Here is a 143,753-nt window from a genome sequence, read left to right on the forward strand (position 1 = left end):
TTGGAAGCATATGGGACTTGGCATACACATAACTCAGAGTATCCAAGCAGCCTAGAGTTCGTCCTTCTTCTCACTTCTTTTCTGAACTGGGAAAACAGGGCCATTTATGAGTATTCGCCTTAGTAGCGTTTTACGTTTTGGAAGCATAAGGACCTAGGTGTAGAGTTATCTCAGAGTCTTCAACTTGCCTCGCGTCTGTCCTAGTTCTATCTTCTTTCCACTCTGGGAAAACAGTGCCATGGATGAGTGTTTGCCTGAAGAGTGTTTATACGTTTCGGAAGCAGAAGGGCATTGGCTTGCGTGTAACTCAGAGTATCCAACGTGCCTTAAGTCCGTCCTCATTCTAACTTCTTTCCTCCACTGGGACAGCATTGCCATTTATGAGTATTTGCCTTAGTCGCGTTTATAAGTTTTGGAAGCATAAGGGACTGGGTTGCTCTTAACTCAGAGTATCCAAGCAGCCTAGAGTACGTCCTTCTTTTCACTTCTTTTCTGAACTGGGAAAACATTGCCTACTCTGAGTATTCAACTTAATAGCGTTTTACGTTTTGGAGCCATAAGTGCCTAGGCGTGCAGTTATCTCAGATTATTCAACCTGCCTAGCCTCTGTCCGAGTTCGAATTTCTTTCCTCCCTGGGATCACAGTGTCATTTATGAGTGTTTGCCTGAAGAGCGTTTATACGTTTTGGAAGTAGAAGGGACTTGGCCTGCCTGTAACTCAGAGTATCCAACCTGCCTTACGTCCGTCCTCGTTCTAACTTCTTTCCTCAACTGGGACAGCATTGCCATTTATGAGTATTTGCCTTAGTCGCGTTTATAGGTTTTGGAAGCACAAGGGACTTGGCATGCACTTAACTCAGAGTATCCAAGCAGTCTAGAGTACGTCCTTCTTCTCCCATCTTTTCTGAACTGGGAAAACATTGCCTATTATGAGTATTCAACTTAATAGCGTTTTACGTTTTGGAAGCATAAGTGCCTAGGCGTGCAGTTATCTCAGAGTATTCAACCTGCATAGCCTCTGTCCAAGCAGCCTAGAGTCCGTCCTTCTTCTCAATTATTTTCTGAAATAGGAAAACTTTGCCATTTATGAGGATTCGCCTTAGTAGAGTTTTTCAGTTTAGGAAGCATAAGGGCGTAGTCTTCCACTTATCTCAGAGTATTCAACCGGCCTAGCGTCTCTCCTTGTTCTAACTTCATTCCTCACTGCGAAAACTTTGCCATTTATGAGTTTTTGCCTGAAGAGCGTTGATATGTTATGGAAGCATAAGGGACTTGGCCTGCACTTAACTCAGAGTTTACAACCTGCCTTAAGTGCATCCTCGATCTAACTTCTTTCCTCCACTGGGACCACATTGCCATTTATGAGTATTTGCCTTAGGAGCATTCACAGGTTTTGGAAGCATAAGGGACTTGGCCTGCCTGTAACTCAGAGTATCCAACCTTCCTTAAGTCCGTCCTAGTTCTAACTTCTTTCCTCAACTGAGACAACATGGCCATTTATGAGTATTGGCCTTAGAAGCGTTTATACGTTTGGGAAGTATAAGGGACTGACGTGCACTTAACTCAGAGTGTCCAAGCAGCCTAGAGTCCGTTCTTCTTCTCAATTATTTTCTGAAATAGGAAAACTCTCCCTCTTATGAGGATTCGCCTTAGTAGCGTTTTTCAGTTTAGGAAGCCTAAGGACCTAGGCTTCCACATATCAGAGAGTATTCAACCGGCCTAGCGTCTCTCCTTGTTCTAACTTCATTCCTCACTGCGAAAACAATGCCATTTATGAGTGTTTGCCTGAAGAGCGTTGATATGTTTTGGAAGCATAAGGGACTTGGCCTGCACTTAACTCAGAGTCTCCAACTTACCTTAAGTGTGTCCTCGATCTAACTTCTTTCCTCCACTGGGACAACATTGCTATTTATGAGTATTCGCCTTAGAAGCGTTCCCAGGTTTTGGAAGCATATGGGACTTGGCATACACATAACTCAGAGTATCCAAGCAGCCTAGAGTTCGTCCTTCTTCTCACTTCTTTTCTGAACTGGGAAAACAGGGCCATTTATGAGTATTCGCCTTAGTAGCGTTTTACGTTTTGGAAGCATAAGGACCTAGGTGTAGAGTTATCTCAGAGTCTTCAACTTGCCTCGCGTCTGTCCTAGTTCTATCTTCTTTCCACTCTGGGAAAACAGTGCCATGGATGAGTGTTTGCCTGAAGAGTGTTTATACGTTTCGGAAGCAGAAGGGCATTGGCTTGCGTGTAACTCAGAGTATCCAACGTGCCTTAAGTCCGTCCTCATTCTAACTTCTTTCCTCCACTGGGACAGCATTGCCATTTATGAGTATTTGCCTTAGTCGCGTTTATAAGTTTTGGAAGCATAAGGGACTGGGTTGCTCTTAACTCAGAGTATCCAAGCAGCCTAGAGTACGTCCTTCTTTTCACTTCTTTTCTGAACTGGGAAAACATTGCCTACTCTGAGTATTCAACTTAATAGCGTTTTACGTTTTGGAGCCATAAGTGCCTAGGCGTGCAGTTATCTCAGATTATTCAACCTGCCTAGCCTCTGTCCGAGTTCGAATTTCTTTCCTCCCTGGGATCACAGTGTCATTTATGAGTGTTTGCCTGAAGAGCGTTTATACGTTTTGGAAGTAGAAGGGACTTGGCCTGCCTGTAACTCAGAGTATCCAACCTGCCTTACGTCCGTCCTCGTTCTAACTTCTTTCCTCAACTGGGACAGCATTGCCATTTATGAGTATTTGCCTTAGTCGCGTTTATAGGTTTTGGAAGCACAAGGGACTTGGCATGCACTTAACTCAGAGTATCCAAGCAGTCTAGAGTACGTCCTTCTTCTCCCATCTTTTCTGAACTGGGAAAACATTGCCTATTATGAGTATTCAACTTAATAGCGTTTTACGTTTTGGAAGCATAAGTGCCTAGGCGTGCAGTTATCTCAGAGTATTCAACCTGCATAGCCTCTGTCCAAGCAGCCTAGAGTCCGTCCTTCTTCTCAATTATTTTCTGAAATAGGAAAACTTTGCCATTTATGAGGATTCGCCTTAGTAGAGTTTTTCAGTTTAGGAAGCATAAGGGCGTAGTCTTCCACTTATCTCAGAGTATTCAACCGGCCTAGCGTCTCTCCTTGTTCTAACTTCATTCCTCACTGCGAAAACTTTGCCATTTATGAGTTTTTGCCTGAAGAGCGTTGATATGTTTTGGAAGCATAAGGGACTTGGCCTGCACTTAACTCAGAGTTTACAACCTGCCTTAAGTGCATCCTCGATCTAACTTCTTTCCTCCACTGGGACCACATTGCCATTTATGAGTATTTGCCTTAGGAGCATTCACAGGTTTTGGAAGCATAAGGGACTTGGCCTGCCTGTAACTCAGAGTATCCAACCTTCCTTAAGTCCGTCCTAGTTCTAACTTCTTTCCTCAACTGAGACAACATGGCCATTTATGAGTATTGGCCTTAGAAGCGTTTATACGTTTGGGAAGTATAAGGGACTGACGTGCACTTAACTCAGAGTGTCCAAGCAGCCTAGAGTCCGTTCTGCTTCTCAATTATTTTCTGAAATAGGAAAACTCTCCCTCTTATGAGGATTCGCCTTAGTAGCGTTTTTCAGTTTAGGAAGCCTAAGGACCTAGGCTTCCACATATCTGAGAGTATTCAACCGGCCTAGCGTCTCTCCTTGTTCTAACTTCATTCCTCACTGCGAAAACAATGCCATTTATGAGTGTTTGCCTGAAGAGCGTTGATATGTTTTGGAAGCATAAGGGACTTGGCCTGCACTTAACTCAGAGTCTCCAACTTACCTTAAGTGTGTCCTCGATCTAACTTCTTTCCTCCACTGGGACAACATTGCTATTTATGAGTATTCGCCTTAGAAGCGTTCCCAGGTTTTGGAAGCATATGGGACTTGGCATACACATAACTCAGAGTATCCAAGCAGCCTAGAGTTCGTCCTTCTTCTCACTTCTTTTCTGAACTGGGAAAACAGGGCCATTTATGAGTATTCGCCTTAGTAGCGTTTTACGTTTTGGAAGCATAAGGACCTAGGTGTAGAGTTATCTCAGAGTCTGCAACTTGCCTCGCGTCTGTCCTAGTTCTATCTTCTTTCCACTCTGGGAAAACAGTGCCATGGATGAGTGTTTGCCTGAAGAGTGTTTATACGTTTTGGAAGCAGAAGGGCATTGGCTTGCGTGTAACTCAGAGTATCCAACGTGCCTTAAGTCCGTCCTCATTCTAACTTCTTTCCTCCACTGGGACAGCATTGCCATTTATGAGTATTTGCCTTAGTGGCGTTTATAAGTTTTGGAAGCATAAGGGACTGGGTTGCTCTTAACTCAGAGTATCCAAGCAGCCTAGAGTACGTCCTTCTTTTCACTTCTTTTCTGAACTGGGAAAACATTGCCTACTATGAGTATTCAACTTAATAGCGTTTTACGTTTTGGAGCCATAAGTGCCTAGGCGTGCAGTTATCTCAGATTATTCAACCTGCCTAGCCTCTGTCCGAGTTCTAATTTCTTTCCTCCCTGGGATCACAGTGTCATTTATGAGTGTTTGCCTGAAGAGCGTTTATACGTTTTGGAAGTAGAAGGGACTTGGCCTGCCTGTAACTCAGAGTATCCAACCTGCCTTACGTCCGTCCTCGTTCTAACTTCTTTCCTCAACTGGGACAGCATTGCCATTTATGAGTATTTGCCTTAGTCGCGTTTATAGGTTTTGGAAGCACAAGGGACTTGGCATGCACTTAACTCAGAGTATCCAAGCAGTCTAGAGTACGTCCTTCTTCTCCCATCTTTTCTGAACTGGGAAAACATTGCCTATTATGAGTATTCAACTTAATAGCGTTTTACGTTTTGGAAGCATAAGTGCCTAGGCGTGCAGTTATCTCAGAGTATTCAACCTGCCTAGCCTCTGTCCGAGTTCTAATTTCTTTCCTCCCTGGGATCACAGTGTCATTTATGAGTGTTTGCCTGAAGAGCGTTTATACGTTTTGGAAGTAGAAGGGACTTGGCCTGCCTGTAACTCAGACTATCCAACCTGCCTTACGTCCGTCCTCGTTCTAACTTCTTTCCTCCACTGGGACAACACTGCCATTTATGAGTATTGGCCTTAGTAGCGTTTATACGTTTGGGAAGCATAAGGGACTTGACGGGCACTTAACTCAGAGTGTCCAAGCAGCCTAGAGTCCGTCCTTCTTCTCAATTATTTTCTGAAATAGGAAAACTTTGCCATTTATGAGGATTCGCCTTAGTAGAGTTTTTCAGTTTAGGAAGCATAAGGGCGTAGTCTTCCATTTATCTCAGAGTATTCAACCGGCCTAGCGTCTCTCCTTATTCTAACTTCATTCCTCACAGCGAAAACTTTGCCATTTATGAGTTTTTGCCTGAAGAGCGTTGATATGTTTTGGAAGCATAAGGAACTTGGCCTGCACTTAACTCAGAGTTTACAACCTGCCTTAAGTGCATCCTCGATCTAACTTCTTTCCTCCACTGGGACCACATTGCCATTTATGAGTATTTGCCTCAGGAGCATTCACAGGTTTTGGAAGCATAAGGGACTTGGCCTGCCTGTAATTCAGAGTATCCAACCTTCCTTAAGTCCGTCCTAGTTCTAACTTCTTTCCTCAACTGAGACAACATGGCCATTTATGAGTATTGGCCTTAGAAGCGTTTATACGTTTGGGAAGCATAAGGGACTGACGTGCACTTAACTCAGAGTGTCCAAGCAGCCTAGAGTCCGTTCTTCTTCTCAATTATTTTCTGAAATAGGAAAACTCTCCCTCTTATGAGGATTCGCCTTAGTAGCGTTTTTCAGTTTAGGAAGCATACGGGCCTAGGCTTCCACATATCTGAGAGTATTCAACCGGCCTAGTGTCTTTCCTTGTTCTAACTTCATTCCTCACTGCGAAAACAATGCCATTTATGAGTGTTTGCCTGAAGAGCGTTGATATGTTTTGGAAGCATAAGGGACTCGGCCTGCACTTAACTCAGAGTCTCCAACCTGCCTTAAGTGCATCCTCGATCTAACTTCTTTCCTCCACTGGGACAACATTGCTATTTATGAGTATTCGCCTTAGTAGCGTTCCCAGGTTTTGGAAGCATATGGGACTTGGCATACACATAACTCAGAGTATCCAAGCAGCCTAGAGTTCATCCTTCTTCTCCCTTCTTTTCTGAACTGGGAAAACAGGGCCATTTATGAGTATTCGCCTTAGTAGCGTTTTACGTTTTGGAAGCATAAGGACCTAGATGTAGAGTTATCTCAGAGTCTTCAACTTGCCTCGCGTCTGTCCTAGTTCTATCTTCTTTCCACTCTGGGAAAACAGTGCCATGTATGAGTGTTTGCCTGAAGAGCGTTTACACGTTTTGGAAGCAGAAGGGCCTTGGCTTGCCTGTAACTCAGAGTATCCAACCTGCCTTAAGTCCGTCCTCGTTCTAACTTCTTTCCTCCAATGGGACAACATTGCCCTTTATGAGTATTTGCCTTAGTCGCATTTACACGTTTTGGAAGCATAAGGGACTTGGCCTGCACTTAACTCAGAGTCTCCAACCTACCTTAAGTGTGTCCTCGATCTAACTTCTTTCCTCCACTGGGACAACATTGCTCTTTATGAGTATTCGCCTTAGTAGCGTTCCCAGGTTTTGGAAGCATATGGGACTTGGCATACACATAACTCAGAGTATCCAAGCAGCCTAGAGTTCGTCCTTCTTCTCACTTCTTTTCTGAACTGGGAAAACAGGGCCATTTATGAGTATTCGCCTTAGTAGCGTTTTACGTTTTGGAAGCGTAAGGACCTAGGTGTAGAGTTATCTCAGAGTCTTCAACTTGCCTCGCGTCTGTCCTAGTTCTATCTTCTTTCCACTCTGGGAAAACTGTGCCATGTATGAGTGTTTGCCTGAAGAGCGTATATACGTTTTGGAAGCATAAGGGACTTGGCCTGCACTTAACTCAGAGTTTCCACCTACCTTAAGTGCATCCTCGGTCTAACTTCTTTCCTCCACTGGGACAACATTGCCATTTATGAGTAATCGCCTTAGTAGCGTTTTTACGTTTTGGAAGCATAAGGGCCCAGTCTTCCACTTATCTCAGAGTATTCAACCGGCCTAGCGTCTCTCCTTGTTCTAACTTCATTCCTCACTGCGAAAACTTTGCCATTTATGAGTGTTTGCCTGAAGAGCGTTGATATGTTTTGGAAGCATAAGGGACTTGGCCTGCACTTAACTCAGAGTCTCCAACCTACCTTAAGTGTGTCCTCGATCTAACTTCTTTCCTCCACTGGGACAACATTGCTATTTATGAGTATTCGCCTTAGTAGCGTTCCCAGGTTTTGGAAGCATATGGGACTTGGCATACACATAACTGAGAGTATCCAAGCAGCCTAGAGTTCGTCCTTCTTCTCACTTCTTTTCTGAACTGGGAAAACAGGGCCATTTATGAGTATTCGCCTTAGTAGCGTTTTACGTTTTGGAAGCATAAGGACCTAGGTGTAGAGTTATCTCAGAGTCTTCAACTTGCCTCGCGTCTGTCCTAGTTCTATCTTCTTTCCACTCTGGGAAAACAGTGCCATGGATGAGTGTTTGCCTGAAGAGCGTTTATACATTTTGGAAGCTGAAGGGCCTTGGCTTGCCTGTAACTCAGAGTATCCAACCTGCCTTAAGTCCGTCCTCGTTGTAACTTCTTTCCTCCAATGGGACAACATTGCCCTTTATGAGTATTTGCCTTAGTCGCATTTACACGTTTTGGAAGCATAAGGGACTTGGCCTGCACTTAACTCAGAGTCTCCAACCTACCTTAAGTGTGTCCTCGATCTAACTTCTTTCCTCCACTGGGACAGCATTGCCATTTATGAGTATTTGCCTTAGTCGCGTTCATAAGTTTTGGAAGCATAAGGGACTGGGTTGCCCTTAACTCAGAGTATCCAAGCAGCCTAGAGTACGTCCTTCTTTTCACTTCTTTTCTGAACTGGGAAAACATTGCCTACTATGAGTATTCAACTTAATAGCGTTTTACGTTTTGGAAGCATAAGTGCCTAGGCGTGCAGTTATCTCAGAGTATTCAACCTGCCTAGCCTCTGTCCGAGTTCTAATTTCTTTCCTCCCTGGGATAACAGTGTCATTTATGAGTGTTTGCCTGAAGAGCGTTTATACGTTTTGGAAGTAGAAGGGACTTGGCCTGCCTGTAACTCAGAGTATCCAACCTGCCTTACGTCCGTCCTCGTTCTAACTTCTTTCCTCAACTGGGACAGCATTGCCATTTATGAGTATTTGCCTTAGTCGCGTTTATAGGTTTTGGAAGCACAAGGGACTTGGCATGCACTTAACTCAGAGTATCCAAGCAGTCTAGAGTACGTCCTTCTTCTCCCATCTTTTCTGAACTGGGAAAACATTGCCTATTATGAGTATTCAACTTAATAGCGTTTTACGTTTTGGAAGCATAAGTGCCTAGGCGTGCAGTTATCTCAGAGTATTCAACCTGCCTAGCCTCTGTCCGAGTTCTAATTTCTTTCCTCCCTGGGATCACAGTGTCATTTATGAGTGTTTGCCTGAAGAGCGTTTATACGTTTTGGAAGTAGAAGGGACTTGGCCTGCCTGTAACTCAGAGTATCCAACCTGCCTTACGTCCGTCCTCGTTCTAACTTCTTTCCTCAACTGGGACAGCATTGCCATTTATGAGTATTTGCCTTAGTCGCGTTTATAGGTTTTGGAAGCACAAGGGACTTGGCATGCACTTAACTCAGAGTATCCAAGCAGTCTAGAGTACGTCCTTCTTCTCCCATCTTTTCTGAACTGGGAAAACATTGCCTATTATGAGTATTCAACTTAATAGCGTTTTACGTTTTGGAAGCATAAGTGCCTAGGCGTGCAGTTATCTCAGAGTATTCAACCTGCCTAGCCTCTGTCCGAGTTCTAATTTCTTTCCTCCCTGGGATCACAGTGTCATTTATGAGTGTTTGCCTGAAGAGCGTTTATACGTTTTGGAAGTAGAAGGGACTTGGCCTGCCTGTAACTCAGACTATCCAACCTGCCTTACGTCCGTCCTCGTTCTTACTTCTTTCCTCCACTGGGACAACACTGCCATTTATGAGTATTGGCCTTAGTAGCGTTTATACGTTTGGGAAGCATAAGGGACTTGACGGGCACTTAACTCAGAGTGTCCAAGCAGCCTAGAGTCCGTCCTTCTTCTCAATTATTTTCTGAAATAGGAAAACTTTGCCATTTATGAGGATTCGCCTTAGTAGAGTTTTTCAGTTTAGGAAGCATAAGGGCGTAGTCTTCCATTTATCTCAGAGTATTCAACCGGCCTAGCGTCTCTCCTTATTCTAACTTCATTCCTCACAGCGAAAACTTTGCCATTTATGAGTTTTTGCCTGAAGAGCGTTGATATGTTTTGGAAGCATAAGGAACTTGGCCTGCACTTAACTCAGAGTTTACAACCTGCCTTAAGTGCATCCTCGATCTAACTTCTTTCCTCCACTGGGACCACATTGCCATTTATGAGTATTTGCCTCAGGAGCATTCACAGGTTTTGGAAGCATAAGGGACTTGGCCTGCCTGTAATTCAGAGTATCCAACCTTCCTTAAGTCCGTCCTAGTTCTAACTTCTTTCCTCAACTGAGACAACATGGCCATTTATGAGTATTGGCCTTAGAAGCGTTTATACGTTTGGGAAGCATAAGGGACTGACGTGCACTTAACTCAGAGTGTCCAAGCAGCCTAGAGTCCGTTCTTCTTCTCAATTATTTTCTGAAATAGGAAAACTCTCCCTCTTATGAGGATTCGCCTTAGTAGCGTTTTTCAGTTTAGGAAGCATACGGGCCTAGGCTTCCACATATCTGAGAGTATTCAACCGGCCTAGTGTCTTTCCTTGTTCTAACTTCATTCCTCACTGCGAAAACAATGCCATTTATGAGTGTTTGCCTGAAGAGCGTTGATATGTTTTGGAAGCATAAGGGACTCGGCCTGCACTTAACTCAGAGTCTCCAACCTGCCTTAAGTGCATCCTCGATCTAACTTCTTTCCTCCACTGGGACAACATTGCTATTTATGAGTATTCGCCTTAGTAGCGTTCCCAGGTTTTGGAAGCATATGGGACTTGGCATACACATAACTCAGAGTATCCAAGCAGCCTAGAGTTCATCCTTCTTCTCCCTTCTTTTCTGAACTGGGAAAACAGGGCCATTTATGAGTATTCGCCTTAGTAGCGTTTTACGTTTTGGAAGCATAAGGACCTAGATGTAGAGTTATCTCAGAGTCTTCAACTTGCCTCGCGTCTGTCCTAGTTCTATCTTCTTTCCACTCTGGGAAAACAGTGCCATGTATGAGTGTTTGCCTGAAGAGCGTTTACACGTTTTGGAAGCAGAAGGGCCTTGGCTTGCCTGTAACTCAGAGTATCCAACCTGCCTTAAGTCCGTCCTCGTTCTAACTTCTTTCCTCCAATGGGACAACATTGCCCTTTATGAGTATTTGCCTTAGTCGCATTTACACGTTTTGGAAGCATAAGGGACTTGGCCTGCACTTAACTCAGAGTCTCCAACCTACCTTAAGTGTGTCCTCGATCTAACTTCTTTCCTCCACTGGGACAACATTGCTCTTTATGAGTATTCGCCTTAGTAGCGTTCCCAGGTTTTGGAAGCATATGGGACTTGGCATACACATAACTCAGAGTATCCAAGCAGCCTAGAGTTCGTCCTTCTTCTCACTTCTTTTCTGAACTGGGAAAACAGGGCCATTTATGAGTATTCGCCTTAGTAGCGTTTTACGTTTTGGAAGCGTAAGGACCTAGGTGTAGAGTTATCTCAGAGTCTTCAACTTGCCTCGCGTCTGTCCTAGTTCTATCTTCTTTCCACTCTGGGAAAACTGTGCCATGTATGAGTGTTTGCCTGAAGAGCGTATATACGTTTTGGAAGCATAAGGGACTTGGCCTGCACTTAACTCAGAGTTTCCACCTACCTTAAGTGCATCCTCGGTCTAACTTCTTTCCTCCACTGGGACAACATTGCCATTTATGAGTAATCGCCTTAGTAGCGTTTTTACGTTTTGGAAGCATAAGGGCCTAGTCTTCCACTTATCTCAGAGTATTCAACCGGCCTAGCGTCTCTCCTTGTTCTAACTTCATTCCTCACTGCGAAAACTTTGCCATTTATGAGTGTTTGCCTGAAGAGCGTTGATATGTTTTGGAAGCATAAGGGACTTGGCCTGCACTTAACTCAGAGTTTACAACCTGCCTTAAGTGCGTCCTCGATCTAACTTCTTTCCTCCACTGGGACCACATTGCCATTTATGAGTATTTGCCTTAGGAGCATTCACAGGTTTTGGAAGCATAAGGGACTTGGCCTGCCTGTAACTCAGAGTATCCAACCTCCCTTAAGTCCGTCCTAGTTCTAACTTCTTTCCTCAACTGAGACAACATGGCCATTTATGAGTATTGGCCTTAGAAGCGTTTATACGTTTGGGAAGTATAAGGGACTGACGTGCACTTAACTCAGAGTGTCCAAGCAGCCTAGAGTCCGTTCTGCTTCTCAATTATTTTCTGAAATAGGAAAACTCTCCCTCTTATGAGGATTCGCCTTAGTAGCGTTTTTCAGTTTAGGAAGCCTAAGGACCTAGGCTTCCACATATCTGAGAGTATTCAACCGGCCTAGCGTCTCTCCTTGTTCTAACTTCATTCCTCACTGCGAAAACAATGCCATTTATGAGTGTTTGCCTGAAGAGCGTTGATATGTTTTGGAAGCATAAGGGACTTGGCCTGCACTTAACTCAGAGTCTCCAACTTACCTTAAGTGTGTCCTCGATCTAACTTCTTTCCTCCACTGGGACAACATTGCTATTTATGAGTATTCGCCTTAGAAGCGTTCCCAGGTTTTGGAAGCATATGGGACTTGGCATACACATAACTCAGAGTATCCAAGCAGCCTAGAGTTCGTCCTTCTTCTCACTTCTTTTCTGAACTGGGAAAACAGGGCCATTTATGAGTATTCGCCTTAGTAGCGTTTTACGTTTTGGAAGCATAAGGACCTAGGTGTAGAGTTATCTCAGAGTCTTCAACTTGCCTCGCGTCTGTCCTAGTTCTATCTTCTTTCCACTCTGGGAAAACAGTGCCATGGATGAGTGTTTGCCTGAAGAGTGTTTATACGTTTTGGAAGCAGAAGGGCATTGGCTTGCCTGTAACTCAGAGTATCCAACGTGCCTTAAGTCCGTCCTCATTCTAACTTCTTTCCTCCACTGGGACAGCATTGCCATTTATGAGTATTTGCCTTAGTCGCGTTTATAAGTTTTGGAAGCATAAGGGACTGGGTTGCTCTTAACTCAGAGTATCCAAGCAGCCTAGAGTACGTCCTTCTTTTCACTTCTTTTCTGAACTGGGAAAACATTGCCTACTCTGAGTATTCAACTTAATAGCGTTTTACGTTTTGGAGCCATAAGTGCCTAGGCGTGCAGTTATCTCAGATTATTCAACCTGCCTAGCCTCTGTCCGAGTTCTAATTTCTTTCCTCCCTGGGATCACAGTGTCATTTATGAGTGTTTGCCTGAAGAGCGTTTATACGTTTTGGAAGTAGAAGGGACTTGGCCTGCCTGTAACTCAGAGTATCCAACCTGCCTTACGTCCGTCCTCGTTCTAACTTCTTTCCTCCACTGGGACAGCATTGCCATTTATGAGTATTTGCCTTAGTCGCGTTTATAGGTTTTGGAAGCACAAGGGACTTGGCATGCACTTAACTCAGAGTATCCAAGCAGTCTAGAGTACGTCCTTCTCCTCCCATCTTTTCTGAACTGGGAAAACATTGCCTATTATGAGTATTCAACTTAATAGCGTTTTACGTTTTGGAAGCATAAGTGCCTAGGCGTGCAGTTATCTCAGAGTATTCAACCTGCCTAGCCTCTGTCCGAGTTCTAATTTCTTTCCTCCCTGGGATCACAGTGTCATTTATGAGTGTTTGCCTGAAGAGCGTTTATACGTTTTGGAAGTAGAAGGGACTTGGCCTGCCTGTAACTCAGACTATCCAACCTGCCTTACGTCCGTCCTCGTTCTAACTTCTTTCCTCCACTGGGACAACACTGCCATTTATGAGTATTGGCCTTAGTAGCGTTTATACGTTTGGGAAGCATAAGGGACTTGACGGGCACTTAACTCAGAGTGTCCAAGCAGCCTAGAGTCCGTCCTTCTTCTCAATTATTTTCTGAAATAGGAAAACTTTGCCATTTATGAGGATTCGCCTTAGTAGAGTTTTTCAGTTTAGGAAGCATAAGGGCGTAGTCTTCCATTTATCTCAGAGTATTCAACCGGCCTAGCGTCTCTCCTTATTCTAACTTCATTCCTCACAGCGAAAACTTTGCCATTTATGAGTTTTTGCCTGAAGAGCGTTGATATGTTTTGGAAGCATAAGGAACTTGGCCTGCACTTAACTCAGAGTTTACAACCTGCCTTAAGTGCATCCTCGATCTAACTTCTTTCCTCCACTGGGACCACTTTGCCATTTATGAGTATTTGCCTCAGGAGCATTCACAGGTTTTGGAAGCATAAGGGACTTGGCCTGCCTGTAATTCAGAGTATCCAACCTTCCTTAAGTCCGTCCTAGTTCTAACTTCTTTCCTCAACTGAGACAACATGGCCATTTATGAGTATTGGCCTTAGAAGCGTTTATACGTTTGGGAAGCATAAGGGACTGACGTGCACTTAACTCAGAGTGTCCAAGCAGCCTAGAGTCCGTTCTTCTTCTCAATTATTTTCTGAAATAGGAAAACTCTCCCTCTTATGAGGATTCGCCTTAGTAGCGTTTTTCAGTTTAGGAAGCATAAGGACCTAGGCTTCCACATATCTGAGAGTATTCAACCGGCCTAGCGTCTCTCCTTGTTCTAATTTCATTCCTCACTGCGAAAACAATGCCATTTATGAGTGTTTGCCTGAAGAGCGTTGATATGTTTTGGAAGCATAAGGGACTTGGCCTGCACTTAACTCAGAGTCTCCAACCTACCTTAAGTGTGTACTCGATCTAACATCTTTGCTCCACTGGGACAACATTGCTATTTATGAGTATTCTCCTTAGTAGCGTTCCCAGGTTTTGGAAGCATATGGGACTTGGCATGCACATAACTCAGAGTATCCAAGCAGCCTAGAGTTCGTCCTTCTTCTCACTTCTTTTCTGAACTGGGAAAACAGGGCCATTTATGAGTATTCGCCTTAGTAGCGTTTTACGTTTTGGAAGCATAAGGACCTAGGTGTAGAGTTATCTCAGAGTCTTCAACTTGCCTAGCCTCTGTCCGAGTTCTAATTTCTTTCCTCCCTGGGATCACAGTTTCATTTATGAGTGTTTGCCTGAAGAGCGTTTATACGTTTTGGAAGTAGAAGGGACTTGGCCTGCCTGTAACTCAGAGTATCCAACCTGCCTTACGTCCGTCCTCGTTCTAACTTCTTTCCTCAACTGGGACAGCATTGCCATTTATGAGTATTTGCCTTAGTCGCGTTTATAAGTTTTGGAAGCATAAGGGACTGGGTTGCCCTTAACTCAGAGTATCCAAGCAGCCTAGAGTACGTCCTTGTTTTCACTTCTTTTCTGAACTGGGAAAACATAGCCTACTATGAGTATTCAACTTAATAGCGTTTTACGTTTTGGAGCCATAAGTGCCTTGGCGTGCAGTTATCTCAGATTATTCAACCTGCCTAGCCTCTGTCCGAGTTCTAATTTCTTTCCTCCCTGGGATCACAGTGTCATTTATGAGTGTTTGCCTGAAGAGCGTTTATACGTTTTGGAAGTAGAAGGGACTTGGCCTGCCTGTAACTCAGAGTATCCAACCTGCCTTACGTCCGTCCTCGTTCTAACTTCTTTCCTCCACTGGGACAGTATTGCCATTTATGAGTATTTGCCTTAGTCGCGTTTATAGGTTTTGGAAGCACAAGGGACTTGGCATGCACTTAACTCAGAGTATCCAATCAGTCTAGAGTACGTCCTTCATCTCCCATCTTTTCTGAACTGGGAAAACATTGCCTATTATGAGTATTCAACTTAATAGCGTTTTACGTTTTGGAAGCATAAGTGCCTAGGCGTGCAGTTATCTCAGAGTATTCAACCTGCCTAGCCTCTGTCCGAGTTCTAATTTCTTTCCTCCCTGGGATCACAGTGTCATTTATGAGTGTTTGCCTGAAGAGCGTTTATACGTTTTGGAAGTAGAAGGGACTTGGCCTGCCTGTAACTCAGACTATCCAACCTGCCTTACGTCCGTCCTCGTTCTAACTTCTTTCCTCCACTGGGACAACACTGCCATTTATGAGTATTGGCCTTAGTAGCGTTTATACGTTTGGGAAGCATAAGGGACTTGACGGGCACTTAACTCAGAGTGTCCAAGCAGCCTAGAGTCCGTCCTTCTTCTCAATTATTTTCTGAAATAGGAAAACTTTGCCATTTATGAGGATTCGCCTTAGTAGAGTTTTTCAGTTTAGGAAGCATAAGGGCGTAGTCTTCCATTTATCTCAGAGTATTCAACCGGCCTAGCGTCTCTCCTTATTCTAACTTCATTCCTCACAGCGAAAACTTTGCCATTTATGAGTTTTTGCCTGAAGAGCGTTGATATGTTTTGGAAGCATAAGGAACTTGGCCTGCACTTAACTCAGAGTTTACAACCTGCCTTAAGTGCATCCTCGATCTAACTTCTTTCCTCCACTGGGACCACATTGCCATTTATGAGTATTTGCCTCAGGAGCATTCACAGGTTTTGGAAGCATAAGGGACTTGGCCTGCCTGTAATTCAGAGTATCCAACCTTCCTTAAGGCCGTCCTAGTTCTAACTTCTTTCCTCAACTGAGACAACATGGCCATTTATGAGTATTGGCCTTAGAAGCGTTTATACGTTTGGGAAGCATAAGGGACTGACGTGCACTTAACTCAGAGTGTCCAAGCAGCCTAGAGTCCGTTCTTCTTCTCAATTATTTTCTGAAATAGGAAAACTCTCCCTCTTATGAGGATTCGCCTTAGTAGCGTTTTTCAGTTTAGGAAGCATAAGGACCTAGGCTTCCACATATCTGAGAGTATTCAACCGGCCTAGCGTCCCTCCTTGTTCTAATTTCATTCCTCACTGCGAAAACAATGCCATTTATGAGTGTTTGCCTGAAGAGCGTTGATATGTTTTGGAAGCATAAGGGACTTGGCCTGCACTTAACTCAGAGTCTCCAACCTACCTTAAGTGTGTCCTCGATCTAACATCTTTGCTCCACTGGGACAACATTGCTATTTATGAGTATTCGCCTTAGTAGCGTTCCCAGGTTTTGGAAGCATATGGGACTTGGCATACACATAACTCAGAGTATCCAAGCAGCCTAGAGTTCGTCCTTCTTCTCACTTCTTTTCTGAACTGGGAAAACAGGGCCATTTATGAGTATTCGCCTTAGTAGCGTTTTACGTTTTGGAAGCATAAGGACCTAGGTGTAGAGTTATCTCAGAGTCTTCAACTTGCCTAGCCTCTGTCCGAGTTCTAATTTCTTTCCTCCCTGGGATCACAGTGTCATTTATGAGTGTTTGCCTGAAGAGCGTTTATACGTTTTGGAAGTAGAAGGGACTTGGCCTGCCTGTAACTCAGAGTATCCAACCTGCCTTACGTCCGTCCTCGTTCTAACTTCTTTCCTCAACTGGAACAGCATTGCCATTTATGAGTATTTGCCTTAGTCGCGTTTATAAGTTTTGGAAGCATAAGGGACTGGGTTGCCCTTAACTCAGAGTATCCAAGCAGCCTAGAGTACGTCCTTGTTTTCACTTCTTTTCTGAACTGGGAAAACATAGCCTACTATGAGTATTCAACTTAATAGCGTTTTACGTTTTGGAGCCATAAGTGCCTTGGCGTGCAGTTATCTCAGATTATTCAACCTGCCTAGCCTCTGTCCGAGTTCTAATTTCTTTCCTCCCTGGGATCACAGTGTCATTTATGAGTGTTTGCCTGAAGAGCGTTTATACGTTTTGGAAGTAGAAGGGACTTGGCCTGCCTGTAACTCAGAGTATCCAACCTGCCTTACGTCCGTCCTCGTTCTAACTTCTTTCCTCCACTGGGACAGTATTGCCATTTATGAGTATTTGCCTTAGTCGCGTTTATAGGTTTTGGAAGCACAAGGGACTTGGCATGCACTTAACTCAGAGTATCCAAGCAGTCTAGAGTACGTCCTTCTTCTCCCATCTTTTCTGAACTGGGAAAACATTGCCTATTATGAGTATTCAACTTAATAGCGTTTTACGTTTTGGAAGCATAAGTGCCTAGGCGTGCAGTTATCTTAGAGTATTCAACCTGCCTAGCCTCTGTCCGAGTTCTAATTTCTTTCCTCCCTGGGATCACAGTGTCATTTATGAGTGTTTGCCTGAAGAGCGTTTATACGTTTTGGAAGTAGAAGGGTTTGGCCTGCCTGTAACTCAGAGTATCCAACCTTCCTTAAGTCCGTCCTCGTTCTAAGTTCTTTCCTCCACTGAGACAACATGGCCATTTATGAGTTTTGGCCATAGTAGCGTTTATACGTTTGGGAAGCATAAGGGACTGACGTGCACTTAACTCAGAGTGTCCAAGCAGCCTAGAGTCCGTTCTTCTTCTCAATTATTTTCTGAAATAGGAAAACTCTCCCTCTTATGAGGATTCGCCTTAGTAGCGTTTTTCAGTTTAGGAAGCATACGGGCCTAGGCTTCCACATATCTGAGAGTATTCAACCGGCCTAGTGTCTTTCCTTGTTCTAACTTCATTCCTCAGTGCGAAAACAATGCCATTTATGAGTGTTTGCCTGAGGAGCGTTGATATGTTTTGTAAGCATAAGGGACTCGGCCTGCACTTAACTCAGAGTCTCCAACCTGCCTTAAGTGCATCCTCGATCTAACTTCTTTCCTCCACTGGGACAACATTGCTATTTATGAGTATTCGCCTTAGTAGCGTTCCCAGGTTTTGGAAGCATATGGGACTAGGCATACACATAACTCAGAGTACCAAGCAGCCTAGAGTTCATCCTTCTTCTCCCTTCTTTTCTGAACTGGGAAAACAGGGCCATTTATGAGTATTCGCCTTAGTAGTGTTTTACGTTTTGGAAGCATAAGGACCTAGATGTAGAGTTATCTCAGAGTCTTCAACTTGCCTCGCGTCTGTCCTAGTTCTATCTTCTTTCCACTCTGGGAAAACAGTGCCATGTATGAGTGTTTGCCTGAAGAGCGTTTACACGTTTTGGAAGCAGAAGGGCCTTGGCTTGCCTGTAACTCAGAGTATCCAACCTGCCTTAAGTCCGTCCTCGTTCTAACTTCTTTCCTCCAATGGGACAACATTGCCCTTTATGAGTATTTGCCTTAGTCGCATTTACACGTTTTGGAAGCATAAGGGACTTGGCCTGCACTTAACTCAGAGTCTCCAACCTACCTTAAGTGTGTCCTCGATCTAACTTCTTTCCTCCACTGGGACAACATTGCTCTTTATGAGTATTCGCCTTAGTAGCGTTCCCAGGTTTTGGAAGCATATGGGACTTGGCATACACATAACTCAGAGTATCCAAGCAGCCTAGAGTTCGTCCTTCTTCTCACTTCTTTTCTGAACTGGGAAAACAGGGCCATTTATGAGTATTCGCCTTAGTAGCGTTTTACGTTTTGGAAGCGTAAGGACCTAGGTGTAGAGTTATCTCAGAGTCTTCAACTTGCCTCGCGTCTGTCCTAGTTCTATCTTCTTTCCACTCTGGGAAAACAGTGCCATGTATGAGTGTTTGCCTGAAGAGCTTATATACGTTTTGGAAGCATAAGGGACTTGGCCTGCACTTAACTCAGAGTTTCCACCTACCTTAAGTGCATCCTCGGTCTAACTTCTTTCCTCCACTGGGACAACATTGCCATTTATGAGTAATCGCCTTAGTAGCGTTTTTACGTTTTGGAAGCATAAGGGCCTACGCTTCCACTTATCTCAGTGTATTCAACCGGCCTAGCATCTCTCCTTGTTCTAACTTCATTCCTCACTGCGAAAACTTTGCCATTTATGAGTGTTTGCCTGAAGAGCGTTGATATGTTTTGGAAGCATAAGGGACTTGGCCTGCACTTAACTCAGAGTCTCCAACCTACCTTAAGTGTGTCCTCGATCTAACTTCTTTCCTCCACTGGGACAACATTGCTCTTTATGAGTATTCGCCTTAGTAGCGTTCCCAGGTTTTGGAAGCATATGGGACTTGGCATACACATAACTCAGAGTATCCAAGCAGCCTAGAGTTCGTCCTTCTTCTCACTTCTTTTCTGAACTGGGAAAACAGGGCCATTTATGAGTATTCGCCTTAGTAGCGTTTTACGTTTTGGAAGCATAAGGACCTAGGTGTAGAGTTATCTCAGAGTCTTCAACTTGCCTCGCGTCTGTCCTAGTTCTATCTTCTTTCCACTCTGGGAAAACAGTGCCATGTATGAGTGTTTGCCTGAAGAGCGTATATACGTTTTGGAAGCATAAGGGACTTGGCCTGCACTTAACTCAGAGTTTCCACCTACCTTAAGTGCATCCTCGGTCTAACTTCTTTCCTCCACTGGGACAACATTGCCATTTATGAGTAATCGCCTTAGTAGCGTTTTTACGTTTTGGAAGCATAAGGGCCTACGCTTCCACTTATCTCAGTGTATTCAACCGGCCTAGCATCTCTCCTTGTTCTAACTTCATTCCTCACTGCGAAAACTTTGCCATTTATGAGTGTTTGCCTGAAGAGCGTTGATATGTTTTGGAAGCATAAGGGACTTGGCCTGCACTTAACTCAGAGTCTCCAACCTACCTTAAGTGTGTCCTCGATCTAACTTCTTTCCTCCACTGGGACAACATTGCTCTTTATGAGTATTCGCCTTAGTAGCGTTCCCAGGTTTTGGAAGCATATGGGACTTGGCATACACATAACTCAGAGTATCCAAGCAGCCTAGAGTTCGTCCTTCTTCTCACTTCTTTTCTGAACTGGGAAAACAGGGCCATTTATGAGTATTCGCCTTAGTAGCGTTTTACGTTTTGGAAGCGTAAGGACCTAGGTGTAGAGATATCTCAGAGTCTTCAACTTGCCTCGCTTCTGTCCTAGTTCTATCTTCTTTCCACTCTGGGAAAACAGTGCCATGTATGAGTGTTTGCCTGAAGAGCGTTTATACGTTTTGGAAGCATAAGGGTCTTGGCCTGCACTTAACTCAGAGTTTCCACTTACCTTAAGTGCATCCTCGATCTAACTTCTTTCCTCCACTGGGACAACATTGCCATTTATGTGTAATCGCCGTAGTAGCGTTTTTACGTTTAGGAAGCATAAGGGCGTAGTCTTCCACTTATCTCAGAGTATTCAACCGGCCTAGCGTCTCTCCTTGTTCTAACTTCATTCCTCACTGCGAAAACTTTGCCATTTATGAGTGTTTGCCTGAAGAGCGTTGATATGTTTTGGAAGCATAAGGGACTTGGCCTGCACTTAACTCAGAGTTTACAACCTGCCTTAAGTGCATCCTCGATCTAACTTCTTTCCTCCACTGGGACAACATTGCCATTTATGAGTATTTGCCTTAGGAGCATTCACAGGTTTTGGAAGCATAAGGGACTTGGCCTGCCTGTAACTCAGAGTATCCAACCTTCCTTAAGTCCGTCCTAGTTCTAAGTTCTTTCCTCAACTGAGACAACATGGCCATTAATGAGTATTGGCCTTAGAAGCGTTTATACGTTTGGGAAGCATAAGGGACTGACGTGCACTTAACTCAGAGTGTCCAAGCAGCCTAGAGTCCGTTCTTCTTCTCAATTATTTTCTGAAATAGGAAAACTCTCCCTCTTATGAGGATTCGCCTTAGTAGCGTTTTTTAGTTTAGGAAGCATAAGGGCCTAGGCTTCCACATATCTGAGAGTATTCAACCGGCCTAGCGTCTTTCCTTGTTCTAACTTCATTCCTCACTGCGAAAACAATGCCATTTATGAGTGTTTGCCTGAAGAGCGTTGATATGTTTTGGAAGCATAAGGGACTTGGCCTGCACTTAACTCAGAGTCTCCAACCTACCTTAAGTGTGTCCTCGATCTAACTTCTTTCCTCCACTGGGACAACATTGCTATTTATGAGTATTCGCCTTAGCAGCGTTCCCAGGTTTTGGAAGCATATGGGACTTGGCATACACATAACTCAGAGTATCCAAGCAGCCTAGAGTTCGTCCTTCTTCTCACTTCTTTTCTGAACTGGGAAAACAGGGCCATTTATGAGTATTCGCCTTAGTAGCGTTTTACGTTTTGGAAGCATAAGGACCTAGGTGTAGAGTTATCTCAGAGTCTTCAACCTTCCTCGCGTCTGTCCTAGTTCTGTCTTCTTTCCACTCTGGGAAAACAGTGCCATGGATGAGTGTTTGCCTGAAGAGCGTTTACACGTTTTGGAAGCAGAAGGGCCTTGGCTTGCCTGTAACTCAGAGTATCCAACCTGCCTTAAGTCCGTCCTCGTTCTAACTTCTTTCCTCCAATGGGACAACATTGCCCTTTATGAGTATTTGCCTTAGTCGCATTTACACGTTTTGGAAGCATAAGGGACTTGGCCTGCACTTAACTCAGAGTCTCCAACCTACCTTAAGTGTGTCCTCGATCTAACTTCTTTCCTCCACTGGGACAACATTGCTATTTATGAGTATTCGCCTTAGTAGCGTTCCCAGGTTTTGGAAGCATATGGGCCTTGGCATACACATAACTCAGAGTATCCAAGCAGCCTAGAGTTCGTCCTTCTTCTCACTTCTTTTCTGAACTGGGAAAACAGGGCCATTTATGAGTATTCGCCTTAGTAGCGTTTTACGTTTTGGAAGCATAAGGACCTAGGTGTAGAGTTATCTCAGAGTCTTTAACCTGCCTCGCGTCTGTCCTAGTTCTGTCTTCTTTCCACTCTGGGAAAACAGTGCCATGGATGAGTGTTTGCCTGAAGAGCGTTTATAAGTTTTGGAAGCAGAAGGGCCTTGGCTTGCCTGTAACTCAGAGTATCCAACCTGCCTTAAGTCCGTCCTCGTTCTAACTTCTTTCCTCCACTGGGACAGCATTGCCATTTATGAGTATTTGCCTTAGTCGCGTTTATAAGTTTTCGAAGCATAAGGGACTGGGTTGCCCTTAACTCAGAGTATCCAAGCAGCCTAGAGTACTTCCTTCTTTTCCCTTCTTTTCTGTACTGGGAAAACATTGCCTACTAGGAGTATTCAACTTAATAGCGTTTTACGTTTTGGAGCCAGAAGTGCCTAGGCGTGCAGTTATCTCAGATTATTCAACCTGCCTAGGCTGTGTCCGAGTTCTAATTTCTTTCCTCCCTGGGATCACAGTGTCATTTATGAGTGTTTGCCTGAAGAGCGTTTATACGTTTTGGAAGTAGAAGGGACTTGGCCTGCCTGTAACTCAGAGTATCCAACCTGCCTTACGTCCGTCCTCGTTCTAACTTCTTTCCTCCACTGGGACAACACTGCCATTTATGAGTATTGGCCTTAGTAGCGTTTATACGTTTGGGAAGCATAAGGGACTGACGTGCACTTAACTCAGAGTGTCCAAGCAGCCTAGAGTCCGTCCTTCTTCTCAATTATTTTCTGAAATAGGAAAACTCTCCCACTTATGAGGATTCGCCTAGTAGCGTTTTTCAGTTTAGGAAGCATAAGGGCCTAGGCTTCCACATATCTGAGAGTATTCAACCGGCCTAGCGTCTCTCCTTGTTCTAACTTCATTCCTCACTGCGAAAACTTTGCCATTTATGAGTGTTTGCCTGAAGAGCGTTGATATGTTTTGGAAGCATAAGGGACTTGGCCTGCACTTAACTCAGAGTTTACAACCTGCCTTAAGTGCATCCTTGATCTAACTTCTTTCCTCCACTGGGACCACATTGCCATTTATGAGTATTTGCCTTAGGAGCATTCACAGGTTTTGGAAGCATAAGGGACTTGGCCTGCCTGTAACTCAGAGTATCCAACCTTCCTTAAGTCCGTCCTAGTTCTAACTTCTTTCCTCAACTGAGACAACATGGCCATTTATGAGTATTGGCCTTAGAAGCGTTTATACGTTTGGGAAGCATAAGGGAGTGATGTGCACTTAACTCAGAGTGTCCAAGCAGCCTAGAGTCCGTTCTTCTTCTCAATTATTTTCTGAAATAGGAAAACTCTCCCTCTTATGAGGATTCGCCTTAGTAGCGTTTTTCAGTTTAGGAAGCATAAGGACCTAGGCTTCCACATATCTGAGAGTATTCAACCGGCCTAGCGTCTCTCCTTGTTCTAACTTCATTCCTCACTGCGAAAACAATGCCATTTATGAGTGTTTGCCTGAAGAGCGTTGATATGTTTTGGAAGCATAAGGGACTTGGCCTGCACTTAACTCAGAGTCTCCAACCTACCTTAAGTGTGTCCTCGATCTAACTTCTTTCCTCCCCTGGGACAACACTGCTATTTATGAGTATTCGCCTTAGTAGCGTTCCCAGGTTTTGGAAGCATATGGGACTTGGCATACACATAACTCAGAGTATCCAAGCAGCCTAGAGTTCGTCCTTCTTCTCACGTCTTTTCTGAACTGGGAAAACAGGGCCATTTATGAGTATTCGCCTTAGTAGCGTTTTACGTTTTGGAAGCATAAGGACCTAGGTGTAGAGTTATCTCAGAGTCTTCAACCTGCCTCGCGTCTGTCCTAGTTCTATCTTCTTTCCACTCTGGGAAAACAGTGCCATGTATGAGTGTTTGCCTGAAGAGCGTTTATACGTTTTGGAAGCAGAAGGGCCTTGGCTTGCCTGTAACTCAGAGTATCCAACCTGCCTTAAGTCCGTCCTCGTTCTAACTTCTTTCCTCAACTGGGACAGCATTGCCATTTATGAGTATTTGCCTTAGTCGCGTTTATAAGTTTTGGAAGCATAAGGGACTGGGTTGCTCTTAACTCAGAGTATCCAAGCAGCCTAGAGTACGTCCTTCTTTTCACTTCTTTTCTGAACTGGGAAAACATTGCCTATTATGAGTATTCAAATTAATAGCGTTTTACGTTTTGGAAGCATAAGTGCCTAGGCGTGCAGTTATCTCAGAGTATTCAACCTGCCTAGCCTCTGTCGGAGTTCTACTTTCTTTCCTCCCTGGGATCACAGTGTCATTTATGAGTGTTTGCCTGAAGAGCGTTTATACGTTTTGGAAGTAGAAGGGACTTGGCCTGCCTGTAACTCAGAGTATCCAACGTGCCTTACGTCCGTCCTCGTTCTAACTTCTTTCCTCCACTGGGACAACACTGCCATTTATGAGTATTGGCCTTAGTAGCGTTTATACGTTTGGGAAGCATAAGGGACTTGACGGGCACTTAACTCAGAGTGTCCAAGCAGCCTACAGTCCGTCCTTCTTCTCAATTATTTTCTGAAATAGGAAAACTTTGCCATTTATGAGGATTCGCCTTAGTAGCGTTTTTCAGTTTAGGAAGCATAAGGGCGTAGTCTTCCACTTATCTCAGAGTATTCAACCGGCCTAGCGTCTCTCCTTGTTCTAACTTCATTCCTCACTGCGAAAACTTTGCCATTTATGAGTGTTTGCCTGAAGAGCGTTGATATGTTTTGGAAGCATAAGGGACTTGGCCTGCACTTAACTCAGAGTTTACAACCTGCCTTAAGTGCATCCTCGATCTAACTTCTTTCCTCCACTGGGACCACATTGCCATTTATGAGTATTTGCCTTAGGAGCATTCACAGGTTTTGGAAGCATAAGGGACTTGGCCTGCCTGTAACTCAGAGTATGCAACAATCCTTAAGTCCGTCCTCGTTCTAACTTCTTTCCTCAACTGAGACAACATGGCCATTTATGAGTATTGGCCTTAGAAGCGTTTATACGTTTGGGAAGCATAAGGGACTGACGTGCACTTAACTCAGAGTGTCCAAGCAGCCTAGAGTCCGTCCTTCTTCTCAACCATTTTCTGAAATAGGAAAACTCTCCCACTTATGAGAATTCGCCTTAGTAGCGTTTTTCAGTTTAGGAAGCATAAGGGCCTAGGCTTCCACATATCTGAGAGTATTCAACCGGCCTAGCGTCTGTCCTTGTTCTAACTTCATTCCTCAGTGCGAAAACAATGCCATTTATGAGTGTTTGCCTGAAGAGCGTTGATATGTTTTGGAAGCATAAGGGACTTGGCCTGCACTTAACTCAGAGTCTCCAACCTACCTTAAGTGTGTCCTCGATCTAACTTCTTTCCTCCACTGGGACAACATTGCTATTTATGAGTATTCGCCTTAGTAGCGTTCCCAGGTTTTGGAAGCATATGGGACTTGGCATACACATAACTCAGAGTATCCAAGCAGCCTAGAGTTCGTCCTTCTTCTCACTTCTTTTCTGAACTGGGAAAACAGGGCCATTTATGAGTATTCGCCTTAGTAGCGTTTTACGTTTTGGAAGCATAAGGACCTAGGTGTAGAGTTATCTCAGAGTCTTCAACTTGCCTCGCGTCTGTCCTAGTTCTATCTTCTTTCCACTCTGGGAAAACAGTGCCATGGATGAGTGTTTGCCTGAAGAGCGTTTATACATTTTGGAAGCTGAAGGGCCTTGGCTTGCCTGTAACTCAGAGTATCCAACCTGCCTTAAGTCCGTCCTCGTTGTAACTTCTTTCCTCCAATGGGACAACATTGCCCGTTATGAGTATTTGCCTTAGTCGCATTTACACGTTTTGGAAGCATAAGGGACTTGGCCTGCACTTAACTCAGAGTCTCCAACCTACCTTAAGTGTGTCCTCGATCTAACTTCTTTCCTCCACCTGGACAACATTGCTATTTATGAGTATTCGCCTTAGTAGCGTTCCCAGGTTTTGGAAGCATATGGGACTTGGCATACACATAACTCAGAGTAACCAAGCAGCCTAGAGTTCGTCCTTCTTCTCACTTCTTTTCTGAACTGGGAAAACAGGGCCATTTATGAGTATTCGCCTTAGTAGCGTTTTACGTTTTGGAAGCATAAGGACCTAGGTGTAGAGTTATCTCAGAGTCTTCAACCTGCCTCGCGTCTGTCCTAGTTCTGTCTTCTTTCCACTCTGGGAAAACAGTGCCATGGATGAGTGGTTGCCTGAAGAGCGTTTATACGTTTTGGAAGTAGAAGGGCCTTGGCTTGCCTGTAACTCAGAGTATTCAACCTGCCTTAAGTCCGTCCTCGTTCTAACTTCTTTCCTCCACTGGGACAGCATTGCCATTTGTGAGTATTTGCCTTAGTCGCGTTGATAAGTTTTCGAAGCATAAGGGACTGGGTTGCCCTTAACTCAGAGTATCCAAGCAGCCTAGAGTACGTCCTTCTTTTCACTTCTTTTCTGAACTGGGAAAACATTGCCTACTATGAGTATTCAACTTAATAGCGTTTTACGTTTTGGAGCCATAAGTGCCTAGGCGTGCAGTTATCTCAGATTATTCAACCTGCCTAGCCTCTGTCCGAGTTCTAATTTCTTTCCTCCCTGGGATCACAGTGTCATTTATGAGTGTTTGCCTGAAGAGCGTTTATACGTTTTGGAAGTAGAAGGGACTTGGCCTGCCTGTAACTCAGAGTATCCAACCTGCCTTACGTCCGTCCTCGTTCTAACTTCTTTCCTCAACTGGGACAGCATTGCCATTTATGAGTATTTGCCTTAGTCGCGTTTATAGGTTTTGGAAGCACAAGGGACTTGGCATGCACTTAACTCAGAGTATCCAAGCAGTCTAGAGTACGTCCTTCTTCTCCCATCTTTTCTGAACTGGGAAAACATTGCCTATTATGAGTATTCAACTTAATAGCGTTTTACGTTTTGGAAGCATAAGTGCCTAGGCGTGCAGTTATCTCAGAGTATTCAACCTGCATAGCCTCTGTCCAAGCAGCCTAGAGTCCGTCCTTCTTCTCAATTATTTTCTGAAATAGGAAAACTTTGCCATTTATGAGGATTCGCCTTAGTAGAGTTTTTCAGTTTAGGAAGCATAAGGGCGTAGTCTTCCACTTATCTCAGAGTATTCAACCGGCCTAGCGTCTCTCCTTGTTCTAACTTCATTCCTCACTGCGAAAACTTTGCCATTTATGAGTTTTTGCCTGAAGAGCGTTGATATGTTATGGAAGCATAAGGGACTTGGCCTGCACTTAACTCAGAGTTTACAACCTGCCTTAAGTGCATCCTCGATCTAACTTCTTTCCTCCACTGGGACCACATTGCCATTTATGAGTATTTGCCTTAGGAGCATTCACAGGTTTTGGAAGCATAAGGGACTTGGCCTGCCTGTAACTCAGAGTATCCAACCTTCCTTAAGTCCGTCCTAGTTCTAACTTCTTTCCTCAACTGAGACAACATGGCCATTTATGAGTATTGGCCTTAGAAGCGTTTATACGTTTGGGAAGTATAAGGGACTGACGTGCACTTAACTCAGAGTGTCCAAGCAGCCTAGAGTCCGTTCTGCTTCTCAATTATTTTCTGAAATAGGAAAACTCTCCCTCTTATGAGGATTCGCCTTAGTAGCGTTTTTCAGTTTAGGAAGCCTAAGGACCTAGGCTTCCACATATCTGAGAGTATTCAACCGGCCTAGCGTCTCTCCTTGTTCTAACTTCATTCCTCACTGCGAAAACAATGCCATTTATGAGTGTTTGCCTGAAGAGCGTTGATATGTTTTGGAAGCATAAGGGACTTGGCCTGCACTTAACTCAGAGTCTCCAACTTACCTTAAGTGTGTCCTCGATCTAACTTCTTTCCTCCACTGGGACAACATTGCTATTTATGAGTATTCGCCTTAGAAGCGTTCCCAGGTTTTGGAAGCATATGGGACTTGGCATACACATAACTCAGAGTATCCAAGCAGCCTGGAGTTCGTCCTTCTTCTCACTTCTTTTCTGAACTGGGAAAACAGGGCCATTTATGAGTATTCGCCTTAGTAGCGTTTTACGTTTTGGAAGCATAAGGACCTAGGTGTAGAGTTATCTCAGAGTCTTCAACTTGCCTCGCGTCTGTCCTAGTTCTATCTTCTTTCCACTCTGGGAAAACAGTGCCATGGATGAGTGTTTGCCTGAAGAGTGTTTATACGTTTTGGAAGCAGAAGGGCATTGGCTTGCCTGTAACTCAGAGTATCCAACGTGCCTTAAGTCCGTCCTCATTCTAACTTCTTTCCTCCACTGGGACAGCATTGCCATTTATGAGTATTTGCCTTAGTCGCGTTTATAAGTTTTGGAAGCATAAGGGACTGGGTTGCTCTTAACTCAGAGTATCCAAGCAGCCTAGAGTACGTCCTTCTTTTCACTTCTTTTCTGAACTGGGAAAACATTGCCTACTATGAGTATTCAACTTAATAGCGTTTTACGTTTTGGAGCCATAAGTGCCTAGGCGTGCAGTTATCTCAGATTATTCAACCTGCCTAGCCTCTGTCCGAGTTCGAATTTCTTTCCTCCCTGGGATCACAGTGTCATTTATGAGTGTTTGCCTGAAGAGCGTTTATACGTTTTGGAAGTAGAAGGGACTTGGCCTGCCTGTAACTCAGAGTATCCAACCTGCCTTACGTCCGTCCTCGTTCTAACTTCTTTCCTCCACTGGGACAACACTGCCATTTATGAGTATTGGCCTTAGTAGCGTTTATACGTTTGGGAAGCATAAGGGACTTGACGGGCACTTAACTCAGAGTGTCCAAGCAGCCTACAGTCCGTCCTTCTTCTCAATTATTTTCTGAAATAGGAAAACTTTGCCATTTATGAGGATTCGCCTTAGTAGCGTTTTTCAGTTTAGGAAGCATAAGGGCGTAGTCTTCCACTTATCTCAGAGTATTCAACCGGCCTAGCGTCTCTCCTTGTTCTAACTTCATTCCTCACTGCGAAAACTTTGCCATTTATGAGTGTTTGCCTGAAGAGCGTTGATATGTTTTGGAAGCATAAGGGACTTGGCCTGCACTTAACTCAGAGTTTACAACCTGCCTTAAGTGCATCCTCGATCTAACTTCTTTCCTCCACTGGGACCACATTGCCATTTATGAGTATTTGCCTTAGGAGCATTCACAGGTTTTGGAAGCATAAGGGACTTGGCCTGCCTGTAACTCAGAGTATGCAACAATCCTTAAGTCCGTCCTCGTTCTAACTTCTTTCCTCAACTGAGACAACATGGCCATTTATGAGTATTGGCCTTAGAAGCGTTTATACGTTTGGGAAGCATAAGGGACTGACGTGCACTTAACTCAGAGTGTCCAAGCAGCCTAGAGTCCGTCCTTCTTCTCAACCATTTTCTGAAATAGGAAAACTCTCCCACTTATGAGAATTCGCCTTAGTAGCGTTTTTCAGTTTAGGAAGCATAAGGGCCTAGGCTTCCACATATCTGAGAGTATTCAACCGGCCTAGCGTCTCTCCTTGTTCTAACTTCATTCCTCACTGCGAAAACAATGCCATTTATGAGTGTTTGCCTGAAGAGCGTTGATATGTTTTGGAAGCATAAGGGACTTGGCCTGCACTTAACTCAGAGTTTACAACCTGCCTTAAGTGCATCCTCGATCTAACTTCTTTCCTCCACTGGGACCACATTGCCATTTATGAGTATTTGCCTTAGGAGCATTCACAGGTTTTGGAAGCATAAGGGACTTGGCCTGCCTGTAACTCAGAGTATCCAACCTTCCTTAAGTCCGTCCTAGTTCTAACTTCTTTCCTCAACTGAGACAACATGGCCATTTATGAGTATTGGCCTTAGAAGCGTTTATACGTTTGGGAAGCATAAGGGACTGACGTGCACTTAACTCAGAGTGTCCAAGCAGCCTAGAGTCCGTTCTTCTTCTCAATTATTTTCTGAAATAGGAAAACTCTCCCTCTTATGAGGATTCGCCTTAGTAGCGTTTTTCAGTTTAGGAAGCATAAGGACCTAGGCTTCCACATATCTGAGAGTATTCAACCGGCCTAGCGTCTCTCCTTGTTCTAACTTCATTCCTCACTGCGAAAACAATGCCATTTATGAGTGTTTGCCTGAAGAGCGTTGATATGTTTTGGAAGCATAAGGGACTTGGCCTGCACTTAACTCAGAGTCTCCAACCTACCTTAAGTGTGTCCTCGATCTAACTTCTTTCCTCCCCTGGGACAACACTGCTATTTATGAGTATTCGCCTTAGTAGCGTTCCCAGGTTTTGGAAGCATATGGGACTTGGCATACACATAACTCAGAGTATCCAAGCAGCCTAGAGTTCGTCCTTCTTCTCACGTCTTTTCTGAACTGGGAAAACAGGGCCATTTATGAGTATTCGCCTTAGTAGCGTTTTACGTTTTGGAAGCATAAGGACCTAGGTGTAGAGTTATCTCAGAGTCTTCAACCTGCCTCGCGTCTGTCCTAGTTCTATCTTCTTTCCACTCTGGGAAAACAGTGCCATGTATGAGTGTTTGCCTGAAGAGCGTTTATACGTTTTGGAAGCAGAAGGGCCTTGGCTTGCCTGTAACTCAGAGTATCCAACCTGCCTTAAGTCCGTCCTCGTTCTAACTTCTTTCCTCCACTGGGACAGCATTGCCATTTATGAGTATTTGCCTTAGTCGCGTTTATAAGTTTTCGAAGCATAAGGGACTGGGTTGCCCTTAACTCAGAGTATCCAAGCAGCCTAGAGTACGTCCTTCTTTTCACTTCTTTTCTGAACTGGGAAAACATTGCCTACTATGAGTATTCAACTTAATAGCGTTTTACGTTTTGGAGCCATAAGTGCCTAGGCGTGCAGTTATCTCAGATTATTCAACCTGCCTAGCCTCTGTCCGAGTTCTAATTTCTTTCCTCCCTGGGATCACAGTGTCATTTATGAGTGTTTGCCTGAAGAGCGTTTATACGTTTTGGAAGTAGAAGGGACTTGGCCTGCCTGTAACTCAGAGTATCCAACCTGCCTTACGTCCGTCCTCGTTCTAACTTCTTTCCTCAACTGGGACAGCATTGCCATTTATGAGTATTTGCCTTAGTCGCGTTTATAGGTTTTGGAAGCACAAGGGACTTGGCATGCACTTAACTCAGAGTATCCAAGCAGTCTAGAGTACGTCCTTCTTCTCCCATCTTTTCTGAACTGGGAAAACATTGCCTATTATGAGTATTCAACTTAATAGCGTTTTACGTTTTGGAAGCATAAGTGCCTAGGCGTGCAGTTATCTCAGAGTATTCAACCTGCATAGCCTCTGTCCAAGCAGCCTAGAGTCCGTCCTTCTTCTCAATTATTTTCTGAAATAGGAAAACTTTGCCATTTATGAGGATTCGCCTTAGTAGAGTTTTTCAGTTTAGGAAGCATAAGGGCGTAGTCTTCCACTTATCTCAGAGTATTCAACCGGCCTAGCGTCTCTCCTTGTTCTAACTTCATTCCTCACTGCGAAAACTTTGCCATTTATGAGTTTTTGCCTGAAGAGCGTTGATATGTTATGGAAGCATAAGGGACTTGGCCTGCACTTAACTCAGAGTTTACAACCTGCCTTAAGTGCATCCTCGATCTAACTTCTTTCCTCCACTGGGACCACATTGCCATTTATGAGTATTTGCCTTAGGAGCATTCACAGGTTTTGGAAGCATAAGGGACTTGGCCTGCCTGTAACTCAGAGTATCCAACCTTCCTTAAGTCCGTCCTAGTTCTAACTTCTTTCCTCAACTGAGACAACATGGCCATTTATGAGTATTGGCCTTAGAAGCGTTTATACGTTTGGGAAGTATAAGGGACTGACGTGCACTTAACTCAGAGTGTCCAAGCAGCCTAGAGTCCGTTCTGCTTCTCAATTATTTTCTGAAATAGGAAAACTCTCCCTCTTATGAGGATTCGCCTTAGTAGCGTTTTTCAGTTTAGGAAGCCTAAGGACCTAGGCTTCCACATATCTGAGAGTATTCAACCGGCCTAGCGTCTCTCCTTGTTCTAACTTCATTCCTCACTGCGAAAACAATGCCATTTATGAGTGTTTGCCTGAAGAGCGTTGATATGTTTTGGAAGCATAAGGGACTTGGCCTGCACTTAACTCAGAGTCTCCAACTTACCTTAAGTGTGTCCTCGATCTAACTTCTTTCCTCCACTGGGACAACATTGCTATTTATGAGTATTCGCCTTAGAAGCGTTCCCAGGTTTTGGAAGCATATGGGACTTGGCATACACATAACTCAGAGTATCCAAGCAGCCTAGAGTTCGTCCTTCTTCTCACTTCTTTTCTGAACTGGGAAAACAGGGCCATTTATGAGTATTCGCCTTAGTAGCGTTTTACGTTTTGGAAGCATAAGGACCTAGGTGTAGAGTTATCTCAGAGTCTTCAACTTGCCTCGCGTCTGTCCTAGTTCTATCTTCTTTCCACTCTGGGAAAACAGTGCCATGGATGAGTGTTTGCCTGAAGAGTGTTTATACGTTTTGGAAGCAGAAGGGCATTGGCTTGCCTGTAACTCAGAGTATCCAACGTGCCTTAAGTCCGTCCTCATTCTAACTTCTTTCCTCCACTGGGACAGCATTGCCATTTATGAGTATTTGCCTTAGTCGCGTTTATAAGTTTTGGAAGCATAAGGGACTGGGTTGCTCTTAACTCAGAGTATCCAAGCAGCCTAGAGTACGTCCTTCTTTTCACTTCTTTTCTGAACTGGGAAAACATTGCCTACTATGAGTATTCAACTTAATAGCGTTTTACGTTTTGGAGCCATAAGTGCCTAGGCGTGCAGTTATCTCAGATTATTCAACCTGCCTAGCCTCTGTCCGAGTTCGAATTTCTTTCCTCCCTGGGATCACAGTGTCATTTATGAGTGTTTGCCTGAAGAGCGTTTATACGTTTTGGAAGTAGAAGGGACTTGGCCTGCCTGTAACTCAGAGTATCCAACCTGCCTTACGTCCGTCCTCGTTCTAACTTCTTTCCTCAACTGGGACAGCATTGCCATTTATGAGTATTTGCCTTAGTCGCGTTTATAGGTTTTGGAAGCACAAGGGACTTGGCATGCACTTAACTCAGAGTATCCAAGCAGTCTAGAGTACGTCCTTCTTCTCCCATCTTTTCTGAACTGGGAAAACATTGCCTATTATGAGTATTCAACTTAATAGCGTTTTACGTTTTGGAAGCATAAGTGCCTAGGCGTGCAGTTATCTCAGAGTATTCAACCTGCATAGCCTCTGTCCAAGCAGCCTAGAGTCCGTCCTTCTTCTCAATTATTTTCTGAAATAGGAAAACTTTGCCATTTATGAGGATTCGCCTTAGTAGAGTTTTTCAGTTTAGGAAGCATAAGGGCGTAGTCTTCCACTTATCTCAGAGTATTCAACCGGCCTAGCGTCTCTCCTTGTTCTAACTTCATTCCTCACTGCGAAAACTTTGCCATTTATGAGTTTTTGCCTGAAGAGCGTTGATATGTTATGGAAGCATAAGGGACTTGGCCTGCACTTAACTCAGAGTTTACAACCTGCCTTAAGTGCATCCTCGATCTAACTTCTTTCCTCCACTGGGACCACATTGCCATTTATGAGTATTTGCCTTAGGAGCATTCACAGGTTTTGGAAGCATAAGGGACTTGGCCTGCCTGTAACTCAGAGTATCCAACCTTCCTTAAGTCCGTCCTAGTTCTAACTTCTTTCCTCAACTGAGACAACATGGCCATTTATGAGTATTGGCCTTAGAAGCGTTTATACGTTTGGGAAGTATAAGGGACTGACGTGCACTTAACTCAGAGTGTCCAAGCAGCCTAGAGTCCGTTCTGCTTCTCAATTATTTTCTGAAATAGGAAAACTCTCCCTCTTATGAGGATTCGCCTTAGTAGCGTTTTTCAGTTTAGGAAGCCTAAGGACCTAGGCTTCCACATATCTGAGAGTATTCAACCGGCCTAGCGTCTCTCCTTGTTCTAACTTCATTCCTCACTGCGAAAACAATGCCATTTATGAGTGTTTGCCTGAAGAGCGTTGATATGTTTTGGAAGCATAAGGGACTTGGCCTGCACTTAACTCAGAGTCTCCAACTTACCTTAAGTGTGTCCTCGATCTAACTTCTTTCCTCCACTGGGACAACATTGCTATTTATGAGTATTCGCCTTAGAAGCGTTCCCAGGTTTTGGAAGCATATGGGACTTGGCATACACATAACTCAGAGTATCCAAGCAGCCTAGAGTTCGTCCTTCTTCTCACTTCTTTTCTGAACTGGGAAAACAGGGCCATTTATGAGTATTCGCCTTAGTAGCGTTTTACGTTTTGGAAGCATAAGGACCTAGGTGTAGAGTTATCTCAGAGTCTTCAACTTGCCTCGCGTCTGTCCTAGTTCTATCTTCTTTCCACTCTGGGAAAACAGTGCCATGGATGAGTGTTTGCCTGAAGAGTGTTTATACGTTTTGGAAGCAGAAGGGCATTGGCTTGCCTGTAACTCAGAGTATCCAACGTGCCTTAAGTCCGTCCTCATTCTAACTTCTTTCCTCCACTGGGACAGCATTGCCATTTATGAGTATTTGCCTTAGTCGCGTTTATAAGTTTTGGAAGCATAAGGGACTGGGTTGCTCTTAACTCAGAGTATCCAAGCAGCCTAGAGTACGTCCTTCTTTTCACTTCTTTTCTGAACTGGGAAAACATTGCCTACTATGAGTATTCAACTTAATAGCGTTTTACGTTTTGGAGCCATAAGTGCCTAGGCGTGCAGTTATCTCAGATTATTCAACCTGCCTAGCCTCTGTCCGAGTTCTAATTTCTTTCCTCCCTGGGATCACAGTGTCATTTATGAGTGTTTGCCTGAAGAGCGTTTATACGTTTTGGAAGTAGAAGGGACTTGGCCTGCCTGTAACTCAGAGTATCCAACCTGCCTTACGTCCGTCCTCGTTCTAACTTCTTTCCTCAACTGGGACAGCATTGCCATTTATGAGTATTTGCCTTAGTCGCGTTTATAGGTTTTGGAAGCACAAGGGACTTGGCATGCACTTAACTCAGAGTATCCAAGCAGTCTAGAGTACGTCCTTCTCCTCCCATCTTTTCTGAACTGGGAAAACATTGCCTATTATGAGTATTCAACTTAATAGCGTTTTACGTTTTGGAAGCATAAGTGCCTAGGCGTGCAGTTATCTCAGAGTATTCAACCTGCCTAGCCTCTGTCCGAGTTCTAATTTCTTTCCTCCCTGGGATCACAGTGTCATTTATGAGTGTTTGCCTGAAGAGCGTTTATACGTTTTGGAAGTAGAAGGGACTTGGCCTGCCTGTAACTCAGACTATCCAACCTGCCTTACGTCCGTCCTCGTTCTAACTTCTTTCCTCCACTGGGACAACACTGCCATTTATGAGTATTGGCCTTAGTAGCGTTTATACGTTTGGGAAGCATAAGGGACTTGACGGGCACTTAACTCAGAGTGTCCAAGCAGCCTAGAGTCCGTCCTTCTTCTCAATTATTTTCTGAAATAGGAAAACTTTGCCATTTATGAGGATTCGCCTTAGTAGAGTTTTTCAGTTTAGGAAGCATAAGGGCGTAGTCTTCCATTTATCTCAGAGTATTCAACCGGCCTAGCGTCTCTCCTTATTCTAACTTCATTCCTCACAGCGAAAACTTTGCCATTTATGAGTTTTTGCCGGAAGAGCGTTGATATGTTTTGGAAGCATAAGGAACTTGGCCTGCACTTAACTCAGAGTTTACAACCTGCCTTAAGTGCATCCTCGATCTAACTTCTTTCCTCCACTGGGACCACATTGCCATTTATGAGTATTTGCCTCAGGAGCATTCACAGGTTTTGGAAGCTTAAGGGACTTGGCCTGCCTGTAATTCAGAGTATCCAACCTTCCTTAAGTCCGTCCTAGTTCTAACTTCTTTCCTCAACTGAGACAACATGGCCATTTATGAGTATTGGCCTTAGAAGCGTTTATACGTTTGGGAAGCATAAGGGACTGACGTGCACTTAACTCAGAGTGTCCAAGCAGCCTAGAGTCCGTTCTTCTTCTCAATTATTTTCTGAAATAGGAAAACTCTCCCTCTTATGAGGATTCGCCTTAGTAGCGTTTTTCAGTTTAGGAAGCATAAGGACCTAGGCTTCCACATATCTGAGAGTATTCAACCGGCCTAGCGTCTCTCCTTGTTCTAATTTCATTCCTCACTGCGAAAACAATGCCATTTATGAGTGTTTGCCTGAAGAGCGTTGATATGTTTTGGAAGCATAAGGGACTTGGCCTGCACTTAACTCAGAGTCTCCAACCTACCTTAAGTGTGTCCTCGATCTAACATCTTTGCTCCACTGGGACAACATTGCTATTTATGAGTATTCTCCTTAGTAGCGTTCCCAGGTTTTGGAAGCATATGGGACTTGGCATACACATAACTCAGAGTATCCAAGCAGCCTAGAGTTCGTCCTTCTTCTCACTTCTTTTCTGAACTGGGAAAACAGGGCCATTTATGAGTATTCGCCTTAGTAGCGTTTTACGTTTTGGAAGCATAAGGACCTAGGTGTAGAGTTATCTCAGAGTCTTCAACCTGCCTCGCGTCTCTCCGAGTTCTATCTTCTTTCCACTCTGGGAAAACAGTGCCATGTATGAGTGTTTGCCTGAAGAGCGTTTATACGTTTTGGAAGCAGAAGGGCCTTGGCCTGCCTGTAACTCAGAGTATCCAACCTGCCTTAAGTCCGTCCTCGTTCTAACTTCTTTCCTCCACTGGGACAGCATTGCCATTTATGAGTATTTGCCTTAGTCGCGTTTATAAGTTTTGGAAGCATAAGGGACTGGGTTGCCCTTAACTCAGAGTATCCAAGCAGCCTAGAGTACGTCCTTCTTTTCACTTCTTTTCTGAACTGGGAAAACATAGCCTACTATGAGTATTCAACTTAATAGCGTTTTACGTTTTGGAGCCATAAGTGCCTAGGCGTGCAGTTATCTCAGATTATTCAACCTGCCTAGCCTCTGTCCGAGTTCTAATTTCTTTCCTCCCTGGGATCACAGTGTCATTTATGAGTGTTTGCCTGAAGAGCGTTTATACGTTTTGGAAGTAGAAGGGACTTGGCCTGCCTGTAACTCAGAGTATCCAACCTGCCTTACGTCCGTCCTCGTTCTAACTTCTTTCCTCAACTGGGACAGCATTGCCATTTATGAGTATTTGCCTTAGTCGCGTTTATAGGTTTTGGAAGCACAAGGGACTTGGCATGCACTTAACTCAGAGTATCCAAGCAGTCTAGAGTACGTCCTTCTTCTCCCATCTTTTCTGAACTGGGAAAACATTGCCTATTATGAGTATTCAACTTAATAGCGTTTTACGTTTTGGAAGCATAAGTGCCTAGGCGTGCAGTTATCTCAGAGTATTCAACCTGCCTAGCCTCTGTCCGAGTTCTAATTTCTTTCCTCCCTGGGATCACAGTGTCATTTATGAGTGTTTGCCTGAAGAGCGTTTATACGTTTTGGAAGTAGAAGGGACTTGGCTTGCCTGTAACTCAGAGTATCCAACCTGCCTTACGTCCGTCCTCGTTCTAACTTCTTTCCTCCACTGGGACAGCATTGCCATTTATGAGTATTTGCCTTAGTCGCGTTTATAGGTTTTGGAAGCACAAGGGACTTGGCAGGCACTTAACTCAGAGTATCCAAGCAGTCTAGAGTACGTCCTTCTTCTCCCATCTTTTCTGAACTGGGAAAACATTGCCTATTATGAGTATTCAACTTAATAGCGTTTTACGTTTTGGAAGCATAAGTGCCTAGGCGTGCAGTTATCTCAGAGTATTCAACCTGCCTAGCCTCTGTCCGAGTTCTAATTTCTTTCCTCCCTGGGATCACAGTGTCATTTATGAGTGTTTGCCTGAAGAGCGTTTATACGTTTTGGAAGTAGAAGGGTTTGGCCTGCCTGTAACTCAGAGTATCCAACCTTCCTTAAGTCCGTCCTCGTTCTAAGTTCTTTCCTCCACTGAGACAACATGGCCATTTATGAGTTTTGGCCATAGTAGCGTTTATACGTTTGGGAAGCATAAGGGACTGACGTGCACTTAACTCAGAGTGTCCAAGCAGCCTAGAGTCCGTTCTTCTTCTCAATTATTTTCTGAAATAGGAAAACTCTCCCTCTTATGAGGATTCGCCTTAGTAGCGTTTTTCAGTTTAGGAAGCATACGGGCCTAGGCTTCCACATATCTGAGAGTATTCAACCGGCCTAGTGTCTTTCCTTGTTCTAACTTCATTCCTCACTGCGAAAACAATGCCATTTATGAGTGTTTGCCTGAAGAGCGTTGATATGTTTTGGAAGCATAAGGGACTCGGCCTGCACTTAACTCAGAGTCTCCAACCTGCCTTAAGTGCATCCTCGATCTAACTTCTTTCCTCCACTGGGACAACATTGCTATTTATGAGTATTCGCCTTAGTAGCGTTCCCAGGTTTTGGAAGCATATGGGACTTGGCATACAAATAACTCAGAGTATCCAAGCAGCCTAGAGTTCATCCTTCTTCTCCCTTCTTTTCTGAACTGGGAAAACAGGGCCATTTATGAGTATTCGCCTTAGTTGCGTTTTACGTTTTGGAAGCATAAGGACCTAGATGTAGAGTTATCTCAGAGTGTTCAACTTGCCTCGCGTCTGTCCTAGTTCTATCTTCTTTCCACTCTGGGAAAACAGTGCCATGTATGAGTGTTTGCCTGAAGAGCGTTTACACGTTTTGGAAGCAGAAGGGCCTTGGCTTGCCTGTAACTCAGAGTATCCAATCTGCCTTAAGTCCGTCCTCGTTCTAACTTCTTTCCTCCAATGGGACAACATTGCCCTTTATGAGTATTTGCCTTAGTCGCATTTACACGTTTTGGAAGCATAAGGGACTTGGCCTGCACTTAACTCAGAGTCTCCAACCTACCTTAAGTGTGTCCTCGATCTAACTTCTTTCCTCCACTGGGACAACATTGCTCTTTATGAGTATTCGCCTTAGTAGCGTTCCCAGGTTTTGGAAGCATATGGGACTTGGCATACACATAACTCAGAGTATCCAAGCAGCCTAGAGTTCGTCCTTCTTCTCACTTCTTTTCTGAACTGGGAAAACAGGGCCATTTATGAGTATTCGCCTTAGTAGCGTTTTACGTTTTGGAAGCATAAGGACCTAGGTGTAGAGTTATCTCAGAGTCTTCAACCTGCCTCGCGTCTGTCCTAGTTCTATCTTCTTTCCACTCTGGGAAAACAGTGCCATGGATGAGTGTTTGCCTGAAGAGTGTTTATACGTTTTGGAAGCAGAAGGGCATTGGCTTGCCTGTAACTCAGAGTATCCAACGTGCCTTAAGTCCGTCCTCATTCTAACTTCTTTCCTCCACTGGGACAGCATTGCCATTTATGAGTATTTGCCTTAGTCGCGTTTATAAGTTTTGGAAGCATAAGGGACTGGGTTGCTCTTAACTCAGAGTATCCAAGCAGCCTAGAGTACGTCCTTCTTTTCACTTCTTTTCTGAACTGGGAAAACATTGCCTACTATGAGTATTCAACTTAATAGCGTTTTACGTTTTGGAGCCATAAGTGCCTAGGCGTGCAGTTATCTCAGATTATTCAACCTGCCTAGCCTCTGTCCGAGTTCTAATTTCTTTCCTCCCTGGGATCACAGTGTCATTTATGAGTGTTTGCCTGAAGAGCGTTTATACGTTTTGGAAGTAGAAGGGACTTGGCCTGCCTGTAACTCAGACTATCCAACCTGCCTTACATCCGTCCTCGTTCTAACTTCTTTCCTCCACTGGGACAACACTGCCATTTATGAGTATTGGCCTTAGTAGCGTTTATACGTTTGGGAAGCATAAGGGACTTGACGGGCACTTAACTCAGAGTGTCCAAGCAGCCTAGAGTCCGTCCTTCTTCTCAATTATTTTCTGAAATAGGAAAACTTTGCCATTTATGAGGATTCGCCTTAGTAGAGTTTTTCAGTTTAGGAAGCATAAGGGCGTAGTCTTCCACTTATCTCAGAGTATTCAACCGGCCTAGCGTCTCTCCTTGTTCTAACTTCATTCCTCACTGCGAAAACTTTGCCATTTATGAGTTTTTGCCTGAAGAGCGTTGATATGTTATGGAAGCATAAGGGACTTGGCCTGCACTTAACTCAGAGTTTACAACCTGCCTTAAGTGCATCCTCGATCTAACTTCTTTCCTCCACTGGGACCACATTGCCATTTATGAGTATTTGCCTTAGGAGCATTCACAGGTTTTGGAAGCATAAGGGACTTGGCCTGCCTGTAACTCAGAGTATGCAACAATCCTTAAGTCCGTCCTCGTTCTAACTTCTTTCCTCAACTGAGACAACATGGCCATTTATGAGTATTGGCCTTAGAAGCGTTTATACGTTTGGGAAGCATAAGGGACTGACGTGCACTTAACTCAGAGTGTCCAAGCAGCCTAGAGTCCGTCCTTCTTCTCAACCATTTTCTGAAATAGGAAAACTCTCCCACTTATGAGAATTCGCCTTAGTAGCGTTTTTCAGTTTAGGAAGCATAAGGGCCTAGGCTTCCACATATCTGAGAGTATTCAACCGGCCTAGCGTCTGTCCTTGTTCTAACTTCATTCCTCACTGCGAAAACAATGCCATTTATGAGTGTTTGCCTGAAGAGCGTTGATATGTTTTGGAAGCATAAGGGACTTGGCCTGCACTTAACTCAGAGTTTACAACCTGCCTTAAGTGCATCCTCGATCTAACTTCTTTCCTCCACTGGGACCACATTGCCATTTATGAGTATTTGCCTTAGGAGCATTCACAGGTTTTGGAAGCATAAGGGACTTGGCCTGCCTGTAACTCAGAGTATCCAACCTTCCTTAAGTCCGTCCTAGTTCTAACTTCTTTCCTCAACTGAGACAACATGGCCATTTATGAGTATTGGCCTTAGAAGCGTTTATACGTTTGGGAAGCATAAGGGACTGACGTGCACTTAACTCAGAGTGTCCAAGCAGCCTAGAGTCCGTTCTTCTTCTCAATTATTTTCTGAAATAGGAAAACTCTCCCTCTTATGAGGATTCGCCTTAGTAGCGTTTTTCAGTTTAGGAAGCATAAGGACCTAGGCTTCCACATATCTGAGAGTATTCAACCGGCCTAGCGTCTCTCCTTGTTCTAACTTCATTCCTCACTGCGAAAACAATGCCATTTATGAGTGTTTGCCTGAAGAGCGTTGATATGTTTTGGAAGCATAAGGGACTTGGCCTGCACTTAACTCAGAGTCTCCAACCTACCTTAAGTGTGTCCTCGATCTAACTTCTTTCCTCCCCTGGGACAACACTGCTATTTATGAGTATTCGCCTTAGTAGCGTTCCCAGGTTTTGGAAGCATATGGGACTTGGCATACACATAACTCAGAGTATCCAAGCAGCCTAGAGTTCGTCCTTCTTCTCACGTCTTTTCTGAACTGGGAAAACAGGGCCATTTATGAGTATTCGCCTTAGTAGCGTTTTACGTTTTGGAAGCATAAGGACCTAGGTGTAGAGTTATCTCAGAGTCTTCAACCTGCCTCGCGTCTGTCCTAGTTCTATCTTCTTTCCACTCTGGGAAAACAGTGCCATGTATGAGTGTTTGCCTGAAGAGCGTTTATACGTTTTGGAAGCAGAAGGGCCTTGGCTTGCCTGTAACTCAGAGTATCCAACCTGCCTTAAGTCCGTCCTCGTTCTAACTTCTTTCCTCCACTGGGACAGCATTGCCATTTATGAGTATTTGCCTTAGTCGCGTTTATAAGTTTTCGAAGCATAAGGGACTGGGTTGCCCTTAACTCAGAGTATCCAAGCAGCCTAGAGTACGTCCTTCTTTTCACTTCTTTTCTGAACTGGGAAAACATTGCCTACTATGAGTATTCAACTTAATAGCGTTTTACGTTTTGGAGCCATAAGTGCCTAGGCGTGCAGTTATCTCAGATTATTCAACCTGCCTAGCCTCTGTCCGAGTTCGAATTTCTTTCCTCCCTGGGATCACAGTGTCATTTATGAGTGTTTGCCTGAAGAGCGTTTATACGTTTTGGAAGTAGAAGGGACTTGGCCTGCCTGTAACTCAGAGTATCCAACCTGCCTTACGTCCGTCCTCGTTCTAACTTCTTTCCTCAACTGGGACAGCATTGCCATTTATGAGTATTTGCCTTAGTCGCGTTTATAGGTTTTGGAAGCACAAGGGACTTGGCATGCACTTAACTCAGAGTATCCAAGCAGTCTAGAGTACGTCCTTCTTCTCCCATCTTTTCTGAACTGGGAAAACATTGCCTATTATGAGTATTCAACTTAATAGCGTTTTACGTTTTGGAAGCATAAGTGCCTAGGCGTGCAGTTATCTCAGAGTATTCAACCTGCATAGCCTCTGTCCAAGCAGCCTAGAGTCCGTCCTTCTTCTCAATTATTTTCTGAAATAGGAAAACTTTGCCATTTATGAGGATTCGCCTTAGTAGAGTTTTTCAGTTTAGGAAGCATAAGGGCGTAGTCTTCCACTTATCTCAGAGTATTCAACCGGCCTAGCGTCTCTCCTTGTTCTAACTTCATTCCTCACTGCGAAAACTTTGCCATTTATGAGTTTTTGCCTGAAGAGCGTTGATATGTTATGGAAGCATAAGGGACTTGGCCTGCACTTAACTCAGAGTTTACAACCTGCCTTAAGTGCATCCTCGATCTAACTTCTTTCCTCCACTGGGACCACATTGCCATTTATGAGTATTTGCCTTAGGAGCATTCACAGGTTTTGGAAGCATAAGGGACTTGGCCTGCCTGTAACTCAGAGTATCCAACCTTCCTTAAGTCCGTCCTAGTTCTAACTTCTTTCCTCAACTGAGACAACATGGCCATTTATGAGTATTGGCCTTAGAAGCGTTTATACGTTTGGGAAGTATAAGGGACTGACGTGCACTTAACTCAGAGTGTCCAAGCAGCCTAGAGTCCGTTCTGCTTCTCAATTATTTTCTGAAATAGGAAAACTCTCCCTCTTATGAGGATTCGCCTTAGTAGCGTTTTTCAGTTTAGGAAGCCTAAGGACCTAGGCTTCCACATATCTGAGAGTATTCAACCGGCCTAGCGTCTCTCCTTGTTCTAACTTCATTCCTCACTGCGAAAACAATGCCATTTATGAGTGTTTGCCTGAAGAGCGTTGATATGTTTTGGAAGCATAAGGGACTTGGCCTGCACTTAACTCAGAGTCTCCAACTTACCTTAAGTGTGTCCTCGATCTAACTTCTTTCCTCCACTGGGACAACATTGCTATTTATGAGTATTCGCCTTAGAAGCGTTCCCAGGTTTTGGAAGCATATGGGACTTGGCATACACATAACTCAGAGTATCCAAGCAGCCTAGAGTTCGTCCTTCTTCTCACTTCTTTTCTGAACTGGGAAAACAGGGCCATTTATGAGTATTCGCCTTAGTAGCGTTTTACGTTTTGGAAGCATAAGGACCTAGGTGTAGAGTTATCTCAGAGTCTTCAACTTGCCTCGCGTCTGTCCTAGTTCTATCTTCTTTCCACTCTGGGAAAACAGTGCCATGGATGAGTGTTTGCCTGAAGAGTGTTTATACGTTTTGGAAGCAGAAGGGCATTGGCTTGCCTGTAACTCAGAGTATCCAACGTGCCTTAAGTCCGTCCTCATTCTAACTTCTTTCCTCCACTGGGACAGCATTGCCATTTATGAGTATTTGCCTTAGTCGCGTTTATAAGTTTTGGAAGCATAAGGGACTGGGTTGCTCTTAACTCAGAGTATCCAAGCAGCCTAGAGTACGTCCTTCTTTTCACTTCTTTTCTGAACTGGGAAAACATTGCCTACTATGAGTATTCAACTTAATAGCGTTTTACGTTTTGGAGCCATAAGTGCCTAGGCGTGCAGTTATCTCAGATTATTCAACCTGCCTAGCCTCTGTCCGAGTTCTAATTTCTTTCCTCCCTGGGATCACAGTGTCATTTATGAGTGTTTGCCTGAAGAGCGTTTATACGTTTTGGAAGTAGAAGGGACTTGGCCTGCCTGTAACTCAGAGTATCCAACCTGCCTTACGTCCGTCCTCGTTCTAACTTCTTTCCTCAACTGGGACAGCATTGCCATTTATGAGTATTTGCCTTAGTCGCGTTTATAGGTTTTGGAAGCACAAGGGACTTGGCATGCACTTAACTCAGAGTATCCAAGCAGTCTAGAGTACGTCCTTCTTCTCCCATCTTTTCTGAACTGGGAAAACATTGCCTATTATGAGTATTCAACTTAATAGCGTTTTACGTTTTGGAAGCATAAGTGCCTAGGCGTGCAGTTATCTCAGAGTATTCAACCTGCATAGCCTCTGTCCAAGCAGCCTAGAGTCCGTCCTTCTTCTCAATTATTTTCTGAAATAGGAAAACTTTGCCATTTATGAGGATTCGCCTTAGTAGAGTTTTTCAGTTTAGGAAGCATAAGGGCGTAGTCTTCCACTTATCTCAGAGTATTCAACCGGCCTAGCGTCTCTCCTTGTTCTAACTTCATTCCTCACTGCGAAAACTTTGCCATTTATGAGTTTTTGCCTGAAGAGCGTTGATATGTTATGGAAGCATAAGGGACTTGGCCTGCACTTAACTCAGAGTTTACAACCTGCCTTAAGTGCATCCTCGATCTAACTTCTTTCCTCCACTGGGACCACATTGCCATTTATGAGTATTTGCCTTAGGAGCATTCACAGGTTTTGGAAGCATAAGGGACTTGGCCTGCCTGTAACTCAGAGTATCCAACCTTCCTTAAGTCCGTCCTAGTTCTAACTTCTTTCCTCAACTGAGACAACATGGCCATTTATGAGTATTGGCCTTAGAAGCGTTTATACGTTTGGGAAGTATAAGGGACTGACGTGCACTTAACTCAGAGTGTCCAAGCAGCCTAGAGTCCGTTCTGCTTCTCAATTATTTTCTGAAATAGGAAAACTCTCCCTCTTATGAGGATTCGCCTTAGTAGCGTTTTTCAGTTTAGGAAGCCTAAGGACCTAGGCTTCCACATATCTGAGAGTATTCAACCGGCCTAGCGTCTCTCCTTGTTCTAACTTCATTCCTCACTGCGAAAACAATGCCATTTATGAGTGTTTGCCTGAAGAGCGTTGATATGTTTTGGAAGCATAAGGGACTTGGCCTGCACTTAACTCAGAGTCTCCAACTTACCTTAAGTGTGTCCTCGATCTAACTTCTTTCCTCCACTGGGACAACATTGCTATTTATGAGTATTCGCCTTAGAAGCGTTCCCAGGTTTTGGAAGCATATGGGACTTGGCATACACATAACTCAGAGTATCCAAGCAGCCTAGAGTTCGTCCTTCTTCTCACTTCTTTTCTGAACTGGGAAAACAGGGCCATTTATGAGTATTCGCCTTAGTAGCGTTTTACGTTTTGGAAGCATAAGGACCTAGGTGTAGAGTTATCTCAGAGTCTTCAACTTGCCTCGCGTCTGTCCTAGTTCTATCTTCTTTCCACTCTGGGAAAACAGTGCCATGGATGAGTGTTTGCCTGAAGAGTGTTTATACGTTTTGGAAGCAGAAGGGCATTGGCTTGCCTGTAACTCAGAGTATCCAACGTGCCTTAAGTCCGTCCTCATTCTAACTTCTTTCCTCCACTGGGACAGCATTGCCATTTATGAGTATTTGCCTTAGTCGCGTTTATAAGTTTTGGAAGCATAAGGGACTGGGTTGCTCTTAACTCAGAGTATCCAAGCAGCCTAGAGTTCGTCCTTCTTCTCACGTCTTTTCTGAACTGGGAAAACAGGGCCATTTATGAGTATTCGCCTTAGTAGCGTTTTACGTTTTGGAAGCATAAGGACCTAGGTGTAGAGTTATCTCAGAGTCTTCAACCTGCCTCGCGTCTGTCCTAGTTCTATCTTCTTTCCACTCTGGGAAAACAGTGCCATGTATGAGTGTTTGCCTGAAGAGCGTTTATACGTTTTGGAAGCAGAAGGGCCTTGGCTTGCCTGTAACTCAGAGTATCCAACCTGCCTTAAGTCCGTCCTCGTTCTAACTTCTTTCCTCCCCTGGGACAGCATTGCCATTTATGAGTATTTGCCTTAGTCGCGTTTATAAGTTTTCGAAGCATAAGGGACTGGGTTGCCCTTAACTCAGAGTATCCAAGCAGCCTAGAGTACGTCCTTCTTTTCACTTCTTTTCTGAACTGGGAAAACATTGCCTACTATGAGTATTCAACTTAATAGCGTTTTACGTTTTGGAGCCATAAGTGCCTAGGCGTGCAGTTATCTCAGATTATTCAACCTGCCTAGCCTCTGTCCGAGTTCTAATTTCTTTCCTCCCTGGGATCACAGTGTCATTTATGAGTGTTTGCCTGAAGAGCGTTTATACGTTTTGGAAGTAGAAGGGACTTGGCCTGCCTGTAACTCAGAGTATCCAACCTGCCTTACGTCCGTCCTCGTTCTAACTTCTTTCCTCAACTGGGACAGCATTGCCATTTATGAGTATTTGCCTTAGTCGCGTTTATAGGTTTTGGAAGCACAAGGGACTTGGCATGCACTTAACTCAGAGTATCCAAGCAGTCTAGAGTACGTCCTTCTTCTCCCATCTTTTCTGAACTGGGAAAACATTGCCTATTATGAGTATTCAACTTAATAGCGTTTTACGTTTTGGAAGCATAAGTGCCTAGGCGTGCAGTTATCTCAGAGTATTCAACCTGCATAGCCTCTGTCCAAGCAGCCTAGAGTCCGTCCTTCTTCTCAATTATTTTCTGAAATAGGAAAACTTTGCCATTTATGAGGATTCGCCTTAGTAGAGTTTTTCAGTTTAGGAAGCATAAGGGCGTAGTCTTCCACTTATCTCAGAGTATTCAACCGGCCTAGCGTCTCTCCTTGTTCTAACTTCATTCCTCACTGCGAAAACTTTGCCATTTATGAGTTTTTGCCTGAAGAGCGTTGATATGTTATGGAAGCATAAGGGACTTGGCCTGCACTTAACTCAGAGTTTACAACCTGCCTTAAGTGCATCCTCGATCTAACTTCTTTCCTCCACTGGGACCACATTGCCATTTATGAGTATTTGCCTTAGGAGCATTCACAGGTTTTGGAAGCATAAGGGACTTGGCCTGCCTGTAACTCAGAGTATCCAACCTTCCTTAAGTCCGTCCTAGTTCTAACTTCTTTCCTCAACTGAGACAACATGGCCATTTATGAGTATTGGCCTTAGAAGCGTTTATACGTTTGGGAAGTATAAGGGACTGACGTGCACTTAACTCAGAGTGTCCAAGCAGCCTAGAGTCCGTTCTGCTTCTCAATTATTTTCTGAAATAGGAAAACTCTCCCTCTTATGAGGATTCGCCTTAGTAGCGTTTTTCAGTTTAGGAAGCCTAAGGACCTAGGCTTCCACATATCTGAGAGTATTCAACCGGCCTAGCGTCTCTCCTTGTTCTAACTTCATTCCTCACTGCGAAAACAATGCCATTTATGAGTGTTTGCCTGAAGAGCGTTGATATGTTTTGGAAGCATAAGGGACTTGGCCTGCACTTAACTCAGAGTCTCCAACTTACCTTAAGTGTGTCCTCGATCTAACTTCTTTCCTCCACTGGGACAACATTGCTATTTATGAGTATTCGCCTTAGAAGCGTTCCCAGGTTTTGGAAGCATATGGGACTTGGCATACACATAACTCAGAGTATCCAAGCAGCCTAGAGTTCGTCCTTCTTCTCACTTCTTTTCTGAACTGGGAAAACAGGGCCATTTATGAGTATTCGCCTTAGTAGCGTTTTACGTTTTGGAAGCATAAGGACCTAGGTGTAGAGTTATCTCAGAGTCTTCAACTTGCCTCGCGTCTGTCCTAGTTCTATCTTCTTTCCACTCTGGGAAAACAGTGCCATGGATGAGTGTTTGCCTGAAGAGTGTTTATACGTTTTGGAAGCAGAAGGGCATTGGCTTGCCTGTAACTCAGAGTATCCAACGTGCCTTAAGTCCGTCCTCATTCTAACTTCTTTCCTCCACTGGGACAGCATTGCCATTTATGAGTATTTGCCTTAGTCGCGTTTATAAGTTTTGGAAGCATAAGGGACTGGGTTGCTCTTAACTCAGAGTATCCAAGCAGCCTAGAGTACGTCCTTCTTTTCACTTCTTTTCTGAACTGGGAAAACATTGCCTACTATGAGTATTCAACTTAATAGCGTTTTACGTTTTGGAGCCATAAGTGCCTAGGCGTGCAGTTATCTCAGATTATTCAACCTGCCTAGCCTCTGTCCGAGTTCTAATTTCTTTCCTCCCTGGGATCACAGTGTCATTTATGAGTGTTTGCCTGAAGAGCGTTTATACGTTTTGGAAGTAGAAGGGACTTGGCCTGCCTGTAACTCAGAGTATCCAACCTGCCTTACGTCCGTCCTCGTTCTAACTTCTTTCCTCAACTGGGACAGCATTGCCATTTATGAGTATTTGCCTTAGTCGCGTTTATAGGTTTTGGAAGCACAAGGGACTTGGCATGCACTTAACTCAGAGTATCCAAGCAGTCTAGAGTACGTCCTTCTCCTCCCATCTTTTCTGAACTGGGAAAACATTGCCTATTATGAGTATTCAACTTAATAGCGTTTTACGTTTTGGAAGCATAAGTGCCTAGGCGTGCAGTTATCTCAGAGTATTCAACCTGCCTAGCCTCTGTCCGAGTTCTAATTTCTTTCCTCCCTGGGATCACAGTGTCATTTATGAGTGTTTGCCTGAAGAGCGTTTATACGTTTTGGAAGTAGAAGGGACTTGGCCTGCCTGTAACTCAGACTATCCAACCTGCCTTACGTCCGTCCTCGTTCTAACTTCTTTCCTCCACTGGGACAACACTGCCATTTATGAGTATTGGCCTTAGTAGCGTTTATACGTTTGGGAAGCATAAGGGACTTGACGGGCACTTAACTCAGAGTGTCCAAGCAGCCTAGAGTCCGTCCTTCTTCTCAATTATTTTCTGAAATAGGAAAACTTTGCCATTTATGAGGATTCGCCTTAGTAGAGTTTTTCAGTTTAGGAAGCATAAGGGCGTAGTCTTCCATTTATCTCAGAGTATTCAACCGGCCTAGCGTCTCTCCTTATTCTAACTTCATTCCTCACAGCGAAAACTTTGCCATTTATGAGTTTTTGCCGGAAGAGCGTTGATATGTTTTGGAAGCATAAGGAACTTGGCCTGCACTTAACTCAGAGTTTACAACCTGCCTTAAGTGCATCCTCGATCTAACTTCTTTCCTCCACTGGGACCACATTGCCATTTATGAGTATTTGCCTCAGGAGCATTCACAGGTTTTGGAAGCTTAAGGGACTTGGCCTGCCTGTAATTCAGAGTATCCAACCTTCCTTAAGTCCGTCCTAGTTCTAACTTCTTTCCTCAACTGAGACAACATGGCCATTTATGAGTATTGGCCTTAGAAGCGTTTATACGTTTGGGAAGCATAAGGGACTGACGTGCACTTAACTCAGAGTGTCCAAGCAGCCTAGAGTCCGTTCTTCTTCTCAATTATTTTCTGAAATAGGAAAACTCTCCCTCTTATGAGGATTCGCCTTAGTAGCGTTTTTCAGTTTAGGAAGCATAAGGACCTAGGCTTCCACATATCTGAGAGTATTCAACCGGCCTAGCGTCTCTCCTTGTTCTAATTTCATTCCTCACTGCGAAAACAATGCCATTTATGAGTGTTTGCCTGAAGAGCGTTGATATGTTTTGGAAGCATAAGGGACTTGGCCTGCACTTAACTCAGAGTCTCCAACCTACCTTAAGTGTGTCCTCGATCTAACATCTTTGCTCCACTGGGACAACATTGCTATTTATGAGTATTCTCCTTAGTAGCGTTCCCAGGTTTTGGAAGCATATGGGACTTGGCATACACATAACTCAGAGTATCCAAGCAGCCTAGAGTTCGTCCTTCTTCTCACTTCTTTTCTGAACTGGGAAAACAGGGCCATTTATGAGTATTCGCCTTAGTAGCGTTTTACGTTTTGGAAGCATAAGGACCTAGGTGTAGAGTTATCTCAGAGTCTTCAACCTGCCTCGCGTCTCTCCGAGTTCTATCTTCTTTCCACTCTGGGAAAACAGTGCCATGTATGAGTGTTTGCCTGAAGAGCGTTTATACGTTTTGGAAGCAGAAGGGCCTTGGCCTGCCTGTAACTCAGAGTATCCAACCTGCCTTAAGTCCGTCCTCGTTCTAACTTCTTTCCTCCACTGGGACAGCATTGCCATTTATGAGTATTTGCCTTAGTCGCGTTTATAAGTTTTGGAAGCATAAGGGACTGGGTTGCCCTTAACTCAGAGTATCCAAGCAGCCTAGAGTACGTCCTTCTTTTCACTTCTTTTCTGAACTGGGAAAACATAGCCTACTATGAGTATTCAACTTAATAGCGTTTTACGTTTTGGAGCCATAAGTGCCTTGGCGTGCAGTTATCTCAGATTATTCAACCTGCCTAGCCTCTGTCCGAGTTCTAATTTCTTTCCTCCCTGGGATCACAGTGTCATTTATGAGTGTTTGCCTGAAGAGCGTTTATACGTTTTGGAAGTAGAAGGGACTTGGCCTGCCTGTAACTCAGAGTATCCAACCTGCCTTACGTCCGTCCTCGTTCTAACTTCTTTCCTCCACTGGGACAGCATTGCCATTTATGAGTATTTGCCTTAGTCGCGTTTATAGGTTTTGGAAGCACAAGGGACTTGGCAGGCACTTAACTCAGAGTATCCAAGCAGTCTAGAGTACGTCCTTCTTCTCCCATCTTTTCTGAACTGGGAAAACATTGCCTATTATGAGTATTCAACTTAATAGCGTTTTACGTTTTGGAAGCATAAGTGCCTAGGCGTGCAGTTATCTCAGAGTATTCAACCTGCCTAGCCTCTGTCCGAGTTCTAATTTCTTTCCTCCCTGGGATCACAGTGTCATTTATGAGTGTTTGCCTGAAGAGCGTTTATACGTTTTGGAAGTAGAAGGGTTTGGCCTGCCTGTAACTCAGAGTATCCAACCTTCCTTAAGTCCGTCCTCGTTCTAAGTTCTTTCCTCCACTGAGACAACATGGCCATTTATGAGTTTTGGCCATAGTAGCGTTTATACGTTTGGGAAGCATAAGGGACTGACGTGCACTTAACTCAGAGTGTCCAAGCAGCCTAGAGTCCGTTCTTCTTCTCAATTATTTTCTGAAATAGGAAAACTCTCCCTCTTATGAGGATTCGCCTTAGTAGCGTTTTTCAGTTTAGGAAGCATACGGGCCTAGGCTTCCACATATCTGAGAGTATTCAACCGGCCTAGTGTCTTTCCTTGTTCTAACTTCATTCCTCACTGCGAAAACAATGCCATTTATGAGTGTTTGCCTGAAGAGCGTTGATATGTTTTGGAAGCATAAGGGACTCGGCCTGCACTTAACTCAGAGTCTCCAACCTGCCTTAAGTGCATCCTCGATCTAACTTCTTTCCTCCACTGGGACAACATTGCTATTTATGAGTATTCGCCTTAGTAGCGTTCCCAGGTTTTGGAAGCATATGGGACTTGGCATACAAATAACTCAGAGTATCCAAGCAGCCTAGAGTTCATCCTTCTTCTCCCTTCTTTTCTGAACTGGGAAAACAGGGCCATTTATGAGTATTCGCCTTAGTTGCGTTTTACGTTTTGGAAGCATAAGGACCTAGATGTAGAGTTATCTCAGAGTGTTCAACTTGCCTCGCGTCTGTCCTAGTTCTATCTTCTTTCCACTCTGGGAAAACAGTGCCATGTATGAGTGTTTGCCTGAAGAGCGTTTACACGTTTTGGAAGCAGAAGGGCCTTGGCTTGCCTGTAACTCAGAGTATCCAATCTGCCTTAAGTCCGTCCTCGTTCTAACTTCTTTCCTCCAATGGGACAACATTGCCCTTTATGAGTATTTGCCTTAGTCGCATTTACACGTTTTGGAAGCATAAGGGACTTGGCCTGCACTTAACTCAGAGTCTCCAACCTACCTTAAGTGTGTCCTCGATCTAACTTCTTTCCTCCACTGGGACAACATTGCTCTTTATGAGTATTCGCCTTAGTAGCGTTCCCAGGTTTTGGAAGCATATGGGACTTGGCATACACATAACTCAGAGTATCCAAGCAGCCTAGAGTTCGTCCTTCTTCTCACTTCTTTTCTGAACTGGGAAAACAGGGCCATTTATGAGTATTCGCCTTAGTAGCGTTTTACGTTTTGGAAGCATAAGGACCTAGGTGTAGAGTTATCTCAGAGTCTTCAACCTGCCTCGCGTCTGTCCTAGTTCTATCTTCTTTCCACTCTGGGAAAACAGTGCCATGGATGAGTGTTTGCCTGAAGAGTGTTTATACGTTTTGGAAGCAGAAGGGCATTGGCTTGCCTGTAACTCAGAGTATCCAACGTGCCTTAAGTCCGTCCTCATTCTAACTTCTTTCCTCCACTGGGACAGCATTGCCATTTATGAGTATTTGCCTTAGTCGCGTTTATAAGTTTTGGAAGCATAAGGGACTGGGTTGCTCTTAACTCAGAGTATCCAAGCAGCCTAGAGTACGTCCTTCTTTTCACTTCTTTTCTGAACTGGGAAAACATTGCCTACTATGAGTATTCAACTTAATAGCGTTTTACGTTTTGGAGCCATAAGTGCCTAGGCGTGCAGTTATCTCAGATTATTCAACCTGCCTAGCCTCTGTCCGAGTTCTAATTTCTTTCCTCCCTGGGATCACAGTGTCATTTATGAGTGTTTGCCTGAAGAGCGTTTATACGTTTTGGAAGTAGAAGGGACTTGGCCTGCCTGTAACTCAGAGTATCCAACCTGCCTTACGTCCGTCCTCGTTCTAACTTCTTTCCTCAACTGGGACAGCATTGCCATTTATGAGTATTTGCCTTAGTCGCGTTTATAGGTTTTGGAAGCACAAGGGACTTGGCATGCACTTAACTCAGAGTATCCAAGCAGTCTAGAGTACGTCCTTCTCCTCCCATCTTTTCTGAACTGGGAAAACATTGCCTATTATGAGTATTCAACTTAATAGCGTTTTACGTTTTGGAAGCATAAGTGCCTAGGCGTGCAGTTATCTCAGAGTATTCAACCTGCCTAGCCTCTGTCCGAGTTCTAATTTCTTTCCTCCCTGGGATCACAGTGTCATTTATGAGTGTTTGCCTGAAGAGCGTTTATACGTTTTGGAAGTAGAAGGGACTTGGCCTGCCTGTAACTCAGAGTATCCAACCTGCCTTACGTCCGTCCTCGTTCTAACTTCTTTCCTCAACTGGGACAGCATTGCCATTTATGAGTATTTGCCTTAGTCGCGTTTATAGGTTTTGGAAGCACAAGGGACTTGGCATGCACTTAACTCAGAGTATCCAAGCAGTCTAGAGTACGTCCTTCTCCTCCCATCTTTTCTGAACTGGGAAAACATTGCCTATTATGAGTATTCAACTTAATAGCGTTTTACGTTTTGGAAGCATAAGTGCCTAGGCGTGCAGTTATCTCAGAGTATTCAACCTGCCTAGCCTCTGTCCGAGTTCTAATTTCTTTCCTCCCTGGGATCACAGTGTCATTTATGAGTGTTTGCCTGAAGAGCGTTTATACGTTTTGGAAGTAGAAGGGACTTGGCCTGCCTGTAACTCAGACTATCCAACCTGCCTTACGTCCGTCCTCGTTCTAACTTCTTTCCTCCACTGGGACAACACTGCCATTTATGAGTATTGGCCTTAGTAGCGTTTATACGTTTGGGAAGCATAAGGGACTTGACGGGCACTTAACTCAGAGTGTCCAAGCAGCCTAGAGTCCGTCCTTCTTCTCAATTATTTTCTGAAATAGGAAAACTTTGCCATTTATGAGGATTCGCCTTAGTAGAGTTTTTCAGTTTAGGAAGCATAAGGGCGTAGGCTTCCATTTATCTCAGAGTATTCAACCGGCGTAGCGTCTCTCCTTATTCTAACTTCATTCCTCACAGCGAAAACTTTGCCATTTATGAGTTTTTGCCGGAAGAGCGTTGATATGTTTTGGAAGCATAAGGAACTTGGCCTGCACTTAACTCAGAGTTTACAACCTGCCTTAAGTGCATCCTCGATCTAACTTCTTTCCTCCACTGGGACCACATTGCCATTTATGAGTATTTGCCTCAGGAGCATTCACAGGTTTTGGAAGCTTAAGGGACTTGGCCTGCCTGTAATTCAGAGTATCCAACCTTCCTTAAGTCCGTCCTAGTTCTAACTTCTTTCCTCAACTGAGACAACATGGCCATTTATGAGTATTGGCCTTAGAAGCGTTTATACGTTTGGGAAGCATAAGGGACTGACGTGCACTTAACTCAGAGTGTCCAAGCAGCCTAGAGTCCGTTCTTCTTCTCAATTATTTTCTGAAATAGGAAAACTCTCCCTCTTATGAGGATTCGCCTTAGTAGCGTTTTTCAGTTTAGGAAGCATAAGGACCTAGGCTTCCACATATCTGAGAGTATTCAACCGGCCTAGCGTCTCTCCTTGTTCTAATTTCATTCCTCACTGCGAAAACAATGCCATTTATGAGTGTTTGCCTGAAGAGCGTTGATATGTTTTGGAAGCATAAGGGACTTGGCCTGCACTTAACTCAGAGTCTCCAACCTACCTTAAGTGTGTCCTCGATCTAACATCTTTGCTCCACTGGGACAACATTGCTATTTATGAGTATTCTCCTTAGTAGCGTTCCCAGGTTTTGGAAGCATATGGGACTTGGCATACACATAACTCAGAGTATCCAAGCAGCCTAGAGTTCGTCCTTCTTCTCACTTCTTTTCTGAACTGGGAAAACAGGGCCATTTATGAGTATTCGCCTTAGTAGCGTTTTACGTTTTGGAAGCATAAGGACCTAGGTGTAGAGTTATCTCAGAGTCTTCAACTTGCCTCGCGTCTCTCCGAGTTCTATCTTCTTTCCACTCTGGGAAAACAGTGCCATGTATGAGTGTTTGCCTGAAGAGCGTTTATACGTTTTGGAAGCAGAAGGGCCTTGGCCTGCCTGTAACTCAGAGTATCCAACCTGCCTTAAGTCCGTCCTCGTTCTAACTTCTTTCCTCCACTGGGACAGCATTGCCATTTATGAGTATTTGCCTTAGTCGCGTTTATAAGTTTTGGAAGCATAAGGGACTGGGTTGCCCTTAACTCAGAGTATCCAAGCAGCCTAGAGTACGTCCTTGTTTTCACTTCTTTTCTGAACTGGGAAAACATAGCCTACTATGAGTATTCAACTTAATAGCGTTTTACGTTTTGGAGCCATAAGTGCCTTGGCGTGCAGTTATCTCAGATTATTCAACCTGCCTAGCCTCTGTCCGAGTTCTAATTTCTTTCCTCCCTGGGATCACAGTGTCATTTATGAGTGTTTGCCTGAAGAGCGTTTATACGTTTTGGAAGTAGAAGGGACTTGGCCTGCCTGTAACTCAGAGTATCCAACCTGCCTTACGTCCGTCCTCGTTCTAACTTCTTTCCTCCACTGGGACAGCATTGCCATTTATGAGTATTTGCCTTAGTCGCGTTTATAGGTTTTGGAAGCACAAGGGACTTGGCAGGCACTTAACTCAGAGTATCCAAGCAGTCTAGAGTACGTCCTTCTTCTCCCATCTTTTCTGAACTGGGAAAACATTGCCTATTATGAGTATTCAACTTAATAGCGTTTTACGTTTTGGAAGCATAAGTGCCTAGGCGTGCAGTTATCTCAGAGTATTCAACCTGCCTAGCCTCTGTCCGAGTTCTAATTTCTTTCCTCCCTGGGATCACAGTGTCATTTATGAGTGTTTGCCTGAAGAGCGTTTATACGTTTTGGAAGTAGAAGGGTTTGGCCTGCCTGTAACTCAGAGTATCCAACCTGCCTTACGTCCGTCCTCGTTCTAAGTTCTTTCCTCCACTGAGACAACATGGCCATTTATGAGTTTTGGCCATAGTAGCGTTTATACGTTTGGGAAGCATAAGGGACTGACGTGCACTTAACTCAGAGTGTCCAAGCAGCCTAGAGTCCGTTCTTCTTCTCAATTATTTTCTGAAATAGGAAAACTCTCCCTCTTATGAGGATTCGCCTTAGTAGCGTTTTTCAGTTTAGGAAGCATACGGGCCTAGGCTTCCACATATCTGAGAGTATTCACCCGGCCTAGCGTCTTTCCTTGTTCTAACTTCATTCCTCACTGCGAAAACAATGCCATTTATGAGTGTTTGCCTGAAGAGCGTTGATATGTTTTGGAAGCATAAGGGACTCGGCCTGCACTTAACTCAGAGTCTCCAACCTGCCTTAAGTGCATCCTCGATCTAACTTCTTTCCTCCACTGGGACAACATTGCTATTTATGAGTATTCGCCTTAGTAGCGTTCCCAGGTTTTGGAAGCATATGGGACTTGGCATACAAATAACTCAGAGTATCCAAGCAGCCTAGAGTTCATCCTTCTTCTCCCTTCTTTTCTGAACTGGGAAAACAGGGCCATTTATGAGTATTCGCCTTAGTTGCGTTTTACGTTTTGGAAGCATAAGGACCTAGATGTAGAGTTATCTCAGAGTGTTCAACTTGCCTCGCGTCTGTCCTAGTTCTATCTTCTTTCCACTCTGGGAAAACAGTGCCATGTATGAGTGTTTGCCTGAAGAGCGTTTACAAGTTTTGGAAGCAGAAGGGCCTTGGCTTGCCTGTAACTCAGAGTATCCAACCTGCCTTAAGTCCGTCCTCGTTCTAACTTCTTTCCTCCAATGGGACAACATTGCCCTTTATGAGTATTTGCCTTAGTCGCATTTACACGTTTTGGAAGCATAAGGGACTTGGCCTGCACTTAACTCAGAGTCTCCAACCTACCTTAAGTGTGTCCTCGATCTAACTTCTTTCCTCCACTGGGACAACATTGCTCTTTATGAGTATTCGCCTTAGTAGCGTTCCCAGGTTTTGGAAGCATATGGGACTTGGCATACACATAACTCAGAGTATCCAAGCAGCCTAGAGTTCGTCCTTCTTCTCACTTCTTTTCTGAACTGGGAAAACAGGGCCATTTATGAGTATTCGCCTTAGTAGCGTTTTACGTTTTGGAAGCGTAAGGACCTAGGTGTAGAGTTATCTCAGAGTCTTCAACTTGCCTCGCGTCTGTCCTAGTTCTATCTTCTTTCCACTCTGGGAAAACAGTGCCATGGATGAGTGTTTGCCTGAAGAGCGTATATACGTTTTGGAAGCATAAGGGACTTGGCCTGCACTTAACTCAGAGTTTCCACCTACCTTAAGTGCATCCTCGGTCTAACTTCTTTCCTCCACTGGGACAACATTGCCATTTATGAGTAATCGCCTTAGTAGCGTTTTTACGTTTTGGAAGCATAAGGGCCTACGCTTCCACTTATCTCAGTGTATTCAACCGGCCTAGCATCTCTCCTTGTTCTAACTTCATTCCTCACTGCGAAAATAATGCCATTTATGAGTGTTTGCCTGAAGAGCGTTGATATGTTTTAGAAGCATAAGGGACTTGGCCTGCACTTAACTCAGAGTCTCCAACCTACCTTAAGTGTGTCCTCGATCTAACTTCTTTCCTCCACTGGGACAACATTGCTCTTTATGAGTATTCGCCTTAGTAGCGTTCCCAGGTTTTGGAAGCATATGGGACTTGGCATACACATAACTCAGAGTATCCAAGCAGCCTAGAGTTCGTCCTTCTTCTCACTTCTTTTCTGAACTGGGAAAACAGGGCCATTTATGAGTATTCGCCTTAGTAGCGTTTTACGTTTTGGAAGCGTAAGGACCTAGGTGTAGAGATATCTCAGAGTCTTCAACTTGCCTCGCTTCTGTCCTAGTTCTATCTTCTTTCCACTCTGGGAAAACAGTGCCATGTATGAGTGTTTGCCTGAAGAGCGTTTATACGTTTTGGAAGCATAAGGGTCTTGGCCTGCACTTAACTCAGAGTTTCCACTTACCTTAAGTGCATCCTCGATCTAACTTCTTTCCTCCACTGGGACAACATTGCCATTTATGTGTAATCGCCGTAGTAGCGTTTTTACGTTTTGGAAGCATAAGGGCCTAGTCTTCCACTTATCTCAGAGTATTCAACCGGCCTAGCGTCTCTCCTTGTTCTAACTTCATTCCTCACTGCGAAAACTTTGCCATTTATGAGTGTTTGCCTGAAGAGCGTTGATATGTTTTGGAAGCATAAGGGACTTGGCCTGCACTTAACTCAGAGTTTACAACCTGCCTTAAGTGCATCCTCGATCTAACTTCTTTCCTCCACTGGGACCACATTGCCATTTATGAGTATTTGCCTTAGGAGCATTCACAGGTTTTGGAAGCATAAGGGACTTGGCCTGCCTGTAACTCAGAGTATCCAACCTTCCTTAAGTCCGTCCTAGTTCTAAGTTCTTTCCTCAACTGAGACAACATGGCCATTAATGAGTATTGGCCTTAGAAGCGTTTATACGTTTGGGAAGCATAAGGGACTGCCGTGCACTTAACTCAGAGTGTCCAAGCAGCCTAGAGTCCGTTCTTCTTCTCAATTATTTTCTGAAATAGGAAAACTCTCCCTCTTATGAGGATTCGCCTTAGTAGCGTTTTTCAGTTTAGGAAGCATAAGGGCCTAGGCTTCCACATATCTGAGAGTATTCAACCGGCCTAGCGTCTTTCCTTGTTCTAACTTCATTCCTCACTGCGAAAACAATGCCATTTATGAGTGTTTGCCTGAAGAGCGTTGATATGTTTTGGAAGCATAAGGGACTTGGCCTGCACTTAACTCAGAGTCTCCAACCTACCTTAAGTGTGTCCTCGATCTAACTTCTTTCCTCCACTGGGACAACATTGCTATTTATGAGTATTCGCCTTAGCAGCGTTCCCAGGTTTTGGAAGCATATGGGACTTGGCATACACATAACTCAGAGTATCCAAGCAGCCTAGAGTTCGTCCTTCTTCTCACTTCTTTTCTGAACTGGGAAAACAGGGCCATTTATGAGTATTCGCCTTAGTAGCGTTTTACGTTTTGGAAGCATAAGGACCTAGGTGTAGAGTTATCTCAGAGTCTTCAACCTGCCTCGCGTCTGTCCTAGTTCTGTCTTCTTTCCACTCTGGGAAAACAGTGCCATGGATGAGTGTTTGCCTGAAGAGCGTTTATACGTTTTGGAAGCAGAAGGGCCTTGGCTTGCCTGTAACTCAGAGTATCCAACCTGCCTTAAGTCCGTCCTCGTTCTAACTTCTTTCCTCCAATGGGACAACATTGCCCTTTATGAGTATTTGCCTTAGTCGCATTTACACGTTTTGGAAGCATAAGGGACTGGGTTGCCCTTAACTCAGAGTATCCAAGCAGCCTAGAGTACGTCCTTGTTTTCACTTCTTTTCTGAACTGGGAAAACATTGCCTACTAGGAGTATTCAACTTAATAGCGTTTTACGTTTTGGAGCCATAAGTGCCTAGGCGTGCAGTTATCTCAGATTATTCAACCTGCCTAGCCTGTGTCCGAGTTCTAATTTCTTTCCTCCCTGGGATAACAGTCTCATTTATGAGTGTTTGCCTGAAGAGCGTTTATACGTTTTGGAAGTAGAAGGGACTTGGCCTGCCTGTAACTCAGAGTATCCAACCTGCCTTACGTCCATCCTTGTTCTAACTTCTTTCCTCAACTGGGACAGCATTGCCATTTATGAGTATTTGCCTTAGTCGCGTTTATAGGTTTTGGAAGCACAAGGGACTTGGCATGCACTTAACTCAGAGTATCCAAGCAGTCTAGAGTACGTCCTTCTTCTCCCATCTTTTCTGAACTGGGAAAACATTGCCTATTATGAGTATTCAACTTAATAGCGTTTTACGTTTTGGAAGCATAAGTGCCTAGGCGTGCAGTTATCTCAGAGTATTCAACCTGCCTAGCCTCTGTCCGAGTTCTAATTTCTTTCCTCCCTGGGATCACAGTGTCATTTATGAGTGTTTGCCTGAAGAGCGTTTATACGTTTTGGAAGTAGAAGGGTTTGGCCTGCCTGTAACTCAGAGTATCCAACCTTCCTTAAGTCCGTCCTAGTTCTAAGTTCTTTCCTCAACTGATACAACATGGCCATTTATGAGTATTGGCCTTAGAAGCGTTTATACGTTTGGGAAGCATAAGGGACTGACGTGCACTTAACTCAGAGTGTCCAAGCAGCCTAGAGTCCGTTCTTCTTCTCAATTATTTTCTGAAATAGGAAAACTCTCCCTCTTATGAGGATTCGCCTTAGTAGCGTTTTTCAGTTTAGGAAGCATACGGGCCTAGGCTTCCACATATCTGAGAGTATTCAACCGGCCTAGCGTCTTTCCTTGTTCTAACTTCATTCCTCACTGCGAAAACAATGCCATTTATGAGTGTTTGCCTAAAGAGCGTTGATATGTTTTGGAAGCATAAGGGACTTGGCCTGCACTTAACTCAGAGTCTCCAACCTACCTTAAGTGTGTCCTCGATCTAACTTCTTTCCTCCACTGGGACAACATTGCTATTTATGAGTATTCGCCTTAGTAGGGTTCCCAGGTTTTGGAAGCATATGGGACTTGGCATACACATAACTCAGAGTATCCAAGCAGCCTAGAGTTCATCCTTCTTCTCCCTTCTTTTCTGAACTGGGAAAACAGGGCCATTTATGAGTATTCGCCTTAGTAGCGTTTTACGTTTTGGAAGCATAAGGACCTAGATGTAGAGTTATCTCAGAGTCTTCAACTTGCCTCGCGTCTGTCCTAGTTCTATCTTCTTTCCACTCTGGGAAAACAGTGCCATGTATGAGTGTTTGCCTGAAGAGCGTTTACACGTTTTGGAAGCAGAAGGGCCTTGGCTTGCCTGTAACTCAGAGTATCCAACCTGCCTTAAGTCCGTCCTCGTTCTAACTTCTTTCCTCCAATGGGACAACATTGCCCTTTATGAGTATTTGCCTTAGTCGCATTTACACGTTTTGGAAGCATAAGGGACTTGGCCTGCACTTAACTCAGAGTCTCCAACCTACCTTAAGTGTGTCCTCGATCTAACTTCTTTCCTCCACTGGGACAACATTGCTATTTATGAGTATTCGCCTTAGTAGCGTTCCCAGGTTTTGGAAGCATATGGGCCTTGGCATACACATAACTCAGAGTATCCAAGCAGCCTAGAGTTCGTCCTTCTTCTCACTTCTTTTCTGAACTGGGAAAACAGGGCCATTTATGAGTATTCGCCTTAGTAGCGTTTTACGTTTTGGAAGCATAAGGACCTAGGTGTAGAGTTAGCTCAGAGTCTTTAACCTGCCTCGCGTCTGTCCTAGTTCTGTCTTCTTTCCACTCTGGGAAAACAGTGCCATGGATGAGTGTTTGCCTGAAGAGCGTTTATACGTTTTGGAAGCAGAAGGGCCTTGGCTTGCCTGTAACTCAGAGTATCCAACCTGCCTTAAGTCCGTCCTCGTTCTAACTTCTTTCCTCCACTGGGACAGCATTGCCATTTATGAGTATTTGCCTTAGTCGCGTTGATAAGTTTTCGAAGCATAAGGGACTGGGTTGCCCTTAACTCAGAGTATCCAAGCAGCCTAGAGTACTTCCTTCTTTTCCCTTCTTTTCTGTACTGGGAAAACATTGCCTACTAGGAGTATTCAACTTAATAGCGTTTTACGTTTTGGAGCCAGAAGTGCCTAGGCGTGCAGTTATCTCAGATTATTCAACCTGCCTAGGCTGTGTCCGAGTTCTAATTTCTTTCCTCCCTGGGATCACAGTGTCATTTATGAGTGTTTGCCTGAAGAGCGTTTATACGTTTTGGAAGTAGAAGGGACTTGGCCTGCCTGTAACTCAGAGTATCCAACCTGCCTTACGTCCGTCCTCGTTCTAACTTCTTTCCTCCACTGGGACAACACTGCCATTTATGAGTATTGGCCTTAGTAGCGTTTATACGTTTGGGAAGCATAAGGGACTGACGTGCACTTAACTCAGAGTGTCCAAGCAGCCTAGAGTCCGTCCTTCTTCTCAATTATTTTCTGAAATAGGAAAACTCTCCCACTTATGAGGATTCGCCTAGTAGCGTTTTTCAGTTTAGGAAGCATAAGGGCCTAGGCTTCCACATATCTGAGAGTATTCAACCGGCCTAGCATCTCTCCTTGTTCTAACTTCATTCCTCACTTCGAAAACAATGCCATGTATGAGTGTTTGCCTGAAGAGCGTTTACACGTTTTGGAAGCAGAAGGGCCTTGGCTTGCCTGTAACTCAGAGTATCCAACCTGCCTTAAGTCCGTCCTCGTTCTAACTTCTTTCCTCCAATGGGACAACATTGCCCTTTATGAGTATTTGCCTTAGTCGCATTTACACGTTTTGGAAGCATAAGGGACTTGGCCTGCACTTAACTCAGAGTCTCCAACCTACCTTAAGTGTGTCCTCGATCTAACTTCTTTCCTCCACTGGGACAACATTGCTCTTTATGAGTATTCGCCTTAGTAGCGTTCCCAGGTTTTGGAAGCATATGGGACTTGGCATACACATAACTCAGAGTATCCAAGCAGCCTAGAGTTCGTCCTTCTTCTCACTTCTTTTCTGAACTGGGAAAACAGGGCCATTTATGAGTATTCGCCTTAGTAGCGTTTTACGTTTTGGAAGCGTAAGGACCTAGGTGTAGAGTTATCTCAGAGTCTTCAACTTGCCTCGCGTCTGTCCTAGTTCTATCTTCTTTCCACTCTGGGAAAACAGTGCCATGGATGAGTGTTTGCCTGAAGAGCGTATATACGTTTTGGAACCATAAGGGACTTGGCCTGCACTTAACTCAGAGTTTCCACCTACCTTAAGTGCATCCTCGGTCTAACTTCTTTCCTCCACTGGGACAACATTGCCATTTATGAGTAATCGCCTTAGTAGCGTTTTTACGTTTTGGAAGCATAAGGGCCTACGCTTCCACTTATCTCAGTGTATTCAACCGGCCTAGCATCTCTCCTTGTTCTAACTTCATTCCTCACTGCGAAAATAATGCCATTTATGAGTGTTTGCCTGAAGAGCGTTGATATGTTTTAGAAGCATAAGGGACTTGGCCTGCACTTAACTCAGAGTCTCCAACCTACCTTAAGTGTGTCCTCGATCTAACTTCTTTCCTCCACTGGGACCACATTGCTCTTTATGAGTATTCGCCTTAGTAGCGTTCCCAGGTTTTGGAAGCATATGGGACTTGGCATACACATAACTCAGAGTATCCAAGCAGCCTAGAGTTCGTCCTTCTTCTCACTTCTTTTCTGAACTGGGAAAACAGGGCCATTTATGAGTATTCGCCTTAGTAGCGTTTTACGTTTTGGAAGCGTAAGGACCTAGGTGTAGAGATATCTCAGAGTCTTCAACTTGCCTCGCTTCTGTCCTAGTTCTATCTTCTTTCCACTCTGGGAAAACAGTGCCATGTATGAGTGTTTGCCTGAAGAGCGTTTATACGTTTTGGAAGCATAAGGGTCTTGGCCTGCACTTAACTCAGAGTTTCCACTTACCTTAAGTGCATCCTCGATCTAACTTCTTTCCTCCACTGGGACAACATTGCCATTTATGTGTAATCGCCGTAGTAGCGTTTTTACGTTTTGGAAGCATAAGGGCCTAGTCTTCCACTTATCTCAGAGTATTCAACCGGCCTAGCGTCTCTCCTTGTTCTAACTTCATTCCTCACTGCGAAAACTTTGCCATTTATGAGTGTTTGCCTGAAGAGCGTTGATATGTTTTGGAAGCATAAGGGACTTGGCCTGCACTTAACTCAGAGTTTACAACCTGCCTTAAGTGCATCCTCGATCTAACTTCTTTCCTCCACTGGGACCACATTGCCATTTATGAGTATTTGCCTTAGGAGCATTCACAGGTTTTGGAAGCATAAGGGACTTGGCCTGCCTGTAACTCAGAGTATCCAACCTTCCTTAAGTCCGTCCTAGTTCTAAGTTCTTTCCTCAACTGAGACAACATGGCCATTAATGAGTATTGGCCTTAGAAGCGTTTATACGTTTGGGAAGCATAAGGGACTGCCGTGCACTTAACTCAGAGTGTCCAAGCAGCCTAGAGTCCGTCCTTCTTCTCAATTATTTTCTGAAATAGGAAAACTCTCCCTCTTATGAGGATTCGCCTTAGTAGCGTTTTTCAGTTTAGGAAGCATAAGGGCCTAGGCTTCCACATATCTGAGAGTATTCAACCGGCCTAGCGTCTTTCCTTGTTCTAACTTCATTCCTCACTGCGAAAACAATGCCATTTATGAGTGTTTGCCTGAAGAGCGTTGATATGTTTTGGAAGCATAAGGGACTTGGCCTGCACTTAACTCAGAGTCTCCAACCTACCTTAAGTGTGTCCTCGATCTAACTTCTTTCCTCCACTGGGACAACATTGCTATTTATGAGTATTCGCCTTAGCAGCGTTCCCAGGTTTTGGAAGCATATGGGACTTGGCATACACATAACTCAGAGTATCCAAGCAGCCTAGAGTTCGTCCTTCTTCTCACTTCTTTTCTGAACTGGGAAAACAGGGCCATTTATGAGTATTCGCCTTAGTAGCGTTTTACGTTTTGGAAGCATAAGGACCTAGGTGTAGAGTTATCTCAGAGTCTTCAACCTGCCTCGCGTCTGTCCTAGTTCTGTCTTCTTTCCACTCTGGGAAAACAGTGCCATGGATGAGTGTTTGCCTGAAGAGCGTTTATACGTTTTGGAAGCAGAAGGGCCTTGGCTTGCCTGTAACTCAGAGTATCCAACCTGCCTTAAGTCCGTCCTCGTTCTAACTTCTTTCCTCCAATGGGACAACATTGCCCTTTATGAGTATTTGCCTTAGTCGCATTTACACGTTTTGGAAGCATAAGGGACTGGGTTGCCCTTAACTCAGAGTATCCAAGCAGCCTAGAGTACGTCCTTGTTTTCACTTCTTTTCTGAACTGGGAAAACATTGCCTACTAGGAGTATTCAACTTAATAGCGTTTTACGTTTTGGAGCCATAAGTGCCTAGGCGTGCAGTTATCTCAGATTATTCAACCTGCCTAGCCTGTGTCCGAGTTCTAATTTCTTTCCTCCCTGGGATAACAGTCTCATTTATGAGTGTTTGCCTGAAGAGCGTTTATACGTTTTGGAAGTAGAAGGGACTTGGCCTGCCTGTAACTCAGAGTATCCAACCTGCCTTACGTCCATCCTTGTTCTAACTTCTTTCCTCAACTGGGACAGCATTGCCATTTATGAGTATTTGCCTTAGTCGCGTTTATAGGTTTTGGAAGCACAAGGGACTTGGCATGCACTTAACTCAGAGTATCCAAGCAGTCTAGAGCCCGTCCTTCTCACTTCTTTTCTAAACTTGGAAAACATAGCCATTTATGAGGATTCGCCTTAGTAGCGTTTTTCAGTTTTGGAAGCCTAAGGGCCTAGGCTTCCACTTATCTCAGAGTATTCAACCGGCCTAGCGTCTCTCCTTGTTCTACCTTCATTCCTCACTGCGAAAACAGTGCCATTTATGAGTGTTTGCCTGAAGAGCTTTGATATGTTTTGGAAGCATAAGGGACTTGGCCTGCCTGTAACTCAGAGTATCCAACCTGCCTTACGTCCGTCCTCGTTCTAACTTCTTTCCTCACCTGGGACAACACTGCCATTTATGAGTATTTGCCTTAGACGCGTTTATAGGTTTGGAAGCATAAGGGACTTGGCATGCACTTAACACAGAGTATCCAAGCAGTCTATGGAACGTCCTTCTTCTCACACCTTTTCTGAACTGGGAAAATATTGCCTATTATGAGTATTCAACTTAATAGCGTTTACGTTTTGGAAGCATAAGGGCCTAGGCGTGCAGTAATCTCAGAGTGTTAAACCTGCCTAGCCTCTATCCGAGTTCTAACTTCTTTCCTCCCTGGGATGACAGTGTCATTTATGAGTGTTTGCCTGAAGAGAGTTTATACGTTTTGGAAGCAAAAGGGACTTGGCCTGCCTGTACCTCCGAGTATCCAACCAGCCTTAAGTCCGTCCTCGTTCTAACTTCTTTCCTCAAGTAGCACAACATTGCCATTTATGAGCATTTGCCTTAGTAGCGTTTATAGGTTTGGGAAGCATAAGGGTCTTGGCGTGCACTTAACTCAGAGTGTCCAAGCAGCCTAGAGTCCGTACTTCTTCTCACTTCTTTGCTGAACTAGAAAAACATAGCCATTTATGAGGTTTCGTCTTAGTAGCATTTTTCAGTTTAGGAAGCATAAGGGCTTAGGCTTCCACTTATCTCAGAGTATTCAACAGGCCTAGCGTTTCTCATTGTTCTAACTTCATTCCTCACTGCGAAAACAGTGCCATTTATGAGTGTTTGCCTGAAGAGAGTTTATACGTTTTGGAAGCATAAGGGAATTGGCCTGCCTGTAACTCAGAGTATCCAACCTGCGTTAAATCCGACCTCGTTCTAACATCTTTCCTCAACTGGGACAACATTGCCATTTATGAGTATTTGCCTTAGACGCGTTTATAGTTTTGGAAGCATAAGGGACTTGCATGCACTTAACTCAGAGTATCCAGGCAGTCTAGAGTACGTCCTTCTTCTCCCATCTTTTCTGAACTGGGAAAACATTGCCTCCCATATATGAGTATTCAACTTAATAGCGTTTTACGTTTTGGAAGCATAAGTGCCTAGGCGTGCAGTTATCTCAGAGTATTCATCCTGCCTAGCCTCTGTCCGAGTTCTAATTTCTTTCCTCCCTGGGATAACAGTGTCATTTATGAGTGTTTGCCTGAAGAGCGTTTATACGTTTTGAAAGCAGAAGAGCCTTGGCCTGCCTGTAACTCAGAGTATCCAACCTGCCTTAAGTCCGTCCTCGTTCTATCTTCTTTCCTCCACTGGGACAACATTGCCATTTATGAGTATTTGCCTTAGTCGCGTTTATAAATTTTGGAAGCATAAGGGACTGGTTTGCCCTTAACTCAGAGTATCCAAGCAGCCTAGAGTACGTCCTTCTTTTCACTTCTTTTCTGAACTGGGAAAACATTGCGTACTATGAGTATTCAACTTAATAGCGTTTTACGTTTTGGAGCCATAAGTGCCTAGGCTTGCAGTTATCTCAGATTATTCAACCTGCCTAGCCTCTGTCCGAGTTCTAATTTCTTTCCTCCCTGGGATAACAGTGTCATTTATGAGTGTTTGCCTGAAGAGCGTTTATACGTTTTGGAAGTAGAAGGGACTTGGCCTGCCTGTAACTCAGAGTATCCAACCTGCCTTACGTCCGTCCTCGTTCTAACTTCTTTCCTCAACTGGGACAGCATTGCCATTTATGAGTATTTGCCTTAGTCGCGTTTATAGGTTTTGGAAGAACAAGGGACTTGGCATGCACTTAACTCAGAGTATCCAAGCAGTCTAGAGTACGTCCTTCTTCTCCCATCTTTTCTGAACTGGGAAAACATTGCCTATTATGAGTATTCAACTTAATAGCGTTTTACGTTTTGGAAGCATAAGTGCCTAGGCGTGCAGTTATCTCAGAGTATTCAACCTGCCTAGCCTCTGTCCGAGTTCTAATTTCTTTCCTCCCTGGGATCACAGTGTCATTTATGAGTGTTTGCCTGAAGAGCGTTTATACGTTTTGGAAGTAGAAGGGACTTGGCCTGCCTGTAACTCAGAGTATCCAACCTGCCTTACATCCGTCCTCGTTCTAACTTCTTTCCTCCACTGGGACAACACTGCCATTTATGAGTATTGGCCTTAGTAGCGTTTATACGTTTGGGAAGCATAAGGGACTTGACGGGCACTTAACTCAGAGTGTCCAAGCAGCCTAGAGTCCGTCCTTCTTCTCAATTATTTTCTGAAATAGGAAAACTTTGCCATTTATGAGGATTCGCCTTAGTAGAGTTTTTCAGTTAGGAAGCATAAGGGCGTAGTCTTCCACTTATCTCAGAGTATTCAACCGGCCTAGCGTCTCTCCTTGTTCTAACTTCATTCCTCACTGCGAAAACTTTGCCATTTATGTGTGTTTGCCTGAAGAGCGTTGATATGTTTTGGAAGCATAAGGGACTTGGCCTGCACTTAACTCAGAGTTTACAACCTGCCTTAAGTGCATCCTCGATCTAACTTCTTTCCTCCACTGGGACCACATTGCCATTTATGAGTATTTGCCTTAGGAGCATTCACAGGTTTTGGAAGCATAAGGGACTTGGCCTGCCTGTAACTCAGAGTATCCAACCTTCCTTAAGTCCGTCCTAGTTCTAACTTCTTTCCTCAACTGAGACAACATGGCCATTTATGAGTATTGGCCTTAGAAGCGTTTATAAGTTTGGGAAGCATAAGGGACTGACGTGCACTTAACTCAGAGTGTCCAAGCAGCCTAGAGTCCGTTCTTCTTCTCAATTATTTTCTGAAATAGGAAAACTCTCCCTCTTATGAGGATTCGCCTTAGTAGCGTTTTTCAGTTTAGGAAGCATAAGGACCTAGGCTTCCACATATCTGAGAGTATTCAACCGGTCTAGCGTCTCTCCTTGTTCTAACTTCATTCCTCACTGCGAAAACAATTCCATTTATGAGTGTTTGCCTGAAGAGCGTTGATATGTTTTGGAAGCATCAGGGCCTTGGCCTGCACTTAACTCAGAGTCTCCAACCTACCTTAAGTGTGTCCTAGATCTAACTTCTTTCCCCCCCTGGGACAACACTGCTATTTATGAGTATTCGCCTTAGTAGCGTTCCCAGGTTTTGGAAGCATATGGGACTTGGCATACACATAACTCAGAGTATCCAAGCAGCCTAGAGTTCGTCCTTCTTCTCACGTCTTTTCTGAACTGGGAAAACAGGGCCATTTATGAGTATTCGCCTTAGTAGCGTTTTACGTTTTGGAAGCATAAGGACCTAGGTGTAGAGTTATCTCAGAGTCTTCAACCTGCCTCGCGTCTGTCCTAGTTCTATCTTCTTTCCACTCTGGGAAAACAGTGCCATGTATGAGTGTTTGCCTGAAGAGCGTTTATACGTTTTGGAAGCAGAAGGGCCTTGGCTTGCCTGTAACTCAGAGTATCCAACCTGCCTTAAGTCCGTCCTCGTTCTAACTTCTTTCCTCCACTGGGACAGCATTGCCATTTATGAGTATTTGCCTTAGTCGCGTTTATAAGTTTTGGAAGCATAAGGGACTGGGTTGCTCTTAACTCAGAGTATCCAAGAAGCCTAGAGTACGTCCTTCTTTTCACTTCTTTTCTGAACTGGGAAAACATTGCCTATTATGAGTATTCAACTTAATAGCGTTTTACGTTTTGGAAGCATAAGTGCCTAGGCGTGCAGTTATCTCAGAGTATTCAACCTTCCTAGCCTCTGTCCGAGTTCTACTTTCTTTCCTCCCTGGGATCACAGTGTCATTTATGAGTGTTTGCCTGAAGAGCGTTTATACGTTTTGGAAGTAGAAGGGTCTTGGCCTGCATGTATCTCAGAGTATCCAACCTGCCTTACGTCCGTCCTCGTTCTAACTTCTTTCCTCCACTGGGACAACACTGCCATTTATGAGTACTGGCCTTAGTAGCGTTTATACGTTTGGGAAGCATAAGGGACTTGACGGGCACTTAACTCAGAGTGTCCAAGCAGCCTAGAGTCCGTCCTTCTTCTCAATTATTTTCTGAAATAGGAAAACTTTGCCATTTATGAGGATTGGCCTTAGTAGCGTTTTTCAGTTTAGGAAGCATAAGGGCGTAGTCTTCCACTTATCTCAGAGTATTCAACCGGCCTAGCGTCTCTCCTTGTTCTAACTTCATTCCTCACTGCGAAAACTTTGCCATTTATGAGTTTTTGCCTGAAGAGCGTTGATATGTTATGGAAGCATAAGGGACTTGGCCTGCACTTAACTCAGAGTTTACAACCTGCCTTAAGTGCATCCTCGATCTAACTTCTTTCCTCCACTGGGACCACATTGCCATTTATGAGTATTTGCCTTAGGAGCATTCACAGGTTTTGGAAGCATAAGGGACTTGGCCTGCCTGTAACTCAGAGTATCCAACCTTCCTTAAGTCCGTCCTAGTTCTAACTTCTTTCCTCAACTGAGACAACATGGCCATTTATGAGTATTGGCCTTAGAAGCGTTTATACGTTTGGGAAGTATAAGGGACTGACGTGCACTTAACTCAGAGTGTCCAAGCAGCCTAGAGTCCGTTCTTCTTCTCAATTATTTTCTGAAATAGGAAAACTCTCCCTCTTATGAGGATTCGCCTTAGTAGCGTTTTTCAGTTTAGGAAGCCTAAGGACCTAGGCTTCCACATATCAGAGAGTATTCAACCGGCCTAGCGTCTCTCCTTGTTCTAACTTCATTCCTCACTGCGAAAACAATGCCATTTATGAGTGTTTGCCTGAAGAGCGTTGATATGTTTTGGAAGCATAAGGGACTTGGCCTGCACTTAACTCAGAGTCTCCAACTTACCTTAAGTGTGTCCTCGATCTAACTTCTTTCCTCCACTGGGACAACATTGCTATTTATGAGTATTCGCCTTAGAAGCGTTCCCAGGTTTTGGAAGCATATGGGACTTGGCATACACATAACTCAGAGTATCCAAGCAGCCTAGAGTTCGTCCTTCTTCTCACTTCTTTTCTGAACTGGGAAAACAGGGCCATTTATGAGTATTCGCCTTAGTAGCGTTTTACGTTTTGGAAGCATAAGGACCTAGGTGTAGAGTTATCTCAGAGTCTTCAACTTGCCTCGCGTCTGTCCTAGTTCTATCTTCTTTCCACTCTGGGAAAACAGTGCCATGGATGAGTGTTTGCCTGAAGAGTGTTTATACGTTTCGGAAGCAGAAGGGCATTGGCTTGAGTGTAACTCAGAGTATCCAACGTGCCTTAAGTCCGTCCTCATTCTAACTTCTTTCCTCCACTGTGACAGCATTGCCATTTATGAGTATTTGCCTTAGTCGCGTTTATAAGTTTTGGAAGCATAAGGGACTGGGTTGCTCTTAACTCAGAGTATCCAAGCAGCCTAGAGTACGTCCTTCTTTTCACTTCTTTTCTGAACTGGGAAAACATTGCCTACTCTGAGTATTCAACTTAATAGCGTTTTACGTTTTGGAGCCATAAGTGCCTAGGCGTGCAGTTATCTCAGATTATTCAACCTGCCTAGCCTCTGTCCGAGTTCGAATTTCTTTCCTCCCTGGGATCACAGTGTCATTTATGAGTGTTTGCCTGAAGAGCGTTTATACGTTTTGGAAGTAGAAGGGACTTGGCCTGCCTGTAACTCAGAGTATCCAACCTGCCTTACGTCCGTCCTCGTTCTAACTTCTTTCCTCAACTGGGACAGCATTGCCATTTATGAGTATTTGCCTTAGTCGCGTTTATAGGTTTTGGAAGCACAAGGGACTTGGCATGCACTTAACTCAGAGTATCCAAGCAGTCTAGAGTACGTCCTTCTTCTCCCATCTTTTCTGAACTGGGAAAACATTGCCTATTATGAGTATTCAACTTAATAGCGTTTTACGTTTTGGAAGCATAAGTGCCTAGGCGTGCAGTTATCTCAGAGTATTCAACCTGCATAGCCTCTGTCCAAGCAGCCTAGAGTCCGTCCTTCTTCTCAATTATTTTCTGAAATAGGAAAACTTTGCCATTTATGAGGATTCGCCTTAGTAGAGTTTTTCAGTTTAGGAAGCATAAGGGCGTAGTCTTCCACTTATCTCAGAGTATTCAACCGGCCTAGCGTCTCTCCTTGTTCTAACTTCATTCCTCACTGTGAAAACTTTGCCATTTATGAGTTTTTGCCTGAAGAGCGTTGATATGTTATGGAAGCATAAGGGACTTGGCCTGCACTTAACTCAGAGTTTACAACCTGCCTTAAGTGCATCCTCGATCTAACTTCTTTCCTCCACTGGGACCACATTGCCATTTATGAGTATTTGCCTTAGGAGCATTCACAGGTTTTGGAAGCATAAGGGACTTGGCCTGCCTGTAACTCAGAGTATCCAACCTTCCTTAAGTCCGTCCTAGTTCTAACTTCTTTCCTCAACTGAGACAACATGGCCATTTATGAGTATTGGCCTTAGAAGCGTTTATACGTTTGGGAAGTATAAGGGACTGACGTGCACTTAACTCAGAGTGTCCAAGCAGCCTAGAGTCCGTTCTTCTTCTCAATTATTTTCTGAAATAGGAAAACTCTCCCTCTTATGAGGATTCGCCTTAGTAGCGTTTTTCAGTTTAGGAAGCCTAAGGACCTAGGCTTCCACATATCAGAGAGTATTCAACCGGCCTAGCGTCTCTCCTTGTTCTAACTTCATTCCTCACTGCGGAAACAATGCCATTTATGAGTGTTTGCCTGAAGAGCGTTGATATGTTTTGGAAGCATAAGGGACTTGGCCTGCACTTAACTCAGAGTCTCCAACTTACCTTAAGTGTGTCCTCGATCTAACTTCTTTCCTCCACTGGGACAACATTGCTATTTATGAGTATTCGCCTTAGAAGCGTTCCCAGGTTTTGGAAGCATATGGGACTTGGCATACACATAACTCAGAGTATCCAAGCAGCCTAGAGTTCGTCCTTCTTCTCACTTCTTTTCTGAACTGGGAAAACAGGGCCATTTATGAGTATTCGCCTTAGTAGCGTTTTACGTTTTGGAAGCATAAGGACCTAGGTGTAGAGTTATCTCAGAGTCTTCAACTTGCCTCGCGTCTGTCCTAGTTCTATCTTCTTTCCACTCTGGGAAAACAGTGCCATGGATGAGTGTTTGCCTGAAGAGTGTTTATACGTTTCGGAAGCAGAAGGGCATTGGCTTGCGTGTAACTCAGAGTATCCAACGTGCCTTAAGTCCGTCCTCATTCTAACTTCTTTCCTCCACTGGGACAGCATTGCCATTTATGAGTATTTGCCTTAGTCGCGTTTATAAGTTTTGGAAGCATAAGGGACTGGGTTGCTCTTAACTCAGAGTATCCAAGCAGCCTAGAGTACGTCCTTCTTTTCACTTCTTTTCTGAACTGGGAAAACATTGCCTACTCTGAGTATTCAACTTAATAGCGTTTTACGTTTTGGAGCCATAAGTGCCTAGGCGTGCAGTTATCTCAGATTATTCAACCTGCCTAGCCTCTGTCCGAGTTCGAATTTCTTTCCTCCCTGGGATCACAGTGTCATTTATGAGTGTTTGCCTGAAGAGCGTTTATACGTTTTGGAAGTAGAAGGGACTTGGCCTGCCTGTAACTCAGAGTATCCAACCTGCCTTACGTCCGTCCTCGTTCTAACTTCTTTCCTCAACTGGGACAGCATTGCCATTTATGAGTATTTGCCTTAGTCGCGTTTATAGGTTTTGGAAGCACAAGGGACTTGGCATGCACTTAACTCAGAGTATCCAAGCAGTCTAGAGTACGTCCTTCTTCTCCCATCTTTTCTGAACTGGGAAAACATTGCCTATTATGAGTATTCAACTTAATAGCGTTTTACGTTTTGGAAGCATAAGTGCCTAGGCGTGCAGTTATCTCAGAGTATTCAACCTGCATAGCCTCTGTCCAAGCAGCCTAGAGTCCGTCCTTCTTCTCAATTATTTTCTGAAATAGGAAAACTTTGCCATTTATGAGGATTCGCCTTAGTAGAGTTTTTCAGTTTAGGAAGCATAAGGGCGTAGTCTTCCACTTATCTCAGAGTATTCAACCGGCCTAGCGTCTCTCCTTGTTCTAACTTCATTCCTCACTGCGAAAACTTTGCCATTTATGAGTTTTTGCCTGAAGAGCGTTGATATGTTATGGAAGCATAAGGGACTTGGCCTGCACTTAACTCAGAGTTTACAACCTGCCTTAAGTGCATCCTCGATCTAACTTCTTTCCTCCACTGGGACCACATTGCCATTTATGAGTATTTGCCTTAGGAGCATTCACAGGTTTTGGAAGCATAAGGGACTTGGCCTGCCTGTAACTCAGAGTATCCAACCTTCCTTAAGTCCGTCCTAGTTCTAACTTCTTTCCTCAACTGAGACAACATGGCCATTTATGAGTATTGGCCTTAGAAGCGTTTATACGTTTGGGAAGTATAAGGGACTGACGTGCACTTAACTCAGAGTGTCCAAGCAGCCTAGAGTCCGTTCTGCTTCTCAATTATTTTCTGAAATAGGAAAACTCTCCCTCTTATGAGGATTCGCCTTAGTAGCGTTTTTCAGTTTAGGAAGCCTAAGGACCTAGGCTTCCACATATCTGAGAGTATTCAACCGGCCTAGCGTCTCTCCTTGTTCTAACTTCATTCCTCACTGCGAAAACAATGCCATTTATGAGTGTTTGCCTGAAGAGCGTTGATATGTTTTGGAAGCATAAGGGACTTGGCCTGCACTTAACTCAGAGTCTCCAACTTACCTTAAGTGTGTCCTCGATCTAACTTCTTTCCTCCACTGGGACAACATTGCTATTTATGAGTATTCGCCTTAGAAGCGTTCCCAGGTTTTGGAAGCATATGGGACTTGGCATACACATAACTCAGAGTATCCAAGCAGCCTAGAGTTCGTCCTTCTTCTCACTTCTTTTCTGAACTGGGAAAACAGGGCCATTTATGAGTATTCGCCTTAGTAGCGTTTTACGTTTTGGAAGCATAAGGACCTAGGTGTAGAGTTATCTCAGAGTCTGCAACTTGCCTCGCGTCTGTCCTAGTTCTATCTTCTTTCCACTCTGGGAAAACAGTGCCATGGATGAGTGTTTGCCTGAAGAGTGTTTATACGTTTTGGAAGCAGAAGGGCATTGGCTTGCGTGTAACTCAGAGTATCCAACGTGCCTTAAGTCCGTCCTCATTCTAACTTCTTTCCTCCACTGGGACAGCATTGCCATTTATGAGTATTTGCCTTAGTCGCGTTTATAAGTTTTGGAAGCATAAGGGACTGGGTTGCTCTTAACTCAGAGTATCCAAGCAGCCTAGAGTACGTCCTTCTTTTCACTTCTTTTCTGAACTGGGAAAACATTGCCTACTATGAGTATTCAACTTAATAGCGTTTTACGTTTTGGAGCCATAAGTGCCTAGGCGTGCAGTTATCTCAGATTATTCAACCTGCCTAGCCTCTGTCCGAGTTCGAATTTCTTTCCTCCCTGGGATCACAGTGTCATTTATGAGTGTTTGCCTGAAGAGCGTTTATACGTTTTGGAAGTAGAAGGGACTTGGCCTGCCTGTAACTCAGAGTATCCAACCTGCCTTACGTCCGTCCTCGTTCTAACTTCTTTCCTCAACTGGGACAGCATTGCCATTTATGAGTATTTGCCTTAGTCGCGTTTATAGGTTTTGGAAGCACAAGGGACTTGGCATGCACTTAACTCAGAGTATCCAAGCAGTCTAGAGTACGTCCTTCTTCTCCCATCTTTTCTGAACTGGGAAAACATTGCCTATTATGAGTATTCAACTTAATAGCGTTTTACGTTTTGGAAGCATAAGTGCCTAGGCGTGCAGTTATCTCAGAGTATTCAACCTGCCTAGCCTCTGTCCGAGTTCTAATTTCTTTCCTCCCTGGGATCACAGTGTCATTTATGAGTGTTTGCCTGAAGAGCGTTTATACGTTTTGGAAGTAGAAGGGACTTGGCCTGCCTGTAACTCAGAGTATCCAACCTGCCTTACGTCCGTCCTCGTTCTAACTTCTTTCCTCCACTGGGACAACACTGCCATTTATGAGTATTGGCCTTAGTAGCGTTTATACGTTTGGGAAGCATAAGGGACTTGACGGGCACTTAACTCAGAGTGTCCAAGCAGCCTAGAGTCCGTCCTTCTTCTCAATTATTTTCTGAAATAGGAAAACTTTGCCATTTATGAGGATTCGCCTTAGTAGAGTTTTTCAGTTAGGAAGCATAAGGGCGTAGTCTTCCACTTATCTCAGAGTATTCAACCGGCCTAGCGTCTCTCCTTGTTCTAACTTCATTCCTCACTGCGAAAACTTTGCCATTTATGTGTGTTTGCCTGAAGAGCGTTGATATGTTTTGGAAGCATAAGGGACTTGGCCTGCATTTAACTCAGAGTTTACAACCTGCCTTAAGTGCATCCTCGATCTAACTTCTTTCCTCCACTGGGACCACATTGCCATTTATGAGTATTTGCCTTAGGAGCATTCACAGGTTTTGGAAGCATAAGGGACTTGGCCTGCCTGTAACTCAGAGTATCCAACCTTCCTTAAGTCCGTCCTAGTTCTAACTTCTTTCCTCAACTGAGACAACATGGCCATTTATGAGTATTGGCCTTAGAAGCGTTTATAAGTTTGGGAAGCATAAGGGAGTGATGTGCACTTAACTCAGAGTGTCCAAGCAGCCTAGAGTCCGTTCTTCTTCTCAATTATTTTCTGAAATAGGAAAACTCTCCCTCTTATGAGGATTCGCCTTAGTAGCGTTTTTCAGTTTAGGAAGCATAAGGACCTAGGCTTCCACATATCTGAGAGTATTCAACCGGTCTAGCGTCTCTCCTTGTTCTAACTTCATTCCTCACTGCGAAAACAATTCCATTTATGAGTGTTTGCCTGAAGAGCGTTGATATGTTTTGGAAGCATAAGGGACTTGGCCTGCACTTAACTCAGAGTCTCCAACCTACCTTAAGTGTGTCCTCGATTTAACTTCTTTCCCCCCCTGGGACAACACTGCTATTTATGAGTATTCGCCTTAGTAGCGTTCCCAGGTTTTGGAAGCATATGGGACTTGGCATACACATAACTCAGAGTATCCAAGCAGCCTAGAGTTGGTCCTTCTTCTCACGTCTTTTCTGAACTGGGAAAACAGGGCCATTTATGAGTATTCGCCTTAGTAGCGTTTTACGTTTTGGAAGCATAAGGACCTAGGTGTAGAGTTATCTCAGAGTCTTCAACCTGCCTCGCGTCTGTCCTAGTTCTATCTTCTTTCCACTCTGGGAAAACAGTGCCATGTATGAGTGTTTGCCTGAAGAGCGTTTATACGTTTTGGAAGCAGAAGGGCCTTGGCTTGCCTGTAACTCAGAGTATCCAACCTGCCTTAAGTCCGTCCTCGTTCTAACTTCTTTCCTCCACTGGGACAGCATTGCCATTTATGAGTATTTGCCTTAGTCGCGTTTATAAGTTTTGGAAGCATAAGGGACTGGGTTGCTCTTAACTCAGAGTATCCAAGAAGCCTAGAGTACATCCTTCTTTTCACTTCTTTTCTGAACTGGGAAAACATTGCCTATTATGAGTATTCAACTTAATAGCGTTTTACGTTTTGGAAGCATAAGTGCCTAGGCGTGCAGTTATCTCAGAGTATTCAACCTTCCTAGCCTCTGTCCGAGTTCTACTTTCTTTCCTCCCTGGGATCACAGTGTCATTTATGAGTGTTTGCCTGAAGAGCGTTTATACGTTTTGGAAGTAGAAGGGTCTTGGCCTGCATGTATCTCAGAGTATCCAACCTGCCTTACGTCCGTCCTCGTTCTAACTTCTTTCCTCCACTGGGACAACACTGCCATTTATGAGTACTGGCCTTAGTAGCGTTTATACGTTTGGGAAGCATAAGGGACTTGACGGGCACTTAACTCAGAGTGTCCAAGCAGCCTAGAGTCCGTCCTTCTTCTCAATTATTTTCTGAAATAGGAAAACTTTGCCATTTATGAGGATTGGCCTTAGTAGCGTTTTTCAGTTTAGGAAGCATAAGGGCGTAGTCTTCCACTTATCTCAGAGTATTCAACCGGCCTAGCGTCTCTCCTTGTTCTAACTTCATTCCTCACTGCGAAAACTTTGCCATTTATGAGTTTTTGCCTGAAGAGCGTTGATATGTTATGGAAGCATAAGGGACTTGGCCTGCACTTAACTCAGAGTTTACAACCTGCCTTAAGTGCATCCTCGATCTAACTTCTTTCCTCCACTGGGACCACATTGCCATTTATGAGTATTTGCCTTAGGAGCATTCACAGGTTTTGGAAGCATAAGGGACTTGGCCTGCCTGTAACTCAGAGTATCCAACCTTCCTTAAGTCCGTCCTAGTTCTAACTTCTTTCCTCAACTGAGACAACATGGCCATTTATGAGTATTGGCCTTAGAAGCGTTTATACGTTTGGGAAGTATAAGGGACTGACGTGCACTTAACTCAGAGTGTCCAAGCAGCCTAGAGTCCGTTCTTCTTCTCAATTATTTTCTGAAATAGGAAAACTCTCCCTCTTATGAGGATTCGCCTTAGTAGCGTTTTTCAGTTTAGGAAGCCTAAGGACCTAGGCTTCCACATATCAGAGAGTATTCAACCGGCCTAGCGTCTCTCCTTGTTCTAACTTCATTCCTCACTGCGGAAACAATGCCATTTATGAGTGTTTGCCTGAAGAGCGTTGATATGTTTTGGAAGCATAAGGGACTTGGCCTGCACTTAACTCAGAGTCTCCAACTTACCTTAAGTGTGTCCTCGATCTAACTTCTTTCCTCCACTGGGACAACATTGCTATTTATGAGTATTCGCCTTAGAAGCGTTCCCAGGTTTTGGAAGCATATGGGACTTGGCATACACATAACTCAGAGTATCCAAGCAGCCTAGAGTTCGTCCTTCTTCTCACTTCTTTTCTGAACTGGGAAAACAGGGCCATTTATGAGTATTCGCCTTAGTAGCGTTTTACGTTTTGGAAGCATAAGGACCTAGGTGTAGAGTTATCTCAGAGTCTGCAACTTGCCTCGCGTCTGTCCTAGTTCTATCTTCTTTCCACTCTGGGAAAACAGTGCCATGGATGAGTGTTTGCCTGAAGAGTGTTTATACGTTTCGGAAGCAGAAGGGCCTTGGCTTGCGTGTAACTCAGAGTATCCAACGTGCCTTAAGTCCGTCCTCATTCTAACTTCTTTCCTCCACTGGGACAGCATTGCCATTTATGAGTATTTGCCTTAGTCGCGTTTATAAGTTTTGGAAGCATAAGGGACTGGGTTGCTCTTAACTCAGAGTATCCAAGCAGCCTAGAGTACGTCCTTCTTTTCACTTCTTTTCTGAACTGGGAAAACATTGCCTACTATGAGTATTCAACTTAATAGCGTTTTACGTTTTGGAGCCATAAGTGCCTAGGCGTGCAGTTATCTCAGATTATTCAACCTGCCTAGCCTCTGTCCGAGTTCGAATTTCTTTCCTCCCTGGGATCACAGTGTCATTTATGAGTGTTTGCCTGAAGAGCGTTTATACGTTTTGGAAGTAGAAGGGACTTGGCCTGCCTGTAACTCAGAGTATCCAACCTGCCTTACGTCCGTCCTCGTTCTAACTTCTTTCCTCAACTGGGACAGCATTGCCATTTATGAGTATTTGCCTTAGTCGCGTTTATAGGTTTTGGAAGCACAAGGGACTTGGCATGCACTTAACTCAGAGTATCCAAGCAGTCTAGAGTACGTCCTTCTTCTCCCATCTTTTCTGAACTGGGAAAACATTGCCTATTATGAGTATTCAACTTAATAGCGTTTTACGTTTTGGAAGCATAAGTGCCTAGGCGTGCAGTTATCTCAGAGTATTCAACCTGCATAGCCTCTGTCCAAGCAGCCTAGAGTCCGTCCTTCTTCTCAATTATTTTCTGAAATAGGAAAACTTTGCCATTTATGAGGATTCGCCTTAGTAGAGTTTTTCAGTTTAGGAAGCATAAGGGCGTAGTCTTCCACTTATCTCAGAGTATTCAACCGGCCTAGCGTCTCTCCTTGTTCTAACTTCATTCCTCACTGCGAAAACTTTGCCATTTATGAGTTTTTGCCTGAAGAGCGTTGATATGTTATGGAAGCATAAGGGACTTGGCCTGCACTTAACTCAGAGTTTACAACCTGCCTTAAGTGCATCCTCGATCTAACTTCTTTCCTCCACTGGGACCACATTGCCATTTATGAGTATTTGCCTTAGGAGCATTCACAGGTTTTGGAAGCATAAGGGACTTGGCCTGCCTGTAACTCAGAGTATCCAACCTTCCTTAAGTCCGTCCTAGTTCTAACTTCTTTCCTCAACTGAGACAACATGGCCATTTATGAGTATTGGCCTTAGAAGCGTTTATACGTTTGGGAAGTATAAGGGACTGACGTGCACTTAACTCAGAGTGTCCAAGCAGCCTAGAGTCCGTTCTTCTTCTCAATTATTTTCTGAAATAGGAAAACTCTCCCTCTTATGAGGATTCGCCTTAGTAGCGTTTTTCAGTTTAGGAAGCCTAAGGACCTAGGCTTCCACATATCAGAGAGTATTCAACCGGCCTAGCGTCTCTCCTTGTTCTAACTTCATTCCTCACTGCGAAAACAATGCCATTTATGAGTGTTTGCCTGAAGAGCGTTGATATGTTTTGGAAGCATAAGGGACTTGGCCTGCACTTAACTCAGAGTCTCCAACTTACCTTAAGTGTGTCCTCGATCTAACTTCTTTCCTCCACTGGGACAACATTGCTATTTATGAGTATTCGCCTTAGAAGCGTTCCCAGGTTTTGGAAGCATATGGGACTTGGCATACACATAACTCAGAGTATCCAAGCAGCCTAGAGTTCGTCCTTCTTCTCACTTCTTTTCTGAACTGGGAAAACAGGGCCATTTATGAGTATTCGCCTTAGTAGCGTTTTACGTTTTGGAAGCATAAGGACCTAGGTGTAGAGTTATCTCAGAGTCTTCAACTTGCCTCGCGTCTGTCCTAGTTCTGTCTTCTTTCCACTCTGGGAAAACAGTGCCATGGATGAGTGTTTGCCTGAAGAGTGTTTATACGTTTCGGAAGCAGAAGGGCATTGGCTTGCGTGTAACTCAGAGTATCCAACGTGCCTTAAGTCCGTCCTCATTCTAACTTCTTTCCTCCACTGGGACAGCATTGCCATTTATGAGTATTTGCCTTAGTCGCGTTTATAAGTTTTGGAAGCATAAGGGACTGGGTTGCTCTTAACTCAGAGTATCCAAGCAGCCTAGAGTACGTCCTTCTTTTCACTTCTTTTCTGAACTGGGAAAACATTGCCTACTCTGAGTATTCAACTTAATAGCGTTTTACGTTTTGGAGCCATAAGTGCCTAGGCGTGCAGTTATCTCAGATTATTCAACCTGCCTAGCCTCTGTCCGAGTTCGAATTTCTTTCCTCCCTGGGATCACAGTGTCATTTATGAGTGTTTGCCTGAAGAGCGTTTATACGTTTTGGAAGTAGAAGGGACTTGGCCTGCCTGTAACTCAGAGTATCCAACCTGCCTTACGTCCGTCCTCGTTCTAACTTCTTTCCTCAACTGGGACAGCATTGCCATTTATGAGTATTTGCCTTAGTCGCGTTTATAGGTTTTGGAAGCACAAGGGACTTGGCATGCACTTAACTCAGAGTATCCAAGCAGTCTAGAGTACGTCCTTCTTCTCCCATCTTTTCTGAACTGGGAAAACATTGCCTATTATGAGTATTCAACTTAATAGCGTTTTACGTTTTGGAAGCATAAGTGCCTAGGTGTGCAGTTATCTCAGAGTATTCAACCTGCATAGCCTCTGTCCAAGCAGCCTAGAGTCCGTCCTTCTTCTCAATTATTTTCTGAAATAGGAAAACTTTGCCATTTATGAGGATTCGCCTTAGTAGAGTTTTTCAGTTTAGGAAGCATAAGGGCGTAGTCTTCCACTTATCTCAGAGTATTCAACCGGCCTAGCGTCTCTCCTTGTTCTAACTTCATTCCTCACTGCGAAAACTTTGCCATTTATGAGTTTTTGCCTGAAGAGCGTTGATATGTTATGGAAGCATAAGGGACTTGGCCTGCACTTAACTCAGAGTTTACAACCTGCCTTAAGTGCATCCTCGATCTAACTTCTTTCCTCCACTGGGACCACATTGCCATTTATGAGTATTTGCCTTAGGAGCATTCACAGGTTTTGGAAGCATAAGGGACTTGGCCTGCCTGTAACTCAGAGTATCCAACCTTCCTTAAGTCCGTCCTAGTTCTAACTTCTTTCCTCAACTGAGACAACATGGCCATTTATGAGTATTGGCCTTAGAAGCGTTTATACGTTTGGGAAGTATAAGGGACTGACGTGCACTTAACTCAGAGTGTCCAAGCAGCCTAGAGTCCGTTCTGCTTCTCAATTATTTTCTGAAATAGGAAAACTCTCCCTCTTATGAGGATTCGCCTTAGTAGCGTTTTTCAGTTTAGGAAGCCTAAGGACCTAGGCTTCCACATATCTGAGAGTATTCAACCGGCCTAGCGTCTCTCCTTGTTCTAACTTCATTCCTCACTGCGAAAACAATGCCATTTATGAGTGTTTGCCTGAAGAGCGTTGATATGTTTTGGAAGCATAAGGGACTTGGCCTGCACTTAACTCAGAGTCTCCAACTTACCTTAAGTGTGTCCTCGATCTAACTTCTTTCCTCCACTGGGACAACATTGCTATTTATGAGTATTCGCCTTAGAAGCGTTCCCAGGTTTTGGAAGCATATGGGACTTGGCATACACATAACTCAGAGTATCCAAGCAGCCTAGAGTTCGTCCTTCTTCTCACTTCTTTTCTGAACTGGGAAAACAGGGCCATTTATGAGTATTCGCCTTAGTAGCGTTTTACGTTTTGGAAGCATAAGGACCTAGGTGTAGAGTTATCTCAGAGTCTGCAACTTGCCTCGCGTCTGTCCTAGTTCTATCTTCTTTCCACTCTGGGAAAACAGTGCCATGGATGAGTGTTTGCCTGAAGAGTGTTTATACGTTTTGGAAGCAGAAGGGCATTGGCTTGCGTGTAACTCAGAGTATCCAACGTGCCTTAAGTCCGTCCTCATTCTAACTTCTTTCCTCCACTGGGACAGCATTGCCATTTATGAGTATTTGCCTTAGTCGCGTTTATAAGTTTTGGAAGCATAAGGGACTGGGTTGCTCTTAACTCAGAGTATCCAAGCAGCCTAGAGTACGTCCTTCTTTTCACTTCTTTTCTGAACTGGGAAAACATTGCCTACTATGAGTATTCAACTTAATAGCGTTTTACGTTTTGGAGCCATAAGTGCCTAGGCGTGCAGTTATCTCAGATTATTCAACCTGCCTAGCCTCTGTCCGAGTTCGAATTTCTTTCCTCCCTGGGATCACAGTGTCATTTATGAGTGTTTGCCTGAAGAGCGTTTATACGTTTTGGAAGTAGAAGGGACTTGGCCTGCCTGTAACTCAGAGTATCCAACCTGCCTTACGTTCGTCCTCGTTCTAACTTCTTTCCTCAACTGGGACAGCATTGCCATTTATGAGTATTTGCCTTAGTCGCGTTTATAGGTTTTGGAAGCACAAGGGACTTGGCATGCACTTAACTCAGAGTATCCAAGCAGTCTAGAGTACGTCCTTCTTCTCCCATCTTTTCTGAACTGGGAAAACATTGCCTATTATGAGTATTCAACTTAATAGCGTTTTACGTTTTGGAAGCATAAGTGCCTAGGCGTGCAGTTATCTCAGAGTATTCAACCTGCCTAGCCTCTGTCCGAGTTCTAATTTCTTTCCTCCCTGGGATCACAGTGTCATTTATGAGTGTTTGCCTGAAGAGCGTTTATACGTTTTGGAAGTAGAAGGGACTTGGCCTGCCTGTAACTCAGACTATCCAACCTGCCTTACGTCCGTCCTCGTTCTAACTTCTTTCCTCCACTGGGACAACACTGCCATTTATGAGTATTGGCCTTAGTAGCGTTTATACGTTTGGGAAGCATAAGGGACTTGACGGGCACTTAACTCAGAGTGTCCAAGCAGCCTAGAGTCCGTCCTTCTTCTCAATTATTTTCTGAAATAGGAAAACTTTGCCATTTATGAGGATTCGCCTTAGTAGAGTTTTTCAGTTTAGGAAGCATAAGGGCGTAGTCTTCCATTTATCTCAGAGTATTCAACCGGCCTAGCGTCTCTCCTTATTCTAACTTCATTCCTCACAGCGAAAACTTTGCCATTTATGAGTTTTTGCCTGAAGAGCGTTGATATGTTTTGGAAGCATAAGGAACTTGGCCTGCACTTAACTCAGAGTTTACAACCTGCCTTAAGTGCATCCTCGATCTAACTTCTTTCCTCCACTGGGACCACATTGCCATTTATGAGTATTTGCCTCAGGAGCATTCACAGGTTTTGGAAGCATAAGGGACTTGGCCTGCCTGTAATTCAGAGTATCCAACCTTCCTTAAGTCCGTCCTAGTTCTAACTTCTTTCCTCAACTGAGACAACATGGCCATTTATGAGTATTGGCCTTAGAAGCGTTTATACGTTTGGGAAGCATAAGGGACTGACGTGCACTTAACTCAGAGTGTCCAAGCAGCCTAGAGTCCGTTCTTCTTCTCAATTATTTTCTGAAATAGGAAAACTCTCCCTCTTATGAGGATTCGCCTTAGTAGCGTTTTTCAGTTTAGGAAGCATACGGGCCTAGGCTTCCACATATCTGAGAGTATTCAACCGGCCTAGTGTCTTTCCTTGTTCTAACTTCATTCCTCACTGCGAAAACAATGCCATTTATGAGTGTTTGCCTGAAGAGCGTTGATATGTTTTGGAAGCATAAGGGACTCGGCCTGCACTTAACTCAGAGTCTCCAACCTGCCTTAAGTGCATCCTCGATCTAACTTCTTTCCTCCACTGGGACAACATTGCTATTTATGAGTATTCGCCTTAGTAGCGTTCCCAGGTTTTGGAAGCATATGGGACTTGGCATACACATAACTCAGAGTATCCAAGCAGCCTAGAGTTCATCCTTCTTCTCCCTTCTTTTCTGAACTGGGAAAACAGGGCCATTTATGAGTATTCGCCTTAGTAGCGTTTTACGTTTTGGAAGCATAAGGACCTAGATGTAGAGTTATCTCAGAGTCTTCAACTTGCCTCGCGTCTGTCCTAGTTCTATCTTCTTTCCACTCTGGGAAAACAGTGCCATGTATGAGTGTTTGCCTGAAGAGCGTTTACACGTTTTGGAAGCAGAAGGGCCTTGGCTTGCCTGTAACTCAGAGTATCCAACCTGCCTTAAGTCCGTCCTCGTTCTAACTTCTTTCCTCCAATGGGACAACATTGCCCTTTATGAGTATTTGCCTTAGTCGCATTTACACGTTTTGGAAGCATAAGGGACTTGGCCTGCACTTAACTCAGAGTCTCCAACCTACCTTAAGTGTGTCCTCGATCTAACTTCTTTCCTCCACTGGGACAACATTGCTCTTTATGAGTATTCGCCTTAGTAGCGTTCCCAGGTTTTGGAAGCATATGGGACTTGGCATACACATAACTCAGAGTATCCAAGCAGCCTAGAGTTCGTCCTTCTTCTCACTTCTTTTCTGAACTGGGAAAACAGGGCCATTTATGAGTATTCGCCTTAGTAGCGTTTTACGTTTTGGAAGCGTAAGGACCTAGGTGTAGAGTTATCTCAGAGTCTTCAACTTGCCTCGCGTCTGTCCTAGTTCTATCTTCTTTCCACTCTGGGAAAACTGTGCCATGTATGAGTGTTTGCCTGAAGAGCGTATATACGTTTTGGAAGCATAAGGGACTTGGCCTGCACTTAACTCAGAGTTTCCACCTACCTTAAGTGCATCCTCGGTCTAACTTCTTTCCTCCACTGGGACAACATTGCCATTTATGAGTAATCGCCTTAGTAGCGTTTTTACGTTTTGGAAGCATAAGGGCCTAGTCTTCCACTTATCTCAGAGTGTTCAACCGGCCTAGCGTCTCTCCTTGTTCTAACTTCATTCCTCACTGCGAAAACTTTGCCATTTATGAGTGTTTGCCTGAAGAGCGTTGATATGTTTTGGAAGCATAAGGGACTTGGCCTGCACTTAACTCAGAGTTTACAACCTGCCTTAAGTGCGTCCTCGATCTAACTTCTTTCCTCCACTGGGACCACATTGCCATTTATGAGTATTTGCCTTAGGAGCATTCACAGGTTTTGGAAGCATAAGGGACTTGGCCTGCCTGTAACTCAGAGTATCCAACCTCCCTTAAGTCCGTCCTAGTTCTAACTTCTTTCCTCAACTGAGACAACATGGCCATTTATGAGTATTGGCCTTAGAAGCGTTTATACGTTTGGGAAGTATAAGGGACTGACGTGCACTTAACTCAGAGTGTCCAAGCAGCCTAGAGTCCGTTCTGCTTCTCAATTATTTTCTGAAATAGGAAAACTCTCCCTCTTATGAGGATTCGCCTTAGTAGCGTTTTTCAGTTTAGGAAGCCTAAGGACCTAGGCTTCCACATATCTGAGAGTATTCAACCGGCCTAGCGTCTCTCCTTGTTCTAACTTCATTCCTCACTGCGAAAACAATGCCATTTATGAGTGTTTGCCTGAAGAGCGTTGATATGTTTTGGAAGCATAAGGGACTTGGCCTGCACTTAACTCAGAGTCTCCAACTTACCTTAAGTGTGTCCTCGATCTAACTTCTTTCCTCCACTGGGACAACATTGCTATTTATGAGTATTCGCCTTAGAAGCGTTCCCAGGTTTTGGAAGCATATGGGACTTGGCATACACATAACTCAGAGTATCCAAGCAGCCTAGAGTTCGTCCTTCTTCTCACTTCTTTTCTGAACTGGGAAAACAGGGCCATTTATGAGTATTCGCCTTAGTAGCGTTTTACGTTTTGGAAGCATAAGGACCTAGGTGTAGAGTTATCTCAGAGTCTTCAACTTGCCTCGCGTCTGTCCTAGTTCTATCTTCTTTCCACTCTGGGAAAACAGTGCCATGGATGAGTGTTTGCCTGAAGAGTGTTTATACGTTTTGGAAGCAGAAGGGCATTGGCTTGCCTGTAACTCAGAGTATCCAACGTGCCTTAAGTCCGTCCTCATTCTAACTTCTTTCCTCCACTGGGACAGCATTGCCATTTATGAGTATTTGCCTTAGTCGCGTTTATAAGTTTTGGAAGCATAAGGGACTGGGTTGCTCTTAACTCAGAGTATCCAAGCAGCCTAGAGTACGTCCTTCTTTTCACTTCTTTTCTGAACTGGGAAAACATTGCCTACTATGAGTATTCAACTTAATAGCGTTTTACGTTTTGGAGCCATAAGTGCCTAGGCGTGCAGTTATCTCAGATTATTCAACCTGCCTAGCCTCTGTCCGAGTTCTAATTTCTTTCCTCCCTGGGATCACAGTGTCATTTATGAGTGTTTGCCTGAAGAGCGTTTATACGTTTTGGAAGTAGAAGGGACTTGGCCTGCCTGTAACTCAGAGTATCCAACCTGCCTTACGTCCGTCCTCGTTCTAACTTCTTTCCTCCACTGGGACAGCATTGCCATTTATGAGTATTTGCCTTAGTCGCGTTTATAGGTTTTGGAAGCACAAGGGACTTGGCATGCACTTAACTCAGAGTATCCAAGCAGTCTAGAGTACGTCCTTCTCCTCCCATCTTTTCTGAACTGGGAAAACATTGCCTATTATGAGTATTCAACTTAATAGCGTTTTACGTTTTGGAAGCATAAGTGCCTAGGCGTGCAGTTATCTCAGAGTATTCAACCTGCCTAGCCTCTGTCCGAGTTCTAATTTCTTTCCTCCCTGGGATCACAGTGTCATTTATGAGTGTTTGCCTGAAGAGCGTTTATACGTTTTGGAAGTAGAAGGGACTTGGCCTGCCTGTAACTCAGACTATCCAACCTGCCTTACGTCCGTCCTCGTTCTAACTTCTTTCCTCCACTGGGACAACACTGCCATTTATGAGTATTGGCCTTAGTAGCGTTTATACGTTTGGGAAGCATAAGGGACTTGACGGGCACTTAACTCAGAGTGTCCAAGCAGCCTAGAGTCCGTCCTTCTTCTCAATTATTTTCTGAAATAGGAAAACTTTGCCATTTATGAGGATTCGCCTTAGTAGAGTTTTTCAGTTTAGGAAGCATAAGGGCGTAGTCTTCCATTTATCTCAGAGTATTCAACCGGCCTAGCGTCTCTCCTTATTCTAACTTCATTCCTCACAGCGAAAACTTTGCCATTTATGAGTTTTTGCCTGAAGAGCGTTGATATGTTTTGGAAGCATAAGGAACTTGGCCTGCACTTAACTCAGAGTTTACAACCTGCCTTAAGTGCATCCTCGATCTAACTTCTTTCCTCCACTGGGACCACATTGCCATTTATGAGTATTTGCCTCAGGAGCATTCACAGGTTTTGGAAGCATAAGGGACTTGGCCTGCCTGTAATTCAGAGTATCCAACCTTCCTTAAGTCCGTCCTAGTTCTAACTTCTTTCCTCAACTGAGACAACATGGCCATTTATGAGTATTGGCCTTAGAAGCGTTTATACGTTTGGGAAGCATAAGGGACTGACGTGCACTTAACTCAGAGTGTCCAAGCAGCCTAGAGTCCGTTCTTCTTCTCAATTATTTTCTGAAATAGGAAAACTCTCCCTCTTATGAGGATTCGCCTTAGTAGCGTTTTTCAGTTTAGGAAGCATAAGGACCTAGGCTTCCACATATCTGAGAGTATTCAACCGGCCTAGCGTCTCTCCTTGTTCTAATTTCATTCCTCACTGCGAAAACAATGCCATTTATGAGTGTTTGCCTGAAGAGCGTTGATATGTTTTGGAAGCATAAGGGACTTGGCCTGCACTTAACTCAGAGTCTCCAACCTACCTTAAGTGTGTCCTCGATCTAACATCTTTGCTCCACTGGGACAACATTGCTATTTATGAGTATTCGCCTTAGTAGCGTTCCCAGGTTTTGGAAGCATATGGGACTTGGCATACACATAACTCAGAGTATCCAAGCAGCCTAGAGTTCGTCCTTCTTCTCACTTCTTTTCTGAACTGGGAAAACAGGGCCATTTATGAGTATTCGCCTTAGTAGCGTTTTACGTTTTGGAAGCATAAGGACCTAGGTGTAGAGTTATCTCAGAGTCTTCAACTTGCCTAGCCTCTGTCCGAGTTCTAATTTCTTTCCTCCCTGGGATCACAGTTTCATTTATGAGTGTTTGCCTGAAGAGCGTTTATACGTTTTGGAAGTAGAAGGGACTTGGCCTGCCTGTAACTCAGAGTATCCAACCTGCCTTACGTCCGTCCTCGTTCTAACTTCTTTCCTCAACTGGGACAGCATTGCCATTTATGAGTATTTGCCTTAGTCGCGTTTATAAGTTTTGGAAGCATAAGGGACTGGGTTGCCCTTAACTCAGAGTATCCAAGCAGCCTAGAGTACGTCCTTGTTTTCACTTCTTTTCTGAACTGGGAAAACATAGCCTACTATGAGTATTCAACTTAATAGCGTTTTACGTTTTGGAGCCATAAGTGCCTTGGCGTGCAGTTATCTCAGATTATTCAACCTGCCTAGCCTCTGTCCGAGTTCTAAATTCTTTCCTCCCTGGGATCACAGTGTCATTTATGAGTGTTTGCCTGAAGAGCGTTTATACGTTTTGGAAGTAGAAGGGACTTGGCCTGCCTGTAACTCAGAGTATCCAACCTGCCTTACGTCCGTCCTCGTTCTAACTTCTTTCCTCCACTGGGACAGTATTTCCATTTATGAGTATTTGCCTTAGTCGCGTTTATAGGTTTTGGAAGCACAAGGGACTTGGCATGCACTTAACTCAGAGTATCCAATCAGTCTAGAGTACGTCCTTCATCTCCCATCTTTTCTGAACTGGGAAAACATTGCCTATTATGAGTATTCAACTTAATAGCGTTTTACGTTTTGGAAGCATAAGTGCCTAGGCGTGCAGTTATCTCAGAGTATTCAACCTGCCTAGCCTCTGTCCGAGTTCTAATTTCTTTCCTCCCTGGGATCACAGTGTCATTTATGAGTGTTTGCCTGAAGAGCGTTTATACGTTTTGGAAGTAGAAGGGACTTGGCCTGCCTGTAACTCAGACTATCCAACCTGCCTTACGTCCGTCCTCGTTCTAACTTCTTTCCTCCACTGGGACAACACTGCCATTTATGAGTATTGGCCTTAGTAGCGTTTATACGTTTGGGAAGCATAAGGGACTTGACGGGCACTTAACTCAGAGTGTCCAAGCAGCCTAGAGTCCGTCCTTCTTCTCAATTATTTTCTGAAATAGGAAAACTTTGCCATTTATGAGGATTCGCCTTAGTAGAGTTTTTCAGTTTAGGAAGCATAAGGGCGTAGTCTTCCATTTATCTCAGAGTATTCAACCGGCCTAGCGTCTCTCCTTATTCTAACTTCATTCCTCACAGCGAAAACTTTGCCATTTATGAGTTTTTGCCTGAAGAGCGTTGATATGTTTTGGAAGCATAAGGAACTTGGCCTGCACTTAACTCAGAGTTTACAACCTGCCTTAAGTGCATCCTCGATCTAACTTCTTTCCTCCACTGGGACCACATTGCCATTTATGAGTATTTGCCTCAGGAGCATTCACAGGTTTTGGAAGCATAAGGGACTTGGCCTGCCTGTAATTCAGAGTATCCAACCTTCCTTAAGTCCGTCCTAGTTCTAACTTCTTTCCTCAACTGAGACAACATGGCCATTTATGAGTATTGGCCTTAGAAGCGTTTATACGTTTGGGAAGCATAAGGGACTGACGTGCACTTAACTCAGAGTGTCCAAGCAGCCTAGAGTCCGTTCTTCTTCTCAATTATTTTCTGAAATAGGAAAACTCTCCCTCTTATGAGGATTCGCCTTAGTAGCGTTTTTCAGTTTAGGAAGCATAAGGACCTAGGCTTCCACATATCTGAGAGTATTCAACCGGCCTAGCGTCTCTCCTTGTTCTAATTTCATTCCTCACTGCGAAAACAATGCCATTTATGAGTGTTTGCCTGAAGAGCGTTGATATGTTTTGGAAGCATAAGGGACTTGGCCTGCACTTAACTCAGAGTCTCCAACCTACCTTAAGTGTGTCCTCGATCTAACATCTTTGCTCCACTGGGACAACATTGCTATTTATGAGTATTCGCCTTAGTAGCGTTCCCAGGTTTTGGAAGCATATGGGACTTGGCATACACATAACTCAGAGTATCCAAGCAGCCTAGAGTTCGTCCTTCTTCTCACTTCTTTTCTGAACTGGGAAAACAGGGCCATTTATGAGTATTCGCCTTAGTAGCGTTTTACGTTTTGGAAGCATAAGGACCTAGGTGTAGAGTTATCTCAGAGTCTTCAACTTGCCTAGCCTCTGTCCGAGTTCTAATTTCTTTCCTCCCTGGGATCACAGTGTCATTTATGAGTGTTTGCCTGAAGAGCGTTTATACGTTTTGGAAGTAGAAGGGACTTGGCCTGCCTGTAACTCAGAGTATCCAACCTGCCTTACGTCCGTCCTCGTTCTAACTTCTTTCCTCAACTGGGACAGCATTGCCATTTATGAGTATTTGCCTTAGTCGCGTTTATAAGTTTTGGAAGCATAAGGGACTGGGTTGCCCTTAACTCAGAGTATCCAAGCAGCCTAGAGTACGTCCTTGTTTTCACTTCTTTTCTGAACTGGGAAAACATAGCCTACTATGAGTATTCAACTTAATAGCGTTTTACGTTTTGGAGCCATAAGTGCCTTGGCGTGCAGTTATCTCAGATTATTCAACCTGCCTAGCCTCTGTCCGAGTTCTAATTTCTTTCCTCCCTGGGATCACAGTGTCATTTATGAGTGTTTGCCTGAAGAGCGTTTATACGTTTTGGAAGTAGAAGGGACTTGGCCTGCCTGTAACTCAGAGTATCCAACCTGCCTTACGTCCGTCCTCGTTCTAACTTCTTTCCTCCACTGGGACAGTATTGCCATTTATGAGTATTTGCCTTAGTCGCGTTTATAGGTTTTGGAAGCACAAGGGACTTGGCATGCACTTAACTCAGAGTATCCAAGCAGTCTAGAGTACGTCCTTCTTCTCCCATCTTTTCTGAACTGGGAAAACATTGCCTATTATGAGTATTCAACTTAATAGCGTTTTACGTTTTGGAAGCATAAGTGCCTAGGCGTGCAGTTATCTCAGAGTATTCAACCTGCCTAGCCTCTGTCCGAGTTCTAATTTCTTTCCTCCCTGGGATCACAGTGTCATTTATGAGTGTTTGCCTGAAGAGCGTTTATACGTTTTGGAAGTAGAAGGGTTTGGCCTGCCTGTAACTCAGAGTATCCAACCTTCCTTAAGTCCGTCCTCGTTCTAAGTTCTTTCCTCCACTGAGACAACATGGCCATTTATGAGTTTTGGCCATAGTAGCGTTTATACGTTTGGGAAGCATAAGGGACTGACGTGCACTTAACTCAGAGTGTCCAAGCAGCCTAGAGTCCGTTCTTCTTCTCAATTATTTTCTGAAATAGGAAAACTCTCCCTCTTATGAGGATTCGCCTTAGTAGCGTTTTTCAGTTTAGGAAGCATACGGGCCTAGGCTTCCACATATCTGAGAGTATTCAACCGGCCTAGTGTCTTTCCTTGTTCTAACTTCATTCCTCACTGCGAAAACAATGCCATTTATGAGTGTTTGCCTGAGGAGCGTTGATATGTTTTGTAAGCATAAGGGACTCGGCCTGCACTTAACTCAGAGTCTCCAACCTGCCTTAAGTGCATCCTCGATCTAACTTCTTTCCTCCACTGGGACAACATTGCTATTTATGAGTATTCGCCTTAGTAGCGTTCCCAGGTTTTGGAAGCATATGGGACTAGGCATACACATAACTCAGAGTACCAAGCAGCCTAGAGTTCATCCTTCTTCTCCCTTCTTTTCTGAACTGGGAAAACAGGGCCATTTATGAGTATTCGCCTTAGTAGCGTTTTACGTTTTGGAAGCATAAGGACCTAGATGTAGAGTTATCTCAGAGTCTTCAACTTGCCTCGCGTCTGTCCTAGTTCTGTCTTCTTTCCACTCTGGGAAAACAGTGCCATGGATGAGTGTTTGCCTGAAGAGCGTTTATACGTTTTGGAAGCAGAAGGGCCTTGGCTTGCCTGTAACTCAGAGTATCCAACCTGCCTTAAGTCCGTCCTCGTTCTAACTTCTTTCCTCAAATGGGACAGCATTGCCATTTATGAGTATTTGCCTTAGTCGCGTTTATAAGTTTTGGAAGCATAAGGGACTGGGTTGCTCTTAACTCAGAGTATCCAAGCAGCCTAGAGTACGTCCTTCTTTTCACTTCTTTTCTGAACTGGGAAAACATTGCCTATTATGAGTATTCAAATTAATAGCGTTTTACGTTTTGGAAGCATAAGTGCCTAGGCGTGCAGTTATCTCAGAGTATTCAACCTGCCTAGCCTCTGTCGGAGTTCTACTTTCTTTCCTCCCTGGGATCACAGTGTCATTTATGAGTGTTTGCCTGAAGAGCGTTTATACGTTTTGGAAGTAGAAGGGACTTGGCCTGCCTGTAACTCAGAGTATCCAACCTGCCTTACGTCCGTCCTCGTTCTAACTTCTTTCCTCCACTGGGACAACACTGCCATTTATGAGTATTGGCCTTAGTAGCGTTTATACGTTTGGGAAGCATAAGGGACTTGACGGGCACTTAACTCAGAGTGTCCAAGCAGCCTACAGTCCGTCCTTCTTCTCAATTATTTTCTGAAATAGGAAAACTTTGCCATTTATGAGGATTCGCCTTAGTAGAGTTTTTCAGTTTAGGAAGCATAAGGGCGTAGTCTTCCACTTATCTCAGAGTATTCAACCGGCCTAGCGTCTCTCCTTGTTCTAACTTCATTCCTCACTGCGAAAACTTTGCCATTTATGAGTGTTTGACTGAAGAGCGTTGATATGTTTTGGAAGCATAAGGGACTTGGCCTGCACTTAACTCAGAGTTTACAACCTGCCTTAAGTGCATCCTCGATCTAACTTCTTTCCTCCACTGGGACCACATTGCCATTTATGAGTATTTGCCTTAGGAGCATTCACAGGTTTTGGAAGCATAAGGGACTTGGCCTGCCTGTAACTCAGAGTATGCAACAATCCTTAAGTCCGTCCTCGTTCTAACTTCTTTCCTCAACTGAGACAACATGGCCATTTATGAGTATTGGCCTTAGAAGCGTTTATACGTTTGGGAAGCATAAGGGACTGACGTGCACTTAACTCAGAGTGTCCAAGCAGCCTAGAGTCCGTCCTTCTTCTCAACCATTTTCTGAAATAGGAAAACTCTCCCACTTATGAGAATTCGCCTTAGTAGCGTTTTTCAGTTTAGGAAGCATAAGGGCCTAGGCTTCCACATATCTGAGAGTATTCAACCGGCCTAGCGTCTGTCCTTGTTCTAACTTCATTCCTCAGTGCGAAAACAATGCCATTTATGAGTGTTTGCCTGAAGAGCGTTGATATGTTTTGGAAGCATAAGGGACTTGGCCTGCACTTAACTCAGAGTCTCCAACCTACCTTAAGTGTGTCCTCGATCTAACTTCTTTCCTCCACTGGGACAACATTGCTATTTATGAGTATTCGCCTTAGTAGCGTTCCCAGGTTTTGGAAGCATATGGGACTTGGCATACACATAACTCAGAGTATCCAAGCAGCCTAGAGTTCGTCCTTCTTCTCACTTCTTTTCTGAACTGGGAAAACAGGGCCATTTATGAGTATTCGCCTTAGTAGCGTTTTACGTTTTGGAAGCATAAGGACCTAGGTGTAGAGTTATCTCAGAGTCTTCAACTTGCCTCGCGTCTGTCCTAGTTCTATCTTCTTTCCACTCTGGGAAAACAGTGCCATGGATGAGTGTTTGCCTGAAGAGCGTTTATACATTTTGGAAGCTGAAGGGCCTTGGCTTGCCTGTAACTCAGAGTATCCAACCTGCCTTAAGTCCGTCCTCGTTGTAACTTCTTTCCTCCAATGGGACAACATTGCCCGTTATGAGTATTTGCCTTAGTCGCATTTACACGTTTTGGAAGCATAAGGGACTTGGCCTGCACTTAACTCAGAGTCTCCAACCTACCTTAAGTGTGTCCTCGATCTAACTTCTTTCCTCCACTGGGACAACATTGCTATTTATGAGTATTCGCCTTAGTAGCGTTCCCAGGTTTTGGAAGCATATGGGACTTGGCATACACATAACTCAGAGTAACCAAGCAGCCTAGAGTTCGTCCTTCTTCTCACTTCTTTTCTGAACTGGGAAAACAGGGCCATTTATGAGTATTCGCCTTAGTAGCGTTTTACGTTTTGGAAGCATAAGGACCTAGGTGTAGAGTTATCTCAGAGTCTTCAACCTGCCTCGCGTCTGTCCTAGTTCTGTCTTCTTTCCACTCTGGGAAAACAGTGCCATGGATGAGTGGTTGCCTGAAGAGCGTTTATACGTTTTGGAAGTAGAAGGGCCTTGGCTTGCCTGTAACTCAGAGTATTCAACCTGCCTTAAGTCCGTCCTCGTTCTAACTTCTTTCCTCCACTGGGACAGCATTGCCATTTGTGAGTATTTGCCTTAGTCGCGTTGATAAGTTTTCGAAGCATAAGGGACTGGGTTGCCCTTAACTCAGAGTATCCAAGCAGCCTAGAGTACGTCCTTCTTTTCACTTCTTTTCTGAACTGGGAAAACATTGCCTACTATGAGTATTCAACTTAATAGCGTTTTACGTTTTGGAGCCATAAGTGCCTAGGCGTGCAGTTATCTCAGATTATTCAACCTGCCTAGCCTCTGTCCGAGTTCTAATTTCTTTCCTCCCTGGGATCACAGTGTCATTTATGAGTGTTTGCCTGAAGAGCGTTTATACGTTTTGGAAGTAGAAGGGACTTGGCCTGCCTGTAACTCAGAGTATCCAACCTGCCTTACGTCCGTCCTCGTTCTAACTTCTTTCCTCAACTGGGACAGCATTGCCATTTATGAGTATTTGCCTTAGTCGCGTTTATAGGTTTTGGAAGCACAAGGGACTTGGCATGCACTTAACTCAGAGTATCCAAGCAGTCTAGAGTACGTCCTTCTTCTCCCATCTTTTCTGAACTGGGAAAACATTGCCTATTATGAGTATTCAACTTAATAGCGTTTTACGTTTTGGAAGCATAAGTGCCTAGGCGTGCAGTTATCTCAGAGTATTCAACCTGCATAGCCTCTGTCCAAGCAGCCTAGAGTCCGTCCTTCTTCTCAATTATTTTCTGAAATAGGAAAACTTTGCCATTTATGAGGATTCGCCTTAGTAGAGTTTTTCAGTTTAGGAAGCATAAGGGCGTAGTCTTCCACTTATCTCAGAGTATTCAACCGGCCTAGCGTCTCTCCTTGTTCTAACTTCATTCCTCACTGCGAAAACTTTGCCATTTATGAGTTTTTGCCTGAAGAGCGTTGATATGTTATGGAAGCATAAGGGACTTGGCCTGCACTTAACTCAGAGTTTACAACCTGCCTTAAGTGCATCCTCGATCTAACTTCTTTCCTCCACTGGGACCACATTGCCATTTATGAGTATTTGCCTTAGGAGCATTCACAGGTTTTGGAAGCATAAGGGACTTGGCCTGCCTGTAACTCAGAGTATCCAACCTTCCTTAAGTCCGTCCTAGTTCTAACTTCTTTCCTCAACTGAGACAACATGGCCATTTATGAGTATTGGCCTTAGAAGCGTTTATACGTTTGGGAAGTATAAGGGACTGACGTGCACTTAACTCAGAGTGTCCAAGCAGCCTAGAGTCCGTTCTGCTTCTCAATTATTTTCTGAAATAGGAAAACTCTCCCTCTTATGAGGATTCGCCTTAGTAGCGTTTTTCAGTTTAGGAAGCCTAAGGACCTAGGCTTCCACATATCTGAGAGTATTCAACCGGCCTAGCGTCTCTCCTTGTTCTAACTTCATTCCTCACTGCGAAAACAATGCCATTTATGAGTGTTTGCCTGAAGAGCGTTGATATGTTTTGGAAGCATAAGGGACTTGGCCTGCACTTAACTCAGAGTCTCCAACTTACCTTAAGTGTGTCCTCGATCTAACTTCTTTCCTCCACTGGGACAACATTGCTATTTATGAGTATTCGCCTTAGAAGCGTTCCCAGGTTTTGGAAGCATATGGGACTTGGCATACACATAACTCAGAGTATCCAAGCAGCCTAGAGTTCGTCCTTCTTCTCACTTCTTTTCTGAACTGGGAAAACAGGGCCATTTATGAGTATTCGCCTTAGTAGCGTTTTACGTTTTGGAAGCATAAGGACCTAGGTGTAGAGTTATCTCAGAGTCTTCAACTTGCCTCGCGTCTGTCCTAGTTCTATCTTCTTTCCACTCTGGGAAAACAGTGCCATGGATGAGTGTTTGCCTGAAGAGTGTTTATACGTTTTGGAAGCAGAAGGGCATTGGCTTGCCTGTAACTCAGAGTATCCAACGTGCCTTAAGTCCGTCCTCATTCTAACTTCTTTCCTCCACTGGGACAGCATTGCCATTTATGAGTATTTGCCTTAGTCGCGTTTATAAGTTTTGGAAGCATAAGGGACTGGGTTGCTCTTAACTCAGAGTATCCAAGCAGCCTAGAGTACGTCCTTCTTTTCACTTCTTTTCTGAACTGGGAAAACATTGCCTACTATGAGTATTCAACTTAATAGCGTTTTACGTTTTGGAGCCATAAGTGCCTAGGCGTGCAGTTATCTCAGATTATTCAACCTGCCTAGCCTCTGTCCGAGTTCTACTTTCTTTCCTCCCTGGGATCACAGTGTCATTTATGAGTGTTTGCCTGAAGAGCGTTTATACGTTTTGGAAGTAGAAGGGACTTGGCCTGCCTGTAACTCAGAGTATCCAACCTGCCTTACGTCCGTCCTCGTTCTAACTTCTTTCCTCAACTGGGACAGCATTGCCATTTATGAGTATTTGCCTTAGTCGCGTTTATAGGTTTTGGAAGCACAAGGGACTTGGCATGCACTTAACTCAGAGTATCCAAGCAGTCTAGAGTACGTCCTTCTTCTCCCATCTTTTCTGAACTGGGAAAACATTGCCTATTATGAGTATTCAACTTAATAGCGTTTTACGTTTTGGAAGCATAAGTGCCTAGGCGTGCAGTTATCTCAGAGTATTCAACCTGCCTAGCCTCTGTCCGAGTTCTAATTTCTTTCCTCCCTGGGATCACAGTGTCATTTATGAGTGTTTGCCTGAAGAGCGTTTATACGTTTTGGAAGTAGAAGGGACTTGGCCTGCCTGTAACTCAGACTATCCAACCTGCCTTACGTCCGTCCTCGTTCTAACTTCTTTCCTCCACTGGGACAACACTGCCATTTATGAGTATTGGCCTTAGTAGCGTTTATACGTTTGGGAAGCATAAGGGACTTGACGGGCACTTAACTCAGAGTGTCCAAGCAGCCTAGAGTCCGTCCTTCTTCTCAATTATTTTCTGAAATAGGAAAACTTTGCCATTTATGAGGATTCGCCTTAGTAGAGTTTTTCAGTTTAGGAAGCATAAGGGCGTAGTCTTCCACTTATCTCAGAGTATTCAACCGGCCTAGCGTCTCTCCTTGTTCTAACTTCATTCCTCACTGCGAAAACTTTGCCATTTATGAGTGTTTGCCTGAAGAGCGTTGATATGTTTTGGAAGCATAAGGGACTTGGCCTGCACTTAACTCAGAGTTTACAACCTGCCTTAAGTGCATCCTCGATCTAACTTCTTTCCTCCACTGGGACCACATTGCCATTTATGAGTATTTGCCTTAGGAGCATTCACAGGTTTTGGAAGCATAAGGGACTTGGCCTGCCTGTAACTCAGAGTATGCAACAATCCTTAAGTCCGTCCTCGTTCTAACTTCTTTCCTCAACTGAGACAACATGGCCATTTATGAGTATTGGCCTTAGAAGCGTTTATACGTTTGGGAAGCATAAGGGACTGACGTGCACTTAACTCAGAGTGTCCAAGCAGCCTAGAGTCCGTCCTTCTTCTCAACCATTTTCTGAAATAGGAAAACTCTCCCACTTATGAGAATTCGCCTTAGTAGCGTTTTTCAGTTTAGGAAGCATAAGGGCCTAGGCTTCCACATATCTGAGAGTATTCAACCGGCCTAGCGTCTCTCCTTGTTCTAACTTCATTCCTCAGTGCGAAAACAATGCCATTTATGAGTGTTTGCCTGAAGAGCGTTGATATGTTTTGGAAGCATAAGGGACTTGGCCTGCACTTAACTCAGAGTCTCCAACCTACCTTAAGTGTGTCCTCGATCTAACTTCTTTCCTCCACTGGGACAACATTGCTATTTATGAGTATTCGCCTTAGTAGCGTTCCCAGGTTTTGGAAGCATATGGGACTTGGCATACACATAACTCAGAGTATCCAAGCAGCCTAGAGTTCGTCCTTCTTCTCACTTCTTTTCTGAACTGGGAAAACAGGGCCATTTATGAGTATTCGCCTTAGTAGCGTTTTACGTTTTGGAAGCATAAGGACCTAGGTGTAGAGTTATCTCAGAGTCTTCAACTTGCCTCGCGTCTGTCCTAGTTCTATCTTCTTTCCACTCTGGGAAAACAGTGCCATGGATGAGTGTTTGCCTGAAGAGCGTTTATACATTTTGGAAGCTGAAGGGCCTTGGCTTGCCTGTAACTCAGAGTATCCAACCTGCCTTAAGTCCGTCCTCGTTGTAACTTCTTTCCTCCAATGGGACAACATTGCCCTTTATGAGTATTTGCCTTAGTCGCATTTACACGTTTTGGAAGCATAAGGGACTTGGCCTGCACTTAACTCAGAGTCTCCAACCTACCTTAAGTGTGTCCTCGATCTAACTTCTTTCCTCCACTGGGACAACATTGGTATTTATGAGTATTCGCCTTAGTAGCGTTCCCAGGTTTTGGAAGCATATGGGACTTGGCATACACATAACTCAGAGTAACCAAGCAGCCTAGAGTTCGTCCTTCTTCTCACTTCTTTTCTGAACTGGGAAAACAGGGCCATTTATGAGTATTCGCCTTAGTAGCGTTTTACGTTTTGGAAGCATAAGGACCTAGGTGTAGAGTTATCTCAGAGTCTTCAACCTGCCTCGCGTCTGTCCTAGTTCTCTCTTCTTTCCACTCTGGGAAAACAGTGCCATGGATGAGTGCTTGCCTGAAGAGCGTTTATACGTTTTGGAAGTAGAAGGGCCTTGGCTTGCCTGTAACTCAGAGTATTCAACCTGCCTTAAGTCCGTCCTCGTTCTAACTTCTTTCCTCCACTGGGACAGCATTGCCATTTGTGAGTATTTGCCTTAGTCGCGTTTATAAGTTTTGGAAGCATAAGGGACTGGGTTGCCCTTAACTCAGAGTATCCAAGCAGCCTAGAGTACGTCCTTCTTTTCACTTCTTTTCTGAACTGGGAAAACATTGCCTACTATGAGTATTCAACTTAATAGCGTTTTACGTTTTGGAGCCATAAGTGCCTAGGCGTGCAGTTATCTCAGATTATTCAACCTGCCTAGCCTCTGTCCGAGTTCTAATTTCTTTCCTCCCTGGGATCACAGTGTCATTTATGAGTGTTTGCCTGAAGAGCGTTTATACGTTTTGGAAGTAGAAGGGACTTGGCCTGCCTGTAACTCAGAGTATCCAACCTGCCTTACGTCCGTCCTCGTTCTAACTTCTTTCCTCAACTGGGACAGCATTGCCATTTATGAGTATTTGCCTTAGTCGCGTTTATAGGTTTTGGAAGCACAAGGGACTTGGCATGCACTTAACTCAGAGTATCCAAGCAGTCTAGAGTACGTCCTTCTTCTCCCATCTTTTCTGAACTGGGAAAACATTGCCTATTATGAGTATTCAACTTAATAGCGTTTTACGTTTTGGAAGCATAAGTGCCTAGGCGTGCAGTTATCTCAGAGTATTCAACCTGCATAGCCTCTGTCCAAGCAGCCTAGAGTCCGTCCTTCTTCTCAATTATTTTCTGAAATAGGAAAACTTTGCCATTTATGAGGATTCGCCTTAGTAGAGTTTTTCAGTTTAGGAAGCATAAGGGCGTAGTCTTCCACTTATCTCAGAGTATTCAACCGGCCTAGCGTCTCTCCTTGTTCTAACTTCATTCCTCACTGCGAAAACTTTGCCATTTATGAGTTTTTGCCTGAAGAGCGTTGATATGTTATGGAAGCATAAGGGACTTGGCCTGCACTTAACTCAGAGTTTACAACCTGCCTTAAGTGCATCCTCGATCTAACTTCTTTCCTCCACTGGGACCACATTGCCATTTATGAGTATTTGCCTTAGGAGCATTCACAGGTTTTGGAAGCATAAGGGACTTGGCCTGCCTGTAACTCAGAGTATCCAACCTTCCTTAAGTCCGTCCTAGTTCTAACTTCTTTCCTCAACTGAGACAACATGGCCATTTATGAGTATTGGCCTTAGAAGCGTTTATACGTTTGGGAAGTATAAGGGACTGACGTGCACTTAACTCAGAGTGTCCAAGCAGCCTAGAGTCCGTTCTGCTTCTCAATTATTTTCTGAAATAGGAAAACTCTCCCTCTTATGAGGATTCGCCTTAGTAGCGTTTTTCAGTTTAGGAAGCCTAAGGACCTAGGCTTCCACATATCTGAGAGTATTCAACCGGCCTAGCGTCTCTCCTTGTTCTAACTTCATTCCTCACTGCGAAAACAATGCCATTTATGAGTGTTTGCCTGAAGAGCGTTGATATGTTTTGGAAGCATAAGGGACTTGGCCTGCACTTAACTCAGAGTCTCCAACTTACCTTAAGTGTGTCCTCGATCTAACTTCTTTCCTCCACTGGGACAACATTGCTATTTATGAGTATTCGCCTTAGAAGCGTTCCCAGGTTTTGGAAGCATATGGGACTTGGCATACACATATCTCAGAGTATCCAAGCAGCCTAGAGTTCGTCCTTCTTCTCACTTCTTTTCTGAACTGGGAAAACAGGGCCATTTATGAGTATTCGCCTTAGTAGCGTTTTACGTTTTGGAAGCATAAGGACCTAGGTGTAGAGTTATCTCAGAGTCTTCAACTTGCCTCGCGTCTGTCCTAGTTCTATCTTCTTTCCACTCTGGGAAAACAGTGCCATGGATGAGTGTTTGCCTGAAGAGTGTTTATACGTTTTGGAAGCAGAAGGGCCTTGGCTTGCGTGTAACTCAGAGTATCCAACGTGCCTTAAGTCCGTCCTCATTCTAACTTCTTTCCTCCACTGGGACAGCATTGCCATTTATGAGTATTTGCCTTAGTCGCGTTTATAAGTTTTGGAAGCATAAGGGACTGGGTTGCTCTTAACTCAGAGTATCCAAGCAGCCTAGAGTACGTCCTTCTTTTCACTTCTTTTCTGAACTGGGAAAACATTGCCTACTATGAGTATTCAACTTAATAGCGTTTTACGTTTTGGAGCCATAAGTGCCTAGGCGTGCAGTTATCTCAGATTATTCAACCTGCCTAGCCTCTGTCCGAGTTCTAATTTCTTTCCTCCCTGGGATCACAGTGTCATTTATGAGTGTTTGCCTGAAGAGCGTTTATACGTTTTGGAAGTAGAAGGGACTTGGCCTGCCTGTAACTCAGAGTATCCAACCTGCCTTACGTCCGTCCTCGTTCTAACTTCTTTCCTCAACTGGGACAGCATTGCCATTTATGAGTATTTGCCTTAGTCGCGTTTATAGGTTTTGGAAGCACAAGGGACTTGGCATGCACTTAACTCAGAGTATCCAAGCAGTCTAGAGTACGTCCTTCTTCTCCCATCTTTTCTGAACTGGGAAAACATTGCCTATTATGAGTATTCAACTTAATAGCGTTTTACGTTTTGGAAGCATAAGTGCCTAGGCGTGCAGTTATCTCAGAGTATTCAACCTGCCTAGCCTCTGTCCGAGTTCTAATTTCTTTCCTCCCTGGGATCACAGTGTCATTTATGAGTGTTTGCCTGAAGAGCGTTTATACGTTTTGGAAGTAGAAGGGACTTGGCCTGCCTGTAACTCAGACTATCCAACCTGCCTTACGTCCGTCCTCGTTCTAACTTCTTTCCTCCACTGGGACAACACTGCCATTTATGAGTATTGGCCTTAGTAGCGTTTATACGTTTGGGAAGCATAAGGGACTTGACGGGCACTTAACTCAGAGTGTCCAAGCAGCCTAGAGTCCGTCCTTCTTCTCAATTATTTTCTGAAATAGGAAAACTTTGCCATTTATGAGGATTCGCCTTAGTAGAGTTTTTCAGTTTAGGAAGCATAAGGGCGTAGTCTTCCACTTATCTCAGAGTATTCAACCGGCCTAGCGTCTCTCCTTGTTCTAACTTCATTCCTCACTGCGAAAACTTTGCCATTTATGAGTGTTTGCCTGAAGAGCGTTGATATGTTTTGGAAGCATAAGGGACTTGGCCTGCACTTAACTCAGAGTTTACAACCTGCCTTAAGTGCATCCTCGATCTAACTTCTTTCCTCCACTGGGACCACATTGCCATTTATGAGTATTTGCCTTAGGAGCATTCACAGGTTTTGGAAGCATAAGGGACTTGGCCTGCCTGTAACTCAGAGTATGCAACAATCCTTAAGTCCGTCCTCGTTCTAACTTCTTTCCTCAACTGAGACAACATGGCCATTTATGAGTATTGGCCTTAGAAGCGTTTATACGTTTGGGAAGCATAAGGGACTGACGTGCACTTAACTCAGAGTGTCCAAGCAGCCTAGAGTCCGTCCTTCTTCTCAACCATTTTCTGAAATAGGAAAACTCTCCCACTTATGAGAATTCGCCTTAGTAGCGTTTTTCAGTTTAGGAAGCATAAGGGCCTAGGCTTCCACATATCTGAGAGTATTCAACCGGCCTAGCGTCTCTCCTTGTTCTAACTTCATTCCTCAGTGCGAAAACAATGCCATTTATGAGTGTTTGCCTGAAGAGCGTTGATATGTTTTGGAAGCATAAGGGACTTGGCCTGCACTTAACTCAGAGTCTCCAACCTACCTTAAGTGTGTCCTCGATCTAACTTCTTTCCTCCACTGGGACAACATTGCTATTTATGAGTATTCGCCTTAGTAGCGTTCCCAGGTTTTGGAAGCATATGGGACTTGGCATACACATAACTCAGAGTATCCAAGCAGCCTAGAGTTCGTCCTTCTTCTCACTTCTTTTCTGAACTGGGAAAACAGGGCCATTTATGAGTATTCGCCTTAGTAGCGTTTTACGTTTTGGAAGCATAAGGACCTAGGTGTAGAGTTATCTCAGAGTCTTCAACTTGCCTCGCGTCTGTCCTAGTTCTATCTTCTTTCCACTCTGGGAAAACAGTGCCATGGATGAGTGTTTGCCTGAAGAGCGTTTATACATTTTGGAAGCTGAAGGGCCTTGGCTTGCCTGTAACTCAGAGTATCCAACCTGCCTTAAGTCCGTCCTCGTTGTAACTTCTTTCCTCCAATGGGACAACATTGCCCTTTATGAGTATTTGCCTTAGTCGCATTTACACGTTTTGGAAGCATAAGGGACTTGGCCTGCACTTAACTCAGAGTCTCCAACCTACCTTAAGTGTGTCCTCGATCTAACTTCTTTCCTCCACTGGGACAACATTGGTATTTATGAGTATTCGCCTTAGTAGCGTTCCCAGGTTTTGGAAGCATATGGGACTTGGCATACACATAACTCAGAGTAACCAAGCAGCCTAGAGTTCGTCCTTCTTCTCACTTCTTTTCTGAACTGGGAAAACAGGGCCATTTATGAGTATTCGCCTTAGTAGCGTTTTACGTTTTGGAAGCATAAGGACCTAGGTGTAGAGTTATCTCAGAGTCTTCAACCTGCCTCGCGTCTGTCCTAGTTCTCTCTTCTTTCCACTCTGGGAAAACAGTGCCATGGATGAGTGCTTGCCTGAAGAGCGTTTATACGTTTTGGAAGTAGAAGGGCCTTGGCTTGCCTGTAACTCAGAGTATTCAACCTGCCTTAAGTCCGTCCTCGTTCTAACTTCTTTCCTCCACTGGGACAGCATTGCCATTTGTGAGTATTTGCCTTAGTCGCGTTTATAAGTTTTGGAAGCATAAGGGACTGGGTTGCCCTTAACTCAGAGTATCCAAGCAGCCTAGAGTACGTCCTTCTTTTCACTTCTTTTCTGAACTGGGAAAACATTGCCTACTCTGAGTATTCAACTTAATAGCGTTTTACGTTTTGGAGCCATAAGTGCCTAGGCGTGCAGTTATCTCAGATTATTCAACCTGCCTAGCCTCTGTCCGAGTTCGAATTTCTTTCCTCCCTGGGATCACAGTGTCATTTATGAGTGTTTGCCTGAAGAGCGTTTATACGTTTTGGAAGTAGAAGGGACTTGGCCTGCCTGTAACTCAGAGTATCCAACCTGCCTTACGTCCGTCCTCGTTCTAACTTCTTTCCTCAACTGGGACAGCATTGCCATTTATGAGTATTTGCCTTAGTCGCGTTTATAGGTTTTGGAAGCACAAGGGACTTGGCATGCACTTAACTCAGAGTATCCAAGCAGTCTAGAGTACGTCCTTCTTCTCCCATCTTTTCTGAACTGGGAAAACATTGCCTATTATGAGTATTCAACTTAATAGCGTTTTACGTTTTGGAAGCATAAGTGCCTAGGCGTGCAGTTATCTCAGAGTATTCAACCTGCATAGCCTCTGTCCAAGCAGCCTAGAGTCCGTCCTTCTTCTCAATTATTTTCTGAAATAGGAAAACTTTGCCATTTATGAGGATTCGCCTTAGTAGAGTTTTTCAGTTTAGGAAGCATAAGGGCGTAGTCTTCCACTTATCTCAGAGTATTCAACCGGCCTAGCGTCTCTCCTTGTTCTAACTTCATTCCTCACTGCGAAAACTTTGCCATTTATGAGTTTTTGCCTGAAGAGCGTTGATATGTTATGGAAGCATAAGGGACTTGGCCTGCACTTAACTCAGAGTTTACAACCTGCCTTAAGTGCATCCTCGATCTAACTTCTTTCCTCCACTGGGACCACATTGCCATTTATGAGTATTTGCCTTAGGAGCATTCACAGGTTTTGGAAGCATAAGGGACTTGGCCTGCCTGTAACTCAGAGTATCCAACCTTCCTTAAGTCCGTCCTAGTTCTAACTTCTTTCCTCAACTGAGACAACATGGCCATTTATGAGTATTGGCCTTAGAAGCGTTTATACGTTTGGGAAGTATAAGGGACTGACGTGCACTTAACTCAGAGTGTCCAAGCAGCCTAGAGTCCGTTCTGCTTCTCAATTATTTTCTGAAATAGGAAAACTCTCCCTCTTATGAGGATTCGCCTTAGTAGCGTTTTTCAGTTTAGGAAGCCTAAGGACCTAGGCTTCCACATATCTGAGAGTATTCAACCGGCCTAGCGTCTCTCCTTGTTCTAACTTCATTCCTCACTGCGAAAACAATGCCATTTATGAGTGTTTGCCTGAAGAGCGTTGATATGTTTTGGAAGCATAAGGGACTTGGCCTGCACTTAACTCAGAGTCTCCAACTTACCTTAAGTGTGTCCTCGATCTAACTTCTTTCCTCCACTGGGACAACATTGCTATTTATGAGTATTCGCCTTAGAAGCGTTCCCAGGTTTTGGAAGCATATGGGACTTGGCATACACATATCTCAGAGTATCCAAGCAGCCTAGAGTTCGTCCTTCTTCTCACTTCTTTTCTGAACTGGGAAAACAGGGCCATTTATGAGTATTCGCCTTAGTAGCGTTTTACGTTTTGGAAGCATAAGGACCTAGGTGTAGAGTTTCTCAGAGTCTTCAACTTGCCTCGCGTCTGTCCTAGTTCTATCTTCTTTCCACTCTGGGAAAACAGTGCCATGGATGAGTGTTTGCCTGAAGAGTGTTTATACGTTTTGGAAGCAGAAGGGCCTTGGCTTGCGTGTAACTCAGAGTATCCAACGTGCCTTAAGTCCGTCCTCATTCTAACTTCTTTCCTCCACTGGGACAGCATTGCCATTTATGAGTATTTGCCTTAGTCGCGTTTATAAGTTTTGGAAGCATAAGGGACTGGGTTGCTCTTAACTCAGAGTATCCAAGCAGCCTAGAGTACGTCCTTCTTTTCACTTCTTTTCTGAACTGGGAAAACATTGCCTACTATGAGTATTCAACTTAATAGCGTTTTACGTTTTGGAGCCATAAGTGCCTAGGCGTGCAGTTATCTCAGATTATTCAACCTGCCTAGCCTCTGTCCGAGTTCTACTTTCTTTCCTCCCTGGGATCACAGTGTCATTTATGAGTGTTTGCCTGAAGAGCGTTTATACGTTTTGGAAGTAGAAGGGACTTGGCCTGCCTGTAACTCAGAGTATCCAACCTGCCTTACGTCCGTCCTCGTTCTAACTTCTTTCCTCAACTGGGACAGCATTGCCATTTATGAGTATTTGCCTTAGTCGCGTTTATAGGTTTTGGAAGCACAAGGGACTTGGCATGCACTTAACTCAGAGTATCCAAGCAGTCTAGAGTACGTCCTTCTTCTCCCATCTTTTCTGAACTGGGAAAACATTGCCTATTATGAGTATTCAACTTAATAGCGTTTTACGTTTTGGAAGCATAAGTGCCTAGGCGTGCAGTTATCTCAGAGTATTCAACCTGCCTAGCCTCTGTCCGAGTTCTAATTTCTTTCCTCCCTGGGATCACAGTGTCATTTATGAGTGTTTGCCTGAAGAGCGTTTATACGTTTTGGAAGTAGAAGGGACTTGGCCTGCCTGTAACTCAGACTATCCAACCTGCCTTACGTCCGTCCTCGTTCTAACTTCTTTCCTCCACTGGGACAACACTGCCATTTATGAGTATTGGCCTTAGTAGCGTTTATACGTTTGGGAAGCATAAGGGACTTGACGGGCACTTAACTCAGAGTGTCCAAGCAGCCTAGAGTCCGTCCTTCTTCTCAATTATTTTCTGAAATAGGAAAACTTTGCCATTTATGAGGATTCGCCTTAGTAGAGTTTTTCAGTTTAGGAAGCATAAGGGCGTAGTCTTCCACTTATCTCAGAGTATTCAACCGGCCTAGCGTCTCTCCTTGTTCTAACTTCATTCCTCACGGCGAAAACTTTGCCATTTATGAGTGTTTGCCTGAAGAGCGTTGATATGTTTTGGAAGCATAAGGGACTTGGCCTGCACTTAACTCAGAGTTTACAACCTGCCTTAAGTGCATCCTCGATCTAACTTCTTTCCTCCACTGGGACCACATTGCCATTTATGAGTATTTGCCTTAGGAGCATTCACAGGTTTTGGAAGCATAAGGGACTTGGCCTGCCTGTAACTCAGAGTATGCAACAATCCTTAAGTCCGTCCTCGTTCTAACTTCTTTCCTCAACTGAGACAACATGGCCATTTATGAGTATTGGCCTTAGAAGCGTTTATACGTTTGGGAAGCATAAGGGACTGACGTGCACTTAACTCAGAGTGTCCAAGCAGCCTAGAGTCCGTCCTTCTTCTCAACCATTTTCTGAAATAGGAAAACTCTCCCACTTATGAGAATTCGCCTTAGTAGCGTTTTTCAGTTTAGGAAGCATAAGGGCCTAGGCTTCCACATATCTGAGAGTATTCAACCGGCCTAGCGTCTCTCCTTGTTCTAACTTCATTCCTCAGTGCGAAAACAATGCCATTTATGAGTGTTTGCCTGAAGAGCGTTGATATGTTTTGGAAGCATAAGGGACTTGGCCTGCACTTAACTCAGAGTCTCCAACCTACCTTAAGTGTGTCCTCGATCTAACTTCTTTCCTCCACTGGGACAACATTGCTATTTATGAGTATTCGCCTTAGTAGCGTTCCCAGGTTTTGGAAGCATATGGGACTTGGCATACACATAACTCAGAGTATCCAAGCAGCCTAGAGTTCGTCCTTCTTCTCACTTCTTTTCTGAACTGGGAAAACAGGGCCATTTATGAGTATTCGCCTTAGTAGCGTTTTACGTTTTGGAAGCATAAGGACCTAGGTGTAGAGTTATCTCAGAGTCTTCAACTTGCCTCGCGTCTGTCCTAGTTCTATCTTCTTTCCACTCTGGGAAAACAGTGCCATGGATGAGTGTTTGCCTGAAGAGCGTTTATACATTTTGGAAGCTGAAGGGCCTTGGCTTGCCTGTAACTCAGAGTATCCAACCTGCCTTAAGTCCGTCCTCGTTGTAACTTCTTTCCTCCAATGGGACAACATTGCCCTTTATGAGTATTTGCCTTAGTCGCATTTACACGTTTTGGAAGCATAAGGGACTTGGCCTGCACTTAACTCAGAGTCTCCAACCTACCTTAAGTGTGTCCTCGATCTAACTTCTTTCCTCCACTGGGACAACATTGGTATTTATGAGTATTCGCCTTAGTAGCGTTCCCAGGTTTTGGAAGCATATGGGACTTGGCATACACATAACTCAGAGTAACCAAGCAGCCTAGAGTTCGTCCTTCTTCTCACTTCTTTTCTGAACTGGGAAAACAGGGCCATTTATGAGTATTCGCCTTAGTAGCGTTTTACGTTTTGGAAGCATAAGGACCTAGGTGTAGAGTTATCTCAGAGTCTTCAACCTGCCTCGCGTCTGTCCTAGTTCTCTCTTCTTTCCACTCTGGGAAAACAGTGCCATGGATGAGTGCTTGCCTGAAGAGCGTTTATACGTTTTGGAAGTAGAAGGGCCTTGGCTTGCCTGTAACTCAGAGTATTCAACCTGCCTTAAGTCCGTCCTCGTTCTAACTTCTTTCCTCCACTGGGACAGCATTGCCATTTGTGAGTATTTGCCTTAGTCGCGTTTATAAGTTTTGGAAGCATAAGGGACTGGGTTGCCCTTAACTCAGAGTATCCAAGCAGCCTAGAGTACGTCCTTCTTTTCACTTCTTTTCTGAACTGGGAAAACATTGCCTACTCTGAGTATTCAACTTAATAGCGTTTTACGTTTTGGAGCCATAAGTGCCTAGTCGTGCAGTTATCTCAGATTATTCAACCTGCCTAGCCTCTGTCCGAGTTCGAATTTCTTTCCTCCCTGGGATCACAGTGTCATTTATGAGTGTTTGCCTGAAGAGCGTTTATACGTTTTGGAAGTAGAAGGGACTTGGCCTGCCTGTAACTCAGAGTATCCAACCTGCCTTACGTCCGTCCTCGTTCTAACTTCTTTCCTCAACTGGGACAGCATTGCCATTTATGAGTATTTGCCTTAGTCGCGTTTATAGGTTTTGGAAGCACAAGGGACTTGGCATGCACTTAACTCAGAGTATCCAAGCAGTCTAGAGTACGTCCTTCTTCTCCCATCTTTTCTGAACTGGGAAAACATTGCCTATTATGAGTATTCAACTTAATAGCGTTTTACGTTTTGGAAGCATAAGTGCCTAGGCGTGCAGTTATCTCAGAGTATTCAACCTGCATAGCCTCTGTCCAAGCAGCCTAGAGTCCGTCCTTCTTCTCAATTATTTTCTGAAATAGGAAAACTTTGCCATTTATGAGGATTCGCCTTAGTAGAGTTTTTCAGTTTAGGAAGCATAAGGGCGTAGTCTTCCACTTATCTCAGAGTATTCAACCGGCCTAGCGTCTCTCCTTGTTCTAACTTCATTCCTCACTGCGAAAACTTTGCCATTTATGAGTTTTTGCCTGAAGAGCGTTGATATGTTATGGAAGCATAAGGGACTTGGCCTGCACTTAACTCAGAGTTTACAACCTGCCTTAAGTGCATCCTCGATCTAACTTCTTTCCTCCACTGGGACCACATTGCCATTTATGAGTATTTGCCTTAGGAGCATTCACAGGTTTTGGAAGCATAAGGGACTTGGCCTGCCTGTAACTCAGAGTATCCAACCTTCCTTAAGTCCGTCCTAGTTCTAACTTCTTTCCTCAACTGAGACAACATGGCCATTTATGAGTATTGGCCTTAGAAGCGTTTATACGTTTGGGAAGTATAAGGGACTGACGTGCACTTAACTCAGAGTGTCCAAGCAGCCTAGAGTCCGTTCTGCTTCTCAATTATTTTCTGAAATAGGAAAACTCTCCCTCTTATGAGGATTCGCCTTAGTAGCGTTTTTCAGTTTAGGAAGCCTAAGGACCTAGGCTTCCACATATCTGAGAGTATTCAACCGGCCTAGCGTCTCTCCTTGTTCTAACTTCATTCCTCACTGCGAAAACAATGCCATTTATGAGTGTTTGCCTGAAGAGCGTTGATATGTTTTGGAAGCATAAGGGACTTGGCCTGCACTTAACTCAGAGTCTCCAACTTACCTTAAGTGTGTCCTCGATCTAACTTCTTTCCTCCACTGGGACAACATTGCTATTTATGAGTATTCGCCTTAGAAGCGTTCCCAGGTTTTGGAAGCATATGGGACTTGGCATACACATATCTCAGAGTATCCAAGCAGCCTAGAGTTCGTCCTTCTTCTCACTTCTTTTCTGAACTGGGAAAACAGGGCCATTTATGAGTATTCGCCTTAGTAGCGTTTTACGTTTTGGAAGCATAAGGACCTAGGTGTAGAGTTATCTCAGAGTCTTCAACTTGCCTCGCGTCTGTCCTAGTTCTATCTTCTTTCCACTCTGGGAAAACAGTGCCATGGATGAGTGTTTGCCTGAAGAGTGTTTATACGTTTTGGAAGCAGAAGGGCATTGGCTTGCGTGTAACTCAGAGTATCCAACGTGCCTTAAGTCCGTCCTCATTCTAACTTCTTTCCTCCACTGGGACAGCATTGCCATTTATGAGTATTTGCCTTAGTCGCGTTTATAAGTTTTGGAAGCATAAGGGACTGGGTTGCTCTTAACTCAGAGTATCCAAGCAGCCTAGAGTACGTCCTTCTTTTCACTTCTTTTCTGAACTGGGAAAACATTGCCTACTATGAGTATTCAACTTAATAGCGTTTTACGTTTTGGAGCCATAAGTGCCTAGGCGTGCAGTTATCTCAGATTATTCAACCTGCCTAGCCTCTGTCCGAGTTCGAATTTCTTTCCTCCCTGGGATCACAGTGTCATTTATGAGTGTTTGCCTGAAGAGCGTTTATACGTTTTGGAAGTAGAAGGGACTTGGCCTGCCTGTAACTCAGAGTATCCAACCTGCCTTACGTCCGTCCTCGTTCTAACTTCTTTCCTCAACTGGGACAGCATTGCCATTTATGAGTATTTGCCTTAGTCGCGTTTATAGGTTTTGGAAGCACAAGGGACTTGGCATGCACTTAACTCAGAGTATCCAAGCAGTCTAGAGTACGTCCTTCTTCTCCCATCTTTTCTGAACTGGGAAAACATTGCCTATTATGAGTATTCAACTTAATAGCGTTTTACGTTTTGGAAGCATAAGTGCCTAGGCGTGCAGTTATCTCAGAGTATTCAACCTGCCTAGCCTCTGTCCGAGTTCTAATTTCTTTCCTCCCTGGGATCACAGTGTCATTTATGAGTGTTTGCCTGAAGAGCGTTTATACGTTTTGGAAGTAGAAGGGACTTGGCCTGCCTGTAACTCAGACTATCCAACCTGCCTTACGTCCGTCCTCGTTCTAACTTCTTTCCTCCACTGGGACAACACTGCCATTTATGAGTATTGGCCTTAGTAGCGTTTATACGTTTGGGAAGCATAAGGGACTTGACGGGCACTTAACTCAGAGTGTCCAAGAAGCCTAGAGTCCGTCCTTCTTCTCAATTATTTTCTGAAATAGGAAAACTTTGCCATTTATGAGGATTCGCCTTAGTAGAGTTTTTCAGTTTAGGAAGCATAAGGGCGTAGTCTTCCACTTATCTCAGAGTATTCAACCGGCCTAGCGTCTCTCCTTGTTCTAACTTCATTCCTCACTGCGAAAACTTTGCCATTTATGAGTGTTTGCCTGAAGAGCGTTGATATGTTTTGGAAGCATAAGGGACTTGGCCTGCACTTAACTCAGAGTTTACAACCTGCCTTAAGTGCATCCTCGATCTAACTTCTTTCCTCCACTGGGACCACATTGCCATTTATGAGTATTTGCCTTAGGAGCATTCACAGGTTTTGGAAGCATAAGGGACTTGGCCTGCCTGTAACTCAGAGTATGCAACAATCCTTAAGTCCGTCCTCGTTCTAACTTCTTTCCTCAACTGAGACAACATGGCCATTTATGAGTATTGGCCTTAGAAGCGTTTATACGTTTGGGAAGCATAAGGGACTGACGTGCACTTAACTCAGAGTGTCCAAGCAGCCTAGAGCCCGTCCTTCTTCTCAACCATTTTCTGAAATAGGAAAACTCTCCCACTTATGAGAATTCGCCTTAGTAGCGTTTTTCAGTTTAGGAAGCATAAGGGCCTAGGCTTCCACATATCTGAGAGTATTCAACCGGCCTAGCGTCTCTCCTTGTTCTAACTTCATTCCTCAGTGCGAAAACAATGCCATTTATGAGTGTTTGCCTGAAGAGCGTTGATATGTTTTGGAAGCATAAGGGACTTGGCCTGCACTTAACTCAGAGTCTCCAACCTACCTTAAGTGTGTCCTCGATCTAACTTCTTTCCTCCACTGGGACAACATTGCTATTTATGAGTATTCGCCTTAGTAGCGTTCCCAGGTTTTGGAAGCATATGGGACTTGGCATACACATAACTCAGAGTATCCAAGCAGCCTAGAGTTCGTCCTTCTTCTCACTTCTTTTCTGAACTGGGAAAACAGGGCCATTTATGAGTATTCGCCTTAGTAGCGTTTTACGTTTTGGAAGCATAAGGACCTAGGTGTAGAGTTATCTCAGAGTCTTCAACCTGCCTCGCGTCTGTCCTAGTTCTCTCTTCTTTCCACTCTGGGAAAACAGTGCCATGGATGAGTGTTTGCCTGAAGAGCGTTTATACATTTTGGAAGCTGAAGGGCCTTGGCTTGCCTGTAACTCAGAGTATCCAACCTGCCTTAAGTCCGTCCTCGTTGTAACTTCTTTCCTCCAATGGGACAACATTGCCCTTTATGAGTATTTGCCTTAGTCGCATTTACACGTTTTGGAAGCATAAGGGACTTGGCCTGCACTTAACTCAGAGTCTCCAACCTACCTTAAGTGTGTCCTCGATCTAACTTCTTTCCTCCACTGGGACAACATTGGTATTTATGAGTATTCGCCTTAGTAGCGTTCCCAGGTTTTGGAAGCATATGGGACTTGGCATACACATAACTCAGAGTAACCAAGCAGCCTAGAGTTCGTCCTTCTTCTCACTTCTTTTCTGAACTGGGAAAACAGGTCCATTTATGAGTATTCGCCTTAGTAGCGTTTTACGTTTTGGAAGCATAAGGACCTAGGTGTAGAGTTATCTCAGAGTCTTCAACCTGCCTCGCGTCTGTCCTAGTTCTCTCTTCTTTCCACTCTGGGAAAACAGTGCCATGGATGAGTGCTTGCCTGAAGAGCGTTTATACGTTTTGGAAGTAGAAGGGCCTTGGCTTGCCTGTAACTCAGAGTATTCAACCTGCCTTAAGTCCGTCCTCGTTCTAACTTCTTTCCTCCACTGGGACAGCATTGCCATTTGTGAGTATTTGCCTTAGTCGCGTTTATAAGTTTTGGAAGCATAAGGGACTGGGTTGCCCTTAACTCAGAGTATCCAAGCAGCCTAGAGTACGTCCTTCTTTTCACTTCTTTTCTGAACTGGGAAAACATTGCCTACTCTGAGTATTCAACTTAATAGCGTTTTACGTTTTGGAGCCATAAGTGCCTAGGCGTGCAGTTATCTCAGATTATTCAACCTGCCTAGCCTCTGTCCGAGTTCGAATTTCTTTCCTCCCTGGGATCACAGTGTCATTTATGAGTGTTTGCCTGAAGAGCGTTTATACGTTTTGGAAGTAGAAGGGACTTGGCCTGCCTGTAACTCAGAGTATCCAACCTGCCTTACGTCCGTCCTCGTTCTAACTTCTTTCCTCAACTGGGACAGCATTGCCATTTATGAGTATTTGCCTTAGTCGCGTTTATAGGTTTTGGAAGCACAAGGGACTTGGCATGCACTTAACTCAGAGTATCCAAGCAGTCTAGAGTACGTCCTTCTTCTCCCATCTTTTCTGAACTGGGAAAACATTGCCTATTATGAGTATTCAACTTAATAGCGTTTTACGTTTTGGAAGCATAAGTGCCTAGGCGTGCAGTTATCTCAGAGTATTCAACCTGCATAGCCTCTGTCCAAGCAGCCTAGAGTCCGTCCTTCTTCTCAATTATTTTCTGAAATAGGAAAACTTTGCCATTTATGAGGATTCGCCTTAGTAGAGTTTTTCAGTTTAGGAAGCATAAGGGCGTAGTCTTCCACTTATCTCAGAGTATTCAACCGGCCTAGCGTCTCTCCTTGTTCTAACTTCATTCCTCACTGCGAAAACTTTGCCATTTATGAGTTTTTGCCTGAAGAGCGTTGATATGTTATGGAAGCATAAGGGACTTGGCCTGCACTTAACTCAGAGTTTACAACCTGCCTTAAGTGCATCCTCGATCTAACTTCTTTCCTCCACTGGGACCACATTGCCATTTATGAGTATTTGCCTTAGGAGCATTCACAGGTTTTGGAAGCATAAGGGACTTGGCCTGCCTGTAACTCAGAGTATCCAACCTTCCTTAAGTCCGTCCTAGTTCTAACTTCTTTCCTCAACTGAGACAACATGGCCATTTATGAGTATTGGCCTTAGAAGCGTTTATACGTTTGGGAAGTATAAGGGACTGACGTGCACTTAACTCAGAGTGTCCAAGCAGCCTAGAGTCCGTTCTGCTTCTCAATTATTTTCTGAAATAGGAAAACTCTCCCTCTTATGAGGATTCGCCTTAGTAGCGTTTTTCAGTTTAGGAAGCCTAAGGACCTAGGCTTCCACATATCTGAGAGTATTCAACCGGCCTAGCGTCTCTCCTTGTTCTAACTTCATTCCTCACTGCGAAAACAATGCCATTTATGAGTGTTTGCCTGAAGAGCGTTGATATGTTTTGGAAGCATAAGGGACTTGGCCTGCACTTAACTCAGAGTCTCCAACTTACCTTAAGTGTGTCCTCGATCTAACTTCTTTCCTCCACTGGGACAACATTGCTATTTATGAGTATTCGCCTTAGAAGCGTTCCCAGGTTTTGGAAGCATATGGGACTTGGCATACACATATCTCAGAGTATCCAAGCAGCCTAGAGTTCGTCCTTCTTCTCACTTCTTTTCTGAACTGGGAAAACAGGGCCATTTATGAGTATTCGCCTTAGTAGCGTTTTACGTTTTGGAAGCATAAGGACCTAGGTGTAGAGTTATCTCAGAGTCTTCAACTTGCCTCGCGTCTGTCCTAGTTCTATCTTCTTTCCACTCTGGGAAAACAGTGCCATGGATGAGTGTTTGCCTGAAGAGTGTTTATACGTTTTGGAAGCAGAAGGGCCTTGGCTTGCGTGTAACTCAGAGTATCCAACGTGCCTTAAGTCCGTCCTCATTCTAACTTCTTTCCTCCACTGGGACAGCATTGCCATTTATGAGTATTTGCCTTAGTCGCGTTTATAAGTTTTGGAAGCATAAGGGACTGGGTTGCTCTTAACTCAGAGTATCCAAGCAGCCTAGAGTACGTCCTTCTTTTCACTTCTTTTCTGAACTGGGAAAACATTGCCTACTATGAGTATTCAACTTAATAGCGTTTTACGTTTTGGAGCCATAAGTGCCTAGGCGTGCAGTTATCTCAGATTATTCAACCTGCCTAGCCTCTGTCCGAGTTCTAATTTCTTTCCTCCCTGGGATCACAGTGTCATTTATGAGTGTTTGCCTGAAGAGCGTTTATACGTTTTGGAAGTAGAAGGGACTTGGCCTGCCTGTAACTCAGAGTATCCAACCTGCCTTACGTCCGTCCTCGTTCTAACTTCTTTCCTCAACTGGGACAGCATTGCCATTTATGAGTATTTGCCTTAGTCGCGTTTATAGGTTTTGGAAGCACAAGGGACTTGGCATGCACTTAACTCAGAGTATCCAAGCAGTCTAGAGTACGTCCTTCTTCTCCCATCTTTTCTGAACTGGGAAAACATTGCCTATTATGAGTATTCAACTTAATAGCGTTTTACGTTTTGGAAGCATAAGTGCCTAGGCGTGCAGTTATCTCAGAGTATTCAACCTGCCTAGCCTCTGTCCGAGTTCTAATTTCTTTCCTCCCTGGGATCACAGTGTCATTTATGAGTGTTTGCCTGAAGAGCGTTTATACGTTTTGGAAGTAGAAGGGACTTGGCCTGCCTGTAACTCAGACTATCCAACCTGCCTTACGTCCGTCCTCGTTCTAACTTCTTTCCTCCACTGGGACAACACTGCCATTTATGAGTATTGGCCTTAGTAGCGTTTATACGTTTGGGAAGCATAAGGGACTTGACGGGCACTTAACTCAGAGTGTCCAAGCAGCCTAGAGTCCGTCCTTCTTCTCAATTATTTTCTGAAATAGGAAAACTTTGCCATTTATGAGGATTCGCCTTAGTAGAGTTTTTCAGTTTAGGAAGCATAAGGGCGTAGTCTTCCACTTATCTCAGAGTATTCAACCGGCCTAGCGTCTCTCCTTGTTCTAACTTCATTCCTCACTGCGAAAACTTTGCCATTTATGAGTGTTTGCCTGAAGAGCGTTGATATGTTTTGGAAGCATAAGGGACTTGGCCTGCACTTAACTCAGAGTTTACAACCTGCCTTAAGTGCATCCTCGATCTAACTTCTTTCCTCCACTGGGACCACATTGCCATTTATGAGTATTTGCCTTAGGAGCATTCACAGGTTTTGGAAGCATAAGGGACTTGGCCTGCCTGTAACTCAGAGTATGCAACAATCCTTAAGTCCGTCCTCGTTCTAACTTCTTTCCTCAACTGAGACAACATGGCCATTTATGAGTATTGGCCTTAGAAGCGTTTATACGTTTGGGAAGCATAAGGGACTGACGTGCACTTAACTCAGAGTGTCCAAGCAGCCTAGAGTCCGTCCTTCTTCTCAACCATTTTCTGAAATAGGAAAACTCTCCCACTTATGAGAATTCGCCTTAGTAGCGTTTTTCAGTTTAGGAAGCATAAGGGCCTAGGCTTCCACATATCTGAGAGTATTCAACCGGCCTAGCGTCTCTCCTTGTTCTAACTTCATTCCTCAGTGCGAAAACAATGCCATTTATGAGTGTTTGCCTGAAGAGCGTTGATATGTTTTGGAAGCATAAGGGACTTGGCCTGCACTTAACTCAGAGTCTCCAACCTACCTTAAGTGTGTCCTCGATCTAACTTCTTTCCTCCACTGGGACAACATTGCTATTTATGAGTATTCGCCTTAGTAGCGTTCCCAGGTTTTGGAAGCATATGGGACTTGGCATACACATAACTCAGAGTATCCAAGCAGCCTAGAGTTCGTCCTTCTTCTCACTTCTTTTCTGAACTGGGAAAACAGGGCCATTTATGAGTATTCGCCTTAGTAGCGTTTTACGTTTTGGAAGCATAAGGACCTAGGTGTAGAGTTATCTCAGAGTCTTCAACTTGCCTCGCGTCTGTCCTAGTTCTATCTTCTTTCCACTCTGGGAAAACAGTGCCATGGATGAGTGTTTGCCTGAAGAGCGTTTATACATTTTGGAAGCTGAAGGGCCTTGGCTTGCCTGTAACTCAGAGTATCCAACCTGCCTTAAGTCCGTCCTCGTTGTAACTTCTTTCCTCCAATGGGACAACATTGCCCTTTATGAGTATTTGCCTTAGTCGCATTTACACGTTTTGGAAGCATAAGGGACTTGGCCTGCACTTAACTCAGAGTCTCCAACCTACCTTAAGTGTGTCCTCGATCTAACTTCTTTCCTCCACTGGGACAACATTGGTATTTATGAGTATTCGCCTTAGTAGCGTTCCCAGGTTTTGGAAGCATATGGGACTTGGCATACACATAACTCAGAGTAACCAAGCAGCCTAGAGTTCGTCCTTCTTCTCACTTCTTTTCTGAACTGGGAAAACAGGGCCATTTATGAGTATTCGCCTTAGTAGCGTTTTACGTTTTGGAAGCATAAGGACCTAGGTGTAGAGTTATCTCAGAGTCTTCAACCTGCCTCGCGTCTGTCCTAGTTCTCTCTTCTTTCCACTCTGGGAAAACAGTGCCATGGATGAGTGCTTGCCTGAAGAGCGTTTATACGTTTTGGAAGTAGAAGGGCCTTGGCTTGCCTGTAACTCAGAGTATTCAACCTGCCTTAAGTCCGTCCTCGTTCTAACTTCTTTCCTCCACTGGGACAGCATTGCCATTTGTGAGTATTTGCATTAGTCGCGTTTATAAGTTTTGGAAGCATAAGGGACTGGGTTGCCCTTAACTCAGAGTATCCAAGCAGCCTAGAGTACGTCCTTCTTTTCACTTCTTTTCTGAACTGGGAAAACATTGCCTACTCTGAGTATTCAACTTAATAGCGTTTTACGTTTTGGAGCCATAAGTGCCTAGGCGTGCAGTTATCTCAGATTATTCAACCTGCCTAGCCTCTGTCCGAGTTCGAATTTCTTTCCTCCCTGGGATCACAGTGTCATTTATGAGTGTTTGCCTGAAGAGCGTTTATACGTTTTGGAAGTAGAAGGGACTTGGCCTGCCTGTAACTCAGAGTATCCAACCTGCCTTACGTCCGTCCTCGTTCTAACTTCTTTCCTCAACTGGGACAGCATTGCCATTTATGAGTATTTGCCTTAGTCGCGTTTATAGGTTTTGGAAGCACAAGGGACTTGGCATGCACTTAACTCAGAGTATCCAAGCAGTCTAGAGTACGTCCTTCTTCTCCCATCTTTTCTGAACTGGGAAAACATTGCCTATTATGAGTATTCAACTTAATAGCGTTTTACGTTTTGGAAGCATAAGTGCCTAGGCGTGCAGTTATCTCAGAGTATTCAACCTGCATAGCCTCTGTCCAAGCAGCCTAGAGTCCGTCCTTCTTCTCAATTATTTTCTGAAATAGGAAAACTTTGCCATTTATGAGGATTCGCCTTAGTAGAGTTTTTCAGTTTAGGAAGCATAAGGGCGTAGTCTTCCACTTATCTCAGAGTATTCAACCGGCCTAGCGTCTCTCCTTGTTCTAACTTCATTCCTCACTGCGAAAACTTTGCCATTTATGAGTTTTTGCCTGAAGAGCGTTGATATGTTATGGAAGCATAAGGGACTTGGCCTGCACTTAACTCAGAGTTTACAACCTGCCTTAAGTGCATCCTCGATCTAACTTCTTTCCTCCACTGGGACCACATTGCCATTTATGAGTATTTGCCTTAGGAGCATTCACAGGTTTTGGAAGCATAAGGGACTTGGCCTGCCTGTAACTCAGAGTATCCAACCTTCCTTAAGTCCGTCCTAGTTCTAACTTCTTTCCTCAACTGAGACAACATGGCCATTTATGAGTATTGGCCTTAGAAGCGTTTATACGTTTGGGAAGTATAAGGGACTGACGTGCACTTAACTCAGAGTGTCCAAGCAGCCTAGAGTCCGTTCTGCTTCTCAATTATTTTCTGAAATAGGAAAACTCTCCCTCTTATGAGGATTCGCCTTAGTAGCGTTTTTCAGTTTAGGAAGCCTAAGGACCTAGGCTTCCACATATCTGAGAGTATTCAACCGGCCTAGCGTCTCTCCTTGTTCTAACTTCATTCCTCACTGCGAAAACAATGCCATTTATGAGTGTTTGCCTGAAGAGCGTTGATATGTTTTGGAAGCATCAGGGACTTGGCCTGCACTTAACTCAGAGTCTCCAACTTACCTTAAGTGTGTCCTCGATCTAACTTCTTTCCTCCACTGGGACAACATTGCTATTTATGAGTATTCGCCTTAGAAGCGTTCCCAGGTTTTGGAAGCATATGGGACTTGGCATACACATATCTCAGAGTATCCAAGCAGCCTAGAGTTCGTCCTTCTTCTCACTTCTTTTCTGAACTGGGAAAACAGGGCCATTTATGAGTATTCGCCTTAGTAGCGTTTTACGTTTTGGAAGCATAAGGACCTAGGTGTAGAGGTATCTCAGAGTCTTCAACTTGCCTCGCGTCTGTCCTAGTTCTATCTTCTTTCCACTCTGGGAAAACAGTGCCATGGATGAGTGTTTGCCTGAAGAGTGTTTATACGTTTTGGAAGCAGAAGGGCCTTGGCTTGCGTGTAACTCAGAGTATCCAACGTGCCTTAAGTCCGTCCTCATTCTAACTTCTTTCCTCCACTGGGACAGCATTGCCATTTATGAGTATTTGCCTTAGTCGCGTTTATAAGTTTTGGAAGCATAAGGGACTGGGTTGCTCTTAACTCAGAGTATCCAAGCAGCCTAGAGTACGTCCTTCTTTTCACTTCTTTTCTGAACTGGGAAAACATTGCCTACTATGAGTATTCAACTTAATAGCGTTTTACGTTTTGGAGCCATAAGTGCCTAGGCGTGCAGTTATCTCAGATTATTCAACCTGCCTAGCCTCTGTCCGAGTTCTAATTTCTTTCCTCCCTGGGATCACAGTGTCATTTATGAGTGTTTGCCTGAAGAGCGTTTATACGTTTTGGAAGTAGAAGGGACTTGGCCTGCCTGTAACTCAGAGTATCCAACCTGCCTTACGTCCGTCCTCGTTCTAACTTCTTTCCTCAACTGGGACAGCATTGCCATTTATGAGTATTTGCCTTAGTCGCGTTTATAGGTTTTGGAAGCACAAGGGACTTGGCATGCACTTAACTCAGAGTATCCAAGCAGTCTAGAGTACGTCCTTCTTCTCCCATCTTTTCTGAACTGGGAAAACATTGCCTATTATGAGTATTCAACTTAATAGCGTTTTACGTTTTGGAAGCATAAGTGCCTAGGCGTGCAGTTATCTCAGAGTATTCAACCTGCCTAGCCTCTGTCCGAGTTCTAATTTCTTTCCTCCCTGGGATCACAGTGTCATTTATGAGTGTTTGCCTGAAGAGCGTTTATACGTTTTGGAAGTAGAAGGGACTTGGCCTGCCTGTAACTCAGACTATCCAACCTGCCTTACGTCCGTCCTCGTTCTAACTTCTTTCCTCCACTGGGACAACACTGCCATTTATGAGTATTGGCCTTAGTAGCGTTTATACGTTTGGGAAGCATAAGGGACTTGACGGGCACTTAACTCAGAGTGTCCAAGCAGCCTAGAGTCCGTCCTTCTTCTCAATTATTTTCTGAAATAGGAAAACTTTGCCATTTATGAGGATTCGCCTTAGTAGAGTTTTTCAGTTTAGGAAGCATAAGGGCGTAGTCTTCCACTTATCTCAGAGTATTCAACCGGCCTAGCGTCTCTCCTTGTTCTAACTTCATTCCTCACTGCGAAAACTTTGCCATTTATGAGTGTTTGCCTGAAGAGCGTTGATATGTTTTGGAAGCATAAGGGACTTGGCCTGCACTTAACTCAGAGTTTACAACCTGCCTTAAGTGCATCCTCGATCTAACTTCTTTCCTCCACTGGGACCACATTGCCATTTATGAGTATTTGCCTTAGGAGCATTCACAGGTTTTGGAAGCATAAGGGACTTGGCCTGCCTGTAACTCAGAGTATGCAACAATCCTTAAGTCCGTCCTCGTTCTAACTTCTTTCCTCAACTGAGACAACATGGCCATTTATGAGTATTGGCCTTAGAAGCGTTTATACGTTTGGGAAGCATAAGGGACTGACGTGCACTTAACTCAGAGTGTCCAAGCAGCCTAGAGTCCGTCCTTCTTCTCAACCATTTTCTGAAATAGGAAAACTCTCCCACTTATGAGAATTCGCCTTAGTAGCGTTTTTCAGTTTAGGAAGCATAAGGGCCTAGGCTTCCACATATCTGAGAGTATTCAACCGGCCTAGCGTCTCTCCTTGTTCTAACTTCATTCCTCAGTGCGAAAACAATGCCATTTATGAGTGTTTGCCTGAAGAGCGTTGATATGTTTTGGAAGCATAAGGGACTTGGCCTGCACTTAACTCAGAGTCTCCAACCTACCTTAAGTGTGTCCTCGATCTAACTTCTTTCCTCCACTGGGACAACATTGCTATTTATGAGTATTCGCCTTAGTAGCGTTCCCAGGTTTTGGAAGCATATGGGACTTGGCATACACATAACTCAGAGTATCCAAGCAGCCTAGAGTTCGTCCTTCTTCTCACTTCTTTTCTGAACTGGGAAAACAGGGCCATTTATGAGTATTCGCCTTAGTAGCGTTTTACGTTTTGGAAGCATAAGGACCTAGGTGTAGAGTTATCTCAGAGTCTTCAACTTGCCTCGCGTCTGTCCTAGTTCTATCTTCTTTCCACTCTGGGAAAACAGTGCCATGGATGAGTGTTTGCCTGAAGAGCGTTTATACATTTTGGAAGCTGAAGGGCCTTGGCTTGCCTGTAACTCAGAGTATCCAACCTGCCTTAAGTCCGTCCTCGTTGTAACTTCTTTCCTCCAATGGGACAACATTGCCCTTTATGAGTATTTGCCTTAGTCGCATTTACACGTTTTGGAAGCATAAGGGACTTGGCCTGCACTTAACTCAGAGTCTCCAACCTACCTTAAGTGTGTCCTCGATCTAACTTCTTTCCTCCACTGGGACAACATTGGTATTTATGAGTATTCGCCTTAGTAGCGTTCCCAGGTTTTGGAAGCATATGGGACTTGGCATACACATAACTCAGAGTAACCAAGCAGCCTAGAGTTCGTCCTTCTTCTCACTTCTTTTCTGAACTGGGAAAACAGGGCCATTTATGAGTATTCGCCTTAGTAGCGTTTTACGTTTTGGAAGCATAAGGACCTAGGTGTAGAGTTATCTCAGAGTCTTCAACCTGCCTCGCGTCTGTCCTAGTTCTCTCTTCTTTCCACTCTGGGAAAACAGTGCCATGGATGAGTGCTTGCCTGAAGAGCGTTTATACGTTTTGGAAGTAGAAGGGCCTTGGCTTGCCTGTAACTCAGAGTATTCAACCTGCCTTAAGTCCGTCCTCGTTCTAACTTCTTTCCTCCACTGGGACAGCATTGCCATTTGTGAGTATTTGCCTTAGTCGCGTTTATAAGTTTTGGAAGCATAAGGGACTGGGTTGCCCTTAACTCAGAGTATCCAAGCAGCCTAGAGTACGTCCTTCTTTTCACTTCTTTTCTGAACTGGGAAAACATTGCCTACTATGAGTATTCAACTTAATAGCGTTTTACGTTTTGGAGCCATAAGTGCCTAGGCGTGCAGTTATCTCAGATTATTCAACCTGCCTAGCCTCTGTCCGAGTTCTAATTTCTTTCCTCCCTGGGATCACAGTGTCATTTATGAGTGTTTGCCTGAAGAGCGTTTATACGTTTTGGAAGTAGAAGGGACTTGGCCTGCCTGTAACTCAGAGTATCCAACCTGCCTTACGTCCGTCCTCGTTCTAACTTCTTTCCTCAACTGGGACAGCATTGCCATTTATGAGTATTTGCCTTAGTCGCGTTTATAGGTTTTGGAAGCACAAGGGACTTGGCATGCACTTAACTCAGAGTATCCAAGCAGTCTAGAGTACGTCCTTCTTCTCCCATCTTTTCTGAACTGGGAAAACATTGCCTATTATGAGTATTCAACTTAATAGCGTTTTATGTTTTGGAAGCATAAGTGCCTAGGCGTGCAGTTATCTCAGAGTATTCAACCTGCATAGCCTCTGTCCAAGCAGCCTAGAGTCCGTCCTTCTTCTCAATTATTTTCTGAAATAGGAAAACTTTCCCATTTATGAGGATTAGCCTTAGTAGAGTTTTTCAGTTTAGGAAGCATAAGGGCGTAGTCTTCCACTTATCTCAGAGTATTCAACCGGCCTAGCGTCTCTCCTTGTTCTAACTTCATTCCTCACTGCGAAAACTTTGCCATTTATGAGTTTTTGCCTGAAGAGCGTTGATATGTTATGGAAGCATAAGGGACTTGGCCTGCACTTAACTCAGAGTTTACAACCTGCCTTAAGTGCATCCTCGATCTAACTTCTTTCCTCCACTGGGACCACATTGCCATTTATGAGTATTTGCCTTAGGAGCATTCACAGGTTTTGGAAGCATAAGGGACTTGGCCTGCCTGTAACTCAGAGTATCCAACCTTCCTTAAGTCCGTCCTAGTTCTAACTTCTTTCCTCAACTGAGACAACATGGCCATTTATGAGTATTGGCCTTAGAAGCGTTTATACGTTTGGGAAGTATAAGGGACTGACGTGCACTTAACTCAGAGTGTCCAAGCAGCCTAGAGTCCGTTCTGCTTCTCAATTATTTTCTGAAATAGGAAAACTCTCCCTCTTATGAGGATTCGCCTTAGTAGCGTTTTTCAGTTTAGGAAGCCTAAGGACCTAGGCTTCCACATATCTGAGAGTATTCAACCGGCCTAGCGTCTCTCCTTGTTCTAACTTCATTCCTCACTGCGAAAACAATGCCATTTATGAGTGTTTGCCTGAAGAGCGTTGATATGTTTTGGAAGCATAAGGGACTTGGCCTGCACTTAACTCAGAGTCTCCAACTTACCTTAAGTGTGTCCTCGATCTAACTTCTTTCCTCCACTGGGACAACATTGCTATTTATGAGTATTCGCCTTAGAAGCGTTCCCAGGTTTTGGAAGCATATGGGACTTGGCATACACATAACTCAGAGTATCCAAGCAGCCTAGAGTTCGTCCTTCTTCTCACTTCTTTTCTGAACTGGGAAAACAGGGCCATTTATGAGTATTCGCCTTAGTAGCGTTTTACGTTTTGGAAGCATAAGGACCTAGGTGTAGAGTTATCTCAGAGTCTTCAACCTGCCTCGCGTCTGTCCTAGTTCTCTCTTCTTTCCACTCTGGGAAAACAGTGCCATGGATGAGTGTTTGCCTGAAGAGTGTTTATACGTTTTGGAAGCAGAAGGGCATTGGCTTGCGTGTAACTCAGAGTATCCAACGTGCCTTAAGTCCGTCCTCATTCTAACTTCTTTCCTCCACTGGGACAGCATTGCCATTTATGAGTATTTGCCTTAGTCGCGTTTATAAGTTTTGGAAGCATAAGGGACTGGGTTGCTCTTAACTCAGAGTATCCAAGCAGCCTAGAGTACGTCCTTCTTTTCACTTCTTTTCTGAACTGGGAAAACATTGCCTACTATGAGTATTCAACTTAATAGCGTTTTACGTTTTGGAGCCATAAGTGCCTAGGCGTGCAGTTATCTCAGATTATTCAACCTGCCTAGCCTCTGTCCGAGTTCTAATTTCTTTCCTCCCTGGGATCACAGTGTCATTTATGAGTGTTTGCCTGAAGAGCGTTTATACGTTTTGGAAGTAGAAGGGACTTGGCCTGCCTGTAACTCAGAGTATCCAACCTGCCTTACGTCCGTCCTCGTTCTAACTTCTTTCCTCAACTGGGACAGCATTGCCATTTATGAGTATTTGCCTTAGTCGCGTTTATAGGTTTTGGAAGCACAAAGGACTTGGCATGCACTTAACTCAGAGTATCCAAGCAGTCTAGAGTACGTCCTTCTTCTCCCATCTTTTCTGAACTGGGAAAACATTGCCTATTATGAGTGTTCAACTTAATAGCGTTTTACGTTTTGGAAGCATAAGTGCCTAGGCGTGCAGTTATCTCAGAGTATTCAACCTGCCTAGCCTCTGTCCGAGTTCTAATTTCTTTCCTCCCTGGGATCACAGTGTCATTTATGAGTGTTTGCCTGAAGAGCGTTTATACGTTTTGGAAGTAGAAGGGACTTGGCCTGCCTGTAACTCAGTCTATCCAACCTGCCTTACGTCCGTCCTCGTTCTAACTTCTTTCCTCCACTGGGACAACACTGCCATTTATGAGTATTGGCCTTAGTAGCGTTTATACGTTTGGGAAGCATAAGGGACTTGACGGGCACTTAACTCAGAGTGTCCAAGCAGCCTAGAGTCCGTCCTTCTTCTCAATTATTTTCTGAAATAGGAAAACTTTGCCATTTATGAGGATTCGCCTTAGTAGAGTTTTTCAGTTTAGGAAGCATAAGGGCGTAGTCTTCCACTTATCTCAGAGTATTCAACCGGCCTAGCGTCTCTCCTTGTTCTAACTTCATTCCTCACTGCGAAAACTTTGCCATTTATGAGTGTTTGCCTGAAGAGCGTTGATATGTTTTGGAAGCATAAGGGACTTGGCCTGCACTTAACTCAGAGTTTACAACCTGCCTTAAGTGCATCCTCGATCTAACTTCTTTCCTCCACTGGGACCACATTGCCATTTATGAGTATTTGCCTTAGGAGCATTCACAGGTTTTGGAAGCATAAGGGACTTGGCCTGCCTGTAACTCAGAGTATGCAACAATCCTTAAGTCCGTCCTCGTTCTAACTTCTTTCCTCAACTGAGACAACATGGCCATTTATGAGTATTGGCCTTAGAAGCGTTTATACGTTTGGGAAGCATAAGGGACTGACGTGCACTTAACTCAGAGTGTCCAAGCAGCCTAGAGTCCGTCCTTCTTCTCAACCATTTTCTGAAATAGGAAAACTCTCCCACTTATGAGAATTCGCCTTAGTAGCGTTTTTCAGTTTAGGAAGCATAAGGGCCTAGGCTTCCACATATATGAGAGTATTCAACCGGCCTAGCGTCTCTCCTTGTTCTAACTTCATTCCTCAGTGCGAAAACAATGCCATTTATGAGTGTTTGCCTGAAGAGCGTTGATATGTTTTGGAAGCATAAGGGACTTGGCCTGCACTTAACTCAGAGTCTCCAACCTACCTTAAGTGTGTCCTCGATCTAACTTCTTTCCTCCACTGGGACAACATTGCTATTTATGAGTATTCGCCTTAGTAGCGTTCCCAGGTTTTGGAAGCATATGGGACTTGGCATACACATAACTCAGAGTATCCAAGCAGCCTAGAGTTCGTCCTTCTTCTCACTTCTTTTCTGAACTGGGAAAACAGGGCCATTTATGAGTATTCGCCTTAGTAGCGTTTTACGTTTTGGAAGCATAAGGACCTAGGTGTAGAGTTATCTCAGAGTCTTCAACTTGCCTCGCGTCTGTCCTAGTTCTATCTTCTTTCCACTCTGGGAAAACAGTGCCATGGATGAGTGTTTGCCTGAAGAGCGTTTATACATTTTGGAAGCTGAAGAGCCTTGGCTTGCCTGTAACTCAGAGTATCCAACCTGCCTTAAGTCCGTCCTCGTTCTAACTTCTTTCCTCCAATGGGACAACATTGCCCTTTATGAGTATTTGCCTTAGTCGCATTTACACGTTTTGGAAGCATAAGGGACTTGGCCTGCACTTAACTCAGAGTCTCCAACCTACCTTAAGTGTGTCCTCGATCTAACTTCTTTCCTCCACTGGGACAACATTGGTATTTATGAGTATTCGCCTTAGTAGCGTTCCCAGGTTTTGGAAGCATATGGGACTTGGCATACACATAACTCAGAGTAACCAAGCAGCCTAGAGTTCGTCCTTCTTCTCACTTCTTTTCTGAACTGGGAAAACAGGGCCATTTATGAGTATTCGCCTTAGTAGCGTTTTACGTTTTGGAAGCATAAGGACCTAGGTGTAGAGTTATCTCAGAGTCTTCAACCTGCCTCGCGTCTGTCCTAGTTCTCTCTTCTTACCACTCTGGGAAAACAGTGCCATGGATGAGTGCTTGCCTGAAGAGCGTTTATACGTTTTGGAAGTAGAAGGGCCTTGGCTTGCCTGTAACTCAGAGTATTCAACCTGCCTTAAGTCCGTCCTCGTTCTAACTTCTTTCCTCCACTGGGACAGCATTGCCATTTGTGAGTATTTGCCTTAGTCGCGTTTATAAGTTTTGGAAGCATAAGGGACTGGGTTGCCCTTAACTCAGAGTATCCAAGCAGCCTAGGGTACGTCCTTCTTTTCACTTCTTTTCTGAACTGGGAAAACATTGCCTACTATGAGTATTCAACTTAATAGCGTTTTACGTTTTGGAGCCATAAGTGCCTAGGCGTGCAGTTATCTCAGATTATTCAACCTGCCTAGCCTCTGTCCGAGTTCTAATTTCTTTCCTCCCTGGGATCACAGTGTCATTTATGAGTGTTTGCCTGAAGAGCGTTTATACGTTTTGGAAGTAGAAGGGACTTGGCCTGCCTGTAACTCAGAGTATCCAACCTGCCTTACGTCCGTCCTCGTTCTAACTTCTTTCCTCAACTGGGACAGCATTGCCATTTATGAGTATTTGCCTTAGTCGCGTTTATAGGTTTTGGAAGCACAAGGGACTTGGCATGCACTTAACTCAGAGTATCCAAGCAGTCTAGAGTACGTCCTTCTTCTCCCATCTTTTCTGAACTGGGAAAACATTGCCTATTATGAGTATTCAACTTAATAGCGTTTTACGTTTTGGAAGCATAAGTGCCTAGGCGTGCAGTTATCTCAGAGTATTCAACCTGCATAGCCTCTGTCCAAGCAGCCTAGAGTCCGTCCTTCTTCTCAATTATTTTCTGAAATAGGAAAACTTTGCCATTTATGAGGATTCGCCTTAGTAGAGTTTTTCAGTTTAGGAAGCATAAGGGCGTAGTCTTCCACTTATCTCAGAGTATTCAACCGGCCTAGCGTCTCTCCTTGTTCTAACTTCATTCCTCACTGCGAAAACTTTGCCATTTATGAGTTTTTGCCTGAAGAGCGTTGATATGTTATGGAAGCATAAGGGACTTGGCCTGCACTTAACTCAGAGTTTACAACCTGCCTTAAGTGCATCCTCGATCTAACTTCTTTCCTCCACTGGGACCACATTGCCATTTATGAGTATTTGCCTTAGGAGCATTCACAGGTTTTGGAAGCATAAGGGACTTGGCCTGCCTGTAACTCAGAGTATCCAACCTTCCTTAAGTCCGTCCTAGTTCTAACTTCTTTCCTCAACTGAGACAACATGGCCATTTATGAGTATTGGCCTTAGAAGCGTTTATACGTTTGGGAAGTATAAGGGACTGACGTGCACTTAACTCAGAGTGTCCAAGCAGCCTAGAGTCCGTCCTTCTTCTCAACCATTTTCTGAAATAGGAAAACTCTCCCACTTATGAGAATTCGCCTTAGTAGCGTTTTTCAGTTTAGGAAGCATAAGGGCCTAGGCTTCCACATATCTGAGAGTATTCAACCGGCCTAGCGTCTCTCCTTGTTCTAACTTCATTCCTCAGTGCGAAAACAATGCCATTTATGAGTGTTTGCCTGAAGAGCGTTGATATGTTTTGGAAGCATAAGGGACTTGGCCTGCACTTAACTCAGAGTCTCCAACCTACCTTAAGTGTGTCCTCGATCTAACTTCTTTCCTCCACTGGGACAACATTGCTATTTATGAGTATTCGCCTTAGTAGCGTTCCCAGGTTTTGGAAGCATATGGGACTTGGCATACACATAACTCAGAGTATCCAAGCAGCCTAGAGTTCGTCCTTCTTCTCACTTCTTTTCTGAACTGGGAAAACAGGGCCATTTATGAGTATTCGCCTTAGTAGCGTTTTACGTTTTGGAAGCATAAGGACCTAGGTGTAGAGTTATCTCAGAGTCTTCAACTTGCCTCGCGTCTGTCCTAGTTCTATCTTCTTTCCACTCTGGGAAAACAGTGCCATGGATGAGTGTTTGCCTGAAGAGCGTTTATACATTTTGGAAGCTGAAGGGCCTTGGCTTGCCTGTAACTCAGAGTATCCAACCTGCCTTAAGTCCGTCCTCGTTGTAACTTCTTTCCTCCAATGGGACAACATTGCCCTTTATGAGTATTTGCCTTAGTCGCATTTACACGTTTTGGAAGCATAAGGGACTTGGCCTGCACTTAACTCAGAGTCTCCAACCTACCTTAAGTGTGTCCTCGATCTAACTTCTTTCCTCCACTGGGACAACATTGGTATTTATGAGTATTCGCCTTAGTAGCGTTCCCAGGTTTTGGAAGCATATGGGACTTGGCATACACATAACTCAGAGTAACCAAGCAGCCTAGAGTTCGTCCTTCTTCTCACTTCTTTTCTGAACTGGGAAAACAGGGCCATTTATGAGTATTCGCCTTAGTAGCGTTTTACGTTTTGGAAGCATAAGGACCTAGGTGTAGAGTTATCTCAGAGTCTTCAACCTGCCTCGCGTCTGTCCTAGTTCTCTCTTCTTTCCACTCTGGGAAAACAGTGCCATGGATGAGTGCTTGCCTGAAGAGCGTTTATACGTTTTGGAAGTAGAAGGGCCTTGGCTTGCCTGTAACTCAGAGTATTCAACCTGCCTTAAGTCCGTCCTCGTTCTAACTTCTTTCCTCCACTGGGACAGCATTGCCATTTGTGAGTATTTGCCTTAGTCGCGTTTATAAGTTTTGGAAGCATAAGGGACTGGGTTGCCCTTAACTCAGAGTATCCAAGCAGCCTAGGGTACGTCCTTCTTTTCACTTCTTTTCTGAACTGGGAAAACATTGCCTACTATGAGTATTCAACTTAATAGCGTTTTACGTTTTGGAGCCATAAGTGCCTAGGCGTGCAGTTATCTCAGATTATTCAACCTGCCTAGCCTCTGTCCGAGTTCTAATTTCTTTCCTCCCTGGGATCACAGTGTCATTTATGAGTGTTTGCCTGAAGAGCGTTTATACGTTTTGGAAGTAGAAGGGACTTGGCCTGCCTGTAACTCAGAGTATCCAACCTGCCTTACGTCCGTCCTCGTTCTAACTTCTTTCCTCAACTGGGACAGCATTGCCATTTATGAGTATTTGCCTTAGTCGCGTTTATAGGTTTTGGAAGCACAAAGGACTTGGCATGCACTTAACTCAGAGTATCCAAGCAGTCTAGAGTACGTCCTTCTTCTCCCATCTTTTCTGAACTGGGAAAACATTGCCTATTATGAGTATTCAACTTAATAGCGTTTTACGTTTTGGAAGCATAAGTGCCTAGGCGTGCAGTTATCTCAGAGTATTCAACCTGCCTAGCCTCTGTCCGAGTTCTAATTTCTTTCCTCCCTGGGATCACAGTGTCATTTATGAGTGTTTGCCTGAAGAGCGTTTATACGTTTTGGAAGTAGAAGGGACTTGGCCTGCCTGTAACTCAGACTATCCAACCTGCCTTACGTCCGTCCTCGTTCTAACTTCTTTCCTCCACTGGGACAACACTGCCATTTATGAGTATTGGCCTTAGTAGCGTTTATACGTTTGGGAAGCATAAGGGACTTGACGGGCACTTAACTCAGAGTGTCCAAGCAGCCTAGAGTCCGTCCTTCTTCTCAATTATTTTCTGAAATAGGAAAACTTTGCCATTTATGAGGATTCGCCTTAGTAGAGTTTTTCAGTTTAGGAAGCATAAGGGCGTAGTCTTCCACTTATCTCAGAGTATTCAACCGGCCTAGCGTCTCTCCTTGTTCTAACTTCATTCCTCACGGCGAAAACTTTGCCATTTATGAGTGTTTGCCTGAAGAGCGTTGATATGTTTTGGAAGCATAAGGGACTTGGCCTGCACTTAACTCAGAGTTTACAACCTGCCTTAAGTGCATCCTCGATCTAACTTCTTTCCTCCACTGGGACCACATTGCCATTTATGAGTATTTGCCTTAGGAGCATTCACAGGTTTTGGAAGCATAAGGGACTTGGCCTGCCTGTAACTCAGAGTATGCAACAATCCTTAAGTCCGTCCTCGTTCTAACTTCTTTCCTCAACTGAGACAACATGGCCATTTATGAGTATTGGCCTTAGAAGCGTTTATACGTTTGGGAAGCATAAGGGACTGACGTGCACTTAACTCAGAGTGTCCAAGCAGCCTAGAGTCCGTCCTTCTTCTCAACCATTTTCTGAAATAGGAAAACTCTCCCACTTATGAGAATTCGCCTTAGTAGCGTTTTTCAGTTTAGGAAGCATAAGGGCCTAGGCTTCCACATATATGAGAGTATTCAACCGGCCTAGCGTCTCTCCTTGTTCTAACTTCATTCCTCAGTGCGAAAACAATGCCATTTATGAGTGTTTGCCTGAAGAGCGTTGATATGTTTTGGAAGCATAAGGGACTTGGCCTGCACTTAACTCAGAGTCTCCAACCTACCTTAAGTGTGTCCTCGATCTAACTTCTTTCCTCCACTGGGACAACATTGCTATTTATGAGTATTCGCCTTAGTAGCGTTCCCAGGTTTTGGAAGCATATGGGACTTGGCATACACATAACTCAGAGTATCCAAGCAGCCTAGAGTTCGTCCTTCTTCTCACTTCTTTTCTGAACTGGGAAAACAGGGCCATTTATGAGTATTCGCCTTAGTAGCGTTTTACGTTTTGGAAGCATAAGGACCTAGGTGTAGAGTTATCTCAGAGTCTTCAACTTGCCTCGCGTCTGTCCTAGTTCTATCTTCTTTCCACTCTGGGAAAACAGTGCCATGGATGAGTGTTTGCCTGAAGAGCGTTTATACATTTTGGAAGCTGAAGGGCCTTGGCTTGCCTGTAACTCAGAGTATCCAACCTGCCTTAAGTCCGTCCTCGTTCTAACTTCTTTCCTCCAATGGGACAACATTGCCCTTTATGAGTATTTGCCTTAGTCGCATTTACACGTTTTGGAAGCATAAGGGACTTGGCCTGCACTTAACTCAGAGTCTCCAACCTACCTTAAGTGTGTCCTCGATCTAACTTCTTTCCTCCACTGGGACAACATTGGTATTTATGAGTATTCGCCTTAGTAGCGTTCCCAGGTTTTGGAAGCATATGGGACTTGGCATACACATAACTCAGAGTAACCAAGCAGCCTAGAGTTCGTCCTTCTTCTCACTTCTTTTCTGAACTGGGAAAACAGGGCCATTTATGAGTATTCGCCTTAGTAGCGTTTTACGTTTTGGAAGCATAAGGACCTAGGTGTAGAGTTATCTCAGAGTCTTCAACCTGCCTCGCGTCTGTCCTAGTTCTCTCTTCTTTCCACTCTGGGAAAACAGTGCCATGGATGAGTGCTTGCCTGAAGAGCGTTTATACGTTTTGGAAGTAGAAGGGCCTTGGCTTGCCTGTAACTCAGAGTATTCAACCTGCCTTAAGTCCGTCCTCGTTCTAACTTCTTTCCTCCACTGGGACAGCATTGCCATTTGTGAGTATTTGCCTTAGTCGCGTTTATAAGTTTTGGAAGCATAAGGGACTGGGTTGCCCTTAACTCAGAGTATCCAAGCAGCCTAGAGTACGTCCTTCTTTTCACTTCTTTTCTGAACTGGGAAAACATTGCCTACTATGAGTATTCAACTTAATAGCGTTTTACGTTTTGGAGCCATAAGTGCCTAGGCGTGCAGTTATCTCAGATTATTCAACCTGCCTAGCCTCTGTCCGAGTTCTAATTTCTTTCCTCCCTGGGATCACAGTGTCATTTATGAGTGTTTGCCTGAAGAGCGTTTATACGTTTTGGAAGTAGAAGGGACTTGGCCTGCCTGTAACTCAGAGTATCCAACCTGCCTTACGTCCGTCCTCGTTCTAACTTCTTTCCTCAACTGGGACAGCATTGCCATTTATGAGTATTTGCCTTAGTCGCGTTTATAGGTTTTGGAAGCACAAGGGACTTGGCATGCACTTAACTCAGAGTATCCAAGCAGTCTAGAGTACGTCCTTCTTCTCCCATCTTTTCTGAACTGGGAAAACATTGCCTATTATGAGTATTCAACTTAATAGCGTTTTACGTTTTGGAAGCATAAGTGCCTAGGCGTGCAGTTATCTCAGAGTATTCAACCTGCATAGCCTCTGTCCAAGCAGCCTAGAGTCCGTCCTTCTTCTCAATTATTTTCTGAAATAGGAAAACTTTGCCATTTATGAGGATTCGCCTTAGTAGAGTTTTTCAGTTTAGGAAGCATAAGGGCGTAGTCTTCCACTTATCTCAGAGTATTCAACCGGCCTAGCGTCTCTCCTTGTTCTAACTTCATTCCTCACTGCGAAAACTTTGCCATTTATGAGTTTTTGCCTGAAGAGCGTTGATATGTTATGGAAGCATAAGGGACTTGGCCTGCACTTAACTCAGAGTTTACAACCTGCCTTAAGTGCATCCTCGATCTAACTTCTTTCCTCCACTGGGACCACATTGCCATTTATGAGTATTTGCCTTAGGAGCATTCACAGGTTTTGGAAGCATAAGGGACTTGGCCTGCCTGTAACTCAGAGTATCCAACCTTCCTTAAGTCCGTCCTAGTTCTAACTTCTTTCCTCAACTGAGACAACATGGCCATTTATGAGTATTGGCCTTAGAAGCGTTTATACGTTTGGGAAGTATAAGGGACTGACGTGCACTTAACTCAGAGTGTCCAAGCAGCCTAGAGTCCGTTCTTCTTCTCAATTATTTTCTGAAATAGGAAAACTCTCCCTCTTATGAGGATTCGCCTTAGTAGCGTTTTTCAGTTTAGGAAGCCTAAGGACCTAGGCTTCCACATATCAGAGAGTATTCAACCGGCCTAGCGTCTCTCCTTGTTCTAACTTCATTCCTCACTGCGAAAACAATGCCATTTATGAGTGTTTGCCTGAAGAGCGTTGATATGTTTTGGAAGCATCAGGGACTTGGCCTGCACTTAACTCAGAGTCTCCAACTTACCTTAAGTGTGTCCTCGATCTAACTTCTTTCCTCCACTGGGACAACATTGCTATTTATGAGTATTCGCCTTAGAAGCGTTCCCAGGTTTTGGAAGCATATGGGACTTGGCATACACATAACTCAGAGTATCCAAGCAGCCTAGAGTTCGTCCTTCTTCTCACTTCTTTTCTGAACTGGGAAAACAGGGCCATTTATGAGTATTCGCCTTAGTAGCGTTTTACGTTTTGGAAGCATAAGGACCTAGGTGTAGAGTTATCTCAGAGTCTTCAACTTGCCTCGCGTCTGTCCTAGTTCTATCTTCTTTCCACTCTGGGAAAACAGTGCCATGGATGAGTGTTTGCCTGAAGAGTGTTTATACGTTTCGGAAGCAGAAGGGCATTGGCTTGCGTGTAACTCAGAGTATCCAACGTGCCTTAAGTCCGTCCTCATTCTAACTTCTTTCCTCCACTGGGACAGCATTGCCATTTATGAGTATTTGCCTTAGTCGCGTTTATAAGTTTTGGAAGCATAAGGGACTGGGTTGCTCTTAACTCAGAGTATCCAAGCAGCCTAGAGTACGTCCTTCTTTTCACTTCTTTTCTGAACTGGGAAAACATTGCCTACTCTGAGTATTCAACTTAATAGCGTTTTACGTTTTGGAGCCATAAGTGCCTAGGCGTGCAGTTATCTCAGATTATTCAACCTGCCTAGCCTCTGTCCGAGTTCGAATTTCTTTCCTCCCTGGGATCACAGTGTCATTTATGAGTGTTTGCCTGAAGAGCGTTTATACGTTTTGGAAGTAGAAGGGACTTGGCCTGCCTGTAACTCAGAGTATCCAACCTGCCTTACGTCCGTCCTCGTTCTAACTTCTTTCCTCAACTGGGACAGCATTGCCATTTATGAGTATTTGCCTTAGTCGCGTTTATAGGTTTTGGAAGCACAAGGGACTTGGCATGCACTTAACTCAGAGTATCCAAGCAGTCTAGAGTACGTCCTTCTTCTCCCATCTTTTCTGAACTGGGAAAACATTGCCTATTATGAGTATTCAACTTAATAGCGTTTTACGTTTTGGAAGCATAAGTGCCTAGGCGTGCAGTTATCTCAGAGTATTCAACCTGCATAGCCTCTGTCCAAGCAGCCTAGAGTCCGTCCTTCTTCTCAATTATTTTCTGAAATAGGAAAACTTTGCCATTTATGAGGATTCGCCTTAGTAGAGTTTTTCAGTTTAGGAAGCATAAGGGCGTAGTCTTCCACTTATCTCAGAGTATTCAACCGGCCTAGCGTCTCTCCTTGTTCTAACTTCATTCCTCACTGCGAAAACTTTGCCATTTATGAGTTTTTGCCTGAAGAGCGTTGATATGTTATGGAAGCATAAGGGACTTGGCCTGCACTTAACTCAGAGTTTACAACCTGCCTTAAGTGCATCCTCGATCTAACTTCTTTCCTCCACTGGGACCACATTGCCATTTATGAGTATTTGCCTTAGGAGCATTCACAGGTTTTGGAAGCATAAGGGACTTGGCCTGCCTGTAACTCAGAGTATCCAACCTTCCTTAAGTCCGTCCTAGTTCTAACTTCTTTCCTCAACTGAGACAACATGGCCATTTATGAGTATTGGCCTTAGAAGCGTTTATACGTTTGGGAAGTATAAGGGACTGACGTGCACTTAACTCAGAGTGTCCAAGCAGCCTAGAGTCCGTCCTTCTTCTCAACCATTTTCTGAAATAGGAAAACTCTCCCACTTATGAGAATTCGCCTTAGTAGCGTTTTTCAGTTTAGGAAGCATAAGGGCCTAGGCTTCCACATATCTGAGAGTATTCAACCGGCCTAGCGTCTCTCCTTGTTCTAACTTCATTCCTCAGTGCGAAAACAATGCCATTTATGAGTGTTTGCCTGAAGAGCGTTGATATGTTTTGGAAGCATAAGGGACTTGGCCTGCACTTAACTCAGAGTCTCCAACCTACCTTAAGTGTGTCCTCGATCTAACTTCTTTCCTCCACTGGGACAACATTGCTATTTATGAGTATTCGCCTTAGTAGCGTTCCCAGGTTTTGGAAGCATATGGGACTTGGCATACACATAACTCAGAGTATCCAAGCAGCCTAGAGTTCGTCCTTCTTCTCACTTCTTTTCTGAACTGGGAAAACAGGGCCATTTATGAGTATTCGCCTTAGTAGCGTTTTACGTTTTGGAAGCATAAGGACCTAGGTGTAGAGTTATCTCAGAGTCTTCAACTTGCCTCGCGTCTGTCCTAGTTCTATCTTCTTTCCACTCTGGGAAAACAGTGCCATGGATGAGTGTTTGCCTGAAGAGCGTTTATACATTTTGGAAGCTGAAGGGCCTTGGCTTGCCTGTAACTCAGAGTATCCAACCTGCCTTAAGTCCGTCCTCGTTCTAACTTCTTTCCTCCAATGGGACAACATTGCCCTTTATGAGTATTTGCCTTAGTCGCATTTACACGTTTTGGAAGCATAAGGGACTTGGCCTGCACTTAACTCAGAGTCTCCAACCTACCTTAAGTGTGTCCTCGATCTAACTTCTTTCCTCCACTGGGACAACATTGGTATTTATGAGTATTCGCCTTAGTAGCGTTCCCAGGTTTTGGAAGCATATGGGACTTGGCATACACATAACTCAGAGTAACCAAGCAGCCTAGAGTTCGTCCTTCTTCTCACTTCTTTTCTGAACTGGGAAAACAGGGCCATTTATGAGTATTCGCCTTAGTAGCGTTTTACGTTTTGGAAGCATAAGGACCTAGGTGTAGAGTTATCTCAGAGTCTTCAACCTGCCTCGCGTCTGTCCTAGTTCTCTCTTCTTTCCACTCTGGGAAAACAGTGCCATGGATGAGTGCTTGCCTGAAGAGCGTTTATACGTTTTGGAAGTAGAAGGGCCTTGGCTTGCCTGTAACTCAGAGTATTCAACCTGCCTTAAGTCCGTCCTCGTTCTAACTTCTTTCCTCCACTGGGACAGCATTGCCATTTGTGAGTATTTGCCTTAGTCGCGTTTATAAGTTTTGGAAGCATAAGGGACTGGGTTGCCCTTAACTCAGAGTATCCAAGCAGCCTAGGGTACGTCCTTCTTTTCACTTCTTTTCTGAACTGGGAAAACATTGCCTACTATGAGTATTCAACTTAATAGCGTTTTACGTTTTGGAGCCATAAGTGCCTAGGCGTGCAGTTATCTCAGATTATTCAACCTGCCTAGCCTCTGTCCGAGTTCTAATTTCTTTCCTCCCTGGGATCACAGTGTCATTTATGAGTGTTTGCCTGAAGAGCGTTTATACGTTTTGGAAGTAGAAGGGACTTGGCCTGCCTGTAACTCAGAGTATCCAACCTGCCTTACGTCCGTCCTCGTTCTAACTTCTTTCCTCAACTGGGACAGCATTGCCATTTATGAGTATTTGCCTTAGTCGCGTTTATAGGTTTTGGAAGCACAAAGGACTTGGCATGCACTTAACTCAGAGTATCCAAGCAGTCTAGAGTACGTCCTTCTTCTCCCATCTTTTCTGAACTGGGAAAACATTGCCTATTATGAGTATTCAACTTAATAGCGTTTTACGTTTTGGAAGCATAAGTGCCTAGGCGTGCAGTTATCTCAGAGTATTCAACCTGCCTAGCCTCTGTCCGAGTTCTAATTTCTTTCCTCCCTGGGATCACAGTGTCATTTATGAGTGTTTGCCTGAAGAGCGTTTATACGTTTTGGAAGTAGAAGGGACTTGGCCTGCCTGTAACTCAGACTATCCAACCTGCCTTACGTCCGTCCTCGTTCTAACTTCTTTCCTCCACTGGGACAACACTGCCATTTATGAGTATTGGCCTTAGTAGCGTTTATACGTTTGGGAAGCATAAGGGACTTGACGGGCACTTAACTCAGAGTGTCCAAGCAGCCTAGAGTCCGTCCTTCTTCTCAATTATTTTCTGAAATAGGAAAACTTTGCCATTTATGAGGATTCGCCTTAGTAGAGTTTTTCAGTTTAGGAAGCATAAGGGCGTAGTCTTCCACTTATCTCAGAGTATTCAACCGGCCTAGCGTCTCTCCTTGTTCTAACTTCATTCCTCACTGCGAAAACTTTGCCATTTATGAGTGTTTGCCTGAAGAGCGTTGATATGTTTTGGAAGCATAAGGGACTTGGCCTGCACTTAACTCAGAGTTTACAACCTGCCTTAAGTGCATCCTCGATCTAACTTCTTTCCTCCACTGGGACCACATTGCCATTTATGAGTATTTGCCTTAGGAGCATTCACAGGTTTTGGAAGCATAAGGGACTTGGCCTGCCTGTAACTCAGAGTATGCAACAATCCTTAAGTCCGTCCTCGTTCTAACTTCTTTCCTCAACTGAGACAACATGGCCATTTATGAGTATTGGCCTTAGAAGCGTTTATACGTTTGGGAAGCATAAGGGACTGACGTGCACTTAACTCAGAGTGTCCAAGCAGCCTAGAGTCCGTCCTTCTTCTCAACCATTTTCTGAAATAGGAAAACTCTCCCACTTATGAGAATTCGCCTTAGTAGCGTTTTTCAGTTTAGGAAGCATAAGGGCCTAGGCTTCCACATATCTGAGAGTATTCAACCGGCCTAGCGTCTCTCCTTGTTCTAACTTCATTCCTCAGTGCGAAAACAATGCCATTTATGAGTGTTTGCCTGAAGAGCGTTGATATGTTTTGGAAGCATAAGGGACTTGGCCTGCACTTAACTCAGAGTCTCCAACCTACCTTAAGTGTGTCCTCGATCTAACTTCTTTCCTCCACTGGGACAACATTGCTATTTATGAGTATTCGCCTTAGTAGCGTTCCCAGGTTTTGGAAGCATATGGGACTTGGCATACACATAACTCAGAGTATCCAAGCAGCCTAGAGTTCGTCCTTCTTCTCACTTCTTTTCTGAACTGGGAAAACAGGGCCATTTATGAGTATTCGCCTTAGTAGCGTTTTACGTTTTGGAAGCATAAGGACCTAGGTGTAGAGTTATCTCAGAGTCTTCAACTTGCCTCGCGTCTGTCCTAGTTCTATCTTCTTTCCACTCTGGGAAAACAGTGCCATGGATGAGTGTTTGCCTGAAGAGCGTTTATACATTTTGGAAGCTGAAGGGCCTTGGCTTGCCTGTAACTCAGAGTATCCAACCTGCCTTAAGTCCGTCCTCGTTGTAACTTCTTTCCTCCAATGGGACAACATTGCCCTTTATGAGTATTTGCCTTAGTCGCATTTACACGTTTTGGAAGCATAAGGGACTTGGCCTGCACTTAACTCAGAGTCTCCAACCTACCTTAAGTGTGTCCTCGATCTAACTTCTTTCCTCCACTGGGACAACATTGGTATTTATGAGTATTCGCCTTAGTAGCGTTCCCAGGTTTTGGAAGCATATGGGACTTGGCATACACATAACTCAGAGTAACCAAGCAGCCTAGAGTTCGTCCTTCTTCTCACTTCTTTTCTGAACTGGGAAAACAGGGCCATTTATGAGTATTCGCCTTAGTAGCGTTTTACGTTTTGGAAGCATAAGGACCTAGGTGTAGAGTTATCTCAGAGTCTTCAACCTGCCTCGCGTCTGTCCTAGTTCTCTCTTCTTTCCACTCTGGGAAAACAGTGCCATGGATGAGTGCTTGCCTGAAGAGCGTTTATACGTTTTGGAAGTAGAAGGGCCTTGGCTTGCCTGTAACTCAGAGTATTCAACCTGCCTTAAGTCCGTCCTCGTTCTAACTTCTTTCCTCCACTGGGACAGCATTGCCATTTGTGAGTATTTGCCTTAGTCGCGTTTATAAGTTTTGGAAGCATAAGGGACTGGGTTGCCCTTAACTCAGAGTATCCAAGCAGCCTAGAGTACGTCCTTGTTTTCACTTCATTTCTGAACTGGGAAAACATTGCCTACTAGGAGTATTCAACTTAATAGCGTTTTACGTTTTGGAGCCATAAGTGCCTAGGCGTGCAGTTATCTCAGATTATTCAACCTGCCTAGCCTCTGTCCGAGTTCTAATTTCTTTCCTCCCTGGGATCACAGTGTCATTTATGAGTGTTTGCCTGAAGAGCGTTTATACGTTTTGGAAGTAGAAGGGACTTGGCCTGCCTGTAACTCAGAGTATCCAACCTGCCTTACGTCCGTCCTCGTTCTAACTTCTTTCCTCAACTGGGACAGCATTGCCATTTATGAGTATTTGCCTTAGTCGCGTTTATAGGTTTTGGAAGCACAAGGGACTTGGCATGCACTTAACTCAGAGTATCCAAGCAGTCTAGAGTACGTCCTTCTTCTCCCATCTTTTCTGAACTGGGAAAACATTGCCTATTATGAGTATTCAACTTAATAGCGTTTTACGTTTTGGAAGCATAAGTGCCTAGGCGTGCAGTTATCTCAGAGTATTCAACCTGCATAGCCTCTGTCCAAGCAGCCTAGAGTCCGTCCTTCTTCTCAATTATTTTCTGAAATAGGAAAACTTTGCCATTTATGAGGATTCGCCTTAGTAGAGTTTTTCAGTTTAGGAAGCATAAGGGCGTAGTCTTCCACTTATCTCAGAGTATTCAACCGGCCTAGCGTCTCTCCTTGTTCTAACTTCATTCCTCACTGCGAAAACTTTGCCATTTATGAGTTTTTGCCTGAAGAGCGTTGATATGTTATGGAAGCATAAGGGACTTGGCCTGCACTTAACTCAGAGTTTACAACCTGCCTTAAGTGCATCCTCGATCTAACTTCTTTCCTCCACTGGGACCACATTGCCATTTATGAGTATTTGCCTTAGGAGCATTCACAGGTTTTGGAAGCATAAGGGACTTGGCCTGCCTGTAACTCAGAGTATCCAACCTTCCTTAAGTCCGTCCTAGTTCTAACTTCTTTCCTCAACTGAGACAACATGGCCATTTATGAGTATTGGCCTTAGAAGCGTTTATACGTTTGGGAAGTATAAGGGACTGACGTGCACTTAACTCAGAGTGTCCAAGCAGCCTAGAGTCCGTTCTGCTTCTCAATTATTTTCTGAAATAGGAAAACTCTCCCTCTTATGAGGATTCGCCTTAGTAGCGTTTTTCAGTTTAGGAAGCCTAAGGACCTAGGCTTCCACATATCTGAGAGTATTCAACCGGCCTAGCGTCTCTCCTTGTTCTAACTTCATTCCTCACTGCGAAAACAATGCCATTTATGAGTGTTTGCCTGAAGAGCGTTGATATGTTTTGGAAGCATAAGGGACTTGGCCTGCACTTAACTCAGAGTCTCCAACTTACCTTAAGTGTGTCCTCGATCTAACTTCTTTCCTCCACTGGGACAACATTGCTATTTATGAGTATTCGCCTTAGAAGCGTTCCCAGGTTTTGGAAGCATATGGGACTTGGCATACACATAACTCAGAGTATCCAAGCAGCCTAGAGTTCGTCCTTCTTCTCACTTCTTTTCTGAACTGGGAAAACAGGGCCATTTATGAGTATTCGCCTTAGTAGCGTTTTACGTTTTGGAAGCATAAGGACCTAGGTGTAGAGTTATCTCAGAGTCTTCAACTTGCCTCGCGTCTGTCCTAGTTCTATCTTCTTTCCACTCTGGGAAAACAGTGCCATGGATGAGTGTTTGCCTGAAGAGTGTTTATACGTTTTGGAAGCAGAAGGGCATTGGCTTGCGTGTAACTCAGAGTATCCAACGTGCCTTAAGTCCGTCCTCATTCTAACTTCTTTCCTCCACTGGGACAGCATTGCCATTTATGAGTATTTGCCTTAGTCGCGTTTATAAGTTTTGGAAGCATAAGGGACTGGGTTGCTCTTAACTCAGAGTATCCAAGCAGCCTAGAGTACGTCCTTCTTTTCACTTCTTTTCTGAACTGGGAAAACATTGCCTACTATGAGTATTCAACTTAATAGCGTTTTACGTTTTGGAGCCATAAGTGCTTGGCGTGAAGTTATCTCAGATTATTCAACCTGCCTAGCCTCTGTCCGAGTTCTAATTTCTTTCCTCCCTGGGATCACAGTGTCATTTATGAGTGTTTGCCTGAAGAGCGTTTATACGTTTTGGAAGTAGAAGGGACTTGGCCTGCCTGTAACTCAGAGTATCCAACCTGCCTTACGTCCGTCCTCGTTCTAACTTCTTTCCTCAACTGGGACAGCATTGCCATTTATGAGTATTTGCCTTAGTCGCGTTTATAGGTTTTGGAAGCACAAAGGACTTGGCATGCACTTAACTCAGAGTATCCAAGCAGTCTAGAGTACGTCCTTCTTCTCCCATCTTTTCTGAACTGGGAAAACATTGCCTATTATGAGTATTCAACTTAATAGCGTTTTACGTTTTGGAAGCATAAGTGCCTAGGCGTGCAGTTATCTCAGAGTATTCAACCTGCCTAGCCTCTGTCCGAGTTCTAATTTCTTTCCTCCCTGGGATCACAGTGTCATTTATGAGTGTTTGCCTGAAGAGCGTTTATACGTTTTGGAAGTAGAAGGGACTTGGCCTGCCTGTAACTCAGTCTATCCAACCTGCCTTACGTCCGTCCTCGTTCTAACTTCTTTCCTCCACTGGGACAACACTGCCATTTATGAGTATTGGCCTTAGTAGCGTTTATACGTTTGGGAAGCATAAGGGACTTGACGGGCACTTAACTCAGAGTGTCCAAGCAGCCTAGAGTCCGTCCTTCTTCTCAATTATTTTCTGAAATAGGAAAACTTTGCCATTTATGAGGATTCGCCTTAGTAGCGTTTTTCAGTTTAGGAAGCATAAGGGCGTAGTCTTCCACTTATCTCAGAGTATTCAACCGGCCTAGCGTCTCTCCTTGTTCTAACTTCATTCCTCACTGCGAAAACTTTGCCATTTATGAGTGTTTGCCTGAAGAGCGTTGATATGTTTTGGAAGCATAAGGGACTTGGCCTGCACTTAACTCAGAGTTTACAACCTGCCTTAAGTGCATCCTCGATCTAACTTCTTTCCTCCACTGGGACCACATTGCCATTTATGAGTATTTGCCTTAGGAGCATTCACAGGTTTTGGAAGCATAAGGGACTTGGCCTGCCTGTAACTCAGAGTATGCAACAATCCTTAAGTCCGTCCTCGTTCTAACTTCTTTCCTCAACTGAGACAACATGGCCATTTATGAGTATTGGCCTTAGAAGCGTTTATACGTTTGGGAAGCATAAGGGACTGACGTGCACTTAACTCAGAGTGTCCAAGCAGCCTAGAGTCCGTCCTTCTTCTCAACCATTTTCTGAAATAGGAAAACTCTCCCACTTATGAGAATTCGCCTTAGTAGCGTTTTTCAGTTTAGGAAGCATAAGGGCCTAGGCTTCCACATATCTGAGAGTATTCAACCGGCCTAGCGTCTCTCCTTGTTCTAACTTCATTCCTCAGTGCGAAAACAATGCCATTTATGAGTGTTTGCCTGAAGAGCGTTGATATGTTTTGGAAGCATAAGGGACTTGGCCTGCACTTAACTCAGAGTCTCCAACCTACCTTAAGTGTGTCCTCGATCTAACTTCTTTCCTCCACTGGGACAACATTGCTATTTATGAGTATTCGCCTTAGTAGCGTTCCCAGGTTTTGGAAGCATATGGGACTTGGCATACACATAACTCAGAGTATCCAAGCAGCCTAGAGTTCGTCCTTCTTCTCACTTCTTTTCTGAACTGGGAAAACAGGGCCATTTATGAGTATTCGCCTTAGTAGCGTTTTACGTTTTGGAAGCATAAGGACCTAGGTGTAGAGTTATCTCAGAGTCTTCAACTTGCCTCGCGTCTGTCCTAGTTCTATCTTCTTTCCACTCTGGGAAAACAGTGCCATGGATGAGTGTTTGCCTGAAGAGCGTTTATACATTTTGGAAGCTGAAGGGCCTTGGCTTGCCTGTAACTCAGAG

The sequence above is a fragment of the Meles meles genome, chromosome 7 (assembly GCF_922984935.1).
Source record: "Meles meles chromosome 7, mMelMel3.1 paternal haplotype, whole genome shotgun sequence".
Classification (NCBI taxonomy): Eukaryota; Metazoa; Chordata; class Mammalia; order Carnivora; family Mustelidae; genus Meles; species Meles meles.